This window comes from Lonchura striata, chromosome 17 (assembly GCF_046129695.1).
Source record: "Lonchura striata isolate bLonStr1 chromosome 17, bLonStr1.mat, whole genome shotgun sequence".
NCBI lineage: Eukaryota > Metazoa > Chordata > Aves > Passeriformes > Estrildidae > Lonchura > Lonchura striata.
The window spans coordinates 1,174,412-1,314,001 of NC_134619.1; the positions used below are offsets into that span (position 1 = coordinate 1,174,412).

Here is a 139,590-nt window from a genome sequence, read left to right on the forward strand (position 1 = left end):
AGAGCTGCAATTCCTTTGCCTTTGGCGTGATGGGAGGAAGATCAACTGTACAAAAATCAGCACCGACTTAGAAGTGATTCAGCACTGGATGCATTTTATTTAATTACTGATTACCAACTGAGACTTGAGGACTAGACACCCGTGGCGTGCCTCAGGTGCAAGGCATTGTTTGAGCTACCATCACTGGCATCCACACATGATGAAACCTCACACGGCATTCTCTTCCACCAGGTTCATAGATAATGGAGAGACCTGTAATTCAAAGGTCTGTTGACATAATGAGATTAATGTACATGCTTTCTTCTTGTCCATACACGTGAGAAGTAATTTATTTTCAGACAGTTTACAATCTTTTTCTAAACCTTGTACTTTTGTCAGGGTAGCTTAACTGGCCTTTAAATGAAATTTAAAAGTTAGCTCTGACATTACCAGATCCTGCAATCTTATTTGTGACCAAAATGAAAACAAGCTCCATGAACAGCTTTACGTTCAGGATGGACATAAAGCCACATCCTGAGAGGGAGACGTCACACTTTTGGCCTGACCAAGGTTTATTTATGTAACATGCAAACATCAGCTAGCACTGGTGCGGTTTGCGTGTTACATCCGTGGGATCCCAGGATCCCTGAATCACAGAATCACTGGGACTGGAAACGATCTTTCTCTGGAGATCATCCAGTCCATCCCCACGCTCCATGTCTGAGGGCTCGGAGCCTCCAGGGCAGCCTGACCCGGGGGCTCCGGGGCTGTGAGGGGCACTGGGCCGCGGGATGCGGCTCCGCAGGGCTGCGGAGGAGCAGCAGCGCAGCACGAGGCTCCTGGGGCTGTGGGAGAATTAGGGCTGGCTCCTCGGGGCTGTGGAGGATCCAGAGCTCGCCATGGAGGCTCCCGCGGCTGTGGGAGAATTAGGGCTGGCTCCTCGGGGCTGTGGAGGATCCAGAGCTTGCCATGGAGGCTCCCGCGGCTGTGGGAGAATTAGAGCTGGCTCCTCAGGGCTGTGGAGGATCCGGAGCTCGCCATGGCTAGAGCTGACTCCTCAGGGCTATGGAAGACCCAGAGCTCGCCATGGAGGCTCCTGGGGCTGTGGGTTAGGGTTGGCTCCTCAGGGATGTGGAGCATCTGGAGCTTGCCATGGCCAGGGTTGGCTCCTCAGGGCTATGGAAGACCCAGAGCTTGCCATGGAGGCTCCTGGGGCTGTGGGTTAGGGTTGGCTCCTCAGGGATGTGGAAGACCCAGAGCTCGCCATGGAGGCTCCTGGGGCTGTGGAGGACCCAAAGCTCGCCACGGCCAGGGTTGGCTCCTCAGGGCTGTGGAGGATCCAGAGCTCGCCATGGAGGCTCCTGGGGTTGTGGGTTAGGGTCTGGTTGGCTCCTCAGGGATGCGGAAGACCCCGAGATCGCCATGGAGGCTCCCGGGGCTGTGGGAGGGTTAGGTTGGCTCCGCAGGGCTGTGGGGGAGCCGGAGCTCGCCGTGGAGGCTCCCGAGGGCCGCGGGAGGATGCGGAGCCGCGGGATGGCGGCTCCCCGGGGCGGGAGGTGCCTGAGGAAGCAGCGGGAGCCGAGCCGCGCTCCGGCCCCGTGCGCGCACAGCCGCGGCCGCTGCGGGCACAGGAGCGGCGGCACGGCCCGCACCCGCTGCGGGGACAGGAGCACAGAGCCCCGCACGGGCCCGCACCCGCTGCGGGGAGAGAAGCAGAGGCACGGCCCGCACCCGCTGCGGGCCAGCAGCACAGCAGCGCGGCCCCTCACGGCCCCTCACGGCCCGGACCCGCTGCGGGCCAGCAGCACGGCCCCTCACGGCCCCTCACGGCCCCCGCCCCGCCGCCTCCATCTTGCGCGGCGGGGCAGGTGCGGCCCGCGGAGGCGGCGCAGGCGCGGCGCGGCCCCGCCCCGGTGCCCGGCAGGTGCCGGAGCCGCGCGGCCCCGCCCCGGCCCGGCCGCGCTGAGGGCGGAGGCGGCGGAGCGGCCGCGGGTGCCGGGCTTTGGCTGGGCCGCGCCGCCGCCCGTCCCGCGGCGCTCCGGCGGACGGAGGAGCCAGAGCAGCGACCGCGCGCGGCATGAGCCGGGCTCCGCGCGGCGCCGCGGGCAGCCGCGGCCTGGGCACCATGGAGGTGAAGAGCAAGGTGGGAGCTGCCGCCGCCCGAGGGCCGCGGGCGCGGGGGAAGGAGCGGGCCGGCCCCGCGCGGCCGCGGTGTCGCTGCGGGGACGGGATGGGGACGGCTGCTGACTCACCTGCCCGAGGGGCCGCCGGGCACGGCCCCGCCGGGCCTGAGCGCTCCGCAGGCCGCGGGCCCGGCGCTCCCTCCCCCGGCCCCGCTGCCCAGCGCTGGGGTCGCTTGCTGGGTGCGCTGTCTGCGGGCGCGAAATGTAAATGGTTTTGAAGTGCTTTAAAAAAAAAACAGGTAAGTGGAGTTGACCCCTGAGTTTCTGGACAGAATGAAAGACGTACAGACAAATATGTGCTCTAGGGAAAGTGTGGGATCACTGGGCCAAAAGAGGTATTTAGAGACATTCTTGGGGAGTGGGCTACATGATCTCCAGAGGTCCCTTCCAACCCTGAAAGTCCTGTGATAATTCGAGACCTTCTCTTTGTCCGAATTGCGGTGAGTGCGTTTGTTAGTGACTGTTTCTGTAGTTACCTTTTTTCCCCTAATGATTATGTCTTTCTGCAGCTTGTTGTGCGGTACAGCATAGGCTCACAGTAGAGCTAGAGGTGAGCCCTGGCTGGCTTATCCGAAAGTGGAGTTTGCCTTCTCTTAGAGGCCCCGGGAGACTTTTACCCTGGCAATGTTTCAGGAGTGTGTACCTGTGTGTTCCCGCAGAGATCACCTCTGTCAGGTGCTCACAGCTTTGCCCAGCTCTGTAAATTCCCCCATGCGTGTATCCACGTCTCTTCTATTTTTAATTTTTATTTGCTGGTTAGGCAAAGTTTTTCTGACAAAACTTAGATATTCTGAGAAAAATTAGATTTTTTTTTTTTTTTGTTCTGCTTTATATTTGTAATAACTTCCAGTTGTAAAACTGCTGGATGTACAGTATGAGTTGGAGTATCACCGTTAGTTTAATAAATGTTGCGCTGAAACACCTTTTTCATTGCCTAGGCAGATTGTAAGTGCATCCACGTGGGAATGTGTTTTCCATTGGTGGACACATGGATCTCTCTGGTTGTTTTTTGAAGTGTTCTGTCCCCTCCTTTCCTGCTAGTGAGGTCTTACAGCAGCAGTGCAGGTGAAGCAGTCAGGACTTGAGCTGTGTGGATGTCTAAGGGTAACGCATCATAGTGCTGGAACTTCTGGAGAGTGTAAGGTTGGTCTCTACTTGAATGAGGATGATTTCTTTTAGAGTGTTCATTTTTCATGTGGTTTTAACCAGCAAGCACAGGAATATCTGGTAGCTGTTATTTCAAATACCGGCTAAGTTAGTACTATGATGGTGAAGTCTTCTATTTATGCTCTTATAAGGTTGAAAAGAGTCAGTATGATGTGCTTACAAACCCAAATCACTTGTTTCCTCAGCCCAGAACTCCAGGTTTACTGTTTTCCCTGCTGTGTGTTTTCCTTGATTTAAAATACATCGAGGGAATCAGCCATGTGGTGTGTTCTGGTGTTTGTACAGAGAAGTGTAGCCCTAATGAACAGGGATTGTCCCTCAAGTGCATATTATGGAGCAGGATTCAAGACATTCCTAGAACTACTTGTTGCTAATGCATTATTTAACAGCACCTCAATTAATATCACAGAGGAGTCATCTTCCTTCTATGAAAATGAGCAATTCTGAAGAGAAAGAAATGCCTGTGTGGGAGGTGGAGGGACCATTCCTGTGGAGTGGCCTGGGCTTTGAAGGCTCTCCGTGATGTACAGCTCTTTATTTAGATATTCCAAATCAATAATTGTGCCTCAGCTGACAAGGCTGGGCCAGCACAGCCCAACTGTGCTTGCAGTAGCAGGAGCACAATCCTTTTGTTAGTTTAGTTTATTCACTTTGGGTAACTGCTCTGAGCTTGCCCTGGCAATTCCCCATAGTACTTGAATTCCAGTCAGCCTGTTTTCTTGTCATGGAAAATAAAACTTTATACCCCAGACTAGAGTTCCTACTGATGGTATGGGAACCCCAAAATAAGCTTCTAGTTCTCTATATATTAAAATTCGTGTTTTCCCCCTTTCTCATGACTTGGAATAATATTTTTTCTGAGTAAAATCTTAATGACTGGTGAGCCAGAGAAGGTCAGTGCAGCTCATGTTCTGTCAATGATGGAGACATGCATAGGGCAGCTCTGTGCTGTGTTTCAGACCCATACATGAGTGTTGAGTGGGCATCCCGGGTGCCTTCCTGGTGTGCTGCCATGGCTCTCCTGCCTTCTCCCAGGGGAGCAGCACAGGCTTGTAAAGAGCTCAGGTGGCAAGGAGCCTTCTGTGCTTGAGTTACTCCTCCAGTGTCTCTAGGACCTCAAGTGCAGGCCTGTTTCATGGGATGGAGGGCAGCATCTGGTAGAAAATGCAGACGTTTCAGGGATTCAGATAATGGAATTGCACAGTTGGACTTGTCTTTTACCTGCTTTCTAATAGTATTGAGCAAACTATGTTAGGAAATACGAGTGGGTTATGAGCCTTTTGGTATTTGCACCAAATATGTATAAAATAACATGGAAAAAATAAAAATCGCACGTTTGAAAATCTGACCCTTTGCTTGCTGTGGTAAGATTCAACATTTATTCCAGCCTGAGGGTGAGGTTGTTGACTTTTTAAAACTTTTGTTACTGAATTACGTTTAAAGTATGTAATCCTTGAAAGCCAAAGAATTTCGATGGCTGCCATGCATGGACAGTTCCTGCGGGGCTCGGATCTGAGACAGGACGAAGTCCTGCACTGATGTCACCATTAAGCTGCGCTGCCTCTGACGTGATGGGAGTTCCTCCCGTGGGCTGGGCTTTGTTTGTAAGCAGGTACGAATCATCCCTTCTTCCTCATTAGTTAATGTTAGGGTAATTGCGGGGTTTTTTACAGCAGGAATGTTCCCAGATAATTCCCTTATTTGAAGCTTTTGGAGGAAGGTGGGGTGTTGAAGGTGTAGCTTGTTTTGAGTGGTGTTAACGTGCTAACAACGATGTCCTTGTCTCCTGATTTTCGGTGCTGCTGTTTGTATGTGAGAACTCCGAGGCTTTCATTCTGCAGAAGATTGTAATCAGGTGTGAGGTAAAGTGCACCTCCACAGCTCTTGTGTGTAACATACACCAAAGTATGTGATACTGAGGCTCAGACGTACACTCAGAGCATTTTGTGTCCTGCTCTGCTTAAAACCAAACTTGCTAAAGAAATTATTTAAAGTCTTCATTTTCACTGTAGGTCAGCAATAGAATTTGCACAAAAAACACCAGCCAACTAAGGTTTTTTGAATTATTAGCTTATTATCCTTTTAATTTGTATACAATCTGTTCTGGTTTTTGTAACCTGGCTGCTGCTATCTCTGAATTCCTTTTGACATCTCTGGTATGTTGTGTATGTGCCTGATACGGAGGATTTGGAGTAATTTTTATCCAGTATTCTGTTTGCTTTGGGTCCTGCCCTTATTAGGCAGAACACCAACATTTTACTAGCTGTGTTGGTAAAAACCACTATGTGTCTAGTCTACATCAAGTGCTCATCCTTTTCTTGGCATGCAGTTTAGTCTGCCTGCCCCCACTGTATCATTCCCTTAATAAGCAACGTGTTTTAATAAGTGTTTGCTTTAGAGATGATTTAGGAGACTGAACTTGAGTGGATTTTTGTTGAATGATTATGTTGACTACAAGCAAATCCTACCCCTGAAAGTAGTGTCAGTGACTAATTTTTTTTTCCCATATTTTCTGAACCTTGCCAGATTTGGAGAATCCAGGTTCTATACCCTGGATAGAACCCTGATTCAAAAGACTGGCTTGCATGAGTAAGGCTCAAAGCTTGATTGCAACAATCTTCTGAATGCTCTTTCAAGGCAGTGGCTGGTTGCCCCTGGTATCTCTCTTTAGGTAGGAGCAGAGTGGACCTGAGATCAGCTCCCCAGGGCTGGGCTGTACACGGGTTGTGCTGAAAAGCAGCGAGGTTCTTTGTGGTCTTCACAGCCAAGGGGCATTTTCACCTCCTGCCCAAGCAGCTGGGCTGTGAAGGCTGCTCAGCCTTTCGTGGGTGACCCACAGTTGTGTAACAACCTCTACACTGTTCTCAAGGGCACTGGTAGTTCTCGGCACCAAATTCCAGGTAGTCACATACCACAGGATGTTAGTCACAGTCCTGCTCTGAGCACCCAGCAGTGCTGCCTCTCACTTCTGGCCCCTGCCCAGCCTGGTTGCTTCCTGAGCCTGAGAGTCTGCAGCAATCCTGCACCGGTTTGTCACCTTAGTGCTGATGGAGGGAGCAATGAAAGAGCCTTGGCATGCTCAGAGTTATACTAGTTATAATAAAACTAGTTCTAATTTGGGGAAAAAACCCAACAGTTTTCACTGACTGTTTTATACCATGTCAAAATTGTTTGTTGTAGTTTCTAGTGCACTTTTCATGCCATAACGTTTCTGGTTTAACATAAAATAATTGTTCCATATTAATGATGTAAGATATGTTTTGTTGTAGTTTGGGGCAGAATTTCGACGATTTTCTCTGGAGAGATCCAAACCTGGAAAGTTTGAGGAGTTCTATGGATTATTGCAGCACGTGCACAAGATCCCAAACGTTGATGTTCTGGTGGGATACACGGACATTCACGGGGACCTGCTGCCCATCAATAATGATGACAATTATCACAAAGCAGTTTCTACAGCCAATCCTCTCCTCAGGATTTTCATTCAGAGAAAAGGTAAGAGCACTTGAAGAATGTGAATCACCTATTTAGCCAGTTATGGTGTGAAGTATGGAGGAAAAAACTCTTCAGTCCTATTTCTTCATGTCAAATTCTGTAATGATTATGGGTCATGAAAGGTATTCACAACTTGTCTCTCTTGCAAGGGCTTCCTCAGGCAATCTATTAATACTTTGTGATGTTTTGCTTATATTTAGTTGAGTTAAAGTCAAGCTTAATCTCTAGCAAATGCTTTTTCTGGTTTTATGTATGCAAATGAAAATAAACTTTTAACTTCTAAGCTTTTCTGCTCTGTATGTTGGATACTTTTCACTTAAAATTCCAATCTTGATCAGACAAGAAGAGAGACCATTACAGGAAGGATAGTAATATTAAAAATGTTATTACATGAAGTATTAAATGCAACATTAAAGTATAAATTCAAGACTAACTTTGTAATGTGCTACTCTCACCACACTTTCCTAATAAAACATTTTGAATTTTCAGTTGACAAGCTTATATCAGTTAGCGAACCTCAGGAGCAATGGCTGCTTGCTTTGTTGTTGGCTTGCCTTTAAAAGTAGTGTGTCTGCTCTGGTTGTGTGTTCCTACTGTCTGCTTTTGTTCATGAAGGGAAAAAAAATCCAATGAGATGTTTGTATTCATTCTTGTGGTGTTGTTCCTGGTTGTTGCTAAGACAGGCATCTTTTCCTTAGAAAATGCTTGGGCATCAGAAGCCTTCATCAACTCCCACTCCAAAAAATGAACAACTCCACAAGAGCCTGACACAAAGCCAATATTCATAACCAGTGCGGTGTGGCTGCTTGGCAGCTGCTGAGTGCTGGCAAAATGTTTGTTTTGTTTGTGTTGATAGTATAGACTGGTAAGGCCTGTGCTCTCAGTGCTGAAATGCCAAAGGCATGAAGCATTTGCTTTAGCAGAACCTGGAGGGAGACAAGGCCTGTGATTCCATCTAATCCCCTACAGTAGCCATATGACAGGAAGGGATAAGCCCTTTGTCAGACTGGGATTATTGAGTTTGTATTTTAACACCATATGTTTTTAGATTGTTCCTACTGTGACAGGTCTAACGTTGCCTGTTCCTAATGTTGCATTTGTAAAGCTTCTTTAATTTCCTACAATTCCTTACCTTGATTTGATCCAGGTGGATTACTTGTTACTACTGTGGTGCCAGGAGTTGTTACAATGCACAAAAGTAGATGATGACTCCGTTTTAGTTTATTAGAACAAGAATTGATGAGCAGGGAAGGCTGTGTAGGAAGTGCCAAGTGTCACTGCCTTCCCTTGGACACGAGAGCCTTGGAGTTCCAGGGAATAAAGATTCCAGGCTTGCACCACAGTCCCCCTGCACTGTGCTGGGGATTAGTTGTGATCACACTGATCATATCTGTGTGATCATCATCTGTGTTGATGAAATTGAGGCTTTGCCTTCACTGACATCTTTGCATATAGAGTAGGTGTTTGATGGAAAACACAGAAACAACTTTATTCTGTATTTTATTTGTGATGATTTGCCTGTAACCAAGGTTGGATTGGTGGAGTTAGGGATGGTTAATATTTTGTGCAGCGTGATTTAAATGTTCTTAATTCTCAGATTGCAGCAACCTTACTGGCTCTGCCTCTGGAATGGAAAAGAAACGTCTTAGCAAATAACTGCTGTTGATGGGGCTGCTTTGATCTGGGCTGGTTTAGAGCTATAATAAGTGACACAAGTTATTTTTCCACCTGCAAGGTTACTTGTGGCTTTTATGCATTCTCTTAAATCAGCTGAAGAGTTTTTGTGGGTTTTTGTAACAGAATTTTGACTTCTTTTGTATTTCCAGGAGTAGTAGTTGGGAATGTAAGATCTTTGACAAAAAGCCACTGTGGGCAAGAAAGTGTTTTGATTCCTTGTAATGTATGAAATTTTTATCATACTGTCTTAAGTATTTAGAAACTACATGTAATTTGTGCAAAGCTTACTTGAGGTATGAGCAGACTGCAGTGAAATCTAATGTAAATAGTATTAACTTCTTAGTATATTGCATCCAAGGAACACCTTGAGAAGCTGAAATGGGAGCTGCAAGATGGTTTTGCTTCTGTTAATAAGCAAAATAATGGTTGTGATAATGGGACTCCAGAATTTGGGAAATGTTATGCCAGAGTAAGAACTCTTTTCTCTCCTGTTTGATTTTGACTCTTCATTCTGAAAGCTCTGTTTGTCCTGAACATTTATGTGGCTTGGTTGATGTGGTAAAAAAACTAGAGCTCCTGGAATGAAATCACAAATTATTCCTCTTAGGTTCCTCTAATTGTACTTCACAAAATTCCTTTAAAATACTTCATAAACTGCTCCAGTGCTAAAATCTAAACTGGGGTTTGGTGTTGCAGAAGTCAGGATTGGCTGACAGCTTGCAGAAAACATTCCTTGCTGGAATTTCATTCTGCAGTTTAACAGATTAACAGGTACTGTTGACATCTGGTATTTAAAGGTTAAACTGATGTATTGTGATTAAATCCAGATGTATGGGAGTCACTCTGTCTGTGAGAAAAACCCTTCCAAGAGAAAATGGAGGGGAACAGGCTGCAGGGCTGAAGGGCAGCTTGATGTGGGGAGCTTTGCATTGTAAATAGAGAACAACAGAGATAAGAGAAGATACATTTCATTATAATATCCTTAACAGTCCCTCAAAGGATTCAAAATTACAATATCCAACTCCTGCAATTTCTGCATGGATGTGGCTGTATTTAGTGACAAGTGGATTCTTTGGTTAATCCACTTGTGCCTCTTGAGAGACACTTTGTCACTGAGAAGCTTTACTTTGCTGAGAAGTAAGAGCAGTTGGCTTTTTAAACAGCTCTTTGTGGACTAGCCTAGCTATTCGGAGGCCTCTTCCTAAAAACACAGGTTGGTTTCCTAAATCCATATTTAGTTTTATTTAGTGACTAAATAAGAGGAAATTTGTTGGGTCTAATTTAAAAAATGCTAAATTGCATCTCTATTCAAATGCACTAACTACTTGGGGGCTTTGAAAATTTAATTCTCAACGGGTAATTCTACATTAATTTGCAAATGGGTCAGGAAAATATTTCAAAAATCTGTCTTCAATAACATTAAATTGAAACCAGATTTGGCATTTGTGGGATTTTGTTTTCAATTTCATGTAATAAGTCTGTACAGATTGGTGCCACCTTGAGCTTGAAACTGCTGGGGGGAGAAATCCTTCCTGTACCGTGTGGAGTTCTCCTTCACACTACCTGTAGTTAACACCTTGTCCTTTGGCTTTAGGCCAAAATATTTTTTGCCAGGGCTTTAAACTGATTAGTGAGGTGCCAGAACAAAGATGCCTTTGTACTTGAGAGTATTGCTTTAGAAAACTTGTTTAGTAGTGGAAGAGAGGTTACCCAGAGTGTGCTGTTCTGCTGAGATTTGGGGAGATGAGTTTATCAACCTTCCACTACTTTTTTTTCACAAATTCTCTAACCTTAACTGTCTATCTTAACGTTTGTGCTAGTTCTGAATTATTTAACTATTAAGAGCAGTTATAATGAAAAAAACTTCCCCTCTGGTTTGTCAGAGTTTCTTAAATGTTTTGACATCTGGCTTGCAGTTTTGGGATGGTTTTATTTCAGCCATGTGTCCTGTAACTTAAGAAAGTTACTAAAAACAAAACCACCAGCTCAATTTAAGATTTCTGATTTGTCTTCTGAAAGAGACTTTTAAAGTTCTTTTCCAAGAAATGTTTTTCTGCTCTTAGTTTTTGTTTCAAAAGTCCTTTGGAATCTGTTATTTGCGTGCAGACATTCACATAATATTTCTTTCAAAGCCAGTCCTGTTGCAGCTGATCTTCGTGTTTCTCTGCTAACAGGAAAAATGTGATTTGGACAGAGCTTACCAGCTGATAGTTGTGGAAGGTAGGCTGGGAGGTGGTTTCTGTGAAGGAAGTTGGGAACAATTCTAAACCTAACTTAAGTAAAGAGCACAAACTGTCTTTGATCATTTACACGACATGATAGATCTGCTTGGATGTAATAAATATGTTTGTAGATCAGTTCGTGCCAGACTTCCTGCAGGGTGTGTGTCCTGCCATGAAGGTGAAGAAGTCTCGTAGCCACTGTGGCAAGCTGGGATCGCTAATGCTTTACATATTCGATATGACAGCATAGGTAAAATACCAGAGTCTGTCTCATTCGGGTATAATTTGTGCACTTGGAATTTAAGGAGAAAATCTCATCAATTGAAGACCTTTTAATCTTGCAATGCACATGGGAGAGCACTGGTTACAGAATCAGTCCTGACAAAGCTTTGCTGTCCTGGTTTCTCGTGTCTTTTTCCAAAGCAGCTGTTGTACTAAGAGCAGCAGGATCCAAGTGCTTGACTGGCACCAGTCTGAGACCTGTGTCCTGGAGCTGTCATCAGCAACTTGCACTTCAAGTGTTACCTTGTACTTAAAGCAGCAAGAGGTTTTTAAAGTAAGACCTGTCTAGGATCTGATTTCACAATTGTCCTTTCCAGGTTGTTTTGTAAACAATTGTAGTTCTGAATAAAAAAAGAGAAGTTATTGCACCTCATTGAATTGCAAAAATCCTTTCAATGAAGCACCAGATGTCTAACTGGAAACTGGTTGGATGGGTTGTCAGGGGAGATAAGGGCAGAACTTCTCTCACTTTTCCCTTTGGTCATAAATTTTTAGCAAACAAGAGTTGTTCCATGTTGTCTGAAAAGTCAGCATGTTAGTTGTCAGTAGTGGATGGAGTACAGGGGTTTAACCAGCTGATCTTAGTCAGTCAGACATTCCAAAGGGCCTTCTACAGAGAACAGGCTGAGTTTGCATTTCTGTAGGTGTTTTACTTCAGACATTATTCATCTGTTAAAATGCTTTGGCTGGGAAATTGAATTGTTTTTTTAATGCACTAGCTCTTCAACACAGCTGACCTAACACTCTTATATGTGAAGATCCGGTTTTAGGCTATTTCTAAAGCCTTTGTGCTTGATGTTAAGATATAACGTTCTGTTAATTAAACCTTAAATTACAAAATAACTGAGATTGCTACAGAAGTGACTTCAGGCTATAGTAGGGCTGTGTGAATCAGGTATCTTCAGAAATAACTCCTGCTTGTGTGAGTTAAATTGTTGACCAACTGTAGCTGTAAACATCAGTGCAAAAGATGATCTGTGTTTAGCAAACAGCTAAGCAAGAGCTTTGCCTTCCTTATGGTGTAATTATTTTTTTAAACAAAGGAAATAAAAAAGAAATGTAAATGAGGCCATCATCAGGACACATTTTTCTTAAACATGTTGATGAACCATTGTGTACACACAAGCCAGGCACTGACAATAAATCCCTTTGAGGTTTTTTTGTGGGCTAATTTAAATTTGTTTCTTTTCCTCTTGCTCTTTATCTTTTAGAGTACCAGGTCCAAGGCTGCCTTCCTAGAGCAGCCAAAGGACTGTTCTTGTTTTCAGCAGCCCTAAAGGCTGGGAAGGGAAGGGAGGAGTTGATGTTACATGCTGCAGTAGTGCTAGCCTGTTGCCCTAGGAGTATTTTCTCTGTTCTGTTTTGCTTGAAGCATCTGTGGAGTCCAAATCTTAACTGGTTCATGTCTCTATATCTCAGCCTCAGAAACAAGTGCACTCATTGATTTCCTCAGCAGCTGGCAGCTGTCCTGAAATGCCACCAGGGCAGCATTGCCACAGTCAGCCCAGTCCACAGATTGAAATGTATAGCCATTCTTCCACTTTCTTGGCTGTACCAGTGACATCTGAATGGGATAATATAAAAAATCCCAACTTCTCTGTGTCCTGGGGTTAGTGCAGTCCAGTTCTGCATGATTATTGGGGGTTTTCTGCTGTAGACCAAAGATGTGTGCAATAAGGATGAGGAAGCACAGATCTGAATGTATTTAGGTTGATTCTTTTTGGTGAATTATTGCATCTTAAAAAAGAAAATGGAACCTTTGGTAAATAAGCATTTCAGAAATCAGTATTGCTTGCACAGATCATGTTTTCTTGTCTCTTGCAAGTAGTTGTAGGAGTAATACTTGTTTGGATTTTTTTAAGCTCTAAGCCATTTGCCTATTCCAGTATCAAGTTGTGGCAGTGACAGCATTGCTTGCATGAACAGTTTTGCTTGAAGTATTTGTGTGCGAGGTCTCTTTGTTTCTGCTCCACAGCCATTTTACCTACATGGCGTGGGGGCAGGGAAGAGTGCAGAATGGAATAAGCTTTCTGGAGTTTGAATCCAGGTCACTTGGCTGGCTCCCAGTAACTAGGCAATAATAGGCACACTGGCTGCTTTCCCTTTTTCATTCTTTCTTTTCCAATGATCTGAAACCTGAGGAGAGAAAACTAGCAAGTGGAATTACTCTGAATAAAATTGTTTCTAGGAATGTACTCATTCTTTCCATTCTACCCTTTCTCAGGCAGCTGTAGCTCTTTGTGTCTGCTGCTGCTAACTGCTTTTAATTTCTTTTGCGCACACTCTTTCCTTCGGTAGTAGAAAACCAAAAGTGTTCTAAACTTCGTGTTTCATAACATTAAAGCTTTCATTTCATGAGTAGAGAGAAAGGTTTCTATGATAGCAGGGCTCCCATCTGAGCCGTTTGCCTGTGCTAACTCATGGGAGCAGTGCGCCGTGGCTGTCGGCAGGCTCTAATCCCCGTGTGCTCTGTCTTACAGAAGATGCAGACTACAGTGCCTTCGGGACGGATACCATGACGAGGAAGAAGAACGTCTTATCCAACGTGCTGCGTCCGGATAACCACAAGAAGAAACCCCACATTGTCATTAGCATGCCCCAGGACTTCAGGCCCGTGTCCTCCATCATAGACGTGGATATCCTGCCCGAGACCCACCGCAGGGTGCGGCTCTACAAGTACGGCACCGACAAACCCCTGGGCTTCTACATCCGCGACGGCTCCAGCGTCAGGGTCACCCCGCACGGGCTGGAGAAGGTGCCGGGCATTTTCATCTCCAGGCTGGTCCCCGGGGGGCTGGCGCAGAGCACGGGCCTGCTGGCCGTCAACGATGAGGTGCTGGAGGTGAACGGGATAGAGGTGTCGGGAAAAAGCCTCGATCAAGTTACAGACATGATGATTGCCAACAGCCGCAACCTGATCATCACGGTCAGACCCGCCAACCAGAGGAACAACATCGTGAGGAACAGTCGGACTTCGGGCAGCTCCGGCCAGTCCACCGAGTCCAGCCTTCCCAGCAGCACTCCCAACATTCTGGGGAGTCTGCTGCAGGGAGAAGAGGAGAGCGATGAGGAGGACATTATTATTGAAGACAGTGGCGAGCCACAGCAGATCCCAAAAGCAGCGCCTGCCAGCGAAAGCATAGAATCCTTGTCACAAATTGAACTCCTCCACGAGTCCACACAAAATGGATTCCTTCCTTCCAGTGAGATGAACTTGACTCACTCAGCGGGCAGCATTAGCATGGAGTATGAAGTCCCAGAGCCAGGGCGTAAGTCCTTAGAAGAAGATGGAACTATAATAACTTTATGAAATGACTATGGTGTACTTTGTATAAGTAAGGATGCCATACCTGTTTTAATTGGGCTTAATATATAACACATCTTATACCTCTCCATCTACCAAGCACTGCAGTTAGGTTAAAAGGAGGGAAAAAAGTAAATTCAAGCAATTCAAAATTACATAAGTTGACTAACTTCATTAATTCTGCACTTCAATGTAAATAATTCACAAAGCTGGACGATAATTGATAAATAGCTGAAATTGAATAAGGAAAATTTAAATTGAAAATGAAGGATAGCTAATAGATGACTGTGAGCTTTCTGTTAAAGGTACTTGATTTTTATTATTTTTTAATGCTGTACACTACTGGTTCTGTAGAAGTAAACTTCCTCATGTCTGCTGCTCCGCTGGCAGGGCTGTGCGTGGGCTCGGAGCAAGAGGGAGCTGGGAGACAGCCAGAGGTGGGCTGGAGGTGACTGGTCTGGTCCTGGAGGACACAGGGACAGCAAGGCTCTGTGGGCACTGGGGCTTTGGAGGTCACTGTTCCTTTGTGAGTGAATGTGCAACCACAGGCAAGTTAGTCAGGCACCATTACTGGTTTTAATGGCCGGCAAGCTTACTTTTAATGGCTCTGATTTTGAAATTCAGATGTGAAAGTCTTAACACTAATGCATCAAAGACCTGTTCTCATTCTAGTTTGCAATATTTAAGGACGTGATTGGATTTAGTTACTAATCCCAGTAAATGACAAACAAATCAAATGTAAACTTAATGCTATGGAAATAGCATAATGTAATCTCTGTTACAATTGCAGTCCTAGTAGAAACTGTAATGATTTCTACCAGCAAAGGTTTGCTGCAATGAGGCTGGATTATATAATAGTGACTTTCTACAAACCTGAACAAGTTAGAACAGTCTGTTAAATCCCTGGATTAAAAGAAGTTTTAAATCAGAATGAGGCTTTACTACACCTCGTTTGAGCCACGTGATATTAACTTATTCATTATGAGTAAATGCAGATTGCTGTGTGCCCCTGGCTGGGTGTTGTGGATATTACAGTGTTGCTGTGTGTGAAAACACTGATGACAAGTCCTGATGTTGCAAGAGCAAAGGTGTGTGTGCGTGTAACCACTGCACTCACTGGGACAGCTGCAGGGGAGGCTTCTAGCATTGTTTTTATCCTTCCCCTTTTTGTATCTCCTGCTTTACCCTCTTGGTTCTCAACCTGACCCTCTGGGAACAGAAGCTGTGGCAGGAAAACGAGCTGGGGTCTAATAGGGCTGGGGAGGAGGATCTCCCCAGGGATGCCGTGGCCTCTGTCAGCCTGTCAGGAGGAGGAGGAGGCTGCTACCAGCTCTGTCCTGTGCTCCCAGAGCAGCAGCCAGGTGCTTGGGAGTGCTCCACCCTCTGGGAAGATGTGATGAGTGGGAAGGGAGACTGACCCCTTTCTTTTTTTCCCCTCAGTCTATTTGAGGAAAATCTACCTCTGGTAACTTTACAAACAGGAGACCAACTCAGCTTAATGGTAGGGCATCTGTAAAAGTCGTCGCAGAGCATCGGAGGTGAAACCTGTATTTGTTTCAGGTTTTTGTGATGATGCAAACACTGCTGCAGAAACAAATCCCTGCTGTTTGATGTTACAAAGTGAGCAGTAGTTTTCTCAAACCTCCAATGCCATTGGAGTCCAGGATGCCGAGAGAGGCATTCATCCTCCTTAGGATTTATGGAGAATAGGCACAGCAGGCAGTGGTACTCTGCAAATACAGGTGAGGGGCTCTTTTGTTACACTTATTTATGGTTTCTTAGTGTGTGTGTGTGTGGAAAGCCTTTTTACAAGAGCAAGATCTTTCAAGTGTTTCACTTGTTTTACTAATAATTATTAAAAATGAAGTAACTACATCCCCTTAGTGTGAAATGAGAAAGAGAAATGTTCATTCTGCAACATGGAGACTTTACCTGTACATGTTTTCTCTCAGTGCTGCTCTACGCTTCCTTTCTTTACGGAAGATTGTTTACTTCAAAAATATCTTAATTTTCCTTTGTCAAAAGACTTTCCTTCCTGTATGAAATCACCAGTGGAGGGTGAGACTCATTATTCTGCTAGTTTGCACTTCTGTGCCTTTGGTTTACTTGAATGTATTGTGGCTAATCAAAGGAATAAAGGCACTTGGATGGGAAGAGAAGAGGTGCAGAGGTACAGAGGATGAGCTGGTCGTGCACTTGGTGCAGGTGGAACGTTTTCATTCCGTGCAGATCCGTGCTGGGGCTGGGCTGGCCCGTGAGGATTTTGCAGCTCGCAGCACAGCTGGCAGGGCTGAGTCTGCCCAGCAGCCTGGGCAGGCCCCAGCCCTGAGGCTGTGTGCTGCCAGGCTCGTGCCTGGCTGGTTTGAATAATATTTATGCCAGTATTAAGGACTTGTAGAAATTTAACTGAGGTCCTACTCCAAACTGCATGAGACTTCCACTCTTAGGACCTTTCCTGCAAACCGAGTAATCTAAAGGTGAGATAATGTTCTTTTTGACATAGATCATTATGTTCTGTTTCACAGAAATTTGGTGACATGTAGTAAAGCTAAGCATTTGGGACTTGATAAAAACTTAATAGATCTAAAGAATGTGTATTTACAGGTACAATGACAGACTGCACAGCATGTAATTGCTTAATGCTGCAGTTACCATAAAGTTTCTGAAGTTCTTCCATATCTTACTAATACATACACTGTTAATTACAAAAGATTTTTAAATTGCTACTTAGGGATGATCAATGGTTGATTATGAGTGGCTAAATTTAATTTTATATATAAATGATACTAGGGTTCAGTATAAGGTTTTTTAAAATATGCTGATATTGTTAGCCTTTCATTCACTACCTCCTAAATTTTTAACATCTCTACTGTTTTCTCCCTGGAAGACAATACTTAAAGGCTTGACTGTTTCATATAGATTTTATCTATAGGTAAAAAAAGGAGAAGAAATGCAGAAGTGATAGTGAGGATGCTGTGCATGATTGACAATATTACGCTGCTATTGATGTAATCTGTGTATTAAGTATCCTGTGTGTGTAAATTGTGTTTTCAGTCCAGGTTTTATAAATTAATTTATGAAATACCCAAATTATTTCAGAATGGAATGAAAAACTAAAATTCCTTTGACTAGTGTTATATGTTGTGTACATGCACAGAGGGGGACAAGTGATTCCTCCCTGGTGGCTGGGAGATCCAAGTGCACCTTAATAGAAAGAACAAATTCTTAATAGAATTAAGATGCATTTACTTTAAAGTTCTGCTGTGGTACTGGAGAAGTCAAGCCTAACTGTGAATCATATGTGTTTTTCCACACCTGAATTAAATTTAGGACAATGTTCTCACAAGCTGTCTTTAACATGTGTATTTTTGTGAATATTATGTATTTTCTAATTAAATTTTACTTGCAATGTGATTTTTACATGAATGAACTTGTTTAAAATGTCAAATATCAGTATTTTTCTTACAACTTTAATGTATAATGTACATTGGTATCTCACCGAATGAAGATTGATTTTACAAAAATCAAGCTAGATGTAGTTGTATATTAGTCTTATATTTTTACAGACCAAAATAATAAATGGATATAGAAATAAAATGTTTTTTTCTCAATTATTTTGTCAGATAAATGAAAATGGGGAAGAATGTATCCTTTTTCTTAATATTTCTCTTGTGTCCAGCGAGCAAGGCTGTGTGTTCCTGGATGTTCCCCATGGAGCAGAGCTGTGCCTGGGCAGTCCCTCAGTGCTGCAGTTCTGTGTGCAGCTGCAGCTCTGTGTGCAGGGCTGGCCGCTGCAGCAGCTGCAGCTCTGTGTGCTGGGCTGGCCGCTGCAGCAGCTGCAGCTCTGTGTGCAGGGCTGGCCGCTGCAGCAGCTGCAGCTCTGTGTGCTGGGCTGGCCGCTGCAGCAGCTGCAGCTCTGTGTGCAGGGCTGGCCGCTGCAGCTCTGTGTGCAGGGCTGGCCGCTGCAGCTCTGTGTGCTGGGCTGGCCGCTGCAGCTCTGTGTGCTGTGCTGGCCGCTGCAGCTCTGTGTGCAGGGCTGGCCGCTGCAGCAGCTGCAGCTCTGTGTGCTGGGCTGGCCGCTGCAGCTCTGTGTGCAGGGCTGGCCGCTGCAGCAGCTGCAGCTCTGTGTGCAGGGCTGGCCGCTGCAGCTCTGTGTGCTGTGCTGGCCGCTGCAGCAGCTGCAGCTCTGTGTGCTGTGCTGGCCGCTGCAGCAGCTGCAGCTCTGTGTGCAGGGCTGGCCGCTGCAGCTCTGTGTGCTGTGCTGGCCGCTGCAGCAGCTGCAGCTCTGTGTGCAGGGCTGGCCGCTGCAGCAGCTGCAGCAGGGACCCTTCACTGCCTGCCCTGCTCCCGGGACAGCTCAGGGCCCTCCTGTGTCAGGTGCTGCTGCTGCGGGGGACGCTGTCACTGCTGTGAGTATCTCTAGAGCAGTCTGAACTCAAACCCATCTCACAAGCCCTTCCTCCCACTCTTGCCTTGGCAGCCCTTGTAAACGTTGACCCTGGGAGGAGAGACTCGGGCTGTGCTCAGCCCTTTGCGTGTGGCTTTTGTTTCTGCAGCTTTGGGGCTGAAGTTCTGCTCTGCTCCTCCCTCATCTGCGGGCCTGGTTGGTTTGTGTGCTCAGGGCTTGCATCCCTGCAGACAGCCTGGGACAGAGGGGACAGCGAGGCTGGCATCACTGGCTCGGAGGGCAGCCCAGAGAGCCCAGGCTGCTGCCCTGGGCTCGGAGCCGGGGCAGTTCTGCTCTCTGCACAGGGCACTTGGAAGGAGAGCTGGGATTCCTGGAATGGTGTCAGCTCTGCAGCGCATCCCCTGCGCTGCCCTGGGGTCACCCCTGAGGCAGCAGGAGCAGAGATGAGCGCCTGTCCCTGGGAATGCCAGCCTGGAGGATGGAGCGAGCCCGCTGGGGCTGCCTGCGGAGGAGGCGCCGCACAGAGCTGAGCTGGGCTGCAGGGAACGGGGCTCCAGTGCACTCACACAGGGCAGCAGTGCTTCTACACAGCACTCGGACCCACAGCAGCTCTCTTAAAACTGAGAAACTTAACTTAAAGGAAGACTTAACTTTCCCTTCTGCTGCCTCCTTGAGGAAGGAACGCAGCTGTTAACTGCATCTGTCCTTTAAACCCATTTCACTTTTCTCAAGGTGATGAGCTCTTAACAAGGCATTAGAACTTATTTTATGAAATTGAAAATCCGTGCATGCTTACATATACAGGCAAGTGCTAAATATCCCTTTGAAGATTTTTTGTTATCTTCAAATTACCTGTGGCATTCTAGTTACAGACTTTCCAGAAGTCTTCTGAGCACGTGTTCCTTGCAATACAGCTGTCACACTCAGATACTGGGGTGTAGTTGCATGTAGTAATGCTAGAGAGGAAAAAATCCGCTTTAAAGTAGCTTCATAAATGGCTTCCAATGCTAACACGAGGACAGATGTGTTGGATGGTAACAATATTCTGGGATGCTGTAGAAGTATGCAATAAATGGCACAGCTGGTCCCTGGGGAGGTGAGACTGCAGCTGAGATGTAGGAATTCAGACTCCTTGTGCAGCTCTGACAGATCACTTGTGTACTTTCCTCTCACACAGGAGATAAATTTGTCTTTGGGGACTTGATGTCGTGTGCTTAATTTAAAAGTGCTTTCGAGCCATGAAGCACAAAGCAATTAAAGTGCTACTAAACCAGCAGTTCTTATACCCAGTTCAGAAATGTTGCTAATAAGATATAATTTCCTGTCTTTCCAATTAACATTCCTTTCTATCGAATACTATTTTATTACCTGATAGCAGAAGGAAATACCTTGCATTTCATCAGTGAGGGGCTTGTTTCAGGCTCTGGGGTGTTGTGTTTAAGGCGTATGAGTGTATTTAGTGTCCCCATATCAGAAGGTGGTTCTTGTCCTGTGAGGTGCAGTGACTCCTGCAGAGTGCTCTCGTGAGCACCTGGCAGTGCCCAGGTACTGATAATGGCATTTTTGTAATCACTGCTGGAATGGCAGCTCGGAGCTGAGAACAGAGAGCAGCAGCTGACGTGAAAGGAGCCAGAGAAGGAAGGGACACCCCCCAGTGCAGGGGTTATTTTATAAATGCCATGTGGTTGGTGTGCTTACAACACACAAAGCTGGTGTGCATCACAGTCTGGCCTGTCTAAATCAGTGCTGAAAGTGGCCCAATATCCACAGCTGCAAGAGACAATGGAGGAAAAATAAAGAGCAGGAGGCAAATAGGAGATTAACTAATGAAGGAGGTGAGCATCCCAAATGCTGCAGAAAAGAATACCTAATTCTGCAATGGCCACAAATTTGTCTGTTCCATGAAGCTGTATAAGCTGGTCAAAGGAAATATCCTGTCTCTAGCTGCAAGCCTGGTCCCTTCAGACCTGTGTAGCCATAGCAGTAAGTTCTAGGCATGAGAAGAGTATTCTTTTTTTTTGTACTGAATTTTTAAAAAATTGGGATTTCTTTTCTGTTGGAGGACACAAATTATTTGAAATTCTAAAAATGCTAAGGAGAATGAGCTGAATATAGAAATATACATTCCTCTGACTTTCTGAATGCTGCATGAAATGCTTGGTGTTGTAATTCTGAAATTTAAAAACCTAATTGCTTAAATCTTGAGAAAACCTCATTACTAAATCTGCCATGCATACTCTCTGTCCTGTGCAGCAAAATGGGAAAAGTAGATATATTTTTGCAAACTCATGAGTTTGTAAATGAGCTGAAACTTAAAGCAAAAAACTACTCGCAAAAGACCATTTGGGTTTTATTAAACACGCTATTAACTGTCTTTCAAAGGTGCTTCAGGTGGTCAATAACTGGACCTATGGTGTAGAAAGGGAGGAGGAAGGGGGTGAGGGCAGGACCGGGTCTGAGCTGGGCGCGTCTCTAACCTCGAATCCTTCCAACAGCCGCAAGCGGGGACGGGGCAACGCCGAGCACCGCGGAGCTGCGGGTTCCTCTGCAGCGCTTTCATTTCCCGGCGGCTGAAACCAGGGCCGAGCCCGCCCCGCACCGCCCCGCACCGCACCGCCCGGCTCCGCACCGCACGGCCCCGCACCGCACCGCCCCGCACCGCCCCGCACCGCCCCGCACCGCACGGCCCCGCACGGCTCCGCACCGCACGGTCCCGCACAGCTCTGCCCCGCATCGCCGGTGCCGCGCTCCGCGCGCTGAGCTCAGCCGGCTCGGGAGCGCACCGGGAGCGCCCGGGATGGACCCGGAGCGCCCGGGATGGACCGGGAGCGCCCGGGATGGACCCGGAGCGCCCGGGATGGACCCGGAGCGCCCGGGATGCCGCGGCCGGAGCAGCCCCGGCCCGGGAGGCTCGCTCCGGGGCTGGTCCCGGTTCAGCCCGGCAGGTCCCGCTCCAGACCGGTCCCGGTTCAGCCGGGCCGGTCCCGGTTCGGGGCAGGTCCCGGGCGCTCCGGGCCGGTCCCGGTTCAGCCGGGCCGGTCCCGGTTCGGGGCAGGTCCCGGTTCGGGGCAGGTCCCGGGCGCTCCGGGCCGGTCCCGGTTCAGCCGGGCCGGTCCCGGTTCGGGGCAGGTCCCGGTTCGGGGCAGGTCCCGGGCGCTCCGGGGCCGGTCCCGGTTCAGCCGGGCCGGTCCCGGTTCGGGGCAGGTCCCGGTTCGGGGCAGGTCCCGGGCGCTCCGGGGCCGGTCCCGGTTCAGCCGGGCCGGTCCCGGTTCGGGGCAGGTCCCGGGCGCTCCGGGCCGGTCCCGGTTCAGCCGGGCCGGTCCCGGTTCGGGGCAGGTCCCGGGCGCTCCGGGCCGGTCCCGGTTCAGCCGGGCCGGTCCCGGTTCAGCCGGGCCGGTCCCGGTTCGGGGCAGGTCCCGGTTCGGGGCAGGTCCCGGGCGCTCCGGGCCGGTCCCGGTTCAGCCGGGCCGGTCCCGGTTCGGGGCAGGTCCCGGGCGCTCCGGGCCGGTCCCGGTTCGGGGCAGGTCCCGGTTCGGGGCAGGTCCCGGGCGCTCCGGGCCGGTCCCGGTTCGGGGCAGGTCCCGGTTCGGGGCAGGTCCCGGGCGCTCCGGGCCGGTCCCCCCGGCGCCATCTTGGCCGCGGGGCCGCCGCCGCCAGGGGGCGCCGGGGCGCGCGCGGGGCCGCCTGAGGGGCGAGGGGAGCGGGCGGGCAGGGCCGAACAGGCAGCTCCTAAAAACCCTAAAAACCCTTAAAAACCCTTTAAAAACCGCTCTGCACCCCGGCGCTGCCCTGCGAACACCTCCGGGGCCTGCCAAAACCCTAAAAACCCTAAAATCCCTTTAAAAAAACCTTTAAAAACCCCTCTGCAGCCTGGCACTGCCCTGCGAACACCTCCGCAGCCTACCAAAAACCCTGAAAACTCCTTAGAAACCCTGAAAAAAACCCTAAAAACCCTTAAAACCTGCTCTGTACCCTGGCACTGCCTGCCAACACCTCTGGAGCCTACCAGAAACCCTAAAAACCCTAAAAAAGACCTTAAAAAGCCCCTCTGCACCCCAGCAAACACCTGAGACCTGTACAGACCCTGACACAGCCCTGCACACCCCTACAGACCCTGGGACACCCCATCAGAGCCCTAAAAATACCCTGAAATACCCCTATACACCCCTACAGAGCCCTTCATGCCCTACAAATATCTACAGACCCCATCAGACCCCTAAAAATACCCTGAAATACCCCTATACACCCCTACAGAGCCCTACACCTTACAAATATCTACAGACCCCATCAGACCCCTAAAAATACCCTGAAATACCCCTATACACCCCTACAGAGCCCTACACCTTACAAATATCTACAGACCCCATCAGACCCCTAAAAATACCCTGACACGCCCCTACAAATACCCCTATACACCCCTACAGGGCCCTACACCCTACAAATATCTACAGACCCCATCAGACCCCATCAGAGCCCTAAAAATACCCTGAAATACCCCTATACACCCCTACAGAGCCCTTCATGCCCTACAAATATCTACAGACCCCATCAGACCCCTAAAAATACCCTGACACGCCCCTACAAATACCCCTATACACCCCTACAGGGCCCTACACCCTACAAATATCTACAGACCCCATCAGACCCCTAAAAACACCCTGACACAAATACCCCTATACACCCCTACAGAGCCCTACACCCTACAAATACCTGCAGCCACCTAGACACCCCTACGGACCTCGCCGGACACCTCGGCACCCCGGCAGACGCTGCACCCCGAGGTGCCCGGGAGCCAGGCGCGTTTCGGCTGTGCCACGTGTGGAACAGAGCTGGCTTCCTTGGCCAAGGTGTGCGGAGCTGCTGCTGCTCCACGGCAGGGCTGGAGCCACCAGCTCTCGCTGCAGGCTGCCCGCTGCTGTGGGGTTTCTGTTTGCTCATCCACGGAGGTGTGTGGTGTTCCTCGAGCTCTGTGCCACCGGGCAGCCGTGCACATCGCACTTCCAGCTCCAGAGAAGGCAAGCTGGCAGGTTTGTTCACAAGCTTTTGAACCTCTTGTGAGCCTTCTCTTGTCAACCTTCCCTACCCCAGACTCTTGTGTCTGCTTTTCTCTTATTGTTTCCACGGCTCGGGGCTTTTGAGACAGGATTTTGTGTGTTAAAGCATGATTGAAAAGGTGTCTACTCAGACATGCACAGCTGCTTTAGTTACGTGTGGAAATTCACCGTTTCCACTTCTTTGGCTCCTAGTCCTTGAAGAGGATGTACAGATAGCTACAAAATCTCTGCTTGTATTGATAATTGACGTTTCGTTATTTTTAAATGCATGTGTTGATCCTCCAGCCATACTCTCCAGTTACCAAACTTAGCCTTGCTGATTTGAATTAGAAGACAAAGATCAGTCAAAACTTCCCTCCTCCAATTAGTGCAGTAAAATGTAGGAAGAGAAACACTTTTTTTAGTTTGTTTTTTTTCCCCATGGACTGCTGTGCTCTGGTGTTTGTGCTGAGCCCACTTGAGTAAATGGTCAGTGAGATGAAGTACAATGCACTGCCCAGGGGCACTGGATGTTCTTTCAGCGTGGGGTTTCAGAGCAGCCCTGCTCCCAGAGCACCCCTGCCCTTTGTCAGCCCGACTCCTGGCTGTGCCTCTGCAGGCTGTGCACAACCACTGCAGCCAGATCTGCATTTCATTTCCTTCCAGCACACGCTGCTGCTGCAACAGCAGCTCTCTGGGGTCTTGCTCTGGTCATTTTCTTTTACCCTCAAAGAAAGATGGTTTGGATTTGCTTCTTCTCTGCTCTGCCACTCGTGTCCTGGGTTTGTGCCCCATCTCCCTGGCTCTGTCCCAAGCTCTTGTTCAGAGTTGAAGCAGTTATCATATCAATTGCAGCAGTACTGTGCTGTAGGAGTGGCTTTTCCTTGCTCCTTACTGACATCAGTGTTAGAAGTTCGTAACTTATCTTTGGAAATTCCAGGCTCAAATTTTAATCTGATGTTGTTTACCTGAACATGAGCCTTACCCCAGCCCACCAATCTGTTCTTCACATGTGTGTTTTGATAGAGGAGGCTTTTCCTGCCCACCATCAACCCAAAATAATTCAGTAGAACAAACCTGAAATCAATCTGCTTCATCTCCCCCATGCTGTATTAATTCTGTATTTTGATTTAACATTAGGAAATATCAGTATGCCTCCACTGGCAGGCCTACCCTGGGTGTGTGTGCTCCCTTTCTGCTGGCCCTGCAGGACATCCTGTAAGGACACCCCAGTGTCTGGGGCTGCAGGGGTGCCACTGCTGCAGGAATGCATTTGGGCTGCAGTGCTGACACCAGCAGTGCAGGGGACACTGTTGGTTTGTTTACAGGAGAAGGTTCTGCTCTTCAGTCTGCTATTGCAGAGCACTTACAGCACTAGAAAAGCACTTGATCTGCATTGATCTACTCCTTCTGCTAATAAAAATACCATAAAATCTTACTAGGAGTAATTATATATTATATTGTTTTGTTTATACTCAGTCGTTAAAAACACAACTACCTAAAAATAAGCAAAGACACAAATGAGTCACATTTCATGAAAAATGTGACTCATGTGTGACTTTGTTTTTTTTGGGAAGTAAAAATGTACAGGTACCTGTTGGAGTAAAATGTAAATGTACAAGTAAATCAGTGAAATGTGCAAGTATTTTTTGGAGTAAAATGCAAATGTACGAGAAAATCAGTGAAATGTACAAGTACCTGTTGGAGTTTATAAAGCTTGATCCATGGACTAAATTATCTACAGTGGTAATTTATGCTTTATTTGAGATTCTAGATTAAATAACTGAAAATGCCCAAAAAGTTCCCTGCACTATTAGCCCAGTGCCAGGTTCTGTCCATTCCAGCTGAAACATCCTCACTCTTTCTGTGTGGTTAAGGATTCTCCTGGCTCCAGGTGGCCCCTGCTGGCCCCAGCCCTTCCACTGCTCACAGGTGCCACTGGGCACAGCTGCACGGATTCACAGTCAGGTGCCAGAGCAAGCTCTGCGAGCTTCAGCTGCAGAAGAATCCCCCGCAGCTCCTGCAGGTCCAGGGCAAGGAGGAGCTGCCAGGAGAATATTTTCTGTTCAGTGTGGCATGCACAGGAGATGGTGCACACTGATTTCATCCTCAGCTGTCGGACTCCAGCGAATCTGCAGGAAAACACAGTTTATATAGACTAAAGGATTCAGTAAAGAACTGTAACTTGGCCAAATTCTGTCATATTTCCCTGGAAATGGGAAAATATGTCCCAGATGAGGGTAGTTGTCTGCCAATTTAAAATCTCAGCTGTAGCTTATGAAGGCATTGGGGCTTTTCAAAAGAGCTAAACAACACATACTTTTCCTTAACTTAATTATCTGAATTGATTTGGTTTTATTCCCTAAAACCTTCCAAAGTTGTTAAACCTGCAGCAAATACCCAATCTGGAAGACAGATCCAAGCTGGAGGTTCTGCAGGGCTGGGCTGCCCATACAAGCAATGTTGTGTAACTGGGACACCAGTAAGAACACAAAGGCCAGGCTGGAAACACAGAAACATCCTTGAGCTGGGCTTGAACAAGTGCAGTGCTTTATTTTTTTTTTTTTTTTAATGTTGAAATTCTGCATAATGGTGTATTCATGCTTTCAAGCACCTTGGAATGATGACATTAGCAAAGAAAAGAGAAAGGGATCTAATCCATAGGAGAAAAGTGAGTTACCAGGATTGACTCTTTGTGTTTGGAACATCCAGGGTGGGCTGAACAGAAAGGACCTTGTACTAAATATAAATTACAAACATGGCTGGGTAAGACTGCTGGGCTGTAAGAATAAAGCACCTCCAGAGGGAGCAGAACGGGGAAGGAGCCTTCTCTTGTGAAGTTTGCAGCTCTGTGGCAGAAAAGCTTTTCTGCTGTAAAGCTTGAACTTTGTGTGGCAGGAGCTGTAATTTCAGACATTTTTCTTCAAAGATGTTATCTGTGCCCTGTCTGAATGGGGTGAAACAGTCTTAGAGAAAGGACAGTAAATCTATTTTTTGAGAACTTCAGCATATGGAGTTTAAAGAAACCACTTGTATCTTCTGATGGAAGAAAGTTGGACATTAGTAACTCTTGCTGTTTTCAGCTTGTAATAGCCGTTGTGTTCTTAAAGCTGGAAAACTTCTTTCAATGGCATTGGCTGAGAATCTTGTCAAATATGTATTTAAAGAGTATTTTTTAACCTTTGCATAATTGCAGACTTATAAAACATAACCTCAAAAAAAAAAAAATCTCATGCTGTTGGTATGAAGAAAAAGTGCACATTTATTAGGTAATTGTTCTAGAGGCATTTTACTGTCTTTTTCCCATACAAATATTGTAATCTGTAGAGCAGCAGCTGTGCCTCTGAGGTTTGCTCTCTTGTCCTGGCTAAGGTGCTGGCTGCTGGTTTTTCCTGACACCTGGAGCTGATTCTCAGAAATGGAAGTGGGAAATTGCGAGTGGGATATGGAGATTCTCTGTGCTGCTTTACTGGCTCACCTGAGCCCAGCAAGGAGCAGGAGCTCTGCTGAGCGTGAGCGCGGTGCCTGCAGAGAGAGCTGTGCTCCACGGCTCAGTGGCGTGGCACCCCCGGTGTGCCCGCAGTGGCCAGGGCTTACAGGAGCCCTGCCCTGGCAGAACACAGCCCCGGAGAGCTGGGCAGCTCCGTGCGCTTCAGTCCTGCTTCGTGCAGAAGCGCGGAGAAATAAATCACTGGAGAAATCTTTCCCATGTGGAGACTTTGCACTTTTAAACTTCTGTGGATCATCCTTCAAATGTAACTTGAGGGAGGTGTCAGCCTCACTCTTTGCTGTATATTAGCAGTTTCTCTTCTTGAAGACACCAGAGCAGCACATATTGCAATTTCTGTTATTCTTTGCCACTGACAATGTGTGATCACATGTATGTCACACTACTTTTTGTGTCCTAATTTACCTCACAAGATAATATTTGGTGTTTTCAAAGTGCTGTGAGATTTTTCTGACAGTCTTGAAGAAAAATATTTGTTAAATTAATGCTAAACCATACCAGATGGGAAAGATGAGAGGAGGGAAAATAGAGCAGAATATTTCAAAACTGGGGGTGTACTATGTGCATATTTAAAACATTAATTTTCAAGTGCTGAGTACTACAGGCCATTTTTTTAATAACAGGGAAAACAAAAAAATCTAGCACGTGCTTAAATATTAAATGTTAAGAACTTTAGGGGGATGTTCAGTTAATTTTAGCTGCAGCTACACTTGAAGTTCATCCAGGTCCATTGTGACCTGGGCTGATGCATTAACTGGTTTGAGTCCTAGCTAGCTGTGCATTGAGGAAGAAATAGTTCAAAGTGGGAACATTCAAGGAAGAGGATGCAGTAGGCCCAGCAGTCGAGATTTCAGTGCTGTGACAGTGGCACTTTGCAGTTTTCAAGTGGGCAAGAGTCAGAATACACAAGTCCTGCCTGTCCCACCTGAAGGGGTGGTGCTGGACTGCGCTCCCACAGTGTGAAAAGGCTTTGCAGGAGATGTGTCCTTGTCACCCTGTGCCAGCAGGACAGCACAGGCACAACCCCCAGGAGTTCCACACACAGCAAGGGGGAGCAGTGCAGAGCCAGTCCTGCTCGGAGACAGCACCTGGGGCAAAGCTCTCGTGTAAACAGGTGCCACTTGTTGGGCAGAATCAGCCTGGAATTGAGCCATCGTGCTGCAATGGCACCAGGGAAAAAATGGTCACATTTATGTGCAACAAAGAAGTTAAAATAACAATCCAGATTCCTTTTTTTAGTCAGTGCTAAGATTGGCTTCTGACTTCCTGTTCTCTAATGGGAGGGATTAGGCCCTTTATGTTTTGAAAGATACTGAGCCAATTCTTGTTACAAAATTCCAGTACCAAGATCAAATGAATGAACAAAAACAACTAGAAAAAACTTGATTTGTCAGAGAGGCACCTTTACTAGTACTCTCATCTCTTTTCTGTCATAGGAATTGTTTTTAAGCTATAATTGGATCTCACTGACAAAAGCTTCTGGCTACATATGTAAAGATTTGTAAAATGCTGCCTTTCTGTAAGCCGGTCTGATCTGTGCCAGAAAATAGGAACCAGAGCTCCTCCCCCGTGTCAGTGCCAGCGACTATTGGTTCGTTCAGCTTGAAATGCACTCTGCAGCACACGGCTGCTGGCTCTGATGCTTGCTCTTGAAAAGCAGGAAAAATCTTCCTTCGGCAGCATTTTACATAACTCTGCCCTGTGCAGAGTTAAAGTGAATTGCTTACAGAGCAGGTATTGGTGCCAGTCACTAGCAGGAATTGTCTCCTCACCCCAGTCCCTGTCAGAATGCAGGAGCAGAGCTGCTGCTCCCACTGATGGAAGTGTTGCATGTTCCACTGCAGCTCTGCAGGCCTGGCTGCTGGGGCAGGGGGAGTGGCTGCAGCTGCAGCAGCTTTGCTGTCTGTACTTGCATTTCTGGCTGCAGTGCAGGCTCAGTGCCACATTTACACCGTCAGACAGGGCTGGGTGTGCTCTGTGTTACAAAAGGATGTGTGTGGGACACTTATGGGTCAGGGCTCCTCTTCATAAACCTGGGCTGAAACTTCGTTACAAGTGTGCCATTTATACAGCTGCTGTTAAGAGAAAATGACCACATTTCCCAAATATTAGAATTGCCTTACTAGGGAAGGCTGACTCTGTCTCCTGTTTCAGGGTTTCTTTGGTTATGCTGTTTTACTGGTCTGTGCTCTACCAGCTACACGTTCTATTCCGGCTGAGATGAGGAAACATTCTGCAGATTGTATGGTGTTACGGTTAAACATTTCAAATGGATTTTGTTAGTACACTGAGAATTTCTGTTCATGCCAGCCATAGTTGTGGTGAGTGTGTTGGGAACTTTATTTTACCATATTTCTGTGGATTATTGACTCCAAGCACGTTATGCTGCTCTCCTTACTGCTGTAACCATGTAATAGATACTTCTGGAACGATGTCCCATCAGAGGAATGTCTGTGGAAATTGTGGTCTCAGTGTGACAAAAGCAAAAATTGCCTTGTTTATTCTGTTCCTATTTTTATTTCTGCACAGGAAAAAAAAAAGCTATAAAATTATTATATGTTTACAAACATTTTACTTTATAAAAACAAGTTCATAATTTATACTCAGGATTCAATTGGGGTTGAAAATCACTGCAGCTGTCTTCATGCAAGCTGTTCTGTCTCTGAGCTTCTAGTTTAATATATGCAGTCTGCCACATTAATTCTTGAAGTGGCTCTTAAGTGGAAAGCTGTAAAAGGGGTGATCTTGGACAAAGATGGTTTTGAAAATAGGAGACACTCATCTTTAGCTCTTGGTGTTCAAATGGGCTCAAGTAAATAAGCCATTTTATAGTAGCCTTCAGAATCGTGAAAGGTGCTCATAAAACCCCTGCAACTTTTTGTAGCACAGGGAAAACTAGTTATAAAGTGAATTCAGGTCTCTGGAAAAAGGCCTTGAGGAATACAGGGAGGGCAGTAATGCTTAACCATATGGGTTTCATTAATACAGTAATGAGTGAGGTGTTGGAAAGGCAAAGTGAATTCAAGAAACACCTGGGCTCCTTTGTGCAGAGGAGAGAGCTGGACTGGCAGTAAAAGGGCGTAGGTGTGGAGGATGAAGGATCTGGGACCAGGTGAAGGAGTTTTCAGTCTAAAGAACATCTTGTGCTCTGCTGTTCATGGCATCACTATGTCCTGCCAAAGCCCTTTTTCTCAGCTGTGTGTGACTTCTGGGGCAAAGAATTGATCTTCCTTAGTTTCCCAGGAAGTGAGAAGGGATTTGTTCTGTAAATCTAATTTTTGAAAAGAATGGATTTAACCCACGCCTGCTTCCCAAAATGGAGCACATTCCATCACTGGTTCCGTGGCCTCGGGCACTCTGGGCTGATGTAGTGGTGTTCCGGGGAAGGGGAAGCAGCAGCGGCAGTTCCGTGTGCACCCCTGAGCATCCTTCCGCATTGCCGTGCTCACCCGCGCATCCCTGAGCATCCCTGAGCACCCCTGAGCATCCCTGAGCATCCCTGAGCATCCCTGAGCATCCCTGCACATCCCTGAGCATCCCTGTGCTCACCCGCGCATCCCTGAGCATCCCCGTGCTCACCTGCACATCCCTGAGCATCCCTGCGCACCCCTGAGCATCCCCGTGCTCACCCGCGCATCCCTGAGCACCCCTGAGCACCCCGTGCTCACCTGCGCATCCCTGAGCATCCCTGAGCATCCCTGCGCATCCCTGAGCACCCCTGAGCATCCCTGAGCACCCCTGCGCATCCCTGCACATCCCTGAGCACCCCTGAGCATCCCCGTGCTCACCTGCGCATCCCTGAGCATCCCTGAGCACCCCTGCTCATCCCCGCGCATCCCTGAGCACCCCTGAGCATCCCTGAGCATCCCTGAGCACCCCTGAGCATCCCCGTGCTCACCCGCGCATCCCTGCTCATCCCCGCCCATCCCTGCTCATCCCCGCACATCCCCGCACATCCCTGCCCATCCCCGCCCATCCCCGCACATCCCTGCTCATCCCCGCCCATCCCCGCCCATCCCCGCACATCCCTGCCCATCCCCGCACATCCCCGCACATCCCCGCACATCCCCGCGCCCCGCCCGCCGCCCGGCCCCGCTGTCCCCGCCAGGTCCCCGCTCTCCGCTCCCCAGGCCGGGCCCGGGCCAGCCTCTCCCGGTTCCCCGCGTGGCCCTGGGCGGGGCGGGGAGAGCGAGGGGTGTGCGGCTCTAAGGAAAATCCAGCTAAACCCGAGTTTCTGGCTCGCTGGGGTCGCGTTATCCTCTCGCGCTTCTGAGGAGTCTTTACTCAGAGTCCCATTTTCTCCTGCGGTAGCGGATGGAGTGTGAGCACACGGCTCTGCCTGAGCCGAGGGCCGGGCTGGCGCTGCCTCCCGGTTTCCAGGGGTGTTTACAAGTTAATGGGCTTGTTCCACTCCAAATAACCCACGGTATGTGCTGAGTTCAGCGGTCAACAGGTCCTCCAGGAGTAATCGAGGAAAGCGGGAGTTTTTTAGACACTGAGCTTGTGGGGCTTTGTTCCCTAGGACTGATTTTAGCACATTTGTCTTTAATATGAAACTGCAAAGAAAGGCAGAAGGGACAACAGTGGATAACAACGTGCAGCCTTCACCTGAAGGTGCCAGCAAGAAAGATGGAAAGGGACTGTTTTAAAGGGCCTGGAGTGACAGGATAAGGGGCGATGGCCAGAGAGCAATGTTAGATGGGATTCTGGGAAGAAATTCTTTGCTGTGAGTGTGGCCCTGGTACAGGCGGCCCAGAGATGTGGCTGTCCCTGGATCCCTGGAAGTGTCCAAGCCCAGGCTGGACAGGGCTTGGAGCAGCCTGGGACAGTGGTATTAGAGTTTGTGTAAAACGTTCCTCACTTCCATAGGAGTCTATTCAAACAGGAGTGAAGGCTAGGTGCCTGTTGGGAAAGGGAAGGGCGCAGTACTTAGCTCACCTTTTACTAGAAATGTAAGGTCACAACTGGTGGGAAAGACTAAATTATTTGCTCTGAACGTGCACAAGTGTGTCATTAATAAATGTTGATGTACCGTACCCTCTAGGAAGGCTCTTCCCAGGTGAAGCACTGTCCTGTGCCTTGGGATCAGGCTGTGAGCACGGCCGGCCTGAGGGCACAGCGGCTCCTGGGGGAGGTGCGGGTCTGCATGTGTGCTTAGGGGGCAGCCAGCGTGGGGTTACACCGGGGTTACAATACAGTTACACAGTGTGTTTGCAGTGCAGTTACACTGTGTGGTTACATTCTGGTTACACGGTGCGGTTACAGTGTGGTTGCACGCTGGTTACACCCTGTGGTTGCACTCTGCTTACACAGTGCGGTTACACTGTGGTTGCACTCTGGTTACACCCTGTGGTTACACTGTGCGGTTACACTCTGGTTACATGGTGCAGTTACATTGTGGTTGCACTCTGGTTACACTGTGCGGTTACACTGTGTGGTTACACTTTGTGGTTACACCATGGTTGCACTCTGGTTACACTGTGGTTACACAATGTGGTTACACTGTGTGGTTACACTCTGGTTACACCCTGTGGTTACACCGTGGTTGCACACAGTGTACATGGTAACCAGAGGGAGCCTCACGTGAGTGGTGTTGGTCTGTGAACCAGCATTTTTCACTAAAGAAAGAGACCATGAAGTGACCCAGATGGCCTCAGGAAAACCTTCAGCTCACAGGTCAGCTACAGGCAAGAAAGAATTGGAAGTTAGGAACTATTGGGAAAAGTATGGAGACAGAAAATCAAAACCATCTTGTGTCCCTCTCTGCATCTGTGGTTTCGTCTCTGACTGAAGTCCTGATCCTGTTGCAGCAGGACTGGAAAAAGGCATCTGGAGCAGGAGTCAGGAACCACATCCCTTTGAGAAGCAGCTAAGCAGATTTTAGTCTTCTCTTTTCCACAATGAATCCAGTAGAGTTTGTGAAATCTGAAATTGCACGAGACAGTAAGTAGAAATTATCAAGAAATGGTCTCCAAATTAACTAAGGGAGGGGTTTTGACATGTGATGTATCACTGAAGTTTGGAACTCACTGTTGCAGTTGTAACTGAAAGATTTATATATGTTAAAATTCATCCAAGTTGTTTAGCAAAATTATCTTTCTATTTCTAGGAATTCTTATGCTGCAAATTCCTATAGCTTAGGGGAGTATTTCAGGCAGGAATGCTGCATACTTGACCTGTTTTTATACTCTGAGCATCAGCTGTTGGTCTCAGCTGGAAACAAGTTCCTCAGCTTTGTTGGACAGTGAAGCCATGCTGGCTATTCTTGTATTTGTGGGCAAATTTCTGCTGTACCACCACAGAACAGCATCCCAGCTGCTCACTAGAGTTGGCCAACCCTCACTGGTCTTTATTTCCTGTACATTACTCTTGGAAAATGAGTGTGATTTTCCATCTCCTGTGACTTGTGGGTGGGTCAGTCTCTGTCTGAATGCCTTCCCAATGAGCATGAGAATATTGAGTATTTTGCCAGGCTAAATCTGACACTTGCAGGATCTGCCAGCTTGCTGTACGAGTCCCTCTCTGGATCTGCCTGTCCTTGGCACTTCCTTAGATTGTCCCACTGGACAGGGACCTGGGAACCTGAGAGCAGAGCTGGCAGTAAAAGCCAGGGCAAAGAATGCATGGAGTTACCTTGCTGATAAAATGAGAGTATTTGTGCTAGCAGGATGCTGTGCAGGTCTCTGCCTCTGCTGCTCCTGAAGGCTGAGATGCTCAGAATGTTGGTTTATATTTATCTTGGTTTGTCTCATTCCTTGTTTCACTCCAGTTCCCCCTTGGCTTTCTTGAAGCTGAGCACAGGGCAGGTGGGAGTCTGGGCACACCACAGGCAGGGCTGGCTGCCCCAGGACACCTCACAGACAGATTGTCCCACCAGCCACAAATGGCAACAAAACACATCCAGACCTTCTCTTGGAAAGGACTTGCTCCTCTTCTGGCAACAGCATCCTGGGGAAATGATTCTGTTAGTGAGGAGCTGGATCCATCACCTGGTGTGCAGCAGACCAAACACCACTGGGACTGTACACTCAGAACACATTTTGTGGTGGGCTCCTGGGAGCTGTCCTGCCTCTGCTGCATCCCACACTCCTGTGTGCATCCTTGTCTCCTGCCTCTCACCAAGCAGCCAATGAACTGAGCTCCCAAGGCTTCTGCAAGATTATTGATTTGTGCAGATCATCGTTGCAGCTGTTGAACAGATCTGAGGAGACTGAGAGTGGAAAAGTGGGACATGGTTGTTGTTTTTTCTCCTGTGTTTTTCCCAAATTCTCTTGACTTCATGTATTTCATTATTATTTATGAAATACAAATAACTGTTTGGCAGGTTTTTTGTATTTTCATGGTATTGCACTTCACAAGGGAAGCCTGATTTATCCTTGTCTTGAGGAAATGATATGTTGTAAGTGAAAGGTTGTCATTAATGACCAGTTTCAGTCAACAGGATCTATGTGATGCTTTCTGGAGCTTGCATGGAATTGACTTTGCTCCAAAGTGCATGCACAGAAATGTTTAGAACAGCAGGAAAGAAAGGACTTTTGTGTTTCTCCAGGAAGAAAATCCTGCAGCTTGTGTTCCTCATTCAGCCATTTTGGGCTTACAGAGCAGTACTTTGATTCCTTTGCCTGTCTGTGATAGTAAAGGTGCTCCATGTAGAGAATGGAATCCAAGGAATGCTGGGTGAAGGATATGTAGTGTGGGAGGAAAGCAAAAATTGGGCTCCAAGGCTTGTGCTCTGAAAGTCAGAGTGGTTTGACATTGCTATGCTTGCCTTAGGACAGAAACTACTCCTGTCCTGAAGAGAATTTCCATCCTGACGTGATGTACCCTGGAAGTGATCCCTTTAGACCCAGCTTTGCTGTTCTGATGCTGGGCTGCAGTTATCAGAGTGACCACTCTGCCCTTAAATGGGTCATTTTCTCTCTGCTCCTTGTGTTTGCTGGGCCTGGGGCTTCCAGCTGCGTTTCCCCAGGGTGCTTTTAGTGCCTTCCACAGTGTGTCACACAATTTGTCTCCCTGGATAACCTGGCTGCCTGTTAAAATGCAGCTGACTGAAGTCTCTAAAGCTGCCACCAGAAGTTTTAATCTTCCAGGCATGATTCTATATGCCAGTGCTTTTATTTGCCTGCAAGTGTAGAGTGGTGCATGTTTGATTTTTCAAAAGCTCTCGTAAATGTTTTAATCCTTTCGTTACTATTATTTGATCAGGCCTCGTCTGAACACGCTGTACTGCCTTCCAAATGCCAAATTCCTCTGTAATTCCTTTAATCTTTATTTTCTCAGTTTATTCCCTCATTGGTGGATCTTTAAGTTAATAGAATACAGGGGCAGGTCAAGAGAGATCTGCTTCCAGCTCAGCGTGATCTGGCCTTTATGATCTGGGGACACAGAGGAATCAGTGATCTGGAGGCAAAAAGCTCTTTGCTCCTACTTAAACCTTTCTCTTTTGATCACTTCAAGAGCCTTTGGAATTTCAAGACATTTTCTCCCTCTTCCCCACATCCCCCTCCTGCTTAGCAGGCAACCACCTCACTTCTCCTTTGAGTTTCCCAGCAGCCTGAGCACAAAGGAATTATTTCATCTGCACAGCACAGAGATTCCTCCTGCCCTGGGGGACATTTGTGCCACTGTGGAAAAGCTTTCCTTGGGCCCTCTTCGGAAAACCTTGTGAGGACTGGGAGCTTTGCCTCATTTCCCAGGGATTCAGCAGCTGAACCTCAATAAGAACGAAGTGGTTCCTGTAACTCCAGCTGGGAACAAGAGCTCCTCTCTGAGTTTGGGGGACGCAGCAAAGGAGGAGTGGGTGTGGAAGTGGTTATGGCACGGTTCTGGGAAGTCACCCCCAAAAATGCCCCATGGCAAGGGGGTACAGAGAACGTGGTACCTGCAGGTCAGAGGGGAAGGCGTGAGTCAAAAAAGCTGCAATGTTATAGAAAGAGTAAGGTATTAGATATCAAAGCATTAGATTTATTATCTCAGGAATCTAAAGAAATAGTAAACTCTCATTGCAACTGTGGCATCATCTTTTTGCAGGAATTTTGGATAGGAAGTGCTCTCACTAACTCTCAAGTAATGGGTTACAAAGCAGAGTGGGACAGAGGTTTTGTGAGCTGTGGGAAAGCCAGAGGCTGCTTTTAAGGCAGGTGGGAGAGGCTGTGCCCAGAGTGAAGCTGGTTGCTCTGGCCAGAGCTGCCTGCAAACAGACTGGCCCCCAGCTCATTAAGCTTAAATACTTAATAACTTAATCACTGTCATTCACAGCCCAATTTCTGCCCGGGGTGACCACTGGCAGTGCTGCCCTAGAAATGAGGGACAGATTATTTTACTTGGAAAACTGGAGTGGTCTTAACTTTTCCTTCTCTTTACTTTTACTTTGGGGATGTCAGTGACAGTGTTCATATCCCACCATGAATTACCACAGCTGGATCTTCTCACAGCTGTTTGCTTCAGACTTCTTGTCCTTTTGTTTCCCAGGGGTGCAGGTCATGACTGGCAGCACTTCCATGGTCAGGTCAGATCCCTCAGCTTGCCTTATCAGTGCTTGTGAAGGCTGAGAGTGGCAGAAGAAAGATTTGGATTTGTGTTGCATTGAAAGTTGTGCTGAAGGAGGTGATGAAACACAGGGAGAATTGCATGCAAATACGTGGGGGGATTTAACCTAAATAGCAAACTGGCCTCTGGAAAGAGGTGAAGTTTAGGACCTGGAGAAATCAACCTCGGGGCAAAGACAGGCTCCTTTTCCATCGAGACTGCGATTTTAGGTAGAGGTTTGGATTGCTGCACTACAGAAAGAAATTATTTTATCTCCTCAATTTGGGATTAATCAATTATTTGAGTTCTTAAAACCCCCAGAAGCAAACTTAAATCCCTCTCTGTATTTCTTCTGTAGTCAGTATTTTCAAGTGGTACTAATTCATTTGCATTTCTCTGTGCTTTAAAACTAATTTCCCCTGTGTTCTACTCTATTTTTATCTGTTCAATATTAACCCAGCTAAGATGATTTCAAAGTCTGTAGAATCAGGTGTGAGAGTAAACAACTTCACATTTTCAGCACTGTTTACAAAGTCAGTTATTATTATTGGAGAGCAACTTCAGTTCTGAGATGATGATTCCACCCCCCTTGTCTCTTTTAGCAGACAATTCCCTCAAGTATTATTTCCTGTTCTTGAGCAAGAATCTGAATTTCTGCCCTGTTTCTGTTTCAGAGCCATCCCCTGCCAGCACCTCGCCCCTCTGACCTGCAGAGCCTCCCCAGCTGAAGATTTTCTCCTGGGAACTGTGTAGGTACCAAAAATCAAAGTAAGTAGTTCTTGATAACCAAGCGGTTTCTAGGAAAGGTGCCTGAGTTGATTCTGAACGGTTCATCCTTCAGGACATCTGACTTTACATCTCAGGGCTTTGGCTGGTACCTCTAAGGGGAAGCACAGGTCTCTGACCCTGTTGTAGCTCTGTGGAGAGGGAAGATTTATTCCAAGACTTGATCCCAGGAGTCTGTACTTGGTTGAGCTTCCAAAATCAGTGAAGACAATGTCCAAAACCTCACTTTGTTTACCTTCATGTTAAATATTTGAAATGATCAGGGGGTTGAAGAGTGCTCTAGTGCAGCCTGTCAAACCTGCCAGCCCTGTGCCAACACTGCCAGCTCCACAAACACTCCCATTTTGCAGGAGAATTTGAAGTCAGTGGCAGAATTTTAAAATGCCATAAACACCACCGGACTGGAGCTTCCAGCACACTCTTTGCACCAGGAGCAATGTTTTACAAGCTGTTGTGTGATATAACCTGAATGACAGAAATAAACTTTCTGTGCAGCTCCTCTGGGCCTTTGGATGTGCCATTTTGCAGTGGAGGTGTGATTTAGCCAGCACAGCCCATCTCTGCACCTGTAGCATTTTTAAGGTTTTTCCTTCAAAATAGGCCCAGGAACAATAACCCCCCTTAGTTCTTTGAACAGGGAAGAGAGTGGGGGATGTACCTTTTAGATGATTGGCTTTGCATCAAGTGCAATATGGAGAAATGGAAAAAATGCTTGTTTTAAAAATGCATGTGGAAAAGCTCAAGATGGAGAACCCACTGCAAAGTCTGTAAAGGGAAAAAAGCGCCAAGCTTATGGTGAAAGTAAAGCTGCATGGCTGTAACCATGGAGACCAAAGCTCTTCTGATGCAGAAATAAATGAACACAACCTTTTCATATTTATTAGTGGGACTGATGATGAAAGATAAAGTCAAATTAAAATATAAAGCAATCGAGACAAGAGCGAGTGGCTGCCTCTGCCCCTGCAATGCAGGTTCTTGTAATGGATCATCACAAATGAGCCGGGGTTACAGAGAGGCAAATCAGTTACAAAAGGAACAAAATACTGGTTATACCAAGCTGCTTATGCAAATATCAGCTTCTTTATTAAAAAACTGGAGAGACAAAGCACATGACATATTCCTGAAATCTTTTGGTTCTGACTAAAATGGAAATTAATTTGTTTTCCTACCACAGCTGTGTGTGAAATGTGTTCTGCACAATGGGAAACTTTCCTGTAACTGTACTAGTGAGTATTTGAAACCTGCTAATTTCTTAGTGGCAAGAATGACAGAATTTTCCTACAAAAATACTGGGTGAATATTCAGGTTTGCCATGAAAATACGTGTCAAAGGTTCAAGAATTGCCGGGTGAGCTGCTGTTAGGGAGCTGTCACTGCGGGGCAGAGGGACAGCAGCAGCAGATGGCACTGGAGCTGATCTCAGTGAGGGTCAGAGCTCCTGCAATGAGCCTTCACTGCACAGCCCCGATTGCAGAAACGCTTTGATGGAGCAGCAGCCCCAGAGCAGGGGAAGGATTCAGGCACGGCCCCGCAGGGAGGTGCTGAGGGAAGGTTTGGGGAGCGATTCCCGGGCAGAGCCGGAGCTCACAAAGCTGCCTGTGTGTCCCTGCTGGGAAATCCCGCTCAGCGGCTGCGTGTCCTCGTGTCCTCGGGGGACAGGGCAGGCAAGGAGGGAGCAGCGCACCGGGAGCAGCAGGAAAAGCCGGGCCAGAGCCCGAGCTGGACCACAGCAGCTCAGTGCAGCAAGTTCAGCGCCTCAGCTCTGCCTGACGCTGCAGCCACAGCACCCGCGGTGTCCCCGCCGTGTCCCCGCGGTGTCCGGGGCCAGCACAGGGCCAGGCCAGCACAGGGCCAGGTCAGCACAGGGCCAGGGCCAGCTCCAGCTGCTCCGTGCGGGGCCAGCACAGGGCCAGGCCAGCACAGGGCCAGGCCAGCACAGGGCCAGGCCAGCACAGGACCAGGCCAGCACAGGGCCAGGTCAGCACAGGGCCAGGGTCAGCACAGGGCCAGGGTCAGCTCCAGCTGCTCCGTGCAGGGTCAGCACAGGGCCAGGTCAGCACAGGGCCAGGCCAGCACAGGGCCAGGTCAGCACAGGGCCAGGCCAGCACAGGGCCAGGGTCAGCACAGGGCCAGGCCAGCACAGGGCCAGGGCCAGCACAGGGCCAGGCCAGCACAGGGCCAGGGCCAGCACAGGGCCAGGGCCAGCACAGGGCCAGGCCAGCACAGGGCCAGGGCCAGCACAGGGCCAGGCCAGCACAGGGCCAGGTCAGCACAGGGCCAGGCCAGCACAGGGCCAGGCCAGCACAGGGCCAGGGTCAGCACAGGACCAGGCCAGCACAGGGCCAGGCCAGCACAGGGCCAGGTCAGCACAGGACCAGGCCAGCACAGGACCAGGCCAGCACAGGGCCAGGCCAACACAGGGCCAGGCCAACACAGGGCCAGGGCCAGCACAGGGCCAGGCCAGCACAGGGCCAGGTCAGCACAGGGCCAGGGTCAGCTCCGGCTGCTCCGTGCAGGGCCAGCACAGGGCCAGGTCAGCACAGGGCCAGGCCAGCACAGGGCCAGGTCAGCACAGGGCCAGGGTCAGCACAGGGCCAGGGCCAGCTCCGGCTGCTCCGTGCCAGGGCCAGCACAGGGCCAGGTCAGCACAGGGCCAGGGTCAGCACAGGGCCAGGCCAGCACAGGGCCAGGGTCAGCACAGGGCCAGGGCCAGCTCCGGCTGCTCCGTGCCAGGGCCAGCACAGGGCCAGGGTCAGCACAGGGCCAGGCCAACACAGGGCCAGGTCAGCACAGGGCCAGGTCAGCACAGGGCCAGGCCAACACAGGGCCAGGTCAGCACAGGGCCAGGGTCAGCACAGGGCCAGGGTCAGCTCCAGCTGCCCCTGCAGCCCCGGGACCTGCCAGGACTGCAGAGGGGCTGTGACACGCGGTAACTTCCAGCCCATCCAGTTCATGGTACCACATCCTAAATTACACACATTGGGTTAAGGTGCTTCCAGTTTTACTGAGCTATTTTCTTCCCCTTTCTGACTTCCTCAAAAGTGTGGTTAGCCTCAAATCTGGAGAGGAATCCGTGAACAGCCTCAAAGCCAGATTTGAAGAGTAACTGGTTTGAAATACTAGAAAGTTTATGCCAAGACTTAAAATAACCACCCTCCATCCTTCTTGATATCCTGGTAAGAGAATGGTTGTGTACAAGACCTTTAATTTAATCATGGTATAAAATGGTATTTCCTGGAATTTTATGGCAAATGAAACACTCCTAATGAATTCATATTTCAGTCTTACTCTTCACTGACTACACCCCAGGGTTCAGAACACCAAAATCTGATTTTTAACTACCGAGTTTGCTATATCAAGATTACCTTAGCAGGTACTGAGACGAATGTGATGCACATTGACAAAAGGATACCAAATTGCTTGTGTCATTGCTGAACAGATAAAGGCTGCTGCACTTCCCCGCTGCACTGAGGAAGAAATTTTTTTCTCTTCACAGCAGGGTCCCCTCAGTGAATCCCCTCCTCAGGTCCTGCCCTGCAGGCCCGGCCTGGCCAAACCAAGCAGAGCTTTGCACAAACTCCATTTTAGTCTCTGTGTTCAGTTTACTTTACCTTCCAGGCTGGCCCAGGCTTGTGTTCCTCCCTGTGGGAAGGGTCGGCATTCCAAAGCTCTGCCCCTCTCTGGACACTCCGGGGAGGATTTCCCAGGCGAAATCAAATCTCTGTTCATCGAGGAATTCACAGACCTCCTTTCCCCGGGACGCAGAGCAAGCAAACCAGTACAAAGCTATTTATAACTGTGTTCTACAGCACTGAACAGGAACAACACATTTCAGCCCAAGTTAGTCTGCAGATTCTCAATAACCTTGAAGGAGATTCAGTAAGTACTAAACAGAGAGGCCCCAGCAGGGCTGGGCAACGCTTGGAAAAAGAGGCAAAAGAGGAATTAATATAGTGAGGTGGAATTTACCAACCAGGCATGGAACACTTGCATGTAATAAAACAAATATTTACATTAAGCACAATACAGCAATTTATTTAGATGCTTAAATGAAGAATACAAAGGGAAATAAAGATCACAAAATTATACATACTACAACAGTGTGTCATATATTAGATGGTATAAATGAATACAACACCTTGTTGGTGTTAACTAAAGATAAAACTAAATATCCAAACCCAGCACTTTGTCTCAGTGTGCTGCTTCAACACAATACACTTTTATACAGATCTAAAAGGTGTCAAAATTAGTAGCTGCAAACTTGTTTCTTGCATGTGATTTTTCTTTTGTAGCTTAAAAGATTTCAGAAAATGGCTCTGAAATATGTTCGTCATCAGTTGTCATGTCAAGGATATTCAGAACAAGAAAATTCTATAATACAACAGAGCCCAGATATATTCTTATGTTGCTGGCCTCTGGTTGGAGATTGTACAAGGTTATGTGCAAAAACTAAATCTGTCAAAATTAATACTAGAGCAGTCTCAAGCTTTGCTAGGGAAACTAGATACAGCATTTATTACACAGCAGGGCAACACTAAAAAAGAGAAACAGATCTATGATGGGTACACAAGAACAGTTCCATAAGCTTCACTTGAATAGGTCTAAAAGACTGTACAAATATACATTTCAACTATTCAGAATGATACATGAAAACTCCATTTCCCCAGAGTCTGCTATACAGGGCACCGGGTCGCTGGCACGGTGCTACCGGAGAGGGGCCTCTTGGAAAGACACAACTCAACATGGACAAGGTGAAAGGAGGGTTGAAACTGCAGATAAAATAATCCTCTGCTTTTCTCTGTGTGCATTCTGGAGCCACCAGCGTATCCATTTTCACATTAAGTTACTGTGCTCATCCCAGCAGGAACTCCCAGCCCCGTGGGCCAGCAGGTCTGTACACGGCCCCAGGCAGCAGCGCCCGGCCGTGCCCCGGGGCAGGAATGCCTGGCAGGGGAGCAGAGCCTGGGGCAGAGCTGGGCCCCAGGGCAGTGCCAAGCTTCCCGGACAGTGCCAGGGCCCCAGGGCAGTGCCAAGCTTCCCGGACAGTGCCAGGCCCCGGGGCAGAGCCGGGCCCCCGGGGCAGAGCCGCTCACGCCTGCTGGCTGCTGAGCTCCACCCCGGGCAGGCTGCCGTGCATGGGCTCGGCCCCCACGGCCCCGAAGCCCTCGCCGTCCTCGCTGTCCATTGTGCTGCTCTGCCACTCCATCTGCTCGCTGGCCAGGCTCTCCTCCAGCTCGGAGGTGTTTTTCCATTGCGACTGGTCCTTGGACCAAAACCCTTCTACTTTTCCATAGGAACGATTCTTCCACTTTGACTGCTCTTCATCGCTTTCAGATCCACCCCCCTTGGCCTCCACAGTGGGTTTACTGCTCCCAGCATCTTCGCTCTGGGAAGATTCATCTGTCCACACTTCTGGTTTTACCTCCAAGGCATTATCTTCAAAATCTGAAACCTGCTGGGAGCCAGGCCCACTTTCAGACTGGGAAGCTCCATCTTTCCATTCCACTGCATCATCCTGGTCATCCTGATCACCTTCACTATCCGAAACGTCACCTACCAGTTTTGTTGGCTCTTCAGCAGCAATCATCTCTTCGTATTTAGAGCTTTCCTCTTGTTTTTGCTCGGCCTTCTCTGGAGACTGTAATGTGTTTTCCTCCATGATCTCCTTGGCTAAGCCGTCCTGGGGGTTCTGCACTGTGCTGTCGGACGAGGCCTTTCCACCCACGTCAGAGACGCGCTGGCCAAAGGGACTGCGGCTCTCGCTGTATTCCTCCTCTAGGTTTTCGTAGCTGTCTGAGGAACTGTCATTGTCTTTTTCCAAGTTGATTTTTTTATCAACAGTCTTACTGGCATTGACTCTGGAATTCTTCTCGTCGTGGTTTTCAAACAGCCATTCAGCATCAAAATCCATCTCATGTTTGACTTTGTTCAGCTCTTTCATGTTGAAGCCCAGCAGCACCCCGGGTTTGTATTTTTCACAATCCCTAACACATTTCTTCCTTTTGTTGCTGAAGTGAGATGCGATGTCAGATTTCCAGAGCCACAGACTGGCCGCCAGCTTTTCAATCTCTCTCCGAGTGGGGTAGGGCTGCTTATTGAAATATTTTGTAAGAAACGTTTTCCTGGCTTCGTACGAGTCATCTTCGTGACCCTTGGGGTCCAGTGCTAGAACTACAGGCTCTTCAGGCTTCTCCTCAAAGGCAGAGGGGGAGTCATCATCGTCCATCTTCCTCTTCTTCATCAGGGGGAACTCCATGTGTTCGTAGGCGCGTTTCACCGGCGCGGCCGCCGGGGACTGGCCCAGCCGGGACGACGTCCCCTTGTCCTGCCCGTTCTGGGTCTTGCCCACGCCCCTGCAGTGCACCAGGTGCAGCGTTATGGTGGAGGCCGTCATGTTGCTCGTGTACACGCCCAGGCAGTGGATGCACTTGTAGGTCAGCTTCTTCTCCACGGGGTGAACCGTCTGGATCACCTGGTGCCTCTCCCGGAGGTGATGAGCCAGCGCGTCAGAGATGGGGCCTTTTAGGATTGAAAAGCACAGAGGACACAGAGTTTTCCCCACATCTTTTTTGTAGGGCACCGCTGCTTGTGGAGAACTTTTGACGGGTATGTCAGATTTCTCCTGGATTTTGGGCTGCGGTTTTGGCGGGACAGGGGGAGTGTTCTGAGCGTGGTAAGCTACGGATTCGGCAGGAGCATCGCGCAGGTTGTAGGTGGTGACAAGGAGGTGTATGTTCGTGTGGCTGCCCTGCTGCAATGTCAAATCAAAGGTCAGGGTGGAGTCAGTTTTAGGTCCCATCTCCTCGTCCACGTGCACCATGCGCATGTGGGCAGCCATTTTCTCCACGTCGTTGAAGGTGGAGCGGCAGTAGGGGCAGGACAGCCCGTGGATCAGCATGTGATTGAGCAGCGTGTCCGTGGGCAGGTAGCGGTTACAGTAGAGACATTTGCTCGTGAAGTTGTGGATTTTCATGATGTAGTTGGCCACCGCAGGCACCTTCTCGGCCTTGTGCTCCTTCTCAAAGTGGACACTGTACACATTTTCGGGGAACAGCTCGTTGCAGATTGTACAGATTTTCCACTTTTGCGTGGACGAGGTGTTGACAGCGGAAGGACCTGTAGCAGCCACGGGGGATTTGGAGCCAGACTGACCCAGAGCTCTGGATGCTGCCTGGGACTGCGACAGCGATGTCTGTTTGAGCTGCGCCGAGGACAGCGAGGAGGAGTTGGCAGACTGCAGCGAGTACCTGGCTGAGGCCTGGGACCTCTGCTCCCCTCCCAGAGTGTAAGGCCTTCCATTGCCACTCGCTGAAAACTGTTTCATGCTTTGTGATTGTTGGGAAAGAGAAACAGGTGCGTTGCCACTGAGGCTGAGCCTCCCCCCTGGCTGACCAACGTAACTGGGGGGGACTGATTTAACCCCGTAATTGTTCTGCTGGAGGTGAACATTTGTCATCATGTTGACTCCTGCAGAATTTAACGTGGGCTTTGGTATAGTGAGTCTGTTCATCATCTGCTGTGATGAGAGCGAGCGGACACTGCCAGCAGAGAGGGCACCCATCCTCTGAGGGAGTCCCATAGGCTTTTTATCCTGGGGTTTGGGAGCTATTAGCATCAAAGGTTTGGATCTCGGAACCACTACGTTGGTGTGACCTATCATCGCCGTGACCTGGTATCCGATCCGTTCGTGGTCTTCGATCACGTGTTGGACTAAAGCTTCGTAGGATTTCGGCATGAAAAGGCATCGTTTGCAGTGGATACCCCCCTCCTCTCGGGCGCCGGAGCTCAACGGAACCGCACCATTGAGGGACTTTTCGCCTCCCTTGGCTACGTAAGGAGCAGCAACGTGCTGAAAATGTTCCCTGTAAATGTGCTTTCGAACGATTTCGTAGAGCGGGTCACGGTAAGTGCACTTCTTACAGTAATAAACAGCTTGTTCCACACTGTCAGCCTGCTTGGGTTTAAGGCTCTCGTGTTTGTTTTTATCTTTGAAAGTGCTGATGCCGCCACTCGGTGTACTGGCATTGGGAGCATGGAATATTTTAATGTGCGTTTCCAAAGTCTTTTTGTCCGCGTTGAAGGTACAGTAGGGGCAGTTGAGCAGGATCCTGTTCTCAAAGTCTTCGCTGTGAACATTCCGGAAGTGGCTTTTGTAGGCTGAAAAGAACTTCGAGGAGAAGGGACATGCACTGCAGCAAAAGGGCTTTGTCCGATAGTCCTTGAACAGAGAACAGAGCACAGACTAAATATTCAACTGCACTTAGCAAAGTAACACCCATGATAGTCTCTACACAACCTTTCTAAACAACACTCACGAGCCCCCTGCAACTGTCTCAAACCTTCAATTCATTTCTCTCCCATTTCTGGCTGCAGATACTTGATAGATGTAATATCTATGCTATGTAAGATCTATAACTTCAGCTATTTCAGTGTCTTCATCCATTACGCACATTAATAGCAAAGATGGAATTCCAAACATTTTTTTTGGTGAACAGAAGGATGCAAGCTTACCAAGACACAGGCTATACAAGCCCTTAAAGCCACCAAGCCTCTTCCTTGTGATCAAAGCACAAACTTGATTTTTAAACCAATCTCAAATGAGGAACCAAAAATGTGGGAATTCCACCCTTGTAGTTTGCCTGCAGCTTTTGTCCCATTCAACGTGGTGCCAATGCAGCTCTTGTCAACTGCTGTAGCACAGTCTGAAGTGCCACTGGCCTTAGGGACAGCCACAAGCAGCCTGGCACTTCAGGTGGGGTAACATAAGGAGTCCAGAGTTAGAGAGATTCCTCCTGAGTGTCAGAGCAAATCCTGTGCACACGGGTCACAGGTGAGGGAGTTGGAGAGCTGCACTCTCCCTCTGTAGAAGGAAGCTGAAATATCTGCTCTGGCCACCTGCTGAAGCCTCACACACCTGTGGAGATTGGCCTCAACAAACCAAGCAAGAGCTGTCTCCTTTTATATTACAATTTTTATTCTGGGTTACCTAGAAAAAGGGACATCGGTGCATTTTGTACAAGACAGTACTAAATGGTAATTTTCAGATTCACAGTAGGAAGCCATGAGAGGATGGGTCCCAGTTTCCTCTGAGAGCAGTACCTGAGCTCTGAGGCGCTCACACAGCGATTCCTTTCAGAGAGGTTTCTGACCTGTCACTGCTGTGGTGACTCTGTCCTGCAGCCCCAGCAGAGGCTGCTGCAGCCCACACCACTTGCTTGAACCAACAGCATCGTTTCCTCCCTCCAGTGCTGGCTCAACTCAAAATTCCTTTATTATTGGCTCAGAAACATCACAACAGCAGGACTTCCAGGGTCACTGAACTGCTGTGCAGAACCAGAAATGCCCAAAGCAGATGTGGGACACAGCCTGTGGGACCCAGAACTGCACTGACAGTGACCCTGCACCACGCAGCAGAGTGAAAACAGCTTTGGAAGGGATGGAAACCAGGAATAAAACATTTAAGGAAAGGTAAAAGACTAATTGCGAGTTGTATAAAATAGTTGATCCTTTGGTTAGAGGGCTGGTGAAATTGTGCTAGGATTGGGAACAGGTGGGAATGGGCTCCTAACGTGGAGCTGTTTGACTTGAGCAAGGACCCATCAGCCCTGCAGCACTGGCCACCCAGGCTCCTGAGACACACACCAGGAACAACTTTACAAAACTAAGACAAAAAGCACATAGCTTTTTGCTGCCCCTTGAGCTGCCAACATCTGAAAATCAGTGAGGAAAAGTGCAGGAAAGGCTCTTGGCATGTCTGGGAAGTGCCCTTCAGCACAACCCATCTCCAGCCTCAGTGTCAACTGAAACTCTTACCAACCTGGTTTTTTGTAAGCGATGGGTCCCACAGTCCCACATCCTCCCATGTAGTGTTTTTCAAATAAAAGTCATTAGGTTCAAACTGCTTAAAATCCTGGAGAAGGGAAGATGGGAAGAGAGGACAGAGAGTCAGAAGCAAGGCCCAAGGGCTCCCTTAAGCAATCCCTGAGCACCCCTGCACCCTCCCAGGTGCTGCTGGCCAAGGCAGAGATCATCACTCAGGGCAGGGAGGGAGTTTGGAGGGCACCTCCTGGAAGGGGGAGAGCCCTGAATATTCTCCATATCACAAAACACCTGCAGAACATCTTCGGCACCCATCCTCCTCACCAGCCCAACACTGTAGTTACAAACTCATCTCATTCCAAAAGCAATCCTGGAGAAAAGTGTTCCCAAACTGATGTGTGGGTTTGGGGTTTTTGGCTGCTTTTTCTGGGAGTGGTAGTGTGGTATTTATTTTGTTTGATTGGCTTTGTTTGGATTTTAATTAATTTCACACAGGAAGCTTTTAAAGTTGGACATGTGTGATGTCCAAGACACCTAATTCTTATTTAAAAAATTATTTTATAAAGCATTTTTTGGCATTTAACGTTTGGCATGAAGTCAGCAGCACATAAGGACTCAAAAATAACACTTCCACTGAAATGAATAATGCAAGTAACATTGTCCCAGTTCAGCATTCTCCCCTTAAACATGAGAGTTGCTCCACAAATTCTGCAAGCAGGAAGGACTGGCATTTTTTTCTCACACATTTCATTTAAATGCTCTTTAAAGAGACACTGAAAGACCAGGCAAAGCCTCAGCGATGGAGTTTGTCCAGAAGAGCAGCACAAACACCCTTCCCTGGCAGGAATTGACCCAGGCACAGAGGTGATTCTGTAACTCCAGGACCTGCTCCAGCACAGACACCCTGAAAACCTCAGACCATTTCTGCCCCAACATCTCACACCAGTCCTGGTTCTTCCAGCATTCCTGAATTTCAGTAGCCACGAATGTTTCTAGAAGTGTTTATAGGTACATTATATCTCAAGTTTCTAATTAACTCCTACTTTGTGTGGATCTTATCATGGCATACACAAATACCTCCCTATCCCCCTAACTCCGCAGCATTTCAGCTCTAACTCTTGGAGGTGCCATACTTACTTCTATATGTTCTTTACAATATTCCAAACCAATGTCACTAAGTATTTTTTTCACAGTTTTCCGGGCCTTTCTTAAACTGCCAAGGTTGTTGACAGGAAGTTGGAACATAGTTTCTATTGGAAAAGAAGAGTAAGAGAAAAGGTTTAAGTCAAATGTATTTTGTCTGATAATGCTGCACTTTTAATTCAGTAATTGTGTCTCGTTCCCCCACAGAGCTGGTACCAGAGCTGTAGCATTCCCTAACACACTGTTACATCCCTGCTGAGGCTGCCCATGAGGCTGCAGAGGGCACTTCTGAAAGGGCAACAGACTGATGAACAGCTATTGCAGGAGCAACGGGCTGCCTCTGGAAAGAACTTTCATTTCTTTAGAGTGTCTGTCTTTACCAGACCCTACACTGAAGCACCTCAGAACTCAGTTCTCTCCTGTGCAATGTATCCTAACTGATCTGAAAACTGGCAAGCTGAGCTTCAAGGTTTGTGCCAGTCTTGCAAGAGATTTCAGTGTCTCTTCAGTGATAAAGATGCTTCTTCTATTCTGCTGTAGGTAGGGTAAGAAATTAGTGCTGTTTCCTCCCTCCACTGTACTCAGAGCTTTAACTGGCTGAAGCTGTTCAGCAAACATTCTCCTAGGAAGAGGGGATGTGAAAGCTTGGCGAGATCCTTCCAGAGAGAGGAAGCATTGGGAAAAGCACAAGAGATGGCTTAAATCTCTCCATGTCCCTGGGAATTGTCAGCCTCCCTCCCATCAGTGCCCAAAGTTCCACTGGGCCTGGCTGGGGCTGCCCAGCTGAAAGGGAATCCAACTCATGAACTGCTCTTGTCCTATGTTCTATCCATTCTCACCTCCACCGTGAAAACAATGGCTAATACACCTAGAGCAAGCCAGGTCCCTTTTAAAGATGAAGAGTGATTTCAGTGCTTCAGGAACACCTCCAGGCACTGCATGATCCCACTTCTCAGAAAAAAATCAGTGAAGCAGCTCAATCAAGTATGGTCAGGATCTGAATTAATATTTTCATATTAAAGTGAATTTCATATCCAAGGAGATCACCAGAAATGTTATTCCTGGTGATTAGTATGAACTGCAGAAAGAGCAGTGCATGAACATGGTGCATGTCAAAGCTCCTGGCAATCTGGGCTGCTTTCTTCAAAACCCAAGTCCCCACTGGCAGAGTGAACCTCTGTGCTTGCAAAGAAAAGCATTTTTTGTCTCGTGACACAGCCAGAGTCAGTGCAGAGCTTGTCTTTAAGCACTGATCACTTGTACACCTGAGCCAGCCACAAGTCTCAAAACACTGCTTGGTATCTAAAAGCTAATTTCAAAATGCCACTGAACTTCTTCAGCAAAGGCATCAAATGCTTTCTCTTGATTCCTGTGTCTAATGCATCTAAACATGCCACAGGTACAGAAACTCAAAGAGAGCAAACTATTTACAGCTGCCTGAAAACAACATCTCTAGTCTAGCTGCAGCATCTTCTTGCCTCTGTCCTTTGCCTGCCTCAGTCAAATTTTAGACATGAAATTCCCTGGATCATAACAGAGGACAGAGTTAGATCTTCACTCCTGAATCCTGAACTTTTAAAGGTCAACTTTGCAAGTTCTGCTGGACAGCTGAATCCAACTCACCTATCTGTCACAAAACCCCTCATCCTTAGGCATACACAGTTCATTTTATTTAGGCAATGTCTGACTAATCTTAGTGAGTGGAGAGCCAGATACAGTCTGACATTACAGGCTGTGACTCCAACAAAGGCTTTTAGCATCTCCATCCATTTCTATTTACAGCAAGTAACTCCAGTTGGAATGTAAACATCACTCTGCTGCCACCTCCTTGGATGGGGACATAAAAGCAGTTGGGATTAAACAGCCTCTCAAATCATCATCTAGGTATTAATGCTGCCCTGGAAATGAGGAATACTTCATCTGACCAAAAGCTGATGCTTAAGGGAAGACACCTGGAGCATCTCTGACCACATCCATCTACACTGAAGTGCTGGGTGGAATGAATAAAATGACTGCTTAAAACCAACCCAAACAACACCTTGACTAGAAATATCTAGGTAGGATCTTCAGGTGCCTCAGAAGACATATCCCAAAGCTCTCCCTCATGTCTAGTGTGTGTGTACACAAACTGTCTGGCTGCACCAGTCACCAGGGGATGGCAAAGGAAGCACAGTGACCATGAGCAGTATCTGTGCAGTTCCCAGCATAGAAGTCTTGTCTACAGACAGGTATTGACTCCTAGAACAATTCAGTAGCCAAATGGAAGCAGAAAGACAAGCTATCAAAGAACAGAAGATAAGTAACTTAGAAGCACCACACTCTGGGATCTCATTTCCCATTTACAACAGTGAATGTTTTCTTCTCTACTTCCCTGTGCAGTGCACAGAGCCCTTCCTCTGATCTCAGCCCCAGCACTGCACTCTGACCCCACAGAAGGTGTGTCCTCAGAGACAGAGGGAGAAACACCAAACTTTCACAGCAGTCAAATCATCAGAGGGGATAAAGGACAGAAAGACTGCACTTGTCTCTACACTTCAGAAGCTGCTTCTCTTTTAGTGCAACTGAATTCTTAATTCTCCAGTGGGTCTTTTGTACTTTGGCCCTGGTCAGCAGCCCCCTCTGATGCCCAGGTAAGAGGTGCTGGGCTGTTCCTGCTCTGAGCAGGAAATGGAGGATCTCCCCACGTGCACTTCACAGCAGCCACAGGGATCATGGCTGCTGTGACTCTGGGAAAGGTGCACCAGCTTCACACCAACCCAGCCTCTTTCTCTCTGCTGAAATCTTCAGCCAATATTCCAGATGTGCCCCACTGTGTTCCTTTCACGCCTGGACATTATTCAGGATGCTCCCTGTGCTTGTTTGAAGAACCAAGCACAATGGATTTCTACTGTCACAGGCTGCAGAGCAAAACAATGGTCTTCAGCCAGAAATAAAGACCTAAAGAAATCATCCGGAGGAAGATGCTGCTGTGTAAAGGAACCACGACAGCACCAGTCTAGTTTTCTAGCAAATCTAGTCTAGGTTTTATTCTATCTATACTTAACTGGAAATGCCACCATGTCCTGCCCACGGCCAGGAAAGCCTCCCACAAGCAGCAGGTACAGAACGTGGGGGACCCTGAGCACTGCACTGAGGAGTCTGCCAACAGTAGGGCCTGGGGACAGCATCACTGTGAAATGGCAAGAGAAAACCAATTATGGAATCCCCAAAAGCTGTAAACAAAACACCCAGTGCCCAGTGCCTTTTCTCTTGTTCAGGCACCCCAGACCTGTTATGAGTTGGCCAAGGCTCTTCACAGAGGCCACTCCAGCTACCCCTCCTGCACTAAGGTAATTTCTTCACAGGATCACCATGGAATGGCCAGGGTGGGAAGGGACGTTAAAGCTCACTCAGTTCCACCCCTGCCATGGGCAGGGACACCTTCCACTATCCCAGGTTGCTCCAAGCCCTGTCCAACCCAGCCCTGGACACTTCCAGGGATGGGGCAGCCACAGCTGCTCTGGGATACCTGTCAGAGGCTCATAGGGAACAATTTCTTCCTAATGTCTTCTAATTTCTTCTTTTTATATCTTGAGATGAATGTTTCTTAATAGCCTTCTGTGAAATTTACACTTCCATTCAACTTTCACTAAATAAGTGACCTCAGAGTAAAACTGCAGATGTGATTACAACCCTCTTGGACATGATTAAAAAGGATAAAATATAGCATCAGTTTTACCTTCTCTTAGGAGCACATGAGGTTGACCCTTCCCTTCCTAATGTTCTCATTTATTCCTGTTATGAAACTTGAGAAAACCTGAACTTTTTGGTGATCTGATGATCAGAACTACCAACTACCCTGTTGAACAAAGCATTAGGTGTGAACAAGTGTGCAAAGCAGACATTCGTATAAGCAAGGTGCAAACCCAGCCTGTTCTGCCCCATCGTGACTCAGCTCAATCTTGTCTTACTAAAATAATCAGCAGTGTAAGAACTCTAGATCATTAAAGCAGATTGTTAATTAACTTTGAACTAAAAGGTGTTCAAAATAACAACTATTTGCTGTTATTTCTGTGCATGCTTATAAAAGACAACAGCTCTTACTCTCTGTTCTCCCCTCTCCCCCTCATCATTCTCTGCTGCTTCCCAAGGTCCATCCTTTCCGTGCTCTTTCCCCCTCTCCTCCTTTCTTTGCTGGTTCTTGGCCTTCTTGGTCCTTACCTCGCTCATTTTCCCTCTTCTCCTCTTCCCTGTGCCAATTCATAGCGTCCACATTCTTTCGTCGTTCTCTCTCATCCTGTCTCCATCGCTTCTTGATATCTTTGTCCTTAACTTGCTCATTTTCTCTCCTCTTCTCATCATCCCTGTGCCATTTTATTGTTTCTGTGTTTTTCTGCGGCTCCACGCTTCTTTTGAGATAGTCTTGTCGCCTCCTCCTCTTTTTTAACATATCCCTTTCCCTGGCACGAGCCTGCTTTTCTTTCTGGGAAAGAAAAGCTTTACGGGGCATCATGAGCTGCTGCTGTACCTGCAATAATATCGCATCCATGGAATAATGCACTCTGTACATGCACTCAGGCACAACACCTCATCTGGAGCTCCACACCTCACACTCAGTAAGGCAATGCCCTGCTCCTCCTCTTCCCTCCGGGGCCCGGGCTCGCTCCAGGCTGGGTCAGGCCAGGCTGGCCAGCTCCAGGGCCACGTCGGCAGCAGCCGTGACCCCAGGAGCCCCAGCTGAGCAGTGGCAGTGGCACTTCTGTCCCCTCCCTGCAGCTCCTCCTCCCCCAGAGCCTCTGGCAGCCCTTGGCTTTGCTGCTCCCGCTGAGGAACAGGCTGTGGGTGGACAGAGGTGTGAAGGGAACTTGGGGACCTTCAAACCAGTCCCCTCTCTTCCTGGAGAGATACATTTAATCCCACTTTAAAGTGTTCGTTTTTCTTTCCAGACCTCCATCTCCACCCAGTTTGGGTGAAAATGGCTCTCTTGGCTGAAAGGAGGGAGGGGGGATTAGGAGACAAGCCACAATCTGAAAAATTGTGTAAGCTTTGTTTCCTGGGGAAACCTGGCCAAAACATTTAACTGCAGTTAATGAAATAAGTCCTGACTCATCTACCCAGACTTCCTCCAAGTGTGTTGTGTCTTGCTATTCACAGGAACAAAGGGAAAAAAATGAGACTATTTACTTGGAGGTTCTGCTGACAGCATTCCTGAGGGGTGGGGATTCTTGGGGTTGGTGTTCTGAGGCTTGGGTCTTTTTGTTTCTAAAGAGGTGTCAGTGGAGACTACATTAACAAATTGTTTTTACTTTTGGTCATTTCTCTGTAGTCACCCAACACATTCACATTTTCAAATGTAGAAGTGTTACTACCTGCAATTTTGAAATCATGGAAGAATTTATACTATTATTGATAACCTTTAAATATTTTTCTGTACACAATAAGTAATGTTTCAGAAATGGAAAACTGCAGTTGTAGGCCAGGTTTGAGTTTTTTGGTTGGGTTTTTGTTAAGTTTTGAAGAAAGATTTGCAGAGGTCTAATCAAAATGAAAACTGCAGAAAGGACAAAATTACTAGATTACAATACTTAAGCAAAGCCTAAAACAAAATGAAACAAATGTACTTTTAAAATTTAGCTACCTTATGGAAAGCACTTGTTCCCAGCATGCAATACTCCATCTTTTTCCTACAGAAAAAGCAATGTTTCAAACCCTTATTCTAAAAGCTGTTCCTTTCCCCTACAATACACCCCACCCCACACACTTTAACCCTCTGTTCTGGTCTATTGACTTAGTTAGGTCTGCCATCATGATCCCATGGCTTTCATTCCAATAATTCAACCCCAAATTTCTTAATATCCATAATAATGCTAGAAGTGAAGGACTGCAGCAGAGTCAAACACCATAATAAAAAAAAAACAACTAATGCAGGGTTGTAACACGTTAGTACATAAAATTCAGATTATGCTAAAAATTGCTTCATTAAAAGGGTAGCTCTCTACCAGACAGCCTGGGTTTGGGTATTAAATATTTCTCAGTAACAGTTGGCATTAAAATCAAAAAGCAACGGGAACCCAGGATCAGCACCCTTAGTGCAACCCAGACACTGCAAATCTGTACCATAGCTTCAGTGCTCTGTGGGCTGGGTGCCAGGACATTACTGCTGTTTACTACAGCAAACTTAGCTCATTAACTTCGTAAATGTACATTATCATTACAATTTTATCAGTAACCTGGTTCAATTTCAATAACAATAACATGAAACACATAATGCAAATAATTTTCCCTTCCCAACCCAAGGCAAGTACCAAGATTTCAATCTGTCGTTGTTATATTTTCTTTCATTTGTTTCTGTTTGGTTTGTTATTGGGGGCTTTTCCCCCTTTGGTTTTATCTTTTCACAGGATTCTCCCCTCCCTTCATACAGCCCACTTTGATTGATCAGTTTATAAACAAATGATAGAAAATACCTCAATAGAGAGCATTTCAGCTGAATTTTCAAAATTAAATATTTCATGTGAGATTCAAGTAAGTCATGTCATATTCCAAGGGACATATTAAAGGGACATCCAACTTAAATTGCAGATCTCTGAACTTCCCTATCCCAGGTCAGAGTTCCACCCAGTTTGTTTAGCATTCCAGAATTATCTCTCGTGCAGTCTAAACCAGCTTTCACTTTCACCTCTGATGGTTTTAAACCGACAGAAGAGGGACCAATTAATCTGCAGTGAAGCTGCTGGAGTGACTGAACCCAATGACCCCAACCTCTCAATTTTTCTAGAGCCCAAGTTGGTGTTCCTTTAAGTTCAAAATGTCCAAACCTCAGAAGTGAACGGCAAAAACTATCCTTTTTGTGCCCATACTTTGCCAAATGAAAATCTTTACTCCTCCCCATCTCTGCAGTACTTCTGATGAGGCATTTACCTCCAAAATGAACGGTGCTTGGGCGTCTCAGACTCATTGGACAAGTTTCAAGCACAAGCCTCCAAAGCCAATTCTCCTTGCAGAACGCCCCCTCAGGGCTCTGTTACACCCCCTGGGGGAGCCCAAAGCCCGGGCACAGAGGAAGGCTCATATCCTGCTGGACAAAACAGAGAGCAGAGACAAGAGATAAGAGATGCAATAAGGGCAGTGTCACACTGACAGGTACAAACCGCAGGGGCTGCAGGGCAGCTGTGCTGCAGCAAGTCTGAGCAGGTTTGTGCTCCAGCAACCGATTCTGCTGGGGGACTCTGCGGCGCTCAGATTTCAGCTCGGGTACCCAGCTCAGAAAGCCAGCAGTGCAGAGGCTGGGAATGTGCTCCTCACACTGCACCCCCCTCTGCAGTGCCTGGCTCACCCCACGAGCACCTCACCTGAGCTAGCAGCAGCACAGCTGCACCTGGGCACCTCAGGGACACTGTACCATCCCTGGACGCTTCCTTGGAGGTTCCCATACAAGCAGGTCCCACCTTACACGACAATGGGACATCAAACAGGTGCCTTCAGCCATAACCCTGGGGACACACATTTTTGGGAAGCACTGGATTAAAACTGGCAGAGGATGGGGAGTCTGGGGGAATGGCATGCAAATGATCACACTTTGCTGGAAGTGATCCCTCTTCAACTGACATCACCCACGGATAGAAAGTCAGTCTTGCACATACTGGAAACACAACAGGTAACATTAGAACCATAAAATCTGAAACTACCAAATCTAAAGTTTATAAAAGCAAAACTTGTTGAGTCATTAATAATTCCTCTGACAGGGAATAAGGCAGTATAAATTGTTAGACTTTAATCTCTTGATTACTCAGACAGAATAGCCTGAAGTACAGAGTGCATTTCTTTGGCAAGTACACTTCCAAGACAAGACACTACAACATTTTAAGAAATTAAGAAAGATAACGTTATTAAAATACTTCACATGGCAGCAAACCTGAATACTGGAATACTGCATGTGCTTTATTTAACAAGAGCATCACCCATACCCTGAGTCACACGAGGATGATGGGTTATTTCATTTCACAACGCATCACTGTCTGACCAGAAGGCAGACTTTGTGTCCCCATGTGTCTAGCAAGTCCAAATGAACTCTCTCCCTGCAGCAAACACACTTCTGGGTGAGGACCCATCAGCCTCGAGAGCACATCAGTGCCAATTACTGCATCAGCCTGATGATACTGAGCTCAGGGAAGTACTTCATCCCATGCTGGGTCTCCCAAACACTGAGGATCATTTCCCTGTGCTGTGCTGCTGACAAGGCTCCCCAAGCATCTGGCACACTTCTTATCTTATGGCATCCAAACTCCTTTGACTTTAGCCAGTATTTTGCCAGTATTTCAAGCTGAAGAATTTACTGGTTTATACCTAACAGCCCAAGACAGAATCATAGATCACAGCTGGCAGCAGCTCCGTGTTCCTGGGCAAGATGAAACAAGACTTGGTTTCTTGATACCATGTGTTTTATTTCCCTACTCAAACTGCTTTTGAAACAAGCAAACTTTAACAAATTTCCCAGTAAACTGCCTATCATAGCATGCTCTAAAAGCCAGCCATGAAACAGATTTGCAGAGAAGGCTGCTAGTGCAACACTGAGTGAAATCTCTTAAAATACAGGGGAAATACGCACGAAAATGAACCTGTGGTTCCCACAGCAACAGAAAAGCTGCCTCTCTGTATATGCAGGTTAAATGATGCTCTGTGGTGTGATGGTGTAGAATATTCTATATTCACATGAGGACAGTGATGGCCTGTCTCTGGGACCTAACAATTCCTGGACAGCTGAGCAAGGAACTGTGATAGACAGGAAGCACAAGGGTTATCTCAGGGAATAGCAAGCAAGTGGAATAGAAGTATCAGAAAAAAGGAATAGAAGTATCAGAGAGAATCTGGGAGAACAGAGACTACTGAGAGCTTCCTTGAAAGGAAGAGTTGCAATTAACTCTTTCTGCTCCCTGTACAGAGAGGGATTGAAGAGTCTTTTCCAACATACCTCTCACCGGCTGACATTGAGCATTTTCACTTTCTTCCCTGGAACACTTCCCTTTCCTTATTTCAGCATTTCTGGCCTAGTTTTGTGAGGGCTGTGCACTCACACTCCTGTGCAGGTAATGAGATTTGCAGCTCAGCAGCACATCTGAAATGCCAGACAACTGAGGGCTCCTTTTGCAATCCGCTGTAATCCCGGAGGGAGCCTGTTTTGTAACAGGGACATTTCCAGCTGAGAGCAGGTCCTCAGCCTGGGCCACCCGGAGCAGGAGGCTCCTGCCCAGGAGCAGGGTGGGCCTCCAGCTGCTCACAGCTCAGCTCCAGCAGGGATCTGGGGTGCAGAGGCAGCACCTGCTCTGAGTGTGCGCCCAAAACAGGACTGGGCACATGAAAGAGGAATCAACACAAACCCTCTGAAAAGCCCAGCTTTGAAGCTGAGGTTATGGAACTGATGGAAATCCCCAGCTGCAAGCTGCTGCCTGGACAAAGCAGTGTAAGAGCTGAGCCACGCTGTGCACAGGACACACTCCAGCTCTCCCTCACAGGCAAACAGGCAGTTTGTTAACAGCCCCTTGGCCAAAAAGCCAAGGATTTAAAAATATTAAAAACCACTTCAGAGATTAGATCAGCAACTTCCAAAGCCTGTCTCAAGTTGTGTGTCAAAATAAAAAGGGCCATATCACACCATTTTTCAGGGCATCCTACACAAACATGGCCTCAGGAGAGAAGTTCATTTAAAACGTGTACTAAAGAAAACCTCACCTTATCCTTGGGAGGAAATTCTGAGACTAAAAACACTTAACATCCTGTTTCAGTGGTTACAGGCAATTTTCAGCAAAGGTTTATGAAACTCTGGTTTGTACCTTTTTGTTTGGGCTTGCTGCCTAGCCTCAGCTTGACTCTTGCATTAAGAACTCCCAACTTCCCATGCAAGGAAGAACTACGGAAGGCAGTTGTAGCGAAAGGAATCAGTAAGGCTGATACACCTCAGTCTCCATTCATTCTTTATTTAAAGGCTAAAAAACCACCCTCTGCAGTCCTGCAGACAGGGATCTCCTAAGTCATTCACACACTTCTCATTCTTGCTCAATTTCTGGAATTTTCCACTGGAGCCCGAAGCTCCATCTGGTGGGTGTGGACACTCACTGCAAAACTGAGCAGGAATTAACTGTTTCCTCATCAACTTCGGTTCAGCAGGAGGAGTCCTGGGCACTGTGGCATCTCTAAGCCCCAGTCTGAAATACAAAATGGTCAAATTTTCACTGCTCTGGGAACCACAAGTCCTTACTTCTGATCTGATGAACAATCTGCTTCCCTATGCTCTGTTGGGACCTGCTGGTGGATTTTCTGATTTTGATGATGTAGGCTGAGGTATGTTAAAGAATGATGGCAACCGTAGTTGAATGTTTTCTAAGGGATCTTTTCAACACACATGATAAAGGCCACATCAACTCTGGCAACCTCTGTTGCATTCTGAAAAGCACTTTGAAATCGTGTTCATTCTCTAGGATGCAAGAAATCCTGAATCAGAGACACTCATAGCTCCAGAATTAGGCTTGCACACCTTCTGCCATCTTAGAGAATATCTTTTGTGACTGTTCAAGACCTCCACAGATAAATGTTTATATGCACACAACATGGGCAGTTAAATCAATATTCAATACACATCCTCAGTGTGAGAGCCAGGCTTGTTCAGGGCCATTTCTAAAAGATTTTGGTGTGAAATGCAATAAAGTCTGCACATCTTGCAAAAATTTGAAATCCAGACTGGAGATCATTGAAGCACAAAGGATATTATTTGCTTACACCATGATATCCACACTTCAGTGATCAGGAAAAACGGCTGCATGAATATGCCCTACAATTCCAAAATAATCCTCATCTAGATTGTAGCTAAGCATGAACAATCCCAGAATAAAAATAATTTTGGAAATAGAAGCATGATTAATGAATGAGCAGTTACCATTTAAATTAAATCAAGAATCGTCTTAAAATTTTCAATCCAAAGCTCACAAAAACATTTGTGTAATTAAACAAAGCAGCACAGTAGTTGCTGTAAAATGTGCAAGAACAAAGCAAATAATCAATACACACATAATTTATGATTGGATTACACTGACTGAGAAACTGCAGCCAGATTAGACTGCAAGTGAAAATGGTCCCCTGCCCTCTGTGTCATGTTCCCTGATAGCAGCACTGTGCCAACAGCCAGAGCAGAGCCCCGATGCAGCCAGAGGAGTGGTTTGGGGCAGAGCAGCTCCTTCCCTCGGCCTAACAGCGGTGCTGGGCCCCGGCCAAGCCCTGGGGCAGCAGGAAACGGCTCCAGCCCTGCCCTGGCAGCTCCCCCACACACAGAGACAGACACAGACAGACACACAGACACACACACAGTCACACACAGACACTCAGGTATTCACACCCAGAGCGCAGAGCAGCTCACAAACCAGCACACAAAGAGCACAGCAATACTTTCCCCAGCCCATCCAAAGCCCCGCCAATCCACGCTGTCTCAGACAGCAGATCCATCAGATACTGGAGGGATCTCGCCAACTGGCTGCATCTGAGTTTTCCGAGGGTAAAAATAGGCACTGAAGGAGGCTGGAGCCGCTTGTTTTCCCTTGCCTTACACTTCACACACGCGAGGCACAAACGCTGCCATTACAACACGGGGAAAGGCTGTAAACAAGAGCTTCAGACCAGTCTCACACTGCACATTTACCTCTCCCTTTCTGTCTAAGCTCCCAAGGGCTCCAATCCCTGCCTACATTGCAGTTAGTCCACCTCAGCTGCTGCTGTCTTCCATCTGCCTCAGGAACCTTTGACAGGCTTCATAGCAACAGCAGCAGCAATGGGGAAACAAAACAAAAAAGAAGATCACAAACTTGAGTTTGACTATTCAGGTGAAAAAAGCATTATAAACACTCTCTTGCCTGCTTAGGCTTCCAGAGCCATTTTGTCCCCTTACTGCTGCTGCTATGAAGCTGCACCACCACCACCTTCCTCGGCCCAGCTGCAGCATGAGCACAAGCCCTGAGATCCAGAGTCCCATCAGAAATCAGTGCACACAGAGGGCCAACAGCATGAAAGAAAGCATCGGCTGAGACCTGGGAGAGGAGCCGGGGCAGGGAAGAAACAGCCAAAAGCGAAGGCAGGCCTGAGAGCAGGCCCTTTCCTCCACCTGCAGGACTGGAGGAGTTGGAGTGCTCCCTCAGGGAACAGCTGCTCATGCAGTTGCTTTATTTTTGTTTCTTGTAAATTGCTTTAGAAAGTACTTGAGAAGTAGATATTAAATGAAAGATCTGCAGGTGTGGTGTGTCCACAAGGTCAACTACACAGGCCTTGGACTCAACAACCACTCTCAGTTTTCATCTAAATAATCCCTAATGCCACCTTAAAAAATGAAAAAAACAGTAAGGATATAAATGGCAGTAACTGAAAGTGACTCACTGCATAAAAAATGGTATTTACTCCATTCTTACTCCAAACCATCAACCCTCATTCACATTCAAGAGCACTACAGAGAAATCAGAGACACTAAACACAAGCTCCTGTTTGCCTTCTGACTCCAGAGCTGCAGTGAAGCTGTGAACAATGCAGTTCTTGCCTTGAGGCACATGGCCCTCAGGTAGAAAAACAGGAGTCACACCCTCTGGAAGAAGCCTTTATTCAAATCTGGAACACCCATCTGAATTTCAAACCAGGTTTAAGTTCTTCCTGAAAGCTCAAAAGGAACAGGCCAATTTGGCCATCTTGCCTAGGAGAGCAAGGGCATTCTTCCCAAATATGCCAGGTGAGGCAAAATAAACCTCTCACATACAATAAAGGTACAATATTTATTTTTATTAAAACTAAATTAACATCAGTAAGGGTTCTTTTTTTTTCCAGTGCAGAGACTCACAGCAGCACCTTTCATTGTCATCCCATCTTTTACACTATCAAGAAACATCACTAGCAACAGATTTATTTATATGAGCAGAACCATCTCCACATTAAAAATTATCCTGTTACGATAATGTTCATAGGAACGATACCTTACATACCTTACACACACACACACACACATATATATATATATATATATATATATATATATATATATATATATATATATATATATGTATATCTGGGCACAGAGCAGCTCTTGACTCAATATACCAAAAAAAAAGACTGTGTGATGCTTGTTTAGATACAGGCCAGCATAGTCAGCTGTTGTGTTTTTAAACCAGCATGGTGCATGCATCTTAAAGAAAATAATTCCACTAAACATAGCATTATTAATATACAAACTCAGCTGCACTAATGACTTTTAAAAATGTGTCCATTTTGCCCATGCAGGTAGAGCAGCTCCAATGGCACCTGTGAAACAACACAGTGGGCAGCTCAGCCCCAGAGCTGTTCCCTGCCTCTCCTGGCACCTCTCCTACAGTCTTTAAACTGGTCCTTCTCAGGTCTGATACTGCTTTGGTCATTCCCAGCAGAATTTTGTTTCCCTTAAACATCTCAAGTAGTAGAGCAAAGATGACTTTCCCTTTCTGGAGATAAAACCCCACAAAAAGCACCCAACACATCTCCTATTAAGTTGCTAAATGTTATTTGCAGCTACCTTAAAACAAACACATTAACCCAGGAGCACCATCTTTTCTTTCATAAAATCACTTGTTTCAACTTCTTTCTTTGCATCAATCAAATCAGCTGCTGTCTTAATAACAAGCTATAAAATATACACTCAGACCATATAACTTATGACTACTGATAAGATCCTGGTATGTTTCTGTATTCCAGGAATTCCACTGTAAACTTCAATGTTTACTTTCAGTATTTATGTTATTACAGAGTGGCAAAGCTGAGCTGGGACTAATGAGCCATTATTCACCTGCAGCGTGTGAGCAGCACAACCCAGCTGCCCCAGAAGACGTGTCCTGCATTTCCCTACAGCTCACGGTGCTCAGAACAGCGCAGGGATCTGGGCAGCACCACCAAGTGAGAGTTAAGTAAGAGTTAAGTGAGAGTTTACACTTAACCCACACGCTGTGGCAAGGACAGGGACCTCTGTGTCAGTGTCAGCAAGCACTTCTGACCACTGGTACCTTCTGCCCTACACACAGAAAATCCATCACGTTCCTCCTCTCAGCCTGAGGAGCACAAACACCTTCCTGGGCGCTGTGTTTGTGCAGCTGGTGCTTAACACTGCAGGGCATGAACTTTCCAAGACAGTCAGGAGTTCCTCTTCGGTCTTCCTCTCCTGTGAAGGCTTTTCACTCCCAAGTGTGGCACTGGGTCTGTCTCACCTACAGGCAAAGGAGGAGCCTTTCACCTTCCCCTGCACATCCAACAGCACCTACCTCCCACAGCCCAACACAAGTGAACCGCAGGCTCTTCATGACAATACACCCTGAAGCATAAATAGTGGTAACCTAAAGAGATGCCTCCTACAAACCTGCCTGATGGACTTCAATTCAAAACAAAAAAAAATTAGTTTTAGTAATGGGGCACTAAAACGGTATCAGTTTTCAATGATCTCAGAGACATCCCCTGGGAGCATCTCATGTCTGCTGGATACCAAAAAGTCACTCTTGAATGCTAACTAAGAAATAATGCTAATTTGAGCAAAGGGCAGCTAACCACCAAAAATAGTGCAAAACCATCCAGCTTGGTATCAATTTTGGAGAACAAATTATTTGTTGTGTGTCAAAAAGGACATCTCTATTTAGACTGAAATTGGAAGTATTTGCTGTGACAGTCTTCAGAAAAGGTAACCATTATGTTACAACCCATCAGCATCTGGTGCAATTCTCTTAACAACAGGGTGTTTCTGGTCTGTTGTCTCTTTTAAGATTTCAGCACATATCATGGTAATGTCCATCTGCTGATATCAAATTACTGCCCAACATCTGCAACTGCACATCTGCAAAGGAACCAAGCTTTGGTTTGGTTTGTTACTAAAAGCAGGAAAAAAAGGCTTTTCTGTTTCTTAAGCAGACTGATCCATCTTTCTCACCTAGAGGGATGACAGCTTGTGATTATGAGTTTGCAGAGTCCTGAAGTGAAAGTTTTCCCGAGTAGGAGACCCTGCAGGAGGGAGCACTGCTGAGGCACACAAGGCTGAGCTGCACAGCAGCCAGCTAAGGTCGGTCCACGCTACCCTGACGGGCGGGAATCCTCTGTCTCCGTTACCTCACACCTCCAGACAGAAACAGGAAATACCAGCAAAAATAAACAGAAACATAGCTAGGGAAAAAACCCTTAACTTAATGAAAAGGAGAGGACGCAAACCTCTTTGACACCTACAAAACGGCTTGAACACACCCAAGGAACAAGGACCACCAAGACCAGCGGTGACGGGGCTGTGCCCCGCGGTCGAGGCTCGCCGCTCCCGGGGGCTGCGGCCACGTGCGCAGAGCCGGGCCAGCCCCGAGCCCGGCCCGCGCCCCGGTGCCCCCGGAGCGCTCCCCTCCCCCGCCGCGGCGGGCCCGGCGCGCAGGGCGCCCCCTGCCGGCTGCCGCCGCGCAGCGCCCCGCCGGGCGCGCTCCGGTTCGGGGGGGCCGCGGCGTCACGCCCGCGGCCGCTGCCGGGGCACCGGGGGTGCGCCGGCACCCCGGCACCGCGCACGCACTGCCACTTGCTTCGGAGCCCCCGCCCGGGCCGCAGCCGCCCGGGAAGGGGGTGCGTGGCACGGGGGCATCTGCCCGGTGCGGCCGCGAAGCTCCGAGTTTGGCGTCCCCCGCCTTTGTCTCGCAAACGGGTGTCGGTAAGCGTAGCCCGGGGCACGGATGGGTGAGGTAACGGCGCTCCGTGCCGCAGCTGCGCCTCGGGATGGCAGCGGCGGGTCCCGCCTTTTCCCGCGGGCAGGGACCCCTCGGCTGCTCCCATTCATCGCATCCCCGGCGCCGCTCCAGCACCAACTCCGCCGCCGGGGCCCGGTGCAGCTGCACCCAGGGATGCCGGACGCGGCCGGCGGCTGGCGGTCCCGCTCCCTCGGGCTGCCGGGACGCGTCCGTGCGGGGAAGGGAGGCGGCCGGGGCCGGCGGCGGGCAGGGAGCAGCGCCGCGGTGCCCGCACCGCCGGGGCTCCTCAACGTGTGTGCGGGCGGGGAGGGGCCGCTGCCAGCTCCGCACGCCCGGTGCGGCGGGCAGGGCGGCGGGCACGGCGCGGGATGCCCGCGGGAGGGAGGGAAGGAGGGAGGGGGCGGTCGGGCGCTGTCCCCGCCCGGGTCGCACCGCGGACCCGCGCTCGCACCTACCTGAGCGGGCTCTCCTCGCAGCGAGGGCGGGCTGGGGCGGGGGGGGCGGGGGGGCGCCGGACCCTCCCCGGCGCCGCCCGGTCCCGGGGCGGGCGGGCGGAGCGGAGCCGCCGGCGGCGCGGGGGAGACAAAGGGGGAGATGACGGGGGAGGGGGTGCAGTGTGCGGGGCGGGCGGTGCGGAGCGGCCCCGGGGGCGGGGGCGGCGGTGACTGGGCCGGGTGGCCGGGGCGGGGGCGCGGGCGGGGGCAGCGCCCGGGCCCCTCAGACAATACAGCCGGGTCCCGCTGCCCACAGCCTGCCCGGGCCAAGATGGCGGCCGAGAAAGAGCGGAAGTGACGCCAGACCCTCATTAGCATACGGGACTCATTGTCCGGCGGGAGGGGAGGGGGCCGCGCCCCGGGGGGGGGGGGCGGGGGAGCCCCGGGGGTCCCCGCGGGACCGGCCCCGCCGCGCCCGCCGCACCGGGCGGGGACGCGACCCCGCCCCTGGGGGGCCCCCGCGGGGCGCACCGGGCCGGCCGCGGCCATGGCGGCGGAGGCGGCGGCGGCAGCGGCGGCGGCGGGATCTACCCCGGCCCCGCTAGGAGGCGCCGCGCCCTGCGCCTGGGTCCGGCGCGGGGATCCCTCCGCCGCGCCCCCGGCCGGGACTACATCCCGTCCTGAGGGGCCGCCGCCGCCGCCGCCGGGGCGGGGGCGCGAGCGGGGCGGGGCCCGCGAGCGCGGGGACGCGCACGTGACCGCGGGGCGGCCCCGGGAGCGCGCGCGGGGCTCGTGCGGCGGCGGCGCCTCAGGGCGGCGACCGGCCCGGCCCCGGTGTCCGGTGGTCCTGCCGTGTCCATCTGCCCGGGGCTGCGAGGATGCTGAAGGGCCTGGAGCGTCTCCGTGCCCAGGAAAGGCCGAGCGAGCTGGGGGTGCCCAGCCTGGACGCGAGCCCCAGTGAGAGGGGGCTCCGCCCTGGCTGTCCCCGGGTGCCGGAGGGCAGAGCAGGCCCGGGCTCTGCTCCGGGGCCCAGCCGTGGCACCAGAGCCAGGGCAGGGCCTGAGCCCAGCAGTTCCCCTGCCCAGGAGGCAGAACTGCCCTGGGCAGTGCCAGCCCTGAGCAGAGGCCAGAGAGGCTCTGGGGTCTGATTGCAGAGCAGTCTGGACACAGGCCTGTGCCACGGGCTCTGGGGTGGCCCTGCTGGAGCAGGGAGGTGGCACCGGCTGAGCCACTGTGTCCCTGCCAGCTGGACTGGCTCTGGGGTTGTGCCCATCGCAGCTCGGCCAGGGCAGCCTCACTGGGACACCCTTTGGCAAAGTTGCCATGGGCTGGGACGGTGGCACCGTGAGGCGACACGAGCTATGTGCTCTACATGCTCTGAAATCCAAATTCATCACAGAACCATAGGATATGCTGAGCTGGAAGGCGCTCACCAGGACTGTTGAGTCCAGCTCCTGGTCCTGCACAGGACAACCCCAGGAATCCCTCCATGTCCCTTCAGACTTTGGGTTAACACCCTGAGAACGAGCCAGCGCCCAAAGGCGGGACTGTGATCTTTCTGGTGAGCCCTGTGCACGTGTGGTCACACACACCTGTGGATGCCCCTGGACATCCCATTTGCAGCAGGAATGTTGGATCAGGACAAGAGCCCACATGTGAGTCTTCCTTGTGGATCCTGACGCTGTTCAAGGTCTCTTTAACAAATGAGGATGATTTCTAAAAACCCTTCTAGGAGTGACAGGAATGGATGGCTTTTGTTACTTCAGAAAGACACAAACACTTGGAGGAGGAAGTAAAGTGTAATTCCCTCCATCCTCAGTGTTCACACCCTTTCTGGTTCAGTGACACGTTGGAGTTTAAGCTCACAATGCTAGAAAGGAAATTTGACTCCTTGCTTGAAGTGCAGAAGCAAAGTTGTCACCAGTTCTTTAGACTTCATGTAACTTAAGGATCTCCTGCATTTACAGGTGACTGGTGTCCTGACAATCTGTACATGCTGTTTATCACAATTCACTGAAGTAGCGTTTATGAAGAATTTAGTGATGTTTTGTTCTGTCTCTGAGGCTGCTTTGAGACTTTCTGACTCAGTGGGACATAGAAATCCCCTGCTTGTGGCTGCAAGTCAACCTGGGTTTCACTGGCTGCTCCCATGGCATCTTCACATCAGTGGTCATAAGAAGTCGGGAAGTCACAAAATCTTTTTACATGGAAATGTAAATTAAAAACCCAGGAAATACACAAAACTTGGAAACCAAAGCTAGTGCTTTGGTGTTAAAGAGCCCCTAGAACTGAGGTACTTTGAGAGTTCCCTGAGACTTGTGTGGAATCTGTCTCAAGGAAGGAAAGCAAAAAGAGCTGGTTTGGTTTTCCTATAATAACATCATTTTGCCTTCCAAGAGTCGATTATTTTTCTCTGATGGCACAATTGTTGAAGCATGTTATTGAAGCATGTTGGGGAACATTCTGAAACGTCACTAAGGCAGGACCATACTCAGAAACTCTCAATTAACTTCATGGCTGCTTGAGCCAGTCTGCTCCTGCCTAAAATACACAGCCCCACACCTGAGCACCTTCCTATACGAACACTATTTAATTTGTGCCTTACCACTGGCCACTTTTTAGCCATCACTTAAGATAAAAAATACACCAGCTCCAGAAGAACAACCCACAGACCTGCTCTAAGGGCTGGATTTGAGTAAGCAGAAGTGTCTGAAGGTTGGAGGAACCGAGTGTAAGTGGGATGTGATAATGCAGCTGGAGATAGAAATGATATTTGAGAGATATTTACAGGAGTGAGCACAACACAAAGATCTGTGCAAAGGACACAACAGCTCAAACACAGAGACCTGCAATTCAGACAGGAGAGCTGAACAGGCTGTTGGGCATCATTCCCTGCCCTGAATTCTGGGAGCAAGTGAAGGTATCTGAGTAAATTTGTGTCTTGCTGTATGTACTTACCAGAAGACAAGGTAAGATAAGGTTGGGATGGAAATAGAGGTGGATAGAGTTTCCCCAGAGCAGTAATATCAAGGAGTTTCAGCTGGGAACACTCCCAGCCATGATGTTGGTACTCAGTCCATGATTACAGTGTGGAAAAACATTTGTGAAGAGTGTAGAAACTGGAATTTGGCATGGGAGGGGATGAAATTAGACCCAGATAGAAAGGAGAGTGTCAGGAGGCAGAAATATTCAGTGCATCAGAGGGGTGCTGCAGGCACCCCTCTGATTTTAGGGTAGGGGAGAGAAAGGGAGGGAAAGGAGATGTGGCAGCAGAAGCTGGAGCAGAAGGGAGCCACTGCCTGCCTCGGGGTAAAATCTACAGTGACAGGGCTGAGAAAATGGGGGAAGGATGAGAGGGTGTGAAAGCAGTCATGAGTGATGGACAAGATCTTGTTCTCATTCAGCTCAGGAGGGTTCTTGTGGTGGTTTGAAGTGTGACAGCTGTCAACAGGGATTTGGGGAAGAAAGATGAGAATTTACAAAGTTTGTGTGGAAAGATTGATAGTAAAGCTAAAATTCAAGCAGTGCAGAAGAAGGAGAAAAGGAGTTTTGACATCATTTTTCTCCTGTGTGTACAGAGTGAACAAAATGAAACAGAAGTTGATGCTAATAGTCTTAATCTACTTTTTCTATTGCAGAAGTGGGTATTGTTTCTAACAATACAGCCACTGGAAAAATCAGTAAAATCACTGCATTGTAAGAGACGAAACACTTCACACCAGAGGGGAGGCAATTAGCACTCCCAAGCTGAATAGCTTTAATTGCACATGCGTTGTGCTGCTGCTTCAGGTCAAAACTGTGCCCAGATTCATCCTACTACTAGCTCAGTGTCATGCTTGGGTTTTATTCAAATACAAAATAATTAAGATGACTATTGATGCTTTTACACACAACATAATTAATTATATAATAAATACAAGTAAGTTAATCAGCATTAGGACCACTGGTCTCACAATGATCTTTAAGACCCACTAAGCCACCCAGCTCCTGTGCTGATCAGACACCTGCCAGCATTGGTGCCAGTTTCTGTTGAACAGCCAGTGCCACCACCTTGCAGGAATAACTTCCCATTTTATGCTGTCTGCTTTGTTGAAATCCCTCTCAATGGCTAAGTTTTCAGATCTAGTTTTGGATTAAACGGTGTAATTAATTTTTCTCTCTCTGGTTCCAATATATTTTCCCCTGAACAGTGACAACCAGTCTATAAGAAAGTTTTTAATTGCCACAATGCCTGGAGAGAGGGGTACAACATGGCAGGAACAGAGGAGGAGATGATGCTCAAAGTTGCTGTGCTTGGCACTAGTTTCTTTCTTTGCCCATGTCTCCTGCAGCATGGCACAGGGGAGGTAATAAACAAGTTCTAAAGCAAGGAAGAGTTTGATGAGCAGTCCTGTCCCCTGCACACCCCCTGCTCCTGCTGCTCCTGGTATCAGCATTTGCCTGAGCTCTGGAATGCCAGCCACTGAAATGTGTGGCTGAAGTCATCCCTGCACTGAACTCAGCAGGCAATCTGTCACTGAATTCATTTCTGCCAAGATTCCAATCCAGGCTTGTACTGATAGACCCTCGAATAAATATTATTGATTAGTCATCATTATTTTTTACTGTTGATGTGCAGAAGGTTGTGGAGCCTTGCAGTTGGATTTCTGCACAGTCCACTGGAAGATCTGTTTGATTAGAGTGTTTATATTGGCAGCGAGGTTCATCTTTGTTGCAGGCTGAGGTTAAAGTCTCAGATTTTGTCAAAAACCCAAAGCAAAAGAGAAGCCAACTCCCCTGAACCTCAGAGCAGAAAAATCCTCACCAAAGAGAGCAGCTAGGGGTGTGGGGCTGGCTCTGGATTCACACCCCAGAACACAAACAAGCCAGGCTTTGGGGTCTGGGAGGTTCCAGCTTCAGCATCCTCTGGGGCAGAGGGACTGAACTGCTGGCCCTGGTGCCTGAGCCCCTAAATCTGCTCGGGGCAGGGAAGCCACGGTGCCAAACGTGAGTTACCTTCTCCCCTGCGTGGAACATGCCCAGCTCCAGCCCTGCTCCGAACTGCTGGCAGCCAGGAAGCAATTACAGCTCCTGCTCCTGCCAGATGATTGAGTGCTCGCAGACACAGATTCCTGAGAAAGTATAATAGAGAAAGTGCATTAGCAGGGTATTTGTGCCTTCATAGGAAATGAATATGGATGTAATTAAGAAAAGCTGATTTATGTGGAACTGTAAAGCCAAGGACATAAAATGAAAAATTCTCAGTAAATGTCAAGTCAGTGTTTTGTGGTGGCCAAAACAAGGCAAGGAGAGTATTGCAATGGTATTAAGGAACTGAAAATTAAAATGCCACTATGTAAATCCCTAGTACATGAATATTTAAGACATTATATGGAGTTCCAAGCACCTGATCCCTAAAGATTATAGAAGTGCTGTTCCACTCTAGTCTGTTACTAACATTTTGAGAACAGCAAGATCACAAGGCTTTCTTTTTCTAGGAAAAGCCGAGTGGTTTCCATGGTGGGTGTGGGGAAGTGTGTGTGTGTGTAGACCCCACTAAGGCAGGAGAGCCTGGGTGTCCCTAATGCTTCCCCTGCCCACGGGGCCCACGGGTTAGCTCCTTCAGAGGGGCTTCCTGCAAGCAGGTGGTGCACACTGAGATCAGTTTTCCTTCTTTCAGGCACTGTTGTGTCTGCTCATGTCCTGATGCCACGGAGCTCTTGGGTTTGTTCCTTTATAGCACATTTTTCCCTGATAAATCCATCACCTTTAAGCACAGTGAGAAATTTCACCTATTTACCTAAAACCTGACTGTTGCCCTGTCACATTTAAATCTTTCACACACTGCAGCACACAAAATACTCCTGTATTATGACCCAGACTGATATGTGAGATGTGAAAGCACCTTCCTCCAAACGTGATCTCATCAATAAATGAAGGAATTTTACCAAGTAATTTTCATAATTAAAAAAGTAGCCATGAACCTTCTAAAAGCTGAAAGCTAATTCACAGCAGTCAGATGATGAATAATTCATACACTGGACTTCAGTTATATATCCCTACATAAAAATGAGGAAAATATGAACTTCACGAGGCTTAGTTTGCATTCCAGCAAATGATCCGCATTATGTAAATTAAAAAAAAAATATCTAAACCATCATTATTTGGTCATTAAAAACTTTGTAACTATTTTTAACTTAAAATATTACTTTTTGCCATGAAACCTCCAAATGAGATGTAAATAGATAAAACCTATTTATTGCATATTTCACTGGCCCTTAAATCCAGAAATGTATTTCTGTATATATTATTGCTATTATTGCTCTGATTAGTCTGCAGCAAATGAAATTGTATGTAATTTTCTGAAAAAGTACAGGCAAATGTCACAAAATGAGTTCAGTCACTGTGATCCAGTTACATGTGGGTTCAAAACCTGCATCTTTTATTATTTTAAAGCAAATTCCATCTGTAGCTTTTGCTCTGGACAGTCAGCAAAGGAGAAGCTATCAGAATCTGTACTACCCCACTAGAGAACAGAGGACTAGCTCTAAAGCAGTCCACTAGAAAATAACCTTTATTGCAAGTTTTGTTGAATTATTTTTATCAATGTGTTGACTGTGAAATATAAATTTATCATTTATCTAGACTTTCTAAATGTTTTTCTAACATTAACAACTGCATCTAGCGTGCTAATGGAATGCAGACAAACATGAGCAAAACAGGCAGCATTTGTAATATATTTGTTGCTTCTCCTGTCGCACCATTAATCTTCTGATCCAGGTGTCCACAAATTCCACAGGTATCCAAAAAAAAAAAAAAAAAAGGACTTATTTTTATTATGTATATATGAAGCCATTCTTGGAATAATCTCATCCTCCTTCTAAATGCAATTTGATTATAAGGGCTTCATGATTTCTCAGTTCTGGCTCTATCAGGCCATGGAACAAAAACTTGCATTGCTCTGTTCTTCCTTCCTCAGGATCTGGAGCAAATACAGACTTTGCAAACTGGTACTTGACATAAGGAAAAAGCCTGCAGTATCTTCCCTGAGTGAATGGGGTCTTCTGTTCCCCAAACCTGGTGAGGTCCCATTTCACAGACTCTAAATAGGCTTCGTTTCTAAAGGGAAGGAAAGGGACTCATCTGCTTCTGGACAAACACACAGAATACAAAATTATTCCATACATATGGTTCCCTTTCCTATCCAAAGAATATTCCTTCTTCCCAGTCTAGGTACAAACCACTGAACTTTGATTTCCTCTTTAACTGCCCCAGCCATGAGCAGTTCTTTGGAGCTGCTTCATGACAATGTGCACATGTGCTGAGGGAAAGACAGGACACTAATTAGTATCTATTTAAATTAATATCTACAAACCACAGGACAAAGACAGGACACATTCCAGGTTTTTTTTGTCCTTGCTCGTCTTTATTTCAAATTTATCCTTAGGTTCTGCTGAATAATGATTCATTTCCAAATGCAAAAGATCATTTAGCTTTGTGTTCTTTATTAAGACAATTATTCTTACAAAAATAGAAAAGCATTAGCCTTTATTAATTTCTAGTTTAACATAGAGTCCATTTCTGTTGGAAGGAGCATTCTGGGCTGCAGAATGTTTGATTTATTGTTGCTGGTTGTTTAATTGTTAGGTCATAGCAGGTCTTCTGGCCACCACATAAATTATCAAGCTTTTGCCATTATGTTTAAATCTACACAGATGTCAAAAGATGTTTGTCTAGCCAAATTACTTTAAGATGAACTCTCAGGTTGTAGCAAACAAGGTCAAGAGCCCCTTTAGGAAGGAGACAATTTCATTGCCTCCCAGTTTGGATTCTCCATAGACACGGTCCACAAACGAGATGGGAACCTGTTGAAACAAGCAAAATTGGTTTTGAGGTTCAAAACCGAAACCATCAGAAATTCTGGCAACAAGAGAAGGGCCTTTGAGCTGGAGCTTGTTCAGGCATGGGGAGCAGGCAAGCACCAGGCTGGCTTCTTTGTGGCAGCTCTCACCAGGGCCTTTAGTGTGCCCCATAGCTGGGGAGCAGGGAATTACTTGGTTTATCACCTTTCAAGCTGATCCAAAGACATTACTCATGCCTGGATGATCCACCCAGGCAGAGCAAACCAACAGCTCACAAAGCCTGCAGCATTTCCTTGTCAGCCAAACTCAAAACTGCCAGAGCCTTTGAGTCAGTGCCTCAGGAAGCACAAATCTGCCCCCAGCACAGAACAGCTCAACCTCACCCTGCCTGGGAGGTGACTTTGGAACATGACAGTGCCTATGGTACAAGACCTGATTTTATCAGCCACTGGCCATTTTATTAATTATTTGCAGCATTTATGGGCATTTAACACATTAATTTTGGCCTCTTTCACAATGTGACACTGTCCAGATGAACTCACTACTCATGAGATGTTGGGAATGTTTTGCTTTCACTCCTCTGAGCACACACAAGGGACACATGACAGGACATTCTGGCAACCCTGTGTCAGAATCTTCAACCATTTCCATAATGTTTGTCTGCAAAATTGAAACACTTCAGGAACTAAAAGAAAGAATTGCAATAGGCACAAAAAAATTGGCTTGGTGTTTTTCTGGCTGTGTCAAGCAGAAATCATCTGGCAAGAGGAACACACAAATCCCCAGCCCCAGCACGTGTGCCAGAGGGTCTCTCACAATTCCAGCAGCTCAGGCCAAGACAGAGAAGAGCCCAGGACAAGATGGGAAGAAGATGCCTGGAAAGGCAGGCAGAGACTCAGCAATGACTCTGCTGTCTTAGCAGGGTCCCCTGTATGATCCCACTGACAATCCTGGCAACTTCACACAGCTGGTCCACAGGAAATGGGCAGAAGTCACTGAGTATGGAGCCAGGGCAGGATGGCATGAGTGGCATTTCCCGACCAGGATGAAGAATAGTTAATATCTCATCTAATGAGGGGACTCCAGTGTTACCCCTCAGCACAGGAATTGAGCACTGGGTTGTTTCTGGACCTCTGCCTTCCTTGCACAAGAGGTTCCCTCACTGGCCTCACAGGCAGCATTTTCCAGGGCTCTATTCCATGTGCTGGAGGACACACCTGCTGAAGTACAGCAGAACAGGAGAGATGTGCATGCAACTCTCCAGGAACAGCCTGTGTCATTTCTCATCAGCCATTTACTCCTTTTAAACTGGCACAGCTCAGTCTCAATTCTTAACTTTGCTGAAGAAATATTTTTCCCTGGGATGCTGTTCCACAAGTAAAAAAGGTGGGAGAAAAGAGCTGCTGTGTTGGGACGAAATGCTCTACCCTGTGTCGATGGAGAAATGGCACACATGAAGTTCAGAGAGAGAAGTACAAGCACTAGAATTCTCTGCCAATTCATAGTCCTGGAAACGAGGATGAAGAACTGGCTCTGAGATTCTCCTGCAGCGAGATTCCCAGTGAAGCATCTTTAAAGATGCAGCAAGAGCAATTCAATGAAATAAAAAAGCAGACTGCTGGAGACAGAGAATCTAACAATTGCATGGAGTTTTTTCATTGACTGTAGACAGTACATTCAAGAAGTTTAGAAGCAGAAAGTTTTGAGAGCTGAAAAGTTGGAAAATAACAAGGCAATAGTTAACAGAGAACAAACCTGAAATTTTTCAGGCTGCTAGAAAAATGAAATTATTTGTAAAGACTTGAGTAGAGATGTCTCTACAATAGGAAGCAGGGAAGAAAAGGCTCAGAGCAGCTTTGTGGTGTATTTTGACTTCTCCTTTGAAGAACCTTGTAAAATTGTGTGCTGCTGAAGGAATGGCAACGGGAAGAGGGGAAGGATCTGAGAAGGCAGGGAAATTAATAACTGCACTTCAGGTCTGGCACTCACCTGACAAAACTGGAAAATAGAACTCTACACATGTAATTTCTTTGTATTAATTTGAAAATCTTGGCTGCTTCTTGGAAGTAGCCAGAAGTCAGTGACCTGTGTGTCCCTTGGCAGGGAAGCACAGTGCTCTTCTCCCAGCCTGCCCCATACCTCTCCAACAGTGAATCCCAGCTGCCTAGCCCGGACAATCATCTCCATCTGGAAGACGTATCCTTTAGAAACACACTTCTCCATCAGCTTCTCTAAGACTTCTTTTCTGTACAACCTGTAAACAATTCCAAAGGAAATAAAGCCTGAAGCCCAACTGCTGGAATTTAGAAATCTAGACAGTGTGTAGGAATCCGAACTGCAATCACTCAGCTCATTACTATTTATAAAACTCCCTAATGAGGTCACGGGAGCAGCAGATTTTGCAATCTAATCCACTGCCACCTTTTCCAAACAGATTTCACAGTCCACAGTAAAGAATGTCTGTTCTTACTCCAGCTCCTTGTCCAGCAGTTTCTTAATTTCCAATAAATGTCAGGAATTGCAAACCAGAGCCCTACCTGAAACTCCCTGTTAGATCTGATGCCCCTGGTCTCAGCAAGACCTGAGTCAGAAAATTGGCTCCACGACTGTGAAAGAAAACAAACATATCAGAGTTGTTTAGTACAAAGAGATGAGCACTTACTCCAGCCTTAAAAACCAGGAGCAATCCAAATCCAGCTGCAGATCAGGCTGTAACCAGCTTGTGCTCCAGTTTCTTTGCAGGATAAATGAACCAACATGAACACCTCCTGTTCTCTGGGGGGCCCAGAGCACCCAGCTGTGCAGGCTGAGGTGTCCTCCCAGCTCAGCCTGTTCCCTGGCTGGTGGAACTGGGTGTCTGTCCCAGCCCGAGGCCCCGTTCCAACCCATCTCCCAAGCCCACCCATGTCACTCCAGTCCTTCTTGGTGGATTTGAACCACAGAACTGCCCAGTGCTGGGTGCTTCTGCTATTGAGTGTGACTCTGCAGTGCCCAGCAGGTACAGCAGTCCTGGGGACTGAGGAGGTCAGCTTACAGGGATGGAGTACTTGGAATTATTATTTACAAGGAACAGATTTCTGTGTGAAGAGCTGGAAAGTACTAACCTGATTAACTTTCTTTTCAAATCCCAGCCATACACTCCTCCGTTTCCTTTATATCTTGTTCCAGATACAATATCAAAATTGCCTTCTTGCTGCTTTCTATAAACAATTGGTTTATCAGAAAAACTGAAGGAATGTTTCAAAGTTCAAATTTCAAAGTAAGAACAATCACTCTTTTTCAATACAAAATATGTATTTTACAAACTTCTGAACAAGTAAGAAGAGAGGCAAGCAATAGTTACGGTGGCTGTGAGCATTATTCAAACACATGCTGATTGTTCTCTTATAAAGAGCTACTTCAGGGTATCTAATAATTTTACTTTGCCCACAAAGGCATAGAATTTTATAGGCTGCCTCATAAATAATTTATAAAGATAAACTTTCATACTATAATCAGCACCTACCTGATAAACTCTGGAATAAATTTTGGCTGAAATGAAAGAAAGACAGATCAGAAAAAAGGGCAGGGGTAAAACAACAGCAACCACTGAAAGCTGAATTACAGGAGACTGTACCCACAGAAGAAAAAATGCAGCCTTACATGGTGGGAGAGGTCAGCATCCATAATAACGATGAAATTCCCAGTGGCATACTTCATTCCATGAATATAAGCAGTGCCTGATGGACACAGAAATAATTGCCCTCACTCTTTTAACACAGAAACTCACAGAGAAAGTTCACTTGAGGATGGGCCACTACTTGAAATGTCATTTCCAAAGCACCACCTGCACTCAGGAGCCTCAGGGAACAGGCTGGGCTCCAGATCCTCACCAATCCCTCACACCCCCGTCCTGGGCTCGGTGGGTGCAGGGCAGGACCGAGGTTCTGGGAAACCTTCTAGAAACACACTGGGGTTTTTATGTGCATTTTTAAAGCTTGTTTGTTTACAAACAACTGGATGAAAATGTGTTTCTGCTTTTGGGCTTTACTGTGATTTTTTTCTGGACCTTAATACATTGGATCAATCAAAGCATTCAGCAGAATCTTTTATTTACTTTTATTAATCAGAGTTAATAAGGACTTACCCAGGCCCAACTTCCTTGCTCTGGGTCTCAGAAGCTACAGGAGATATAAAAAATAGATAGATGATTTGATATTACAGTTTTAAAAAATACTCTGATATTTCTTATATATTTTTGTCTTAAAGCAATCTTTATAAATGCAACTTAGTCCAGAAATACTTAAAAAAACTTGGCATTTACGCAGTAACAGACTGAAAAAGTATCTGACTGCCACTAAGTAAATGACAGCATCTTGTATATAACTGAGGGTTAGGCAGCAATATATTACATAGATTAAAAAAAACCCAAAAACTCCTGTTCTTGAGGAATGCAACGAGACAGATTAAAAATAAATCATAATCCCAGTCCAGCTTTCATCTTTACTATTTCTTTACTCCTGCAGTCAATGAAAATGAGATTAAATCTTATCCAAAGCCCATCTTTCCCTCAGGCCTGCACCAAGCACAGCACCATTCACAGTCATTGCTCAGGAGCAACGCACCAAGGATTGACAGCGTTCTGCAAGCAATTCCCGGTCTCGTGTGTTTGCTCAGAATGAACTGTCCTGAGCTTACACTTGTCTAACGTGGTGTACAACACCCTGTGTAAGGGTGTGAAGAAAGGGCAGAACCCAGGGACTCCATCCCAGCTCTCAAGGACTTACAGGACTTTCCAATACAAAAAATATAGGAAAAAAATTACCGAATACACAACTCACTATTTTATCTGATCCATATATTTTTTCCAGTTGCTGAGCAACTTCCTGTGTCCCATCCGGGCTTCCATCATCTATGATGATAATTTCAAAGTCGATCCCACTGGAAGGAGAATGATTTCCCCGTGAGCAGGCGGGGTGCCCAGGGAGGCTGGGAGCGCCCATCCCTGGAGGTGCCTGAGGAAGGGCTGCAGAGCTTCGGGCTGGGGACAGGCTGGATTTGGGGCACGGCTGGGAATGGATGTCCCGGCAGGGATTTCCAGCCCAGTGCTCTGTCACCCGCAAAGGGGACACCTGTGTGCGCACTGCGGCGTCCCGCCCGGGGTCACTTTATGGTAATAAACTGCGTGTGGGTAACTCCAGCCCTACAGCCACCGCCGTCAGTGCGCAGCCCTGCCCGAACCCCGCGGCGGGAGCGCCCGTCCCGCTGCGAGCGCGGCCCCACGGTGCTCCCCGCGGTTCTCCCCGCGCTGCTCCCCGCGGTTCTCCCCGCGCTGCTCCCCGCGCTGCTCCCCGCGGTTCTCCCCGCGCTGCTCCCCGCGGTTCTCCCCGCGCTGCTCCCCGCGGTTCTCCCCGCGGTTCTCCCCGCGCTGCTCCCCGCGGTTCTCCCCGCGCTGCTCCCCGCGGTTCTCCCCGCGCTGCTCCCCGCGGTTCTCCCCGCGGTTCTCCCCGCGCTGCTCCCCGCGGTTCTCCCCGCGGTTCTCCCCGCGCTGCTCCCCGCGCTGCTCCCCGCGGTTCTCCCCGCGCTGCTCCCCTCGGTTCTCCCCGCGGTACCTGTCGCGGAAGGTGCGCACCAGCAGCCACACGACCAGCGGCAGGTTGTCGCGCTCGTTGTAGGTGGGCAGCAGCACGGAGACGCGGCCGGGGCGCCGCGCCGCCATGGCGGCAGTGACGCGGCGGAAGCGGCGGGGCCGCGGCGGCCATGGCGGGGGCGGCGGCGGCGGCGCGGCTGCGGGCCGAGATCCGCCGGCGGGAGCGCGAGCTGCGCGGGCTGCGCGAGCGGCTGGCGGCCGAGCTGGCGCGGGGCGACGCGGGGGACGCCGAGGATGAGGATGGAGCCCGCGGGGTGCGGGAACCCTCGGCGGCCGAGCCGGCGCGGGGGGATGCCGAGGATGAGGATGGAGCCCGCGGGGTGCGGGAACCCTCGGCGGCCGAGCCGGCGCGGGGGGACGCTGAGGATGAGGATGGAGCCCGCGGGATGAGGGAGCGGCCGGCGGCCGAGCTGGCGAGGGGGGACTCGGGGGATGCCGACGAGGAGGACGATGACGAGGAGGAGGAGGAGGAGGGAGCGCTCGGCTTCCCCGCGGAGCTGCCGCCGCTGCCGGCGCGGTCGGCGCTGAGCGCGGCGGAGATCCTGCGGTACAGCCGGCAGCTGGTGCTGCCCGAGCTGGGCGTGCGCGGGCAGCTGCGCCTGGCGCGGAGCTCCGTGCTGGTGGTGGGCTGCGGCGGGCTGGGCTGCCCGCTGGCGCAGTACCTGGCGGCGGCCGGCGTGGGCCGGCTGGGGCTGCTGGACCACGACGTGGTGGAGACGAGCAACCTGCAGCGGCAGGTGCTGCACGGCGAGGCGCGGCGCGGCCGGCCCAAGGCGCGCTCGGCGGCCGCGGCGCTGCGGCGGCTGAACTCGGCCGTGCAGTACGTGCCCTACCGCGGGGCGCTGCGGCCGCGCTCCGCGCTGCGCCTCGTGCGCCAGTACGACATCGTGGCCGACTGCTCCGACAACGTCGCCACCCGCTACCTGGTGAGCGATGCCTGCGTGCTGGCCGGCAGGCCGCTGGTGTCGGGCAGCGCGCTGCGCCTCGAGGGGCAGCTGGCCGTGTACAACTACCGCGGCGGGCCCTGCTACCGCTGCCTCTTCCCGCGGCCGCCGCCGCCCGACGCCGTCACCAACTGCGCGGACGGCGGCGTGCTCGGGGCCGTCACCGGCGTCATCGGCTGCATGCAGGCGCTGGAGGTGCTGAAGATCGCCTCGGGCGTGGGCTCCTCCTTCGGCCGCTGCATGCTGATGTTCGACGGCCTCGAGGGCAGGTTCCGCCACATCAAGCTGCGGCCGCGGAAAGCGGACTGCGCGGCGTGCGGGGACAGCCCCAGCATCACCTGCCTGCAGGATTACGAGGCGTTCTGCGGCTCCTCTGCCACGGACCAGTGCCGGGCGCTGCGGCTGCTGCCCGCCGGGGACAGGATCTCCGTGCGGCGCTACCGGGAGCTGCTGGACGCGCGGGAGCCGCACCTGCTGCTGGACGTGCGGCCGCAGGTGGAGGCGGAGATCTGCCGCCTGCCGCACGCCCTCCACATCCCGCTGAGGAGGCTGCAGGAGAGAGACCAGGAATCTCTGCAGCTTTTACAAAGCAGAATTTGCGAAGAAAAGCAGAGGGCTGAGGGCCAGACCTCTCTCCCTGTTTATGTTGTTTGCAAGTTAGGAAATGATTCCCAGAAGGCTGTAAAAATTCTGCAGGAGTTGCCTGCCGAAGAATTTGGTTCTGTGTCAGCTAAGGATATTAAAGGGGGGCTCATGGCTTGGGCCACTAAAATTGACCCAACGTTTCCTCAGTACTAGAATTCTAAATGGTGAAAAAATCACCATATTTTTAGAGCAAGTTCTGTAGGGTTCCATCTCCTCTGTGTAATGGCTATATCGTGGAAAAACCAGACAGAAATACCATACTGATTTTTTATGTAACCTTTTTTTTTTCCTAAGAAAATGCTTATTTTTGTAGTTGTCTGATTATTTTTATAAATATGGAAATCTACCCATGAAAGTGGAAAGAAATATGTTCCTTGGTTATGATTTAATAGTAAAAATTTGGCATAACTACTGATTTGTGCACGTGATGATTGAGAATATCCTAATTAGCAATTGTAACCTGGAAAACAACAAAACACAGGAATCATGTTATTATTCAGTCCCTGAACTGTTTAACAAATTGAAACGGTGCATGAAACGAATAAAAAATAATTACTGTTAATCTCTAGCTGGTCTGTAGCACTATTAATCTGTCACAGGGGATTGCCAGGACAGCACTAATGAGACCATGGTGGTCAGCACCTTTCCATTCTCTGCAGAGTGTGTTTATGTGTGTTTATGGACTAGAAGAGCACCAGGGCGTTGAGAACTTCCAGAGCCATCCATCCTCATTTATTGGGTGGCAAAGCAGTGGATTCCTCAGCTTGAATAGAGAAACTGAGGTTAACTGTTAATAAGACATAAGTTTGACCCCGGAAAGTTGGTCAAACAGACAGAAAATGCTTTTATCAGTGCTTGGAAGATTTCAGAGATTGGGAGATAATGAGGAGGTGAGAGAGGAAAAAAAAATAGGTGTTTATCCTCCCTCCTGCAAGGACAAAGACCTGTCTCCTGAGTTTTCTCCCTGTTGCTGTGGCAGTGGCACCTCCCCAGCTGGATTTCCTCGCAGGCATGAAGAGCTCTGCACATCTGGGGAGTGTCTGTACTTCACTGAATGAAAAGAAAGAGAAATAAATAGCTTCTCAACAGAGCTGCTTGAGGCCTCATCACCTCAGCATACTAATTATCTCCTTATATTAATTAAGGTATGGATTTCTTTACTTCCTGAGGAGGAAAAAAACATCTGTCATGACTAATCTTCACATTGTACCGGGGAAAAAAAAGGAAGAGTGTCATTATAATTAGTAGTTGAAAAGGTGTATTTTGGTAAAATAAATTGGAGAACAGCCACACTCCCAGCTGCATTATAACGTGTCATGGTTCTAGCAAGGGCAGTCTCTTGAAAGAACAGCAGTGAATTTGTAACCAGAGTCAGATCCTGCACTTTAGAGAACAATGAAAACATGAAAGGCCAGGACTCAAAGTAAACTTTGTTGTTTGTGGTGTATGCCCAAGAGCCACTGGGTTGTGGAGACACAGCTCAGTCACAGTGCCTGGATTCTGGGGTTTCCTCTCTTGGGAATTAGAAACCAGGGGGACTTGTCTGAAATGCCTGACCTGGGTTGAAATTTTTCTGTCTTCACTGGGGTTTCTCTGTTGTGATGTCATGAAGAAACTGAAACGTAAAAGGCAGCAGTGGCAGTAATTCTGTAATACCCACAGTGAGTGCTGTGGCACACATCCCTCTGCCCCCACAGGGGATTCCTTTCTGTCAGTCCAAGCAAGGTGAACCCAAGGATGTGGGGAGAAGGGAAGAACTCTTTGATTCTAAATCTGAGTGTGTAGAAATTGTGAAGTCTTTTCCCTTGCTCCAAGATTGTTTTGCCTCTGTGTTCTCCTGTCAGTGCAGCTCTTGGCAGTGCTGCACCCTTTGAAGATAGGCTGAACAATCAGGGATCATAAAATCGTAACTAAGACCAAACCATTCTTATTATTGCTGGCTTATCTTTTGTTTTGACTTGCTTTAATTCTTGGATTCCAAACATGCAGTGGTTTCTGTGTTCACTGAGAGAAATTCTACTTAAAAATTCTAAGAGAAGCACTAAAACGTTAAGATTTGTTTTGCTGCCAAAGCAAGCACTGTGGAAAGGCTGGGGTGTGTTGGCATTGTGAATGAAGAGAAGCTGCTTTGGGCAGGGAGTCTGAGTGTGGCTGGGCTCTGTTATCAGCAGGGATGAGGTCAGGACACGATCTTGGCCTTCACCCTCCATGTCACGGGGTTGCATTTTCTAATAAAAACTTAACTGTTCAAAACTAAACTTTGCATTAGGTCCTTAAAATACTCCAAACGTAAGTTTATCCTTTTTTTTTATGCAAAAGCTTTGAGGTGCCCTTTGTGAAACTACAGAAACAATAATGTGAGGGTTGTGTGCTAGGTGGCACTGCAAGTTAATAAACCACAGCACTCCTGAGCTTGAGAGATGCAATTCAAGCAAGAGCTGAGGTGTGCATCAAATCCATCATTGTGCAGGTCATCTGAAAAAAAGACCAGGGAAATAAAATAAAATGGAGATGAATATTAACGTGGATCAGGGTAGCGAAATTTGGAGCAATGTAAACAACAGGAAAAGCACACACAAGTCGGTTTGTGGCATTAACCTTTTGTGGTTTGTGTTCCTTGCTTAAATATAGCAGCCCTGCTGCTTTACCTCACTCTGCAGCTTCAGCATCTTGGTGAGGAAATATGTACAGGGCAGGAAAAGAAGCAGAGAAAAGCAGAATAAGGCAAAAGACAGGGAAGAAATGCAGAGTTTATGAAGTTTTATTCTGCACTCCTCTGGTGCACATACCTTTTGCCCCATTCTCTGCTCTGTCTGTGTTATGTTGAAATCTTACTCCAGTGAGCAGGTTCCAAGGAACCATTTTAATAAGGATGTTCTAAAAGTTGTAACTGCTCAAATTCATGGGATTTGGAAAGGCAGTGGGGCATTGCACCTGCTCTGATGGGAGTGCTGACAAAGCTGCACCCTCTGTGCTCCCCTGAGAGCAGCAAAGCAACTGGGACACTGCTCTCAGCACAGGAAAAGAAAATCACCTCTCTTTGCCCATTCTCCAGGCTTTTAGCATTGTCTCTGCTCACTTGATACCCTTTACAATATATTTCATGTGATTGATTCAGAGCCAACTGAAATGCACCTGTGTGATGGTGCTGCTTTGCCCTCTTGTTCTCATTGCGAGGTACCTGCAATTCTGACATTTCATACTCCTGCCAAGAACAAAACCAGCTGCCCTCCCAACTGATGGCTGTCAGTGAACCTTGCCAGAAAAGCAAGCTGATACAAATTCAGTCTGGTCCTGCTGTGGTACAAGTTTTCCAGCCCGAGAAGAAACTATTGCTAGTCAGCATTAGGGATATTGAAAAGGAAGGTGTCCAGTGGGACCAGAGGCTGTGCTAGCACACTGTGCACAGCCCAGCTGCTGTCCTGCTCCTGGGGCCTCAGCTGCCTGCTGCCTGGCCCCTCTGCTGGAGGAAGGACCAGCACTGGGATGCTCCCGGCCCTGCTGCGAGAGGAAGCTCTAGTGGGGCTCACAAGGTGCTCTGCTGTTGCTAGGAGACCAAATCCCTGCTGCTGAGGAAAGGTTATCTCCAAATTTAAAATGGCTCCTTAGCAATTTCACTGGGAAATGAAGTCCCTTAGGCAAAGGGGCATTCACCTGCTCAGGAGCAGTGCAAGGAGTCATGGAACCACAGGATGGTTTGGGTGCAAAAGGACCTTAAAACTCATCTCATCCCAACCCACCTTCCACCATCCCAGGCTGCTCCAAGCCCTGTCCAGCCTGGCCTTGGGCACTGCCAGGGATCCAGGGGCAGCCACAGCTTCTCTGGGCACCATGTGCCAGGGCCTGCCCACCCTGCCATTAACAAAAATCTTCCTTATCTTTAGTCTGAATCTACCCTTTATAGTTTAAATCAATTCCCCTTGTCCTATTGCTCCTGCTGAAAAGTTCTCTTTTTGTGAAGCACACTTCTAACGTCACTATGTAAGGGTTTGAAACTATCAAAAATGATCAAAGTGTTTAAACTTCTCTTTGATATATGTATTGATATGCACACATATGTATGTGCACACACAGAGATGTGTTCCAGATGGGGTACAGGCATGTTTTAGGCAGAATTTACTGAGGCCATTTCCAGGACTTGCATGTTGTCATTTCAAACTCGCTTCTGAAACTGCTCTCAGTTTTACTTCACTACTGGAGTAGTGGGAGGTAGCAGGTGTGACAGTGATTTGAACTCATTAATACTCTCTATAGCTGCCTTCTCATCCTCATTAGATTACTAATTTTTTTTAATCACTTGAAGTAGATTCTATAGTTTCTTTTACAAATAAACCCATAACTTTATTTACCAGGCTGCTGTTGTACAGGTGATGGAGGTGTTGACATTGCCCATGTGACCTTGAAAATCTTAATTTTAGTCAGATAAAGTTGCATTAGCCTTTTGAAAAGTATCACATGTCAATACTGCAACCAAAGAAATGCTGCATAAATATTTCCAGGAGTTTCATCCTTCCCAGAAGTGATGATGATATCTTCATCCCTGTTTCCTTGCAGATCCACCAGCCCGCTCTGGAAATGAGAGGCTGCGGCTGCAGTGTACTGGATTGAATATTTTCCTCTGGATTTTAAAAAAGAACTTCCCGAAGTATTTTATCCACCCTTTTAGAGCCGGCTGGTGCAGGTGGGTGCTTCGGGACAGGAATTTGCCGGGAGCGGCCCGTAGATGGCAATGCAGGATGCTGGGATCGGGATCGGGCAGTGCAGGATGCTGGGATCGGGATGGGGCAGTGCAGGATGCTGGGATCGGACAGTGCAGGATGCTGGGATCAGGATCGGGCAGTGCAGGATGCTGGGATCGGACAGTGCAGGATGCTGGGATCGGGATGGGGCAGTGCAGGATGCTGGGATCGGGATGGGGCAGTGCAGGATGCTGGGACCGGGCATGTTCCTGCTGGTGAAAGAAAACCCGTTCTGTTCTGTTCTGTTCTGTTCTGTTCTGTTCCGTTCTGTTCCGTTCTGTTCCATTCCCCAGGCACCAGCTCACTCCCCGGATTTCTGGTGGTCCTCAGAGATTCCTGACTCTTCCAGCAGCACGGAGCCACCTCTGGGCCCAGGTGGGCATCTGGGGCACCCTCCTAGTGATAAATATAATTATTCACAATAACCAGAGCTGCATTTACAGGGAACACTTGTCCTTTGGCTTTGCCTGTCAGGAATGTGCAAAAATGTCATTGTACCTCATCCCAGCTTCCCTGAATCCCTGAATCCCAGCATCCCTGAATCCCAGCATCCCTGAATCCCTGAATCCCAGCATCCCAGGATCCCAGAGTCACTGAATCCCTGAATCCCTGAATCCCTGAATCCCAGCATCCCTGAATCCCTGAATCCCAGCATCCCAGGATCCCAGAGTCACTGAAGTTGGACAAGACCTCCAAGGAACATTGAGTCCCAGCCTGTCCCCAGCCCAGAGCTCCGAGTGCCACCTCCAGCCCTTCCTGGGACACCTCCAGGGATGGGCACTCCCAACCTCCCTGGGCAGCCCCTGCCAAGGCCTGGCCCCCCTTTCCATGGGGAAACTCCTCTGGAATCCTCACGGTGCTGTGCAGGTGCTTGCAGCACTGCAGCTGTGTGCTGGAAAGGCAGCAGGGACAAAAGGCACCTGTGGCTTTCCCCAGCTCCCTCTCAAAGGAAAGTTTTCTCAAACCAATATCAGGGTTTCTGGAAGCCTCCCCTCACTCTGCCATGAGATGCTTTGCTCACAGATGCTGTCCCCAGAAATATTCCTCTCCAAAATTAAAGTCACCTGCAACTGCGCTGTTGCCTTTGGTTTGCATGAGGATAATATTTATCGATTTCCCAAAATGTGCTTTTCTTTATGACTGAAAGAAACTGAGTCATCTTTTCCTTGGCTGACCTGGGAGCCTGTGAAAGTTATGGATGATTTCTCTCAGCTGCTTTGTGACATGAGGTGCATCAGTAATGAGAATGAGAGCAGCACTTCAATTTATCATTCAGCAGTTCTGTGTCAAAACTTCCTTTCTCTATAGAATTAACTATAGAAATTTGTGCTGGTGCCTACTTTCTTCCTGAGGTAGGCACCATTAAAATTACATTGTTATCTTGAACAAAAAGATAAACATTATTATCTTGCTGACCACTTCACTTGCATGACTGAGAGCTGTCAAATGAGCTGTAAAGTTTTTTAAAAAATCCCAATCTGCAGATGATGGCTGGGAATTTCTTATATTCCAGGTCTGTCCCTCGAGCAGGCTAATTATTGTGGTTTACAGCCCAGTTTTTCTGGACCCACACTGAATATGCGAGTTAAATTATGACCATAATTAAGGATGGCTACAAAGCTGCTGCCATTAATGAGGGGACCTGAGAAAGGAGGAGCTGAGACCTCAGCCTGACAGAGTTACACAGGTTTCTGTGCCCTGCCTGCCTCTGGTGCTGCACAAGGCTCCAGCTCCTGTCACAAGGGCTGCAGGGATAATGAATGAATATTTATAAAGTGTAGCAAATATGCTCTAATTACCCTAATTGGCCTGCTGTGGTTCCAGTTGAGGCAGAACTTAATTTCTGTTCAAGTGACATTTGCTTCTGGATTAGTTCCTGCAGGCAAAGAAAAAGTAAAAGCCCTGCTGAAGAGGGCAGAAGATCCCCTGATATCCTGATCCTGCAGCCTCCTCACCATGCTCCTGGCAGGCTCATGGCTAATGACATTCCTCATCTCGTTAGGGATTTCTAGGGAGTATTTCAGAGATGTGAGACACTGAGAAATGACAAAGAAAAACAATGAGCAAAAAGGGAGGGAGGACTAGTTTTATTATTAAAAATTAATAGGCCAAACTCTGAACACTTTCAGGGTGGCAGCACACAAAATTCTCCTTGACTTGCTCAGCCCTGCATGAGCTTCTTGTTGAATGAGACTTTGCTAAAGCCTCTGACTGTGGAGATCTGGGGCACTGAATTCAGTGGGAGCATTGTAAAGGGTCGAGCTCTAAATATTTCCTGCAGAGAATTTTTGAGGACCTTGACCTGCAGTGAATGTTAGCACAGTAGGAATGGTTTCAGTCACCTTCTCTGGTGTGCTGTGACAGAAGCCACGTGGCCCTGCCTTCATTTCTGTGCTGCACCCACCAAGGGGCTTGTGTTGATTTTGAGGCAGGAGGAGGCTGGAAAGGGTAGGATTTTGGAGAGAGTAATGTCCCACCTTACCTGGAAATTCTGCTTTCAACAGGGGCTTTTCTTTCTCAGATTTTACAGATCCTTCCTATTCTCTTCTGAACTGACATATTCTTTGTTAAAATATGTTAAATTTATGTCCCGAAGAGGTGTGATTGTGATTCCTGGGACAGCATGAAAGGAAGAGGTGTCCCTGTACAATCTTGCACCTGGATTTTCCTGCAGGGGGATAATTTCCTTTGCTGGTGCTCTCTGGCCCTGCTCAGAGCCCAGCTGTGCCCCAGCCCCACTCCCTGTGCCACCCTCACCCCTGTGTTCCTGAAGGAGAACAGGGAGAGCCCATCATTCATTAACCCAAGGATCCAGCTCCTGCTGGGGGGTTCCAGCTGGCCAGAGCAGAACCAGAGCAGTGCCAGCCCCTGCTGCAGGAACCAGAGCAGTGCCAGCCCCTGCTGCAGGAACCAGGGCAGTGCCAGCCCCTGCTGCAGGACCCAGAGCAGTGCCAGCCCCTGCTGCAGGAACCAGGGCAGTGCCAGCCCCTGCTGCAGGACCCAGGGCAATGCCAGCCCCTGCTGCAGGACCCAGGGCAATGCCAGCCCCTGCTGCAGGACCCAGAGCAGTGCCAGCCCCTGCTGCAGGACCCAGGGCAATGCCAGCCCCTGCTGCAGGACCCAGAGCAGTGCCAGCCCCTGCTGCAGGACCCAGAGCAATGCCAGCCCCTGCTGCAGGAACCAGGGCAGTGCCAGCCCCTGCTGCAGGACCCAGGGCAGTGCCAGCCCCTGCTCAGACAGGCACTGCCCTTTTGGCTCCAGCCAAGCTCCCAGTGCTGGTTGGAGCTGTCCTGGCGACTGCACGTGCTGCTAAAAGCCAAAGAGGAGTGCCAGCCCTCAGCTGTGCCACAGGAACCTGCCAGCTTTGGAGCCGAGCCATCACTTTCATGGATTTGACCAAAAATCCAGGTAATGGAGTGTAGAGAGGCAGGATCACCGAGGCCCCCAGGAGAGCTGGATCACAGCAGGCAGGGCTCACACTGAGGCTGTGCTCTGACACCTCCGAGCTGCAGCTCTTGATTTATTTAGCACAAGCACTACAGCAAGAGTTCCCCCTGTAAGACACACCAGGGAGGTGGTTCCAGCCCTTCAGTCACACACGTCCAGCTGGTCACAAGCATCTGCTGCCAAGCACGGCTCCACACAGGGTGGGCACATCCCGACAGCTCCTCTGCCCCTGCCTTGGCACAGCAGATGCTTTCACAGTTTTGCTCAACCAGCACCCAACTCCAGGGTGGTGTTTTTATTTTATTTTTATTGGACAAGGGCTTTAGAATCAAGCTCTAATTTTGGGATAAAAAAAATTAAGTGATACATGAAAGAAATGAACATTAACGTAATGACAGTGAGAAAATGGATGGCCCTACAGCATTTATTAGCTAGCAGAACATGGAAATGAGCTTAGTTTTTATTTGGTAAGTCTTGATTTCTCCTTATATTCACGTACAGCTCCGTATTTATGGCTCAGCCTGTCAAACACATGCTTAGATAAGCAACTGTTGCTCACAGGACTAATCTAATTACCAGTTCTTTTTATAACGAATGTTGACACAAAGGTAGAAGATGCATAGCACTTGTGCTGGAGCCAATGCTCCAGATGATCAAACAGTTCTGAAATTTAAAAAAAATGGGGAGAAGAATTTTTTGTCACGATGTTCCTGTTTTTTGTCCAACTCTAATTAAAGATGAAGAACAAGAGTGAAAAGCTGGTTCATTTGCAGCTTTGGCACAGAGTTAATTGCCAAGAGTTTAGACTGGATATTTTAGCACTCTGCAGTAATGTTCCATAAGCACATTTCCCTACCACAGGCTTGGAGAATGCTAGAGCCCCAGTTATTTGTAAAGTGCATTTTTAAAAGTTTTGGAATTTTCCTTCAGGAACAAGCATATCAGAACATCTTCAAATTGTATTTTAAAGACATTTGAACAGAAAATCAGTGTGCTGTGGGTTTGGCCAAACAGCACAGACCGAGAAACTGATTTTACTTTATTTGGAAGGGCAATGTTGTGTCCTTGGCCTTCATTTAAACCATAAAGCCATTATGCATTCTGACATTTCTTGCAACCTGCTTCAGCAATGCCAATAAGAAATAGTATTTCTGAATATTAAGACAAAGAAGCATTGGTCAGTGTGATGGGCACTTTTAAATTCCCCAAGCTCTTAACTGCTAGTCCGTAATTTTACTGGGAAAGAGTGGAAAATAGGTGAAACCCTTGAAATCAGCTTTTCTTTACCTCTAAGCACACCTGAAATCAAACAAGTGGATTTAATTGGTTTTGAAGTTCTGGAGTTTTTCTCCTGAGCTGTTCTGCAGGTCAGGGTCCTTCCCTCTGAAACAACCAGGGTGTGTCATGAACCTGCACAGAAACCTGTGCCAAAGCCGAATGTCCCTGTGGCCCCAGCACAGAGCCTGCACCCAGGTGAGCAATTCCTGGTTGTGCTTTAGGGTGTTCATGGCTTTTCCTGTCCCATTGAAAACCCTCCCTGTTACCCAGGCGTGTGACAGTGGCAGAGGTGAGGTGGCTCCTGCGCCGGGTCCCTCCTGGTGGAGGACAGGGAAGCACAAAGCTCTCCGTGTGCCCCTCCATGGCTCAGATTTTCTTCTTCCCTCGCTGGCACAGAGCTCCAGCCCGTGGGAAGGGGTGGCCCCAGTTTGCCCAGCAGTTCCCTTTCAGTTGCCCCCTCCCAGTTCCCTTTCAGAGCCGAGGAGTGAAACTGGGAACAGATGGTGGGGAAGGCTGGCATCTCCTCATGCATATTTCACTGGGTTTGCAGCTAGTCACCTCTTGGTAATAACATTAAGTGCTACCAAACTCCAAGGATTTGCTCCTTGGAATGTTGCATTCGATGGCATGGGATCAATGCTGTAACGTCAATTAAATTTTGAAGCTCTGAGTATTTACATCTTCAGCAAGGTTAGGCTATAAACAGCTCGATTCTTCTGTTCTGCTGTGGTTAGGGCTGACTGGCAAAGAAAGAGCTGGTTCTGTGCTGAGTGACAAATCTTACTTGACGTTTTTTAAAAGCACAATGGGACAAACATCTGTGGTTATTTCCATTACGCTCTAAGGCGTGTTACTGGGAGACAATTTAACCATTAATTCTGATGTATTTACATTATTTATATACAAGAGGAACAAGAAAAATGGTAGCCTGTTTAATGATTATGTACATTGTGATTCGGTTGGAAAAATGTGTATTACAAATGGCAAAACAGCCTGTCAAGTGCATAATTATATGTTGCTCTTTTTTTTTTGTTGTTGCCAGAGAAGTTTGAATCCTTAAATCCCACTGCATGATTTCAGTGAAAGTTCTGCCCTATACATTATATGGGGGGGAAGGAACAGCATAATAACAGACTTCTTAAACCACATCAGATCCCAGTCAGAGCCCCTTCTCTTCGTTTTAATGTGGGGATTACCTTTGTAAGGTGCGAATTAAAAGACGGAATCTGATACAATGACAGCAAAAGGAGCAGTGGCGTAAATGTCATTCGTTGTCCCTAGCCTCGGTAGAGAGAGTGGTGAACAAAACCTCGCTGCCTTGGGACTCATTGCTCATCTGAGACTTGGCTTTCAGCAGGAACTGCGCCCTCCTGTACATGATCCTCTCCTGCTCCTGCTTCAGCTCCAGGTAGGAGCGCGAGAAGGTGTGGAAGATGGAGGTGACCGGGAAGGCCATGAGGAGGATGCCGCTGAGGATGCTGCTCAGGGCCACCACCTGCCCGGGGATGCTCCTGGGCACCATGTCCCCGTAGCCCACGGTGGTCATGGTGATGACGGCCCACCAGTAGCAGGCGGGGATGCTGGTGAACTCCTGCGAGTCGGCCATCTCGTTCTCGACGACGTAGAGCAGGGGCGCGAAGAGCGCGATGGCCACGCACAGGAAGAGCAGCAGCAGCCCGAACTCGCGGGTGCAGCGGCGCGCCGTCAGCCCCAGCGTCTGCAGCCCCAGCGAGTGCCGCGCCAGCCGCATCACGTACAGGATGCGCAGCGCCCGCAGGATCCGCAGCACCAGCCCCACCTTGTCCAGGTAGATGTTGCCCGAGCTGGGCTTCCTGGAGCCCTCGGAGCCCGCGTCCACCAGCAGGGTGATGTAGTAGGGCAGGATGGCGATTATGTCTATCAGCGTCAGCGGCCTCCGCAGGAACGCGAACTTGCTCCTGGCCTGGATGAATCGGAGCAGGAACTCCAGGGAGAACCATGCCACGCACACAGACTCCACAATGAAAATATTGTAGCACATCTGGGAGCACTCGCCCTGCAGGAAAGAGGAGGAGTTTGTAATCTGCTCTGGGTAATAACTGTTTTAGTTGGTGCGGTGACAGGAGGGGAGGCTTCTGTGTTGGTTTTTTTAAACCCAAAAGATTAAAGGAATCGAAGCTGTTGCTATGGGGAAACACGTCGGCAGTTTGGAACATGCTAAATGCAAAACTTAGAAAGGCACCGCTTATTCCACAGAAGATATTGCTCGGGAATTTCAGGCTTTCTAAATAGCAAATACGACATCTAACAAGGTAATATACACGAGAGTGCACACTAAGGGAATTTTCTTTGGACATAAAACTGGATGTGATTAATTATCTTACAAGTAATTGAAGAGTCATTTAACATTTCCAATATTCTTCACAGCATTTTCCTCCCTCTAAAGACAGCTGCAAAATCCCCATTGAAGTCAATAACCTCAGACCTTGTACTTGCTCTGCTCTTCCCAGCACATACCACTTGGCATCCTGAAAGCTAACTTACCTTTTCCTCCTCCTCCCTCAGGTCAGGCATGGTGCTGATGGATAAGTTCACTGCTGTAATAGTTACAAACAAAACAGACAAACACGCAAACACCTTTCCAGGAAGGCCAGACTGGGGCCTTTCCACCATGTCTTGCAACTTTTTCATGCACAAACCAATTTTTGTCTCCTCTACTGTTTCACCTGTTGTTTCATTTTCTAGGAGGTCATCCTCCCGTTCATTAATCTCTGTGAGCTCCTCCATTTTTTGCAGGTATCTCCTTTTACAACACCAGTCCAAGTTGTCTTCCTCAATGCCCCAGTAGAGCAGCTCCTCTTGGAAGGACAGCGCGCACATCTCCCGCAAGAGCCGGAGTTTGCCGACCCGCAGGAAGGTCAGGATGGTCCTGAACGCCCCCGGGTTGCGGTCGAAGAAGAATTCATTGCACGTCACGTCATAATCGTCACAGATGTTCAGAATGTCGTCAAAATTGGTACAGAACTTGAGTTGTCCCAGGCGTGTCAGGGGGAACTCGTCGAGCGTGGTCCAGGGGAGCAAGTACTTGATGCCCCCCACGTTGATGATGATGTGCCGCTTGCGGTCCTCGGGGTGGAAGCCTTTGAGGAGATCCTCCTGAGGGTGGATTAGCCTGGCTCTTTGGTAAAACACTCCCTTGAGGGTTTCAGACTCTGGAAAGAACGTGTGGTTGAAGGAAGCATCTGAAGTACAGCTCAGGGCGCTATAGTCATAGTCGGAATTTTCTCCAGGCATAAGAGTCATCTTGGAAGACAGCTTTGCATCCCTTCGCCGCTTCTGCAAGTGTCTGCTGGAACAGAAAACAGACACGGGGGGTGAGGAAACGGCAGGCTGCTCTCAGGCTTTGAACAAATGCGGTGGTTGGAGCTCAAAAGCGCTTATGGATGATGAGAGCAGTTGGAAAGGAAGCAGCAGTGGCTGAGCATGGTCAGACCTTTCTGGGCAGGCTGGGTTTGTCCAGCTGGGCAGCACTGACCCCGTGCCAGGGGCCGTGTCTGGTTCAGGAGCTCTGCCTGGCATATTTATCACACTGGAGGCTTCTCCTGTCTCAGATACAGAGGTCTCACTTCCCAGCAGATAAAGATGGAAACCAGGAATAATTCCTCCACATGGCAGGATGTTTCTGGTTCAGAGTGGAGGTATAAAAACGATGACAGTAGCACATTAGGACACAGAACTCAAGTGTGTTTTGTAGAAAATGAAATAGTATAATTTTTTAAAGTATTACTCATAAAACTTCTGAGTATTTTAGCACCCATGAAATATATAGAAAGAATCAGAAGTCAATTATGTTGCAATTCAGTAAATACACACTTCTAAAAAACAGTTAGTACAAGACTAATTTTTAAAAGGCCAACTAGAAACAACTTGGGGGGGAAAAGCTCACTTGTATTGGTGATCACACAAACATTTGTATAGAGTTTACACACGATTAATGACATGGCAACTCCCTTTTTATGGCCTCATTTACAAAAGGTTGAGAAGAAACACAGGATTTCCATACAAACCTCGGAAGGTTGTTTCAGTTCTCACTGACACCCTACATGCAGGAATAGGGCTTTGTCCTTGCAGTGTGCTGAGCCAAGCTGCCTTTACCTCTGATTGTAAGAACCCAAACATTTCTAATGACAACTTGGAAAATCCTGTTCAAATTCAGCTCATGCAACACTGGCGTAAAGTCCAGGGAGTGAAGAGAACAGAGGTCAGCTGGGTATCAAACTCAGGAGCTGGAAATGTTCAAACTTCTGGCCTCCCTAAGTCACTGCACTTTGAGAGTCCCCTGGAATCTGCTCCTCCACAGGAGGCTGTGCAGCACTGCTCCAAGACTCTTATCTGCACACTCAGCCTCAGCTTAGTGCATGGACTCCCTGAGTTTCACTGGGTAAGAGTATTTATTTATTAAGGGGATTGTACAATATAAAGACATTAAATATGCACCAGTATTTTGGCTTTCGAGCCTCGGGTTCACAGGAAAGGAATAAATATTCCAGTTGATTGGCTTCAGTAGAGTTTTGTTCTTGTCCTGGCTGCACTTACCTCCCGTTGGATGTGCACCCCAGGGATACACCCCCTGCTAGGGCCACTTGCTGAGCCACAGAACCCTCCTTTTCAGAAGCTGGGTTTATAAACCACACCAGGAGTGGTACATACCTATTAAAGAAGAAAAACCCGTGATTACACAACAGCAAAGGGCTCAAAGCACAGCTGCATATCAGTTGAAGAGCTCTCCTTGCTGCAAGGGTACTTACAATGCTTCAATTAAAATCTCTCTCAGTCCTGCCCCTGAGCTTCCCAGGGGGTTTGGGCTGAACAGAGCAGCTCTCTGCACACTTACAAACAGGTCAGCTTTGGATGGAGAGTTATCTCCTGACCCCTCACTCGTCCAGAATCACAGAATGGTTTGGGTTGGAAGGAACCTTAAAGCTCATCTTGTCCCACCCCCCGCCATGGATCAGTAGAAGAAATGCCTGAGGTGCAAGCTATGGTTTGATATGGAAACCTGATGGATGTTTTTGTGGGGCTTCATCTCCCAGACCAACTGCTGTTTTATTTAAAAATGCCTTTTCCCTTCTGCCTCAGCCACGTCTAATGCAGGGCTGGTCCAAACAGAATGAGGATTATGACTGATATAAGATATGGGTAAGTGGGAGCTGTTAACCATTTTCCCTTCTGTAATACCAGATGATGTTGGTTAGCAACAACTTATCCTCTGAATCTCAGCCAGGAAAAATGAGGAGGCAGCTCATTCTGTCACTGGTTTGATCCCCCAGTGCATCCACAGTTGACACAATGGGAAGAAATGGAGAGGGAAATGTAAATGTTCTGCGTGTGTCAGACACACGCTGTAACCCTGAGGCAGCAACTGTGAAAGAGCAGAGCAAAGAAAAAGGGATTTCTTTCTTTGCTGCCAGCTCCTGGACCCGTGTGAGACAACAAATTGGACAAATGAATCCCCCGTGTGCCACACTGAGTGGCTGCACTTAGAGAAGGTTGCTCCTTGCTTTGCCATAAGCAGAGCTGCCAAGCCTACAAATCCCACGTAGGATCTGATGCTCCACATGGGTTATTTTCATGTTCCTTGCCTCAGATACACGCAGCATCATATCTACAGGGGAAGAGTAGGAGGAGAATAAGGACAGTAATAAACGTGGCCTGACTTGAGGGAAGGGAGAAAGGCGACAAAATAAACCAATGCCTTTCTCTGTGTGTTTCTTCTTTTCCTTCTGAGGGTGCCTCGACAGAATGATGGTCAGTACTGCTTTGGGATGAGAGAGCCCTCATTAATAGAAGGACTCGTGCTGTTGAGCTTAGAGCCAAGCAAGCTGCTTTATTCCTCCATTGCAGCCTGATGGCTCTGGGGACAGCTGGTCAGAAATGCCTTCAGGAGTAAAGACAACACACAGCAACGTCAGGTCAGAGAAACACATTAGCCTAGAGCCCCAAGCTTCCCAAGGTGAACTTTAAGGCTCTGCTGGAACAGAAAAACCCTCTGCTCTGCTCTGCCCTGCTCTGCTCTGCTCTGGCTATGTCAGACCCAATGGCAAAAGCCCTCCTGGCTGGGCTCTGAGCAGCATCCTGCCCTGGGAGTGCCTGGGGCTCACTGAAGCCCAGCCCAGCCTCCTGGCTGCTCTCCTCCTGGGCAAATCCAAACCCCTTCTCTCTGAGCATCTTACTCTCACCTTCTGTAAACTTACTGGGGCAAGACTGCCTCTTCCTGCATTATCCACTCTGGCTTTTAGAACCTGCAGCAACAGGGAATAACTGACCTAGGGCAAGGGCTGTGGATTGTGCACGGCAAGTGAGAGAGGACATATTGTCAAAAATCTGTCCCGCACAAGATCATATCCATTATGTTTGCTGAAGAAATCAAATTAGAAATCTGTCCTGCCCTCACTTGCAGCCAAAATTCAGGAAGGATGCCAGACTCCGAGGCAATGGGAAAAGAATTATTAAAGATGCCCTTCTGAGGGAAGGAAATAGAACTCATGAGAAACATGATAAAATTCCACTGCAAGTGTTGTTCCCCCCCCAGTGTCCGCTGCAGTATTTTGAATTCTGCAGTGCATCTCTGATGTAATCAGAGCTCCTGCAAGGAGTCCTGCTCCTGCTCCACGGCACAGACAATTCAAAGTTGTGCCTGGATGGTAACAAGCCTGTAGAGAAGATGCAGAACTCCCCCCTAGTCTCTTCTATCAATTCCAGCACCTGCAATTCATCTCTGTTGCTTTTTACCATTTGTAAATTAAGTTTAAAAAGCCATAGGAAAAAAAAAGTTTCAGATTTCAGTGCAGGTTGAAAATGAATATAGTGAATTTTTGGAAAGAATTCCATCAGGAACAATGTAATGATCCCTCCTCCTTTAGTCTTTCCTTAGTCAAGCAGGCAGCATTTCCAAGCAGTGCCACACTCAGCTGTCCCCTGGCACAGGATTTCTGTGCTGTACCTCACTGCCAGGTAAGAACAGATCTCAAACTTCAACTCTGCTTGCAAAACTGCACTTCCAGCCAAATCAAAGTAAAACTTAGAAAGGTCAACAGATAATATGAAATAAAACTCTCCTGAAAAGTAGATAGGATGAAAAAAATATGCTCTGTCTTGCTCTCCCTGAGCTGGACAATTGTGGCATCTTATGACAACCTACAAAGAGAATTATGTCAAATATGTTACTCACTGGTTTTATAAAGCTGAGCCTTATTCTACTGCTAATAGTCAGAAGTGAAATAACTTTGCAAATAACTTATATCCCCAGGAAAATGTTTTGAAACACATTAGGATTAATAACTGCAGTTACTCTCCTGCTGTGAAACATATTTATGTCAACAAATTTTAGCAAGTCATACATAGCAATCAAACATAATTTGAAAAAGTAAAAGATTTGACATTGACTTGTATTGATAAATATTTTGCTACCGAAATAACGATACGTAGTCATGGAAGAGTTCTTTCATGCTCGTCCTGTCCTCAACCCCACCCCAAGTCTTTTCCCAATTAAAAGAAATCTACCGGAAAGACATTGCCTGTCAAGAACAGTTCACTTGATGTGTCTGTCAGTCACCAACGAGCAGAAGTCAGTAAATACACCAACAGAAAAGCCACCCCTTAATTATTTAAAAAGGAAAGCGATAAAGGACCTTCGGATCAGGCAAGGCGGAAGGGATTGGAAAGGCGAGCCTCCATCCTGCGCTGTGCAGCCCCGGGACGCGGGAGCGGCCGGGGGAGCCGGAGCAGCGGCAGCGAGCCCGCCGCGGGAGCCGCAGCGCCGTCAGCCTCCTCCGCTCCGCCGGGCCAGGAGCCGAGCGGGGCCGGGCAGCGGCCGAGCGGGGCCGGGGGGCGGCGCGGCCGGCCCGGCTCCGGCGGGGAGTGCCGGCCGCCGCCTGCCTTCCATCCCTGCCGGGGACGCGACCTGTTGCTGCGGCCGGGGCCCCGCCCGCTGCCCGCTCCGCCGCGGGGCTCGGCGGCTCGGGCTGCCCCGCAGCGGCCGCCCCGGGGCCGGGCGAGTTGCCCGAACTTGCCTGCAAGTTGCCCGCGGCGGCGGCGAGCGCGGAGCCCCGCGGCGGGGCGGGCACCGGGCGCTACCGAGCCGCGCCTCCGCCGCACCGAGCGCCGGGGCCGCGGGCGGGGGCGGCACGGGAGCGCTCCGGCCGAGCCCCGGCCCCGCGCATGGCGCGGCACCGGCACCGGCACCGGAGCAGCGCCCGCGCCGGACGAGCGGCGGCGGCGGCAGCCCGAGCCGGAGCAGGAGCGGCAGAAGGAGCAGGAGCAGGAGGAGGAGCTCCCGCAGCCGAGGAGGAGCGCAGCCCGGCCCGGGGCCGCCCGCAGCCCTGCCCCGCGCACGGCTGGCACCCCCGGGCTGCCCCGGCATCCCGCAGCCCTGCCCCGGCATCCCGCAGCCCTGCCCCGGCATCCCGCACCCCGGGCTGCCCCGGCATCCCGCAGCCCTGCCCCGGCATCCCGCACCCCCGGGCTGCCCCGGCATCCCGCAGCCCTGCCCCGCGCACGGCCGGCACCCCCCGGCTGCCCCGGCATCCCTCCCCTGCCGTCTGTCCGGGCGCTCGCCGCCGGGAGAAGTGGGATTTCAAGTGTCCATGAAAGCACAAATCCCATCCCAGCTCTCTCCCGATCTGCGCGGAGGCTCCAGCAGAGCCAAGCCCGCTCTTGGCTCCCGGGGCGCCCTTGCAGCGATCAGCACGCCGGGGCATTGACCAGACTTGGAGAGTATTGCCTAGCGCTACTTCAGAATGGCATTTGTTTGACATCTGGGTGGAAGTTCCCTGTGTGGATGTAATTTCCACTTGAAAGCAGCGAGCTGAGTCTCGGTGCCAGGGCTGAGGAGCCAGCAGCAGCTCTGCTCTGCCACAAGTCTCGAGTGAGCGCTCCCATCCCTGTGCTGCCGTGCCCCCGTGGGTGCAGGGATCGCGGCACCGCTGGGTTGGGTTTCCCTTCCCTGCCGAGGCACTGCTCTCGGAGGGAATTTCCTGCAGGCGATGTCCCGCACCTCCGTGCGGGATGGGGACAGCACCTCAAAGAGACAAGCTGTCTGCTCCTGGGGGCATTGTGCCCTTCACCCCTTCGCTGCGGGGTCTCAAGCCAAGTCCTTTGTTGCTATGGTAATACAAATGAAAAACCTATACTATGGTAATTTTAGCAAAACACCTCTTTTCTCCCCCTAAACTAAATCGGACTGTGGCTCAGGATTGTGTGGGCACACAGGAATAGTCGTGCTGATATTCCTCAGCCCGAGCTGTTGAACAGCAGTTGTGTAGAGGGCTGTCAGCGACTGGGGCTGCCAGCTTGGGCTGCTTCTCCCTGATACTGCACAGGATTTTTGTTTGACTTTGGAAAGGTTTCTGAGCAGGCTCTCAGCCTTTGTCTGTAGCAGGGAGGTGACTGGTTTCACTGGCCGCAGTGACAGGTACGAGAGTTTTGGCTTTTGTACAACAGTCTGTAGCAGCTTGCTAACAAATCCTGTATTTGGGAAGTCTGTGCTGTCCAAGAGGAAGCACACATCGAGCAGGGTCTCCAGGGAGCAATCTGGGCACAGTTCTGTCAGTGCTTGCTGTGATAACTTGGGTGGCAGAGTGGAGGGCATTTCTAGAACATGTGCAGTGATTCCAGCACGGGGTGCCAGGCTGAGGTTCCAAACGACCCCGAGGTGCTGCAGAGCCTGTCTGAACTCAACAGGGTGAATCTGCAGGAGACAAAACCAGGTGCTGTGCCACACAGGAGGAATATTGCCCGTCAGATGAGCGCCGTGAGGGCCACAGGCTGCAGAGGAGACTCTGGCTGTGGCTCCAGCCCGGGCAGAGCTGCAGGCTGCGGGGCCGCTGCTGCCAGGAGCAGGAGGAGCAGCCGGAGCCAGCAGAGGCGTTAATTTGTTATTTCTGGTCGCTCAGGCTGGCCAGGCTGGGCCGGAGCTCCCAGGCACCGCACTCACCCTGATGCAGGCAAAGCAGGGAGAACAGCAGCCACAACTGGGAGAGGCTGGGAAATGTAAGCTGTGCAAGGCTGGAATTCATTATTTGAGCTGGAAAAGAAAACACAATGTAAGGACTCAACAACTGTCTTCAAATGTATAAACACATTTGCAAGGATGACAGTAAACACTTGTCCCCTGACCACAAATGGTGGGACAAAAAACAATTTGCTGAAGTGCAATTAGAGATTACTTTAGATATCAGAGAAAAAAACAAACAAACCAGACAAAAGTATCGCCCTGTGAGTAGCTGGATTCTCAGGAGGTTGTAAATCTGTTCAGTGGAGATTTAAAGAAAAGATTGTGTAAAGAGCTCTCAGGACTGGCTGAGGCAGGGGAGATTTCCAGCAACCTTCACTTGCCAGCTCTTATTTCTGTGAGTTCTGGTTGCCCATGGAGTCACAGCAATCCTAAAGGAGGAGGCACAAAAGGACAACTCAGTGCCACCCTGTGACTGATGCAGAGTTTTTCTGCTGTCCAATAAATCATCCCCAATCTGTGCTGTTTGGATCAGGATCCCATTTCCATCTGGAGACAGACAGGAGTGGCAGGAGTGCAACTCTCCATTGCAAGTCAGCAGTTCTCATGTCCAGTTTTGAGCAGCAGTGACTGAAAATGGTTATTATTGTGGTCAGTGTTGATAGGAATGTCCTGCCACCTGCTTGGTCCCCACTCCTCCCCCGCTTTGGACTTGGCTTGGCAGGTCCAGGTGAGGCCAAGGACTTTGTGGGCATCCGTGTGAGGAGTGGCTGTGCCAATATTGGATCTGCTCTGGCAAATGGGGTTTTCCCTCTTCAGGCCTGTCTCACCACATCCCTCACGAGCACAGAATTCCTGGGGGAGCCAGAGCTGCTCCCTGCCCCTGACGGGGACCAGGAGTGCCCCAGCAGCTTCTCTGCAGTGATCAGCTGGGCATGGAGGACTGACCAAGGATTCCCAGAGTCAATCAACTGCTTCGTGCTCCTTGAGGAGCTGGCAGTGCTGCAGAGAAAAATTTTAAACCCACTTTCATCACTTTTATAGCCCGTGGCTGCTTTTCCTTCTGTTCCTTTGATTGCTGACATTGAAATCCTGTTCTATCAGTTTCCCTGGCTTTTTGAGATAATTCCAGCATCATCCTGCACTCAGGAGCAGTGCTGCCAGCCAAACAAGGAATTTCAACTTCACAGCACCTCTCACCTCCCAAACAAATGGGAGAAGAAATTCTTTCTTCTGAAGAACTGCATTCATTTTGGGCACTTGGGGCAGGAAAACATCCCCAGGCTGGAGCCAAAAAGGCCCACCAGGACTGGCAGTGCCTGGAATACCTGCTCTGCTGGGACACTGGGGGTTGTGAACCTGGAGAAGAGATGGCTTTGGGGGCTCCTGATGGCTTCCAGTGCCAAAAAAACCCCACTTTTCCAAGAGGGTTGTGCCAGCCTGAACGATTTTGGGTGGCAGGTGATTGCTGTTTGCAATATTGCTGCCATCCCCTGAGATCAAGGAGACTGCACTGAGGGCAGCTCTGGCCCCTCCAGGTGAGCAGGTTTCCTGCAGGAGGACCCAATGCTCCTGTCAGTGCACGGTGATACATTTCCTTGCTGATTTATGGCTGATGCAGGCATTCCTGTTGCTTGCTTCTCTTGTCTGCTCTCATGAACAGCTCCATTACTCTCTGTGCTGCACCTCTGGAGCAGCACCTTCCTAGGACAGAGCTTCCAAACCTGTCCCTGAGCTGTGTTACAAAGAACCCAGCCAAACCAGCCATTTACCCTGAGCTGGGCCTCAGAGATCCAAAGGGATTCACACAGGGGGCTGCACTCAGCAAGCCACATTTCCTGCTCCCCTCGTCCTGCATCCCCTCCTGGTGCTGGAACTGCCCTCAGCAGAGCCCTGCGTGCCTGCAGACCATGGTCCATGCCCAGGAACTCTGCCAGCCCTGCCTGTGCCTGTCCCTGCAGCCCCTCCTGTGCTCCCAGGGAAGGGAGGGCTCTGCCAGCCACCAGGAATTGCCCCAAAGCCTCAGAGCTGCTGTTCCAAGTGGCTCTCAAAGCTCTCAGCGCAGCTCCCCTCGAGCACATGGAGCAGGCACAGGAGTGTTTGGGTTTGGTGCCTTTTGCCAAGGGATGCTAAAGGTTTCCTCACCTGCCCTGCTTGAGGTAAACATGAATTTAATCCCCTTATGGTCCCTTTATTGCCAGCTGAGGTGCTTTGGAGGAAACGTGGGTGCCCACCATGAATAAATAAGCTGTGTCTGTCTCAATGGGTGACTCAGGGCTCAATTCACTGTAAGGGCATTTTGCAGAATTCTGGCCCTGACGGTCACTTCTGGTCAGCAGGATCCCAGCTGCTATCACCTGATTAGATCACAGGAGGTCTGCAGCAGAGAGGGGGTTACACTGACATATCTTACTCCCACTTTGACTCATTTAACAACTCCTCGTGTTTGTATTGGCAGAGAAGCTTTCCTTTAGCCTCATTCCTTGTGCAGCTTGCTGGGAGTTTTGTGTTTGTGCACAGGCAGCACCAGGCTCTTCTCCCATTCTGCTTCTGTTTGTCCTTGCTGCAAATCATCCAGGAGAGCTCCTGAGGAGCTCCTGCACGTCTGTGTCGTGCTAGTGGCACTGCAGGAGCGAGGAGTAACACATCCCTCCTCCAAGCACAGCTCTGGGGACGCCGTGTTTGTGCTTGCAAGGTGCCCGGTGCGGCTAAAATTAATTTCCAAACCCTTGAGATTTTACTCCAGTGCCTCGTGCTGCCAGCCTCCCCCATGCTCCCTGAGCAGATCCCGGGGAGTGCTCCGGGTCCTGCTGGCTGGCGGGTGCTGGACCTGGGGCCCTGCAGGTGTGTGGGCAGGAGAGGCTGGGTGCCACCAGCACCAGCTGCTGCTCTGCCACGGGGCTGGGAAACCAGCAGGGAACGAGCTGGAGGCCAGAGAGCAGTCAGGAGCTCAACTGGGCAGAAAACTCCTTAACTGAGGAGGTGGAGAGGTGTGGGTGTGCTCAGAGAGCCTCCCTGGGGCTCGGTTTCAGCTTTTCCTCCTCGGGGTATCTCAGGAGCTTGGCTGTCAGCTCTGCTCCCACCCAGCCTGGATTTCCCTGGGAGGGTGAGGAGAGGAACCTCTGCATGCACGTTTGTGTGTCAGCACAGCTCCTGCCTGCTCTGAACGTGTGACGAGCCCCCGAAAAGGCTCAGCAGGAGAATTTCTGACTGCGGGGGACTCTTGTCCCTTGGCTTCCTTTGCAGCCGAGGAATGCCATTGGAACTGTGGCACCTAACCAGGAACCAGCTTCAAAAATGCTTCTGTTCCAAAATATTTGGTAAAATGCAGAAATTCTAGAGTGTTTAAATGACTAATTTATATTGTGTATCAACAAGAGCAGTGGAAAATGTTTACTGGAGAGGGAGGTTCTCGGGCTGAAATGAGTTTCAGGGAACTGCTGTATTGAAATTATCAGGACCAGTGGATTATTTATAATGACTCTGGCAGGCTTCCCAAAACATATCGTGGTTTTTTTTCTGATTACTGAACTGAAAGAGCCTTGCAAGCATCTGAGAAATGCCTTCCCAAGCATGTGCTTAAGCAGCAGCATTGTTCAGCTTTATGAGTGAGAATGGATGAGGCTCCTGAATTCTTCATTATTCATCTGCCTCAGGTTAGAACCTGACCAGAACCCGTGCTCTGAAACACTTCAGGGGCAAGAGGGTCCTTAAATCCAAACTGAATCTACTGGTTCCCTGATGACAGATCACTCAGGCTGCCAAATGTCACCTGGCAGACAATTTTCAGTCATTTATTTCCGTTCAGAAATGTACATAAGAGGAGATCAGCTTCCATTATGTCGCTGTTTCTTGCTCAGTCAATTTTTAATACTGGCGATATATTCAGTGGATGGGAAATAATTATCTTAGTCAAAATACTTTCGATTCATATGAAAATAGATATTGTGTTGCAGCTTTTAAAATGATTGTGACAGTATAAAGGAAAAAAATTATTAGGCAAAAGCCATCGTGCATGACTCCTGTAATTGCTGGGCTGAACTGGGCTGAACTGGGCTGGGCTGGGCTGGGCTGAACTGGGCTGAACTGGGCTGGGCTGGGCTGGGCTGAACTGGGCTGGGCTGAGCTGGGCTGGGCTGGGCTGGGCTGGGCCGGGCTGGCTCTCTCAGGAGGGGGTTGAGCACACACCGATTCCGTTTTAATTACTGAGATTACTGTTGGTCTTTTCCTCTCGAGCTGGAAGTACCAGTACTTAGGCACGGACCAGGAGACATCCAATTAGCTCCCTCTGAGAGCCAGCACATAATGACTTGTTAAAATCTTCCCTGATGCTGCATTGTGGGCAGCAGTAATTATTTGCTGCACTCAGAGTGCGACTTCGTCCTGAGTCAGTGGATAACTTTTCTAATTCCTGGAAAATGCTTCCGTGTCCTGCTGTGAGCCACAGTTATTCCTCAAGAGCTGGTGCAATGGTTTTGTTTGTCTGCCTGGGGAGTTGCAGCCTGGCCAGCCCTCTCTGGAAGAGCAGAATTCCTTCCTTGTCCATCCCAGAGCATTCCCAGTGCTCATCCCAGCCCATTCCCAGTGCTCATCTCAGCCATTCCCAGTGTCCATCCCAGATTCCATTCCCAGTGCTCATCCCAGCCCATTCCCAGTGTCCATCCCAGCCCATTCCCAGTGTCCATCCCAGCCCATTCCCAGTGTCCATCCCAGATTCCATTCCCAGTGTCCATCCCAGCCCATTCCCAGTGTCCATCCCAGATTCCATTCCCAGTGCTCATCCCAGCCCATTCCCAGTGTCCATCCCAGATTCCATTCCCAGTGTCCATCCCAGCCCATTCCCAGTGCTCATCCCAGCCATTCCCAGTGTCCATCCCAGCCCATTCCCAGTGTCCATCCCAGCCCATTCCCAGTGTCCATCCCAGAGCCATTCCCACCTGCTCTGTTGCTCCCATGCCTTGAGCTGAACCCTCCAGTGGTGCTAAGATCCTGCAGCATCCACCACGGATGTTAATTCTTGCTGTTTTGGGCAGGAAAACTTCCCGATTTTTGCCGTGCTGCCTGGACAGTTCTGGTGCTCCAGGGGCAGCTCTGTTGGACTCCTGTGAGAGCTCCTGTGGCTGAGTTCCTGCTGCTCTCCTCTAGCCCAGCTTCCCACTGTGCTGCCCTGAGCACAGTTTATTGCACACTTTATTTTGTGCTGCCCTGAGCACAGTTTATTGCACACTTTATTTTGTGCTGCCCTGAACACGGTTTATTTTTAACCAGCTCCTAATCCCTCCTGAAAATCCCTTCCAGTAAATAAAGCTTATTTCAACAGACCCATCACATCCATCCCAGAGTTACCTGCTCTCCTCTTGAGCAGGATCTTCCCATTGTTTCCATTTTTTACATATTGAAATGAAGACATCCTGGCACATCTGAAGTTTCCAGCAGAGCAGATTTGTTTGTCTCTCTCTGAACCCTTTCCCAGAGCACCCTGAGCCCGAAGGTTGGCAGGTATAAATGAAACCTCTAGAATGATGCAGCTCCTCCCTGCCGTGACTCAGAACAGGCTTTTCATCAAGCTGAAATGCTAACCAGGGATGGCAAAGGAGGCAGGACGCCAGAGGGACGAGCCACGGGCGAGGAGGAGTCGGGAAAGCACCCAGAGTGTGGGGCTGAGCAAGCCATGGCCAGGCAGCTCCAGGGCTGTCCCTGCCCTCTGTCCCTGTCCCTCTGTCCCTGTCCCTCTGTCCCTGTCCCTCTGTCCCTGTCCCTCTGTCCCTGTCCCTCTGTCCCAGCAGCTCCAGGGCTGTCCCTGCCCTCTGTCCCTGTCCCTCTGTCCCTGTCCCTCTGTCCCAGCAGCTCCAGGGCTGTCCCTGCCCTCTGTCCCTGCCCTCTGTCCCTGTCCCTCTGTCCCTGTCCCTCTGTCCCAGCAGCTCCAGGGCTGTCCCTGCCCTCTGTCCCTGTCCCTCTGTCCCAGCAGCTCCAGGGCTGTCCCTGCCCTCTGTCCCTGTCCCTCTGTCCCTGTCCCTCTGTCCCTGTCCCTCTGTCCCAGCAGCTCCAGGGCTGTCCCTGCCCTCTGTCCCTGCCCTCTGTCCCTGTCCCTCTGTCCCTGCCCTCTGTCCCTGTCCCTCTGTCCCAGCAGCTCCAGGGCTGTCCCTGCCCTCTGTCCCTGTCCCTCTGTCCCTGCCCTCTGTCCCTGTCCCTCTGTCCCAGCAGCTCCAGGGCTGTCCCTGTCCCTCTGTCCCTCTGTCCCAGCAGAGGGTGCACAGATCACAACTCCAGCACCCTCAGCAGCACTCCAGCCCTGAGTGCTGCCCCTGGGCACAGCTGCTGCTCCTGATTAAAGATCCCTTGGGTCTCTGGTCCTCTTGGGGTTCCAGAGCCAGTCCCAGCATCAGCCTGACCCCAAGAGCTGCTCTGGACAAGGGATTTTGGGGCAGGAGGAGCTGCAGCCCTGCTGGACAGTAGCAGAGGGCCCAGACCCTGCCCTGTGCTGCCTCCCAGCCCAGGGCCAAGGCAGGGGAGTCACAAACACACCAGGAGGGAATGCTGCAGCACCTTCTGCCCAAGCTCAGAAGAGCTGCGGCTCATTCCTGGCCCACAGATTTTGGTTTTCTTATGCCTGTAACACTTTCTGGTTAAAGACAACCATACTAATAACACATTTTGGTTTGCTCTAATTTTCCTTAATCCAATATTTCCCTGTCTAAACTTCTTTGAGATATGAATTTGGCCCACGTGAGAGGCAGAGTCTGGGATGAGACTTTCCAAAGAGGAAAAGGTAAATTTACCTACAGAAGGAAAGGAAACAAAGGCAATATTTACAGTTGTGCTGCTATAGAGACCAGGCCTTTTCAAAGAGCAAGAATAAAGAGAGATGTGTGCTAAATTATCTCTGCTTGCTTCTGTCACTGGCAGGCTCGTTACCATCAATGCCTGCTGCACTGCCTCTGAACAACAGCTCCACCACTATTTCCTTAGATGTTTATACTTACAAAAAACTCTAGATTTGTGGGACTGGATGATTTCATTTTACTTTGACAATGAGGTTTCAGCCTTTAGAAAAGAAGCTTTTCGTCTCTTTCCCAGACTCCAAATTAAAAGAATAATTTGTCACGGAAAAGTACAAAAATGGGCTTAAGGAGAATGAAAGTAACATTGATTTTTTTTCCTCTGGATAAAAATGTACGTCAGAAGTTGAAAGGAGAAGATGCAAATGAAGAAGGCTGATGGAGGCACTGCTACAGATTACGCACGTTCCGTGAATCTTTGTTTATTTAGGGATGCAAACTGAAAATAAAACAAACGTGGTTCAGACTTTTAAGTGTGTTTCCAGAAGTCTTTCAGCCAATGCTGTTTTATCCTATTGAGAGCCTGCCCGCAGCAGCAGGTGCAGAACACCAAACCTGCATTGCCCTGCAGGGTGAGGGTGTGTGGAGCACAGCTGGGGACCACAGAGCTGGGACACCACCTCAGCCCCCTGGGTGTCCCAGAGCCACCCTGGCCAGGCTGCTCCTCCCTGACCTCCCCCAGGCACCAGAGGCAGCAGGGCTGGGCGTGGTTCGTGCTCCAGGTGCTTTGCCTGGCAGGGCTGCTGCTGAAAGTGTTCTGGGGGTTTTTACAGGCACCTGTGAGTAGTGATGGGGCTGGACTGCCATCGTGGCAGCTGAAATGTGGGTGCAGGCTGAGCTCGGGGTTTGGGTGTTGGGGTGACCCCACGAGTGTAAAATCCTCATTTCCCAGCCCTGCAGCCAAAGGAGGAGTCTGAATGTGCAGGGTCGGCTTCTCAAGGGTGTTTATTTTCTTTTATCTAGAACATTCTCTCTCTGCCCTGCTGAGCTCTGGCTGGCAAGTCCTCCATGGCATTCTGCCCTCAGGGCAATGTTTGCATTTTATACCAAAAACTGCCTGTGCCACGTTTACAATAACGTGCCAATATCTGTCATTTCTGTTGGACAGTGTGTCTGTGCCTTAAACCAACAGAAAAGTGTCACCAGCACAGCAAGACATGGAGGGCAAGGAGAAGGAGAAGAAGTTCAGGACATGCCCAAATCCCTCCATCTTGTCCCCTTGAACCCCATTCTAAAACCCCCAAAATTCCACTTTTTCACCCTGCGTTAACTCAACTACCACACCACTCACACCCTTGTGGCTTGTGATTCCTCATACAGAGTTGGAAGTTTTTTCCACAGGCTAAATTGAAGCCCCAGGTGTTTGTGACTCGGTGCCAGGGTCTCTGAGCCCCTGCAGGGTCTGGAGCAGCCAGGGCAGCCCAGGGGTGTGCTGGGCTCCCCCGGGGGCAGGAGCTCTGCTCTGTGAGTGCCCGTGGCCATGGGTGCCAACCCGAGGGTGCCCATGGCCATGGGCCAGCTCCTGCTGCACCTCCCTCCTCCCTGTGCTCCCGCTGAGCCTCCCTCTCCATCCCTGCTGAGGAATCCATCAGCCCATCTGCATCAAGGCTTTTCCCATCACCTTGGTTTTCCCAGCTTTTCCTGAAGTGTCTGTGTGCTTTACTAATGATGGTGAAATCAGTGTTAAATATGTGCCACGTTTTTGGCCAGCATCAAACTGAAGGATCCTTTATCAGCCATTCTGAAGGCCAGATTTGGAGAATAGAACTGCAGCAGCTCCAGCCAGCTCTCCTCTCAGCATTAGGGTAATTACCTGATGTAATTTTGTGCATGATGGAATTTTAGATACCTTAGAAAATTCCAGTATGTGCCTGTCTGTGTCTTCCAGGGTCTCATACTCCTCAATACTGACTGGGCGCAGCAAAGTCACTCCTGAGCTGGATTTATACCCCCGCACTGAGTAGGTGTGTTGGAAATCTTTAGATTACAGGTGACTGGCTGGTTTACACTGAGAATGTTGGTGGCTGTGGGCTCATGAAAATCCACAGGACATTCTTCATTCCCAGGTCTTTTACCTCTTCAAGGCGTGGTGTCATTCCAGGGTTGGAAAATCCAGACAAAAATAACCCCCGGGCTGGGAAATACCACGATGTTTGAGCCATAGTGAGGGGAGCTGCAGCTCTCCCAGTTCTTTTCAGCCTTACTCTCTTTGCAGCTTTTAAACTGTGTGAAAAACAGCAAAGAGAGGGTAAGGCAATTATTCCACCTTATTAAACAAAAGCGGTTAATTGTATTTTCTTGTCATCCTCTTTTATATTTGTGAACTCAAGGCCTTGAAGCGTATTTTCTGTCACCATTAGGAGTGAGCCTCAGAGGTCAGGATGGGGTTTCCATCCAGAAGTTTTCCTTCCCCTCTTGTTCACAACCCACCCGTCCCTGCAGGGCTCAGGGGACCCAGCAGGGCACGGGGTGCTGTCCTCAGCAGCTCCTCCCTGGTGAGAATTCCCTGTGCCCAGGGGTTCTGCTGGGAGTTCTGCTTCCTATTCCTGTTTCTTGTCCTTCACCTGGGACAGAGGGAGCAGAGTGGAGTGCAGGGCAATTCCTTCCTGCCGTGCATGGGCATACATGGAAAATTTGGGATGTTTTATTATCCAGTTGCAGCTGGTTTGGTTTGCTCTGGGCTCTTGGCATGTTTTATAGCAGTGTCTGGAAAATCAATTTTTCTTCTCCCAGCTACAAAGCAGTACATGTGTTCTTGAACAAAACCCTGTCATTCTGACCAACATCTTTAATTTTCCTTCCCTGGTGTTGTCATGAAATCTACTTCAGTCCCATATATTTGCTCTTTAATTTCAGTGTTGCTTTTAGTGATCTTACTTAGTTTAAGAACGCTGTCAAACAACAGATTATACAAAAGGGCTGCATGTGTATCTAGTGTTCCACCAAAAGGGGTTGCTTTATTTTAATTCTGCTTTCTAAACTGTAAAACCTCACTGGTTTCTTTCTTCTCTCTTCCTCGTTTGCTACGTATCTTCTTGTTTAAGGAAGTTAGATGGGTCAGTGCTGGAGTCACAGTTTAAGGGCTCCTCAGATGGGGATTTGTGGGAGAAAAGGGACCAGAGATGTCACCCAGCTGCTTTGCTGGGCTGCCAGCCGTGCCCCTGTGGATGCAGAGGTGCAGCTCTGTGCCCACGGCAGGGACGTGGCACCGTGTCTGTGAGAGCATCCAGACAACCCAAATCCAAAGCACATTCAGCTGAGTGAAGCAGAATGTTGAAAAGGCTTTTTTGTAATAGCACCCTCTTGGATTTTTCTTTGGACCTTTAAGGCAACCTTAGAAAACAAATTCTGGAAGACAGCAGGTATACTGAACTCCCAGCAGCAGGGCTCAACTGTCCTCAGAGTGTTTTGGGGGCTAGTTAAAGATATTCCTATTTATAAGGGCTCAATGTTTTGTTTTTCAGAAGAATATGTTGATTTCTCTTTAAAAATCAGCAATTTCCTTCTGCATTTTTGGTCACACCTGTAGCCCTGCAGGGGTATATAACCCTCGTTACTGAACAGCTGAAAGCAATATTTGTGTGTGGGGATGTCTGCTCTGCCTGCTGCTCCTCTTTCCCAGAAAAACTCCCAGTGCTACTTTCCTCCATGCCATGTGCTGGTCTCACTTTCCTGTTTTTTTTTTTTTTTTTTTGTTTTTGTTTTTTTTTTTTTTTTATTTTATTTTATATTTTTTTAAACTCCAGTAACACTTAAAATCCAGGCCAAGCCTGGAACTCTGAATGGAACACGTTCAGCCATCACTTTGCAGTTCCTCACACAAGGAGAGGCTGAGCCATGAGCTGCTGCTGAGTCTGGGAGGGGAATGAGGAGAACACCTGGTGCAGGTAAGGATTTAACTTCTCAGTGCTGCTTTTTCCTGTGCTGCCAAGCCCTCTCCTCTTGCTCAGCCCTGAGGATGGGGGCAGACAGGGAGGAAGGACTGAGCTGGGCACTGCTGTGTGAGGGAGGCTCCAGGGCAGGAGTGGAGCTGGAGCTGGAGCTGTCCCTGCACAGCTCAGCTTTGTCCCTGCACACCTGTGGCACAGGTGCAGTGCTGCACTCTTGGAACTCAAAACGTCCCTCAGACATTTTTGGAGGTTCCAGGCCCAGGTCAGAAGCATTTGAGACCCTGGCAGGCAGCTGGAAACAGCTGTGATTTTGGGTTTGAGCCATGGAAGGATTTACCAACCTTGCAGGAAGAACAAGAAATCACAAAAGTTTAGATATTATAGTAGAAGTAGTCACAAAGTAGAGGGAAGAATTTTTGAGTGCTGTACAGGGTGGTTTTGGTTTTGTACATGGGGTCAGAGGTTTTAAGATGGATTTGGGATTTGGGCCTGCCCTGTCCTCCCTCTTTCTCCTTCCTCACCTCCATGTTCTTGGTGATGTTGGCACTCACAGATTGGTTTAGAGTAGAAAAGCACTTTGTAATATAGGTAATAGGCATTGGGGAAAACTGTAACCATGTAACACGTAATGTACCATATAAAAGATAGAAAATCACCATTTAATATAGGTAATAGGCATTGGGGAAAAACTGTAAACATGTAACACGTAATGTACCATATAAAAGATAGAAAAGCACCATTTAATATAGGTAATAGGCATTGGGGGAAAACTGTACCCATGTAACACGTAATGTCCCATATAAAAGACAGCAGCAGCCCTGGCGGGGAGAGAAGAAGCAGTCGGGGTCAGAGAGGATGTCAGGGTGTGTGTGTGCCTCTGCCTGAGCTGTGAGCAAACCACAGCAGCCCCAGGAGAAAATCTTTGAGATAACTTGCAATAAACTGCCTTGAGACAGAACAACAGAGACTGCTGAGCCTTTCTCTGGAAGCAGGGTTGGAGGAGAGACTTTTCCAGCACACGGAGCCCCTGCCCCAGGGTGAGCCCTGGCACTGCACACAGCTGGGACCTGGCTCCAGGTGCTGAGCTGGGCTCCAGGGGAGGCACAAACCCCCCGTGAATCCCCCTGGTGCAGAGGCAGAGCCTTTGCTGATGATAACAGAGCTTTTAACTCCCTTTCTCCGTGCAGACCTCAGTGCTGCAGATAAGTGCTGTCAGTAAGGGGGGTATTAGTACATAATACAATTTCTTGCTGCTTGTCTCTTTTTATGAGAGCTCTTCATCTTGTTACCAGGCAGTCAATGCTATTAAAACCAAGCATGCAACCCCAGAGAGGCTGATCTTTTCTGTCCAAGCTGATTTGAAATTATACTGACATGAGAGTTTGGGTGGTTTGAGATTTATTTATAGCTCTTGTGATGGCAACAGCAGACTTGTAGCTGGGTTGAGGGGCTTGAGGCCCTTTGGAGCCTCTTTGGCTTGCAGAAACACCTACCCCTCTGCTCAGACACTCCCGGAGGGGAAATGGGGAATGTGGTGGGGACATTCCAGGTCAGCTCCTCTCACGGTGGGATGGTGGGTGGCCTGCTGGAGTTTGTGAACAGGTTGTGTCTGGTTTTCTCTTGGCAAGAGAGTAAAATTGTCTTTCTTTAGCGCTTTGTTTTCCCCTCTTTGTTCACATCCTGAATATCAAACATCCCAAGGGGTTTCCAAAGGTCCCGTGCCTGCTGGAGCAAAATGACCTTGGCAAAGGCAGTGGCAGAGCTTGGGAAAATCAATCTCCTGCAACAAAACCAGTGCAGGGCATGCGTGTGCTCACACACCTGCAAGGCTGGGAGGGTGAATCCTTCTGGAGATCCACGCCTCTGGTCACTGGGCTCATCCAGGTGCAGGGAACAAGGCATGGAATTTACTGGAAATAAAAAAATAAAAGGTGTGGAGGGGGGAGAAGTGTCCAGAGCAAGTAGAGAAGCCCAACTCTGAATGGGCCTTTCATATTTGGATTCTGGGCACAGTGGGTTCAGTCCAATGTCAGTAATGAAGCTGATTCTGTGAGACTTCACACAGGCAGGAGGGTATTTTACAAGATGGGCTTTGTATTCAGGTGCCACAGGATCAGGCTGAAAAGGCCTTAAACCTTCTTCTCTCAAGAAATGCATGTCTAGCCAAATATTTAAGAAGCAATCAGGGCTTAACAAGCATCCAATTTACTCACTATCTTAACAAAACAGACTTGATATTTTTCACTAGTTTGCTTCTCAAGAGTTGCAAACATAACCAGTGGAGATTGCTAATAGGAAATGTCACCTGCTTTATTATTCTATTTGTTTGTGTGAATGGATTTCAGGGTAGTTTTCATCTGTATTAAGAATGTAACTATTTTCCAGCCCGTGTGCTTAAAGTTTTCCTAATAATATTTTCTTTAAAAATGCTTACAGGAGGTTTTGTTAATGTATGAGCCTGGGAATAGGTCACAGTTTGCCACCTTCTGGATTTGCCATTTGGAAAAGCTAATTTTGTTGCAGGAATTGCTTCTGGCTCTGGTGAGCAGCAGCTGCAGTGAGGTGCAGCAAAGGGGCCCCTTCTGAAGCATTTCTGTGCCTTTGACAGACTGGATTATTTTTTTTTTTCCTGTGTTCATTACTGCTTCTCTTTGCTTAGGGGAATGATCCTCTCCATACCAAACTCCATTCTTTTCCTGAGGGCACCTTCTGTGCTTTTAAACTGTTCTGTGAGGGCGTGATGGTTGCCTAGTTAAGGAGAGCTCTAATGACCCCGTCTCATTTCCCTGGTTTAATGAGCAGAGCGAATCCTGGCAGCTCGGGCGCTTCTGGACCACAACAGCTCCAGCACCGAGCCCTGCAGCAGCTCTGGGGACTCCCAGCAGTGACCTGGGATGGGCACAGGGGATGGGGCAGCAAATGGGCTGGGATCCCCGTGGGTGCAGACAGGGCAGGTCTGGTGTCTGTGCAAGGGTGGGAGCCTCTGCCCGTGCTCCAGGGCACAGGGAGCTTTGGCTGCAGGGCTCTTCCCCAGCCCAAGGCAGACCCTGGCAGTGGAGACGGTTTGGGAGAGCTGCTGCAGGTGGAACCTGCCTGGGGTGGGGCTACGAGGAATTATGAAGCGTTTGGAATAAAGAGATCTAAAAGTAGGATCAGCCTGCCCTCGACAGAAATATGTGAACACCTTCACCCGTGGCAAGCACAGGAGAGAGCAGCTGAGATCTCTGGGTGGAATGCTGGATCTCGGGGGACTCGGCGTGGATTTTAATGCTGTAATTGAGGGCTGGATTTCTGAGGTAAATCCAAAGGGACACGTGGCTGTGCAGCCCTTGGGATCGGTTTTGGTTTGAGAGTTAAACTCTGGTCCTTGGTGATTAAACCTCAACAGCCAAGAGGTCTCTGCTGGGAGCTGCACGCTCAACCCTTTGCACACCCAAAGGCCAAGAAAATAACCTTGGAACACCTAATTCTCCTGCGCAGTGTGATGGAAATGGAAATGTGCATTTCACAGTGGAGCTGCTGCTCTGCTCTCACTCTGGGGAGTGGATCCTTGCCCCCAGGCACAGCGTTCAGGTATTGCTCCTTTTGAGATGCAGCTGAAAAGGAGAAGGCAAACAGGCTGTAATCCCAAAGGTTTTTATTTGTGTGGGTTAGAGTCAGTTTAGGACTGAATGAAATAATTGAGCTTGCTAGGAAATGTTGGATGACCTTGGAATGTGAGACCTTTATGGACTTGCAGTTAATTTCTTCTTGACCCAATTGCTTCTTTTGACCCAAAGTCTGCCCACTCAATGAAAAGATTATAGTGAAATGGTCCCTTTGCAATTCCTGATTTACAGATTGCTCATTAAATAATCTGAAGTGTTTGAAGGACATGTAGAAAATGGTCTTCATCCAGAGGCAGTCCCCTTGAAAATCTGCTTTTAAAACAGTGATAAAAGGAGAGATTTAGAACTATGGAGCAATATGGTTGTGCAAGAGGTAATTAATTCTAGTGAGATGTATTTTCTGTGTTTATTAGAGAGGATGTTAATTCTTAAGTTCTATAGGCTTAGGATGTTTTGGATTGGTGAGACCTCCTTTTTGAGTTGCTGTTTGAGCTGCAGTAGTTCTCCCTCCAGGCTTGTACAGGGGACAGGTGTTCACTGTCCCCTTGGTGCTTTTTAGGTGCAAAGACTTGGACCTTGACCTAAAAAGTTCATTAAAATGATTTCTTTGCATAGTGACCAGTTTATATTTAGCATTTCTTGGGCATGTGCAAGCAACTCCTGGCTTGAGCAGATTCCAGCCTAAGGCTTTGCAAGCAAGCAGAGGCCAGGGTGAGCAGGACCTGTAAATATGAATTAGTAAAATGCACTGTAGCTCACAATCTGTCAGCAGAGGAGCTTTAAGGTCACTGTCCAATTGTTGCCCAGACCCATATAAACCTATTTTGCAATTCTGGTGGTATTTTTCAAAGCTTAGCTATTTCTTTACCGTCATGCCTACTACATGGCTCCTTCAAAATTCCAATTATGGTATGGGCTATCCCAGGTAAATGTTACTTATTTCTTTGAGGTTATTCTGTTGAGTCTTTAGTGGGAGCAAGGACAGTATCACTCTGCCCCTGAAAATTATTCCTTAAAGACATTTGAATCTGGACTGTCTCGTTGTAACACCTCAGAATGAAGCACCAGGAGCTGTGTTGCTGCTCCTTCTGTTCGTAGCAGGTAGGAGGGGGCAGAGTGTGAAGTAGGGAGGGTGTCATATTCAGTGTTATTCCGCTGCATAGTTACAGAAATATGAAATAATTTAAAATACTCCAACCAGTGCTGCCGCAGGTTGGAGGCTGAGCTTGAAAACCCAGATTTTACCACGTACCCCGGTGTGATATTTCCATGTAGATGTCTCTAAAGAATGGAGCAGAAATGACCCTTCCACTGGGACATCAGAACCTCTGTGATGCTCTGGCCTGATTTAAGTGCAGCTGCCTTGTGGCAGCCCCCAGCCCTGCATCCATCCCAACATCCTGAGCACAGGAAGGTGCTGGGAGCGTGACCCAGCACTGGAGGCACTCCTGGGAACGGGAGCAGTGCTTGAGCAGCTGCCCTTTGGGCCAAGGCTCTGGGGCAGCGGGGGGATTTCAGTCACTCTCTTCTGTCTCAGCATCGTGCCTGTTCTGTCTTTTCTGGAAGCTGCTTTTGACTGGGAACCTAAACATAATGGCACTTGAGCAAATGGCTCCTTTGCCTCCCGTGTGAAGGGCCCAGGGCTGTCTGCAGGGCAGTCCTGGGAGAGGACAGAGCTGTGGACACCGGAGCTGTGCTGATGCTTTGGAGCCGATTGAAGAGTCAGCCACAGCTTCTCCCCCTTCAGGTGGCATCTCTGCACGGGGGGTTTGTGTTTCTCACGCTTGAGCCTGCAGTGAGATGCCAAAAGCGGCCTGGAGGAGCCAAGGTTCCTCCTGAGCAGCCTGTGAGGGGTAATGGATGTGAGCTTCTGCTGCTTGGTGGGCTGGGGGTTCAGGGTGGGAGGAAAGCCAGGGAGAGGTGGGAAGGAAGGGAAAGCAAAGGTCAGGAGCAGTGCCAGTGCTGACGGTGTACAAACGCTGCTGAATGAATGGTGAGCTACTGAACAAATAGTCATTAAAATCCCACCTACTATGTAAATGCCAGATTAGAGCTGTGATCTTTTTGCAGACTTTCCTTGGAGGTGAGTGGGAGTCTGGATGTTACCCTTGGGGATGCTTCAGCCTAAAAATATGCTCGGAGCCAGGGGGATTCAGAGTTCTCCCTGGCAGGAGCTGCCGTCCCTGGGGCACGTCCCAGCAGCACCCCGAGCCTCTGAGTGCCAGGGTCATTCCCTGCAGGGCGGTTTCCCTGTTCTCCTGCAGGTGAAGGTGTTTCACTGACACTCTCTCCTTTCAGCAGTCCTGACCTGCCTGCATTTCTAACCTGATCCACAGCTGAGCACTTCACTTGCTCTGAAGAGCGTGGCCATGAACTGTGTGGGGGAAATGATGCTCCCCATGGCAGGGAGGATTCCTCACTCCCACAAAAACTGGGGTCCCCAGGGCGCTGTGATCACCCTGAGGTTCACAAGGGCAGAGTGCAGGGGCTGGGGGAAGCTCCTGACAACTTATTTGCTGAACGCATCTCTTGGTTCCGTTTCCACGGCAACCCTGATGCGAAATGTGTTGCTAGAAAAACATGAGTTACTATAGAAACATCTTCCCTGTGAAAAGTTTACTTTGTAACACATGATACCTAATATTAGGATTTTTTAAGCTAAACTGCCCACGTGTGTGCCGGGCTCAATAAACAGATCATTGTACTCGGGTGACAGAGCTGGGAGGGGACAGGAGCTGCCTGTCCTCCCCTCAAACCCTCTGCTGGCCCTGCCTGCCCCAGACTGAGCAGCAGGGAAGGCATCAGGAATGTTGTATTGTGCAGGATGTGATGGACTCTATACATATCTGTACCTGAAGTATTAATTGACACCCTTCATTTTGTGGAAAACCGGTAATTTTGGTTCTCACTGGATTAAATTTTTTCATGTTTAAGAAAAAAAAAAAGTACAATTACTATCCTGAGTTACTGGGCTGCACCATCCAGGCTCTCCCTAAGGGCCAGCAGGGCTGGAAAGCTGGGGAAAGGTTAGGCTGGCTTTGGTAGGGTCAGTTCTGGGGACAGCTTCCTGGCACTGAGGCTTGGATCTGCTCCTTCACAGAGTCCTTCAGGATGGAAAGGACCTTCGGGGTGTTTTCAGTGGCACCATCAGGAAATTGGGTGTTTTTTGCCCTTTTTCTCCTTCTTCATGCCCTCCATGTCTCACTGTGGTGTTGGCATTTTTCTGTTGGTTCAGGCTGGGGACACACTGTCCAACGTAGGTGACAGATATTGGCACGTTCTTGTAAATCCAGCCCAGGGAGTTTCTGGTATTTAATGTTTGTCACATCCCACTGAGGGCAGAGCCCCACACGCTGCCCTGCAGGACAGAGCTGGGCAGGGCAGCAGAACATGTGAGAGATAAACAGAATAAACAACCTGGAAACCAGCACAGACCAATTATGGCTTCTGCTTTGGCAGCGGGGCTGACAGACAGAGACTTTCTACAATCTCAGAATTATTTCAATATCACAGATTCTGGCACTGCAACACCCTGCTCCTCATGGGGGACCCTGACCCTCACCAGCCCCTACAGGTTTCACACACAACCATGGGGTTGTTGGAAACCTAGCACCTTTTCTCTCTGAATCAGCTGAAAGGTGAAAAATCTTCATTTTGCTAATTGTACTTTTCAGTTCAGGCTGAAGTCTTCTAGGAAAAAAGCTTGGTTCAGAAATTTTTCAACTTTTTCCCTGCAGTTTTGTCATCCAGTTTCCAGTCTAGGGGCTTCCCTCTGGGAAGATGCTGAAGGGCCATGTGCTGCTTGGCTGGAGGGGGAGATGCTCAGGAATGGTGGTGGATGAAGCTGATAATGTGCATTTTCACAGCTGTGTAACCCTGGAGGTGGCCCAGGAAGGAAGGGCTTGGGCTGGGGATGAGGTGCAGAGGGAAGGGTTCTGCTCTTGTCCCCCCAGGGACAGATCCCCTGCATGGCCTGGCTGTGCTGGCTGAGCCCTGTGCTGAGCTCTTGATTCCCTGCAGGGCGGAGGGACCTTGTAAATCTGATCCCAGGCTGAGCAGGATTCCCAAGGAACAGTGGATCCCCTAAATGGACCTTTGGGTTAAGGAGGTGCTTTTTCCAAGGTGGAGCTGGGGAAGGCAGGTTGCAAGGGTGGCTGCAGTGGGCAGAGAGCCAAGTGCTGGAAGATTTGGAGGAGTAAATAGGGAAACTGGGAGATGCTGTTCCAGAAATGCTGTTTCTTAAGCAAGTGCCCCTTCTGAAGGTTGGCCCCTTCCCACCACTGCTGCTGGGTGTTTTTGTGCTCAGATTATCTGACATGCTTAACGAGGGGAAGAAATGACACCTCTGATTGTTCCAGGAGAATTTTGTTCAGATGAAGTTTAGGCCAATTTGGACTGTTATGTTTAGGACCTGGTACAAAACTTGACTTTATGTAATTCTACCAGCCTGATTATTTTTAACTTAAATGCTGCAATTGCAAAACTCAGGGCTGTTTTGGGTTTTATCTCTTTCCCAGTATGTGCCAGCTCAGTTTAATCACTGACTTTCATGCTGTCTGATCACCTGCAAAGAGATCCCCAGTGAAGTTGGACTGCCAGGGCCTGGGGATGTGGGGTGGAGCTGGCAAGAGCCAGGTTGGAGGGGGACAAGGTCTGAGTGTCCTTGTCAGCCTGGCTGGCACGTTAGGCAGCCTTCCTCCAAGGATCAGACTGGCCTCCTGTTTTCTGAAGAAATCTGAAACTTGGGATAGACACGTGAGCACACAAGCTGTCATTTCTGCACTCCTATAATAAATAGCCTGTTCTGGGTGCTGCAGGAGCTTTCCTTCAAGCACGTTTGTGTGGTGCAGCTGTGGCATGGAGTGATTGTGGGCCCATCCTCCGTGGGGCCAGGGAAAAGCCAGATCTGCTCGTCTGGGGGAAGGAAAGGAGCATCTTCCCCTGGGCCTGGGGTGCTCCCAGCCCCGGAGCCCCACTGCTCCCCCAGGCTGGGGGGTGATGCTGCTCTGGCTCACCCCATGCCTCCCTGCCCTGGGCAGCTCTTGCTCAGCAATGCAGACAGAAAAAGGAAAAAGGGCTTTTTGCTTGCTTTGGGTGCTGCTGAGCAGAGCCCTCGGGACTGTTCCCAGCGCTCCAGAGCTTCCCTGGGAGGAAGAAGCCCAGGGAGCTGTTGTGGCTGTGAGCAAGGGGAGGCTGGACAGAAGCAAAGGGCAGTGTTGGGCAGACTGCTGCCTCTGTGTCCCAGAGGGGAGGGAAAAGGCACACAGCCACACTGGGAGCAGCATGCAGGTTTGGATATCTGCTCGTGCAGTCCCAAAGCCCTCAGCACCCTGGGCTAACCCAGGGCTGGCTCAGGGAAGCTGGAGATGAGCTCTCACCTCAGCTGAGTGCCCTGGGACAGGTCCCAGGGGCTCTGAGCGAGGCTGGGCTCTGCTTTGATTTCCATGTCTGCTGTGTTCTGAAGAAATAAAAATTCTGTGCCTGGATTGTCACTGCCAGCCTGGATCAGCCAAAGCTGTGAGCATCCTGAAGGGAGGACTGAAGGCACAAGCCAGGAGGAAGGCAAGCTCTGCCCAAAAGACACAGAAGGAGGGATTGGTGACTAGAACTGCCTCGGGAAAATGGCCATGAGGATGAGCAGAGCTCAGTACAGCAGATTTCCCACTCATTTGCTTTCTGCTTTGGCTTTCCTCATGTCCTTGCCAGACGATGGCTGCTCCTCATGCACAGCTTGAGCATCTCTGGCAGTTACTCCTTTTTGACACCTCATGGATGGGAGGCTCCTGGAGAGAAGGATTGGTTGGAGGCAGTTTGTGATGGGCAGAAGAGATCTCCAGAGTCAGGAGTTCAGGTGTTTTGCTGCTTGTTTGAAGTGTGAACAGTCCTGGGTGTTCCACTGAAGATCTGGGGATAAATCTCAGTGTTGTTCTGTTAATGTCCATACAGAAGGAGAAGGAGTACTGGGAACACTGGGAACTGAAGGACAGAATATTCTAATTTAGGTACCATAAATTATACCCATGAATAGGCATGTCCTGGTTTCTCAGAGGTGCTGAACACTTCTAATTCCATTGACTTCAGTGGAAACTGGAATGAGCACAGTGCATGCTTTGGATAAATCATGTTATGAAACAGAAAAATGATGGTAATTTATGTCCAGGAATTTTTCATCATGGCGCTGAGCTCTGCTCCTTGCAGCTGGAAAGAATGAAAAGTTTGAGGAGTTATGCTGAGACTTAATTCACCTGCAGAGCATTTCTGCCCTGAGCTGCCTTTAGCTGTGCCAGTGCTGGGCTGTGCAGGGGACGGTGCCAGCCCGTGGTGTGACACCAGTGACACAGATGGGCACCTGGAGCTGCCAGGGGTGAATGCCCAGTGCCCTCTGTCCCAGATCTCACACCAGGGAGGGCTGAACGCCTGGAGCCCTCCCTGGGGGCACGTGGGGATGTAGAAACCCCTCGGCCCAGGAGATCCGTGACCCTTCCCAGGGTGGAAGCACCCAGGGGTGTGCAGGTGTGCCCATGGGGGCAGGGTGACACCTGTAGTGGGGTGTCGGGATGGCTTCTGAGCCCATCCCAGAGTGTGAAAGACAAACAGCAGGGGACCATCAGTTTAATCACAGCAAATGCTCCTTTATTAGGGGCCAGAACAATAAATGCCATGGTGGGGTTTAGAAAGGAAATAGAAGAATAAAGAGAGAGAAGGGGGCATGGGAATAGCTGCCAACACAGGTGAGATCCTCACTGGTCCGGATGATGGGGATCCGTCTTGTTGTGTTGGGGAGAGTCTCCAAAGCCCTGCCCAACCCAGGGGTGCATTTATAGTCCACAGAGGGAAAGGGGGGAACAGGCAGAACAATGAGAGGCTATTGAAATTGCTGTGGGGGGAATGGGTTTATCTACAGAAAATCATCCAGGCAGGATGAACACAATGAAGAATAAATCCATTGGAGCTCCTGGAGAAGAACAGGTCAGGTCGTTCTCCCCCCACCCTCTGTGGTTGGGGTCTCAGCCTCAGTCCTTGGGGAGAGGGTTCTTGAGCTCTGTCTGTCACGGTGGTAACGAGGCAGATGAGGGGTCTGCAGTGAGAGACCACCAGGGTCACCCCAACAGTTCATTCGGCTTAAAGGTGAGAGTGAAGCAGGAATTGCAGCAGCTGCCCTGTGCTGGCTCCATGCTGCTCATCACCAGCTCCTGTCCAGCTCCTGTCCAGCTCCTGGCCAGGCCTCGTTGGGAACAGCTCTGTGACCGTGCAGTGGCTGCACCTGCACTGCTCCTTCTCCAAGCCAGAACTGCAGCAGGGTTCTTCCTTCTCGTGGCAGACAAATGAATGAGGGTCTGAGTGAGGGTCTCCAGTCAGCCTCTTACCAGGGGCACGGAGCCAGGCATGGGCTGGCAGCCCCACTGCCCATCCTGGCAGCCCCACTGCCCATCCTGGCAGCCCCACTGTCCATCCTCCAGCCCCACTGCCCATCCTCCAGCCCCACTGCCCATCCTGGCAGCCCCACTGCCCATCCTCCAGCCCCACTGCCCATCCTGGCAGCCCCACTGCCCATCCTCCAGCCCCACTGCCCATCCTCCAGCCCCTGGTAGCCCAGGGCTGCTCCCAGCCAGCCCAGCCTGCCAGCAGGACCCTGGGCAGCACTTTGGTACCCTCCCAGCACTGCCGTGTGCTCCCAGCAAGGGTGCAGGGAACATCGAGTGCAAATTAAAAATAGCAATAAAAACGAAGTGAGGAAAGCAATCAGAACACCTAAAATCCAGCACTATCTTTAATCATAAGTGGAAAAAACTGTATCGAGTGTTGTTTGATCACAATCTAAACACAGCCTAAACAACTCTTTGAATTTGTAAATGACATGCAATAGAGGTATTTTTAGCTCATGTTGCTCAGATCTTGAGGAGGATTTTTGGTATGTTTTAGCTTATCACATTTCTTGCATAATAAGCTCTGGTTTTGCACAGCAGTTTAATTTTCTGTGAGCTTATTTTGTATGCAAATAACTTTTCTTTTGCGGTCTCCAGTGGCAAGATTATCTCCACAATGAGTGGATTTAAGGTGAAAAGAACTTTACTGAAGGGCAAGATTATAATCTCCTTGTTTACCTGGTTTGTCTTTCTCAGGCATGTTGTGATTACCAGCCTGCTCATGTTTTGTTCCCTCTGTTTGAAATTCCAATGAAAGTGGCAAAACTTCTGGCATCTTTAGGTAGTGCTGAAAAGCCCAAAAGTTTTTGTTGCATGTTCTCATTGAGATGTGCCCTTTTTACTTCCCATGTGTCTGCCTGAGTGTGCTTGGCAGGGTCCATCGCTTTTGTGTGAGTGGAAAATGCTCCTTAATAAAATGGATGACCTGGGTTTCTGATGCACTCTGCTGCTGATAGTGCAGGAGCAGCTGGACAGCTCAGCCTTATCTCCAGGGCATGCCAGGCTGGATTTTGTCTCCTGGACATGGATGGAGGACTTGGGAGTGCAGATATGGGACAGCTACAGAAGCCATGCACAGTTTGCCATGAAGGAAGGGCCATGGACAGCTGGTTTGGAGCCATTTCCAAATAAACTGGGGCTCAGATTTAGTTTTACAACAAAAATAGAATTAATTCTCTGCTCCGGGGACTGATGGGCCAGATGTTTGTGTGCTGTGGGGCAGAGGGGTGGAAGTGGCCAGGGCTGGGTGCTGGGGAGGAGGCAGCTGGGAGGGAGCAGGAAAGCCTGGAAGGGGCTGGAAAGTCAGGAAATCTTCAAGGAAGAGAAAGGGAAAGGCAAGAACACAGCAGGAAGAGGAGGAGTTGGGCAGTGGGGCCTTTCCTCAGCAATCCTGAGCCTCGGCCAAGCTCCTCTCCCTGCTGCTCGTGCAGAGCTGGAGCTGTGAGCCGGTGGAACAGATGTGCCCCTGGTGAACAATAAACCTGCAGATGCCAGGGGTGAATGCCCAGTGCTGTCCCAGGGGATGTGCCAGCAGCAGGGGAATTCTGTATTTTGAGCAGGAATTCAATCCCCTTGTGTTTAACCCCTGCAGGACAGCAAGCAGCACTGACAGCAAGTGGGGCTCTTCTCCCCACTGGCAATGGCCAGCCCCAGCAAGGCCTGGAGCCAGCTGGGCTGATTGCACAACAACCTCGGGGCTCTTGGCAATTCCAGTGAGAATACCCGGAGACCTGGGGCTTTGCTCCACTGCAGGAGTGGCTGGAGCTGGCTGGGAGCTGCCTTCAGCACAGCTTTGGCAGCAGCCCTGACTTCAGCCTGCGCCTTCTCCACCCCTGTGCTGCTGTCCATTTGGCATCTGGGGATCTCTGCCATCCCCTTGATTCATGGAGTTGTCATAGGAACTATTCCCCGAGCTGTGTTCTGACTTTTTCCATGAGGCATTTTATTGTGTTATAAAGTGTTGACAGCGAAGCACAGGGATAGATTTTTAAATGTCACCAAGGTAACTGCTGGCATTCAATTACAGCTTCAGATAAAGATGAATCCCTCCTGCAAACGGGACTGTGTGAAAGTCAAAAACTCTGCTGAGGATGGAGGTGATTTGTGGCACAGCAAAGAATTCTCCTGTCACTTTGCAAGGTTCATTGTGCCCATTCTGGCTTTTGAGAACACAAATGGGGCTCCATCCTTCAGCTGGTGTCTTGAGAGGCTCTGATCTCTGGGATCCAGCTGTTGGGGGTTTATCAGACACTGATCTCTGGGATCCAGCTGTTGGGGGTTTATCAGACACTGATTCTGGGATCCAGCTGTTGGGGTTTATCAGACACTGATCACAGGGATCCAGCTGTTGGGGGTTTATCAGACACTGATCACAGGGATCCAGCTGTTGGGGGTTTATCAGACACTGGTCTCTGGGATCCAGCTGTTGGGGTTTATCAGTTTCTGCTCTCTCAGTGACTCTGTCTCTCTGTGGAAGGCCCAGGGCTCAGCTTGGTGATCCCCTGTGACAGCCAGGCTGACTCTGCTGTCCAGGGATTTCTCTGGCCTTACAAAAACACCCCGGAGAGCAGAGCAGGATCCTGCAAACCCCTTGAGACCCCAGCTTCCCATTCATCTCAAACCTGAGAAGATCAAAGTGCCAGGATTTGTGGGGATTAGGAAGGGTGGACAACTGGAGAAAAAACTGTGCTTTGAAAAAGGCTTTTGGGGCCTGGAAAAGAGCGAAAGTGTGTTTGTGTGTGGGATCTGAGGGGTCAAGAGGGGAGAAGGGAAATAGGGTCAGGGTGAGAGGAAATGTGGATGCTTTGGTGCTGGAGAAATCACCCTTAACCCCCCAGGGCTCTCATGGTTTGAGGCTTCTTCAAGCCAGGCCTGTGACAGGCAGCGCTGCTCCTTCCCTCACTCCTCCCCCCTTACCTCATGTCCACCACATCCCAGCATCTTTTCACAGTGATAATCACTAAAATTTACCCTATTACACATTCATTTTTCTCTCCCATTAAGAACAGTCTTTCCTTCCTCAATAAACTGCCTTATCTTTGATTTGAAGTTTCACATTAAACGTGGAAAGAACAGAACCTGACAATGTCAGTTGAGGAAAGCAATTTTATTTTGAGGTGAAGTGTTTTGTGAACAGCATCCTGATTGCCTGGCAGAGCTAAAAATAGGTGACTGGTTAAGCAGCTGATGCACAGGTGGAGACCTGGGAGTGATGCATTTTCACTGCTGCCCAGTAATTCCACACCAATTCCTGTCCTGGTGCTGGAATTGTAGCGGGGGGAGCAGAGGCTTCCTCGAGAGGTGCTGTGACAGGTTCAAGCCAAACATTTCTGTTTAAAGCAGCATTAACAGCAGCAGTCTGACCTAGCAGCACAGCTGGAGGAGCCAAATCCCAGTGGTTTCGTGGTGGCATCTGCAGGTGGTTTGTGCCTGCACCAAGTGCCCTGCTGAAGGTGGAGCAGCTGACTGAGAGGCAGCAGAGCCACATTTCTGTCAGAGGAGTGGTTTGAGCCCCTGGGTGAGGCTTTCTGCCCTGTAAAAATGAGGGCAGATGAGGTTTATGTCCACCTGTATGTGCTGCCAGACCTGGGCTCTGGGAGGACTGGCTGGTGCTGCCCAGACCTGCTGCCTGGCACAGCCATGGAGACACAAGCCAGGCTGTGCTTCCTGCCCCAAAAAAGGCCTTAAAATCACCCTGAAACTCCCTAAGATAAATGGGAAACATGAGCAAACCCCGAAGATGTACAGAGCAACATGAAATCCAAACAAAGGCTGGGATTCCTCAGGGATTTGCCATGTAAGGGGCCCCGTGGAGATGCAGCTCCTCTGCCAGGACAGCTCTGTTTGGGTTTGGGTCTTGGAACTTGGGCACTTCTTCTCTTTGTTTTGAAGTTGTCTTCTTGAGATTTCCTTAGTCATAATCCCCCTTCCATCATGAGCCTGCCTGCCAGCAGAATATTTGTCCTTCTTAATGCCTCTATTTCTCTGCTTCCCCCTCCATTCTCCCTCCCAGGCACACTCTTGTTTGGATTTCAGCCCTTCAAGAAACTCCACACTGGCAGGGATTGCAGCCCTGGGGTGTCTCCATCACTGCAGAATTCCCCTGGGAAAAAAATGAAATGGCTGGAGAATTTCTGCTGCTTTCTCTTCAGAGGATTAAGTGGGTCAGGTTCTGGAGAGCCTTTGCTCTTTGGGGAGGATTCCTCTCTCTTTCCCTGGCAATGTGGCACGAGGAGAATTGTTTTGGGGAGGGGTACTGGGAGATATGTGTGGGTACAGCTCTGGCACAGACCCCAGTGCCCCCAGGCAGCCGCACACAGAGCAGTTCCCTCTCCCTCTGCCTCACTGCTGGGGGAAATCTGTGTTGTTTTCAAGATAATTTAATGCAGTTTTAAGACAGGAGTGCCACGTTCCTGCTGCAAATGGCAAAGAGCAGCTGCTGTGGATTGGGCAGTGCTGAGCTCCATCCTCAGAGGAAGAAGAGGCTGTGTCAGAGAGAGCCCCTGGGCTGCCCCAGAGAATTGGGGATTTTGTGTTTCCCTTTGGTGCAGGGGAAGGGCTCACTGCAAACCCCTGGCACGAGTTCTCAGACACAAATCTCTCCTATTCCCTGGAAATCTCCTGCTCCTGGAAAGGTTCAGTCTCGAGGGAAGCCAACATTGTAGAGAGGGAAACAAAGTGGGAATGGGAATATGGTTTAAGGATTGCTAAAGTGCTCTGGAACTTTGGGAAACTCAAGTTTCTGTGCAATTAAAAGGCATTTCCCTGTTCAGTTTTAATGTATGCAAACCACTGAGATATTTTTCTAATGTTTTGAAATATTTCTAGCCAGGGAAAATGGAAATAGTTTTGTTTCTCATCTCCCTCTTCAGCCTGCAGGTAAATTCTCTGGAGGCTCTATCTGACACTTGCTGAATCTCAATTCAACAGCTCTTCAGGGTATTTGTGTTAAACACACAACTTGTTCAGAAGCTCTGTTAGGTTTGAAGCGATTCAAGCACAGAAGAAAGCAGATGGGAGGATGCACTTGAGTGCTTTTTGCTTTTAAAAAACCTCAGTGATATAGTGAAAAATTTTGCCTTTGGAGATGGATATTTCAACCAGTGATTCACTGAGTCAGTCTGGAACTTTGCACTTCATGAGGCAGGAGCTGGAGGAATCCTGTCCCTGAGGGTTTGCTCTCCAAACCTCCAGAATTTGCAATTCTGGAGCAAAGCTCTGTGGCTGCCAGTGGCACCAGAGCCACAGGAACCTTTGGCTCTGCTGTCCCTGTGTCACCTCCAGAGCCACAAGCAGCTCCTCTCCTGCCCAAAGAGCTCCGAGTGTGAGCACACATCCACAAATGCTCTCTGGGTCCCTCTCCCACTCCCATCCTAATCTGCAGCTGGGAGCTGGAATGCTGAATTCACCCCCACAGGCATGAAGGGAACAGCTCCATTCTTCCTTTTGCAGAGTTTTTGTCTGCTACATGTTCTGAATTGGAAAAGTGAGAGCTGGTAAAATTTCAATTAAATCTTAAGCAAGCCAATGTATTAATTAAAAGGAGTGCTGATGGTCTTAATTAGCAATGTATTAACATGCTGTGAGCACCAGAAGTTCTACTGAGCTGGCTGGCCTGGCTGATTCACCTGTATTTACCAGTAATTAATGAGACATTGCAATCATTAATGCTTTTTGTGATTCCTTGATAGGGAAGTTAACTGTGTAAAGACTTAGAGCTGCACTAAACGGTGTCAGGATAAGGTCTGGTGCTTCTGGGGCTGTTGAAATTATTTCCCTGATGATGAAGAGATGCTGAGCTTTTTTCCCCTCTGGTAGATGAGGTGACTGTACCACAGGCTTTTTAAAAAATACATAAAGATGTTTGTTTACATAAAGATGCTTGGAGAGCATCTGCTAAACACACATCTGTCACGGCAGAGGAAAAGCAGTTTGTCAACACTGGCTACAGAATTATTAATTTTGATCTGTCCAGACAAGAACTTGGTTGTATTAGAAGATGGATTTTATGACAATTAAGAAGTTCCATCCTCAAGCACTTTAATAAAATTGGGAAGGCTCTTGAGCATTTTCAAGAGAACCTTTTTGATTTGTACAATTAATGCATTTAATAACCTGCAATGGAGCAGGGGCTGAGTTGGAGTTCAGGTGAAGATGGTCCAGCTCTCATTGCTCTGGGCTGTGTTGTACTTTTGTTACTGTGGGAGTTAAAGACTGATGCTGGAGCTTGTTTGGTCTGCTTTTACTACACTCTTAGGTTAATTTAATTTCCCATGTAGTTCTTGCTTAAAGCAGGATCAGCTGTGGATAATGCGGAGTCCAAAGCACAGGCTGAGCTTCAGCTGTTCTGCAGGTGGCTTTAAATCAGAATTAGGTGTGGGAGGCTTGCTCCTTACATCTCCAGGAATGTTTTCCTTCCTCCTGCCAGGCAAGGCTGGGTTCAGGAGCTCCTGGGTGGGCCGGGGGTGGCATTGCTGCCCATCCTGTGCTGCCAGAGCTCTGGGGAGGAGCTGCCCCAGAGGAGATGCTGAGGGAGGAGAATGCTCTAAAGGCCAGCCAAACCTGGGGCAGCTCCCAGGCAGGAGACAGTGCAGCTCTGCAGGAGCATGGAAAGAGCAGAGCTGCTCCAAGGGGCTCTGGAGGCAGCCCTTTGCACGCTCTGCAGGTTTCTCTGCAGTTTTTGGTTCTGTGCAGGGGCTTTCTTTGGGCAGGACTGGAAGGCAGCACTCCGGAATGTTCTCATATCTGGCAGGTTAAATGTCTCCCTTGGCTCTGAGGGGCTGCCTTGGCACTTCTGGAGCTGCACACGAACACAAAAATCCCCTGCAGCACTACAGGCTGGGGACAGGGTGGCTGGGCAGTGTCCAGGCAGAAAGGGACCTGGGCTGCTGGTGACAGCGGGTTGGACATGAGCCAGCAGTGTGCCTCGGTGGCATCTGGCCTGCATTGGAATTGGGTGACCAGCAGGAGCAGGGGGGTGATTCCTCCCCTGTACTCGGTGCTGGTGAGGGCACACCTCGAGTGCTGTGTCCAGTTCTGGGCCCTCAGTCTGGGAAGGACATTGAGATGCTTGAGCACGTCCAGAGGAGGCAACAAGGCTGGTTTGGAACACAAACCCTGGGAGGAACTGAGGTTGTTCAGCCTCTTCAGCCCTGTGAGGAACGTTTGAGGGAGTTGGGGTTGTTCAGCCTGGAGAAGAGGAGTCTCAGAGGTGACTTTATTGCTCTCCACAGCTCCTGAAGGGAGGATGTGCACAAGTGGGGTCAGGCTCTCCCACCTGCAGCACTGACAGAACAGGAGGACACAGCCTCAGCTATGGCAGGGAAGGTTCAGGTTGGATATTAGGGAAAAAATTTCACTGAAAGAATAATAAAATACTGGAATTGTCTTCCTAGGGATGTGGTGGAATCACCATCTCTGGGTGTGTTTAAAAAAAGGCTGGACTTGGCACTTGGTGCTGTGGTCTAGTTGAGGTGTGAGGGCACAGGTTGGCTTTGATGATCTCAGAGGTCTCTTCAACCTCATTATTTTGTGATTCTGTGTGAACTCCTGCAGCACCTCTGCCCACAGGTTGCACAGCCCTGAATTTGTGAGCCTGCCCAGCACTGAGCTCTGGCCCCATCCTCCTGCAAAGCTGATGTTAGCACAAGTTCATTGCCTGCTGATGCACACTTCAGATCTGTGCTCACACTCTCAGCGTGCAGTTCTTGTTCTGCTCCTCCAGAACTTCCTAAGCTTTATGGAAAACCCCTGAAGCCTTTGGTACAATGGCTGTCTGATCCTCACATCTTCATGGTAATAATGAAAATCGTTCAGAAATGGGTTAGAAACAAATATTCTGTTTTCAAGCTGCACTGTGTTATTGGATCTGACTCGATTCTGGGAATTTAGTAGCACTGAAGAGATCAAACCATTCCCACAGAGGATTCTGGCTGGAAAACACTTACACTTACAAACCTCAAAACTAATAACATGAGTAGAAGTTTGTCTTCAGCACGGAGTGTATTTCAAGCACAGAATCAATGCTGTGTTCCAGGGCAGCAGCTCTGCAGCAGCATTTGTGTTTTCATTCCAGCCCATCTGCTGCAGGTTCTGTCGCTGTGTCAGAGCCTCCCATCACCTCAGGGTCCTTCCTGCCTCACTACAGGCTGAACCTTGAAATCCCTGAGGTGTGTAAACGTGCAGCACCATGTGCTGCCAGCCCTCCCCTGGGGCAGAGCAGGGTTTCTCTGGCATCTCGGGGCAGAAGGGACCTTGGGGTGCAGCTCTGTGCTGAACCCCTCTGCAGGGCCACAGCGACCAGAGTGTCCCCCTGGATCCAAAGAGAAACATCAGCCTGGTGGGACCTGGCTGGGAGCTCTCAGTGCTGGCCTGCTGTTCCCAGGAGGGTGCAAAGGCACAGCAATGCAACGTCTCACTTTCATTTCCACCAGGAGCTGCTGCCTGCACTGGACAGAGCTGGATGTGGGGCTTGAGTCCGTGTCTGGAGCTGGCTCTGGGCTTGGGCAGTGCCACTGCAGGTGGCTGCTGGCACCGCTGTGGTGCTGGTGCCCCCGGGCTCTGGACTGGCAGCAGCTCTGAGATGCCCTGGCAGAGCTGCTGGGAGGAACCCCTGCAGCCCCATCTGCTGCTTGCAGAGCTCCGAGCAGGGCAGCAGTGGGCTCTGCAGGCATGGGAAGCAAAACCATATGGGTTCTTGGTTGGCAAAACCCTCTGGCACAGATGAGGGGAACGAGGAGAGCCTGGGCTATGTGGAAACTCGTCATGAGGTGTGTCACCCTGGGGTTTACACCCAGCCCAGTGGCAGCAGAGACAGGCTCTGCGTGGCTCTGAATGGGGACAAACTGCAGAAATCAAGAGCACCAGCTGAGCAGGAGCTCTGGAAGCAGCCCAGAGCTGGGGCAGGGCACCAGGCGTGAGCCCAGCCCTGGGGTTGGGCTCCTACAGGGCAGAGCAAGCCCAGAGCCTCAGCCCTGAGCGTTTCCAGGTGAGCAGCTGGGCTTCCTGCAGCCCTTGCTGTGGAGCCCATGGGTGTCACAGGCTCTGCAGGAGCTGAGGGAGGCTTCTGGCCCGGGAGCTCTCCTTGGGGCAGGCTCAGCTCGGAGTTTGGGGTGCTCAGGTGGCATTTGGAGCACGGGGAGCAGGCAGCACTTGTTCATGAGCAGAACTGTCCCATCTCCTGTCTTCCAGCAATAACAAAGGCTCAGTGACAACTTGTCTGGGCCAAGAGCCAGCAGGGAACTTCCAGGAGCTGTGACAACAGTGTGGGGCTCCTCAGGGAAAAAATATCTCCTGAAAATGAACAGGCTGTATCAGACTTAAAATGGGGGAAAATGGAGTTGGATACTGAGGAATCCATTATTGATGAGCTTGGTGCCTCTGAGGCAGAGCCTGGTGTTCCTTGAACACCTTGAACAGCTTGTTTCTTGGGATCTCCCAAGGCCAGGTGCCAATCCCTGCTCCCATCTCAGACTTTCTCCTCTCTGGTGCTTGATGCATTTTGCCCTTTCACCATTCCACTGCAAATTCTCCAAGCATGCTCGTGAGCCTGATGCCATAAGGAAAATGGGCAGCATCTGTTGTACAAATAATATCTGATTAATTTTTTTTCAGAAAACATTCAGATATGTGTTTTCAGAACCAAATTTACTAAAATAGACATTCTGCCTGCAAACTGAGCAGAGAGAAGGCTCGTGCTAAACTTCTTAGTGCCTTGCCGTGAGTTGTTTGAGTTTTATGTCTTATCTTTAGGGCTTTTTTATCTTATCTTTAGGGCTTTTATATCTTATCTTTAGGGCTTCAATCCCCGTAAAGTAAAATCCAGTGAGTGTTGTACATGGTGCAAGGCAGGGAATAGCTTTGGGTCCTGTGAACAGCTGGAGTCAGGAGCCATCCCCACAGCTTTGGACAGAGGAAAGAGTGCCAGCAGAGGATTTCTGCTGTGCCCTGTGCCCGTGTGAAGCTGCCTGCAGCTCCCTGAGGGTTCCTCAGCTCCTTCTCTGCCTCTGGCAGTGCTGGGTGCCTGGGATTTTGGGGAAGAGTCCCGGAGGGTCCTGGCACTGCAGAAGCTCCTGGGCTCTGAGCTGCTGCTGGGGCAGGACAGAGGGGATGGGTCTGCGCCTGCCCCAGGACCCCCCAGCAGCCAGGGGGTTCAGGAGCTGCCCACAGACCCCTCAGGGGCTGGGAGAGCCTTTCCTGGGCCCCTGCCTGTGAGCAAACCATCAGTTTTAGTGTGGAAAGGAGGATTTTAAACCTTGATCCCAGGTGAAGCAGAATCAAGCCCATCTGAATGCTTAAAACAGACACTGTTCTGATAGACCCAGCTTCTGGTGAGCTTTTAGTGGGGGGCATTTCAGTGCCCAGGTACATTGGGCAATATTTGAAAAGTTAATAAATTCTAGTGCAAATCAATGCTGCTGAAAGCCTAAGTAAATATTAAGACTCCACTTTCATGAATAACTCCTGGCTAGGATATTATTTCTAATTCAAGAAGCCACCCCTTTCATCTCCTACCTAAACACTTCTTATATTTGGATCAAGGTTATGTTTTACTACACACTGCACAAATGTTTGAGAAGATAGAGTTTCTTCACTGAGAAGCTGACAGTTTTCTCCATAAATCCAGTGTTGCTAGGCTTATAGAAAAATATTTTTCTGCTGGATTGTGACTTGAGCTGGTCACAATCACCGGCATGGACAGCTGTGGCACCATTGATAATCATTGGTTTAATGTGCCAAATAATGAATTGTCAAATAGAGCAGAGGTGGGAGGGGAGGGCACCTGGCTCTGTGGGTCTGAGGTGAGAGCAGCTCAGGGACTTGTGGCACCTGGGACACCTGCAGGGCTGTGCCCCTGCCAGGCTGCTCCCTGGAGCTGAGCATCCCAGAGCTTGCTCTGGGTCCTGCAGAGCTCCTGTGGGGGTTACCAGGCACTGCAGGAGCTCAGCAAATGCAATTGCTTCCCCCTGAACACCTGCACTGACTGTATTGATCCCTGAGAAAATCAGGTTTTTGAAAGTTCAAGCGTGGTTTAAGGTCCCAGAGTGAAGTGGAACTTTCCCCCCAGCTGCCCAGTGACCATCCTGTGCAGGTCAGCCCTGCAGCAAGAACAATCTGGGCTTCAGAACGACCCCTGGGGTCAGGCTCAGCTCCACAAATCCTACTGAGCATTGCTGCCTGCCCTGTCTTAAACCCATGTCTTAAACCCTGTCTTAAACCCTGCCTTAAACCCATGAAGGTTCTGGCAGGGAAAGGCAGCTGTAAAGAACGTGCACGGGTGGTTGAAAGCAGGATTTAAGGCAAGTGGGCAGTTTGGAGATGTTTAGATTGCCAGTTATTTATTGCAGTCCCTTCTCTGCTGTGTTTGCTCAGCCCTGTCCCTGTTTGAGGACTCTCCTTCATCAGCCTGGGGACAGTTTAGCTGTAATTAAAAACTCGAGTTCACACCTAAATTCCCATTGAAAACTGAAGCTGTTTGATTGTGGTGGCACAAGTCTTGGGGTCAGTAAATCCAGTGTTCAGCCCCCTGCCTGTGCTACAGACAGGCCTGGAGGGATTAGAAAATAACCTGCACTAAAACTACTCTGCAGAAGCAGAAAACTGTATTCCAAAACCTCCTGATTTCCTGTGAAAACACTGTCCCACCTGGTCACCCCTCCAAACTTAGAGGGCAGGAGCCAGGATATTTCTCTGCCCACATGTAAGGAGGAGCTCAGGAGAGGACATCTGCTGAGGCTGGCAGACCCACCCCAGTTTGTGTAATATAAAAACTCTTGCTCCTCTGAGATGGAGAAGCAGGCTAGATTGCTCTTTCCTGATGTCCACTGCATGGCCCAGCCTGCAAATTCTCTGTATCTGCTTCTTGCCATCCATCTTCTGCACAGCTGACCTCCAAAGTGTGAACTTTGCTCCTGGTGTATAACCTGGCATTTCCCCCTAGAAAAGAGAACCTGAAGTTTCCAAGACAGTTGTGACTTATCCAAGTAACTTTTAATTAAAGCCCTGAAGAGATCTGTTCTTACATGGTTAACTGCCCACTTTATTGGGAATTTAATTTCAGTCTCTAGACAATCATGAGAAACTTGATTTAATTCTTTCCTTCAAAGCTTTGTAATGATTGTGACTTGGGACTTCTAGATTCTTTTTTTAATTAAGGACTGAAGATACACATAGTCATGGAACACCTGGCATAGCCTGGCTCTCTGTAATTTGTTCTGGTATTTTGTCCTTTTCCAGCCATAAATAATGTGATGTCTCTCTAATATTCTGAGCTCTGAGGGTTTATAAGCCAAATTTTATCACCAACACTTAGAAGAGAAACTTCAATAAAACCTTTACGTTAATGTCCAGAAAATTTCTGTCCCTCATTGACTGCAAGTTTCAAATAACAGTGCTTAGGGAATCCAGCCTGAGTTCTCTTGAATTCTCTATTTATTCATTGCAATATTTTATTTTCTGTGGCTTTTACTACCTGCACTTCTCCAGAGCTGCTGTTAAATCTCAGCACTGAGATTCCCTCTTAAGGAGAAGTTGTTCCAGGCTCAAGATGAATCAGCCACAGAATGTTTGTGACACTTTGGGAAGTTTTCCTTTTCTTGTGGCTGCAGCCTGATGAAGCCTCAGCCTCTGAAGGAAAGGTTTGGTGTGTTCAGGTTCCTGTGTAGGTGTGAAATATGTGCAATTAAAAGATGACCCAGGGGGAAATGTTGGAATCTGTTCAGAACTGGGCAATTAAATCCAAGCCAGGGGTTAGGATCTGATTTCTCTGTCCTAGGAAGCAGCTCCCTGGCAATGAGGAGATGAAATGAAGCTTTGGGAAGATGCTCTGCTGGTTCTGTTATATGAACACTTGTGTTTGAATCAAACACACTCCTCTAACACTGCATGTGACAGAATTGCAGACAGTAATGCAGGTTTGTGAGCTCACAGAGCACCAGCAGAGCAGCTGCCTGGGCTGCAGGCAGCAGATTTTCTTCCTTGCAGTTGTCACTAGAAAGCTGAATGCTCACGGAAATAATATGGATTTGCACCTAACTAATATTTGCCTGTGGAAATGGAAACGTGCTCAGTTTTCAAACATATTGGAAATGGGAATTCAATTCTAGTGCTTGACACATTATTCTGGCCTCAGAAAAGCTCTGTTTATAGATAATTATTTGTGTTTCTGTGACGGGCGGGCTCGTTTGAAGAAAGTGGCTGGTGTTTGATTGAAATTGATTTCACATCTGGAACTTCTGCCCGTTTTAATGCTCCCTTTATGTTCTCATTCTTTATAAATTGGCCAGCTGAAAAAAAAACCAAAAGGAACAATTCTATCAGGAACCACGAGTGCACCAAGCCGTGTGTGGTTTTGTGTGCCTGCAGCAGCATTTGTGGAGCAGAGGATGATCAGGGAATGGGGTGAGGGGGGGAACCTGAATGGGCTTAGCAGGAGCTGCTGTGCAGAGGGACAGGGAGAGCTGGCAGCTGAATAAAACAGCCCAGCAGAGGTAACTGCTGGCTTCCCTGTGCCAGGTTGTCAGAATCTGTGACATTTAAATGATCCCAAATTGTAGAAAGTCTCTGTCTGTCAGCCCCGCTGCCAAAGCAGAAGCCATAATTGGTCTGTGCTGGTTTCCAGGTTGTTTATTCTGTTTATCTCTCACATGTTCTGCTGCCCTGCCCAGCTCTGTCCTGCAGGGCAGCGTGTGGGGCTCTGCCCTCAGTGGGATGTGACAAACATTAAATACCAGAAACTCCCTGGGCTGCATTTACAAGAACGTGCCAATATCTGTCACCTACGTTGGACAGTGTGTCCCCAGCCTGAACCAACAGAAAAATGCCAACACCACAGTGAGACATGGAACAGAAAACAGGAGTGCTGCTGTGGCTCTGCTCATGGTTTCACTGGGTTCTGTCTCTGCCTCACAAAAGATGTCCTGTGCTGCTGGATAAACTGAGCCCATTCAGTAGCAATTTGCCTGGGCCCTCCTGATGGTTGCAGCCCTGGGATTTGCAGCACTGAAAGTCTGGAAGTCTCCCAGACAAACTCTCAGAGTCCTCTCTTCCTGCATGGCCATGTTTTTCAGTTGAAAAAAGAGCAAATCAGTCAAAATGTGTTGTGCGTCTTATTAAGAAAAATGGCTTGGTGCACGCATCCTGAAGAAACTTTGGAAAATTCCATTGTGGGGTTTATTTGCTCACAAGCCACCGAAGTGATGACAGATCTGGCTGCTCATTTTGTATTGCTGTGGCACAAGCAGCTGTAAAAGCCAGGGAAATGAGCACCCTGCCTGAATCCTGAATTTTCTGGAAGAAGAGAAGGTCTCCTGTGTGGTGAGTGAGAGTTTCTGAGCCAGTCTGGTTGCTCCAGCAGACCTGAGGCTTTTGGGGGCCAGAATAACAGACTGGAAGGACAAATGATATTCCATCTTCTTTAGACTGAATTACTTTTCTAAAAGTGGTTGCTAATGCTCTCTTGCTGTGGTATTTTAAGACCTACTCTGATGAATAACTGCTACACTGAATAGACTTAATTACTGGAAGATAATCCAATAATAATTCAGTGAATGACCTGTTCCGTGAGATGGTGAAGTTCAATATGGTGAAAGATCTTTTTTTTTTTTCTCATAAACACAAATTACTTAAGGTTGGTTTTATGCAAATGAAAAATCACCAACAAATTAATGCCAGAGAGGCCTAATTTATGGATTTTCCCCATCTGTTAAGACATAGCTTATCTATAGAATTATATATATGTGATTATACATAAGCAGAGAGCTGAAAGCACAAAGTTATTTGTGAGGTGCAGCTTTTCTTGGTGAAAGTCAGCCCATGGATTTTCTCTTGGACATATTTTGCCAGACATTGCGTCCTGCCTTTTGCAGAGCCTTGTGTCCCCAGTGCTGGGATGATGAATGCCCGTGGATTATCATCTTTCTCAGCTTTTGACACCTGCACTTTTAACTGTGATATAAAAGGTAATTGTGGGCCTCACAGGGCCCGTGTTAGGTACAAAACACTAAAACCCAGTGCTGTGAGTAAACTGGGACAAATCCTTTTAGATAATAAATCATTTTGCTGCCTCGCCAGGAGAGTCCTGAAGCTGCTGCTCCCTGTGCTGGGGCTGCCCTGGCTGTGCTGGCTCTGCTCAGCCCCAGGCATGGGCTGGTGTCCAGGGCACTGCTTGGTGCAATAAAAACTGCAGCTCTCCAGCCCCCTGCCTCAGGGAGCAGCTCTGTCAAGGAATAAAGCTGCGCCTTCTCCATCTCACCTCAAGGAATCTCTGTTTTGGGGCATGCCCAACATCCCCTTTGTGCCATGGTGGCCATCAGAAATTGCTCTGCAGACCCCAGTGCTTTGTGCATTTCTGCTTCAGTCATTCATAGCTGCACCTCCCCTCCCTCTCAGCTGTTATTCTCCAGTTGGAATGCATTTAACGTTCTCCATCTTCACTCTGGAGAAGGAACCTCTGCGAAATAATTGCTCCCACTCATCTCCAGAGCAATCGATAGAGTGAATAAACCTGGAGGCTGCCAGAGGTTTAATTCAGTCCCATTTTCTCGAAAATATTTGTAAAATGAAAGGACCCAAATGTAAGGAAAGTAAAATGAATGGACCCAAATGCAGGGCTGAGTTCATGATGTGCTGTTGTGGCTTTTTTTTGTGCCTCATACCAACACAGAAATAATGGGATGTTCCACGTGTGAGCTGCACCTCAGCTTTGTCCAGTTTAAAGGCTGAGTGGGAAGAGGAGGGATGGCACCAGAGCTCTTTGCTGCCCTTCCTGTGCCAGGGATAACTTCTCAAAAGGACTGCCAAAGAGCACAGAGTTATCAGAACTGAACTGGGCTGGTGGATCATGGTTGACATGGAAAATTTCCCACTTCTGATGTCTCTTCTTTTCCCACCCTGGTTCTATACGAGCACCCTTTCCTCTTGGACTGCCCGAGGCAGCTTTTCATGGCCAATAAATGCATGGAGGAGAAAAAAGGAATGTGCTGTAAAGCAGGAAATATCCTCCTGCAGCAGCTCCTCTCCCTCCTCACAGGACTTTGGTGCAGTTTGGTTGCTGAGTGTGCCAGCTAAACTCAATCAGATGAATTATTAATGCTTTGCAGGCTGCTTCTTTCAAGTGGCTGAGCTGAGGCAGCTTCGGTGGGGCGTGTGTAACTTCAGCTCTCGGCAGCAAAAATAGACTGCAGGCCTCAGAGGAATGGGAAGCTTAACAGACTATTTTTGACAGCACAGTTTTAGTTCTATTATGTGTTATTTTGTCAGAGTGGATAGGGTGGATTGTTATTTTGGACGTAGTGGGTGCTCTGAGTGAAAAACCACTTCTGTTTCCTTTCTATATGTCACAAGCTGCTGCAAGCTAGGAGCCCCATATTTCCCATATTTCCCGGATGGAATCCGTGAGCAGGAGGAGATGAACAGGGTGCTGTGGCAGCTCTGCAGGTTCTCTTGCAGCCTGCTTTGCTTCCACCAAGCACCCACATTTCCTAGGGAGAGGATTTGCACCTCATTAACAGCTCAAGGTCAATGCAGTTGGAAATCTTTCTCCTTATTAACCCTTCTTAGTGCTGCTGTTTAATTGGATTAATTAATCTGAGCACACAACCCTTCCCCTAACATACTGCAGCCCCTCTGCTGACCCCTGCCCAAAGGCTCTGCATCCCTGCCCGGGGCCCTGGTCTGGGGGTGATGCTCTGCCAGAGCTCCTCGGTGTCTGCAATAAATGCAGGGCAGGAGGAATAATGCAATAATGCTCTTGCAGGGCCTTTGGAATGGTTCAAGGGTCTTAGCAGAGAGTTTATTTGCTGGGGCTCTCTCCTGCACAGGATAAATTCTTGTTTGCACCCATTGCTGCCTTCGTTCTGCCAAACTGGGTCAGGCTTTGTCCAGTTCTTCACTGAGCATCACTTCTTGGGCTGAGGATTTTGCTGTCAGCATGGAGCTGGGATAGAAATGAATTCATACACATTTCCTGTGTTTCCATAAGTACGTGGAAATGCACTTGGCAAAACCAGTGGGGAAAGTACTTTCTGGCTGTTGTGAATGGTGCCTTTCACATGGGATTCGTTGTGTTCTGTGTGTGAACACAAATCAATATTGGGGAATTTGTTCTGTTGGCAGGCCAAGTGGCTGCTTGGTCTGTAGCACTTGTGGGTGATGCTGAACACACTGACCTTGTCCCACTCAGGTAAGGTCACACTGGCCCTGGAGATTTTTGAATGCTCTTTTTTAATGGATGGCAGTCTTGTTTTCTGCCATGCTCAAGATGCTGGTCCTGAGCACTTCACTGCTCCTCTGAGGTAGATGGTGGCAGAGAAGATCTCAGTTTGTTTTGTCTTTGGTGTGTTTTATTCCTTTCCTTCCCAGGCTCTCAGATTTATGGGGACTGGTAGGATAATTTCCTGCCATGCTGTGCTTTGCCAGAGCCTTGCCCTTCTCTTGGTGCACTGCATCATCCCCTGCAGGTTTTGTGACATCTGGTGGCTGACATATTTTGAGATATTTCAAAATTCCACATGAATCATTTTATTTGCTTCCTTATAATTTTGGATGTGCCATCTTGTCAGTGGTGCTAACATTTAAGCTCTCTTTTAATTTACACTATTAAGCCACAAGGAAAACAATCAAATACAGCAACTAAACGGGGATTGTCTTTATCTTCAGCTTCTGTGTTTTGCTGATAAATTCACTTACAAGCTATTCCAGTCAAGACATGACCTTTTTCTTTCCCTGCGCTTATTAAATGCAACAAATAATAAAAGTTCATGAACCCCAAAATACTGCTACAAGTAATTTCTTTTTAATGAGCAATCACCTTTGCTCCGAATGGAGGGGCATGGAGAGCAGGAATTACATTTTGCACATGAGGAAGCTCTGCACACTAATTTTAGTTATTTGATCTCCCTGTAACAGTAACCTGTCTCCCCCTAAGCAAGGACAACTGTGATAAAAATTAGAAAACAACTTGTTTGTTTCCACTTCCTGCATTTTTATTGTCAACTCCACCTCCCACTTTTGTTCTCTCTGAATTTCAAGGCTTCACATCTGGTCTTGTGTTAATTGCCCCTAAAACAAAACTGTCTTTATTGGAGGAATCACAAATCTTGTAATCTGCCATAGCTGCTAATTGAATTACAGCTGACTTTTGATGTTACAGAAATAAACATTTCCTTTGCATTTTATTCTCTCTCTTCAAAATGAACTATGGACTAGTCCTTGCAGAGGCAGATTTCAACTGCAAATGCTATGGAATAATTTTACATTAAAATTATTTCTTTCAAGGCAAAAATATCTTCAAAGTAGAGGTGTAGAGAGAATTTGGAAAGGGATGTAACAACTGAGTTGGGTTTGGTTTGTTAAGGGTTTTTGGGTTGTTTTTTTGTTGATTGGTTGGTTGGGGTTTTTCTCTTCTTTTTGGTAAGAATGAAAATTTTCTCTTTGAAGACTTTCCTTTATTTTCATGGTTTCATGTGCCTGGCTTTCTTCTGCTGGGCTTGCTGTTCCAGGGGAGATGTTTAGAGGCAAATCAATATTTGAATATTCCTTTGAACTTTGGGGTCTGAGATGAGATGAACTCGTGGGCTGATTAGCAGTGGCTTTGCAAAATCCAGACCTGACTTGGGTTT

General features: G+C 48.7%; 5 protein-coding genes and 2 long non-coding RNA genes across 16 annotated transcripts; 4 read left to right on the forward strand and 3 right to left on the reverse strand.

Moving 5' to 3' along the window:
- The first annotated feature begins 1,988 nt into the window (after positions 1 to 1,988).
- Positions 1,989 to 17,903, forward strand: PARD6B (par-6 family cell polarity regulator beta). Its single transcript, XM_021550510.3, has 3 exons — positions 1,989 to 2,122; positions 6,599 to 6,821; positions 13,483 to 17,903. The coding sequence occupies exons 1-3, from the start codon at positions 2,057 to 2,059 to the stop codon at positions 14,310 to 14,312; spliced, it is 1,119 nt and encodes a 372-aa protein (XP_021406185.1). The 5' UTR covers positions 1,989 to 2,056; the 3' UTR covers positions 14,313 to 17,903.
- Positions 17,904 to 41,576: 23,673 nt separating this feature from the next.
- On the reverse strand, positions 41,577 to 64,769 carry ADNP (activity dependent neuroprotector homeobox). Of its 6 annotated transcripts, none has more exons than XM_021534021.2 (8): positions 64,717 to 64,759; positions 58,623 to 58,711; positions 55,431 to 55,584; positions 54,148 to 54,193; positions 52,731 to 53,037; positions 48,525 to 48,637; positions 47,386 to 47,478; positions 41,577 to 45,786 (listed from the first exon to the last, which is right to left on the reverse strand). In XM_021534021.2, exons 4-8 carry the CDS (start codon positions 54,184 to 54,186, stop codon positions 42,658 to 42,660), a joined length of 3,681 nt encoding a protein of 1,226 aa, XP_021389696.2. In that variant the 5' UTR covers positions 54,187 to 54,193; positions 55,431 to 55,584; positions 58,623 to 58,711; positions 64,717 to 64,759; the 3' UTR covers positions 41,577 to 42,657. The 6 variants fall into 6 exon arrangements, with proteins under 6 accessions (XP_021389696.2, XP_021389697.2, XP_021389695.2 ...); XM_021534022.2 differs by having other exon boundaries at positions 55,431 to 55,587; XM_021534020.2 differs by lacking the exon at positions 58,623 to 58,711 and adding an exon at positions 63,475 to 63,657 and having other exon boundaries at positions 64,717 to 64,750.
- LOC116184381 (uncharacterized) lies at positions 64,085 to 84,921 on the forward strand. Its single transcript, XR_013340884.1, has 3 exons — positions 64,085 to 64,224; positions 84,309 to 84,435; positions 84,787 to 84,921. It is a non-coding gene; the product is annotated as an uncharacterized LOC116184381 (long non-coding RNA).
- Positions 70,995 to 76,610, forward strand: LOC144247179 (uncharacterized). The gene is made up of 2 exons (XR_013340883.1): positions 70,995 to 71,754; positions 75,268 to 76,610. It is a non-coding gene; the product is annotated as an uncharacterized LOC144247179 (long non-coding RNA).
- DPM1 (dolichyl-phosphate mannosyltransferase subunit 1, catalytic) lies at positions 72,160 to 78,269 on the reverse strand. Its single transcript, XM_021534024.3, has 9 exons — positions 78,128 to 78,269; positions 77,357 to 77,456; positions 76,663 to 76,696; positions 76,179 to 76,255; positions 76,042 to 76,067; positions 75,641 to 75,736; positions 75,074 to 75,142; positions 74,676 to 74,790; positions 72,160 to 72,539 (listed from the first exon to the last, which is right to left on the reverse strand). Exons 1-9 carry the CDS (start codon positions 78,232 to 78,234, stop codon positions 72,435 to 72,437), a joined length of 729 nt encoding a protein of 242 aa, XP_021389699.1. The 5' UTR covers positions 78,235 to 78,269; the 3' UTR covers positions 72,160 to 72,434.
- On the forward strand, positions 78,276 to 80,322 carry MOCS3 (molybdenum cofactor synthesis 3). The gene is made up of 2 exons (XM_077786974.1): positions 78,276 to 78,419; positions 78,633 to 80,322. The coding sequence occupies exons 1-2, from the start codon at positions 78,276 to 78,278 to the stop codon at positions 79,905 to 79,907; spliced, it is 1,419 nt and encodes a 472-aa protein (XP_077643100.1). The 3' UTR covers positions 79,908 to 80,322.
- A 3,306-nt stretch (positions 84,922 to 88,227) lies between the features above and the next one.
- Positions 88,228 to 97,335, reverse strand: KCNG1 (potassium voltage-gated channel modifier subfamily G member 1). Of its 5 annotated transcripts, none has more exons than XM_021534030.2 (5): positions 97,270 to 97,335; positions 93,794 to 93,907; positions 92,691 to 92,879; positions 91,742 to 92,546; positions 88,228 to 91,253 (listed from the first exon to the last, which is right to left on the reverse strand). In XM_021534030.2, the coding sequence occupies exons 3-5, from the start codon at positions 92,774 to 92,776 to the stop codon at positions 90,483 to 90,485; spliced, it is 1,662 nt and encodes a 553-aa protein (XP_021389705.1). In that variant the 5' UTR covers positions 92,777 to 92,879; positions 93,794 to 93,907; positions 97,270 to 97,335; the 3' UTR covers positions 88,228 to 90,482. The 5 variants fall into 5 exon arrangements, with proteins under 5 accessions (XP_021389705.1, XP_077643101.1, XP_021389700.1 ...); XM_077786975.1 differs by lacking the exon at positions 97,270 to 97,335 and adding an exon at positions 96,889 to 97,057 and having other exon boundaries at positions 91,742 to 92,543; XM_021534025.3 differs by lacking the exon at positions 97,270 to 97,335 and adding an exon at positions 96,889 to 97,057.
- Between the last annotated feature and the right edge of the window lie 42,255 nt (positions 97,336 to 139,590).

Excerpts from the sequence above, each read along its gene's own strand:
- PARD6B (XM_021550510.3), top strand. The coding sequence starts at position 2,057 with ATGAGCCGGGCTCCGCGCGGCGCCGCGGGCAGCCGCGGCCTGGGCACC. Across the intron at positions 2,123-6,598 it reads CCATGGAGGTGAAGAGCAAG|TTTGGGGCAGAATTTCGACG; the intron begins GTGGGAGCTGCC and ends GTTTTGTTGTAG. Across the intron at positions 6,822-13,482 it reads GATTTTCATTCAGAGAAAAG|AAGATGCAGACTACAGTGCC; the intron begins GTAAGAGCACTT and ends TCTGTCTTACAG.
- ADNP (XM_021534018.2), bottom strand. The coding sequence starts at position 54,186 with ATGGAGTATTGCATGCTGGGAACAAGTGCTTTCCATAAG. Across the intron at positions 48,638-52,730 it reads GAAGAGGGAAAATGAGCGAG|AAACTATGTTCCAACTTCCT; the intron begins GTAAGGACCAAG and ends CTTTTCCAATAG. Across the intron at positions 47,479-48,524 it reads ATTGTAAAGAACATATAGAA|GATTTTAAGCAGTTTGAACC; the intron begins GTAAGTATGGCA and ends TCCCTTCTCCAG.
- DPM1 (XM_021534024.3), bottom strand. The coding sequence starts at position 78,234 with ATGGCGGCGCGGCGCCCCGGCCGCGTCTCCGTGCTGCTGCCCACCTAC. Across the intron at positions 77,457-78,127 it reads GTGCGCACCTTCCGCGACAG|TGGGATCGACTTTGAAATTA; the intron begins GTACCGCGGGGA and ends TTCTCCTTCCAG. Across the intron at positions 76,697-77,356 it reads TATATGGATCAGATAAAATA|CTTCTGAGACCCAGAGCAAG; the intron begins GTGAGTTGTGTA and ends TATCTCCTGTAG.
- MOCS3 (XM_077786974.1), top strand. The coding sequence starts at position 78,276 with ATGGCGGGGGCGGCGGCGGCGGCGCGGCTGCGGGCCGAGATCCGCCGG. Across the intron at positions 78,420-78,632 it reads ATGAGGATGGAGCCCGCGGG|GAGGAGGGAGCGCTCGGCTT; the intron begins GTGCGGGAACCC and ends GAGGAGGAGGAG.
- KCNG1 (XM_021534030.2), bottom strand. The coding sequence starts at position 92,776 with ATGCCAGGCAGAGCTCCTGAACCAGACACGGCCCCTGGCACGGGGTCA. Across the intron at positions 92,547-92,690 it reads AACCCAGCCTGCCCAGAAAG|CAGACACTTGCAGAAGCGGC; the intron begins GTCTGACCATGC and ends TTTCTGTTCCAG. Across the intron at positions 91,254-91,741 it reads TGAGGGAGGAGGAGGAAAAG|GGCGAGTGCTCCCAGATGTG; the intron begins GTAAGTTAGCTT and ends TCTTTCCTGCAG.